This window comes from Engystomops pustulosus, chromosome 4 (assembly GCF_040894005.1).
Source record: "Engystomops pustulosus chromosome 4, aEngPut4.maternal, whole genome shotgun sequence".
NCBI classification, from domain to species: Eukaryota; Metazoa; Chordata; class Amphibia; order Anura; family Leptodactylidae; genus Engystomops; species Engystomops pustulosus.
The window spans coordinates 216,338,669-216,461,232 of NC_092414.1; the positions used below are offsets into that span (position 1 = coordinate 216,338,669).

At 50.2% G+C, this 122,564-nt stretch overlaps 1 protein-coding gene across 1 annotated transcript; it reads right to left on the reverse strand.

Annotated features, from left to right (window-relative positions):
- Positions 1-10,685: 10,685 nt before the first annotated feature.
- DNAH2 (dynein axonemal heavy chain 2) lies at positions 10,686-114,177 on the reverse strand. The gene is made up of 88 exons (XM_072149933.1): positions 114,078-114,177; positions 110,189-110,323; positions 109,970-110,028; positions 106,024-106,194; positions 105,715-105,943; positions 95,382-95,492; positions 85,404-85,642; positions 84,248-84,439; positions 83,967-84,124; positions 79,781-79,868; positions 78,394-78,599; positions 75,855-75,984; positions 75,433-75,615; positions 73,463-73,677; positions 73,242-73,388; positions 73,016-73,172; positions 66,789-67,028; positions 66,514-66,702; positions 66,261-66,408; positions 60,663-60,855; positions 60,375-60,575; positions 60,131-60,287; positions 59,549-59,723; positions 59,309-59,472; positions 59,076-59,237; positions 58,835-58,938; positions 58,404-58,560; positions 58,217-58,299; positions 57,953-58,133; positions 57,434-57,572; positions 56,753-56,970; positions 56,353-56,451; positions 56,109-56,234; positions 55,922-56,032; positions 55,546-55,734; positions 55,028-55,131; positions 53,700-53,889; positions 53,434-53,614; positions 52,732-52,859; positions 52,503-52,655; positions 52,301-52,426; positions 51,887-52,105; positions 51,652-51,769; positions 50,179-50,315; positions 49,965-50,102; positions 48,315-48,473; positions 47,258-47,410; positions 47,011-47,102; positions 46,680-46,878; positions 46,370-46,594; positions 45,588-45,692; positions 45,164-45,352; positions 44,689-44,774; positions 44,337-44,467; positions 42,068-42,217; positions 41,823-41,990; positions 41,578-41,738; positions 41,349-41,488; positions 40,098-40,230; positions 39,877-40,016; positions 39,598-39,808; positions 39,402-39,518; positions 39,133-39,274; positions 38,882-39,051; positions 38,683-38,799; positions 38,448-38,612; positions 38,245-38,367; positions 37,929-38,077; positions 37,569-37,635; positions 37,339-37,489; positions 37,105-37,253; positions 36,325-36,458; positions 28,522-28,666; positions 28,236-28,435; positions 27,974-28,100; positions 27,706-27,892; positions 27,482-27,630; positions 26,776-26,959; positions 26,504-26,694; positions 26,236-26,427; positions 25,844-26,028; positions 25,542-25,770; positions 25,317-25,468; positions 25,112-25,226; positions 16,419-16,595; positions 16,263-16,337; positions 16,040-16,190; positions 10,686-10,942 (listed from the first exon to the last, which is right to left on the reverse strand). Exons 2-88 carry the CDS (start codon positions 110,304-110,306, stop codon positions 10,788-10,790), a joined length of 13,473 nt encoding a protein of 4,490 aa, XP_072006034.1. The 5' UTR covers positions 110,307-110,323; positions 114,078-114,177; the 3' UTR covers positions 10,686-10,787.
- Positions 114,178-122,564: the final 8,387 nt, after the last annotated feature.

The window sequence follows — 122,564 nt, forward strand, 5'->3', positions numbered from 1 at the left end:
AGGAGGTTCTACCATCACCATAGACAGGGGACATTCTCTACACCTAGAGGAGAGGAGGTTCTACCATCACCATAGACAGGGGACATCCTCTACACCTAGAGGAGAGGCAGCTCTAGCATCACCATAGACAGGGGACATCCTCTACACCTAGAGGAGAGGAGGTTCTACCATCACCATAGACAGGGGACATCCTCTACACCTAGAGGAGAGGAGGTTCTACCATCACCATAGTCAGGGGGCATCCTCTACACCTAGAGGAGAGGAGGTTCTGCCATCACCATAGACAGGGGGCATCCTCTACACCTAGAGGAGAGGAGGTTCTACCATCACCATAGACAGGGGGCATCCTCTACACCTAGAGGAGAGGAGGTTCTACCATCACCATAGACAGGGGGCATCCTCTACACCTAGAGGAGAGGAGGTTCTACCATCACCATAGACAGGGACATCCTCTACACCTAGAGGAGAGGAGGTTCCACCATCACCATAGACAGGGGGCATCCTCTACACCTAGAGGAGAGGAGGTTCTACCATCAGCATAGACGGGGGGCATCCTCTACACCTAGAGGAGAGGAGGTTCTACCATCACCATAGACAGGGGGCATCCTCTACACCTAGAGGAGAGGAGGTTCTACCATCACCATAGACAGGGACATCCTCTACACCTAGAGGAGAGGAGGTTCTACCATCACCATAGACAGGGGGCATCCTCTACACCTAGATGAGAGGAGGTTCTACCATCACCATAGACAGGGGGCATCCTCTACACCTAGAGGAGAGGAGGTTCTACCATCACCATAGACAGGAGGCATCCTCTACACCTAGAGGAGAGGAGGTTCTACCATCACCATAGAAAGGGGACATCCCCTACACCTAGAGGAGAGAAGGCTCTACCATCACCATAGACAGGGGGCATCCTCTACACCTAGAGGAGAGAAGGTTCTACCATCACCATAGACAGGGGGTATCCTCTACACCTAGAGGAGAGGAGGTTTTACCATCACCATAGACAGGGGACATCCTCTACCCCTAGAGGAGAGGAGGCTCTACCATCACCATAGACAGGTGGCATCCTCTACACCTAGAGGAGAGGAGGTTCTACCATCACCATAGACAGGGGGCATCCTCTACACCTAGAGGAGAGGCGGTTCTACCATCACCATAGACAGGGGACATCCTCTACACCTAGAGGAGAGGAGGTTCTACCATCACCATAGACAGGGGACATCCTCTACACCTAGAGGAGAGGAGGTTCTACCATCACCATAGACAGGGGACATCCTCTACACCTAGAGGAGAGGAGGTTCTACCATCACCATAGACAGGGGGCATCCTCTACACCGAGAGGAGAGGAGATTCTACCATCACCATAGACAGGGGGCATCCACTACACCTAGAGGAGAGGTTATTCTACCATCACCATAGACAGGGGGCATCCTCTACACCTAGAGCAGAGGAGGTTCTACCATCCCCATAGACAGGGGCACTCACTACACCTAGAGGAGAGGAGGTCCTGCCATCACCATAGACAGGGGACATCCTCTACACCTAGAGGAGAGGAGGTCCTGCCATCACCATAGACAGGGGACATCCTCTACACCTAGAGGAGAGGAGGTTCTAACATCACCATAGACAGGGGGCATCCTCTACACCTAGAGGAGAGGAGGTTCTACCATCACCATAGACAGGGGGCATCCTCTACACCTAGAGGAGAGGCAGTACTACCATCACCATAGACAGGGGACATCCTCTACACCTAGAGGAGAGGAGGTTCTACCATCACCATAGACAGGGGGCATCCTCTACACCTAGAGGGGAGGTTCTACCATCACCATAGACAGGGGACATCCTCTACACCTAGAGGACAGGAGGTTCTACCATCACCATAGACAGGGACATCCTCTACACCTAGTGGAGAGGAGGTTCCACCATCACCATAGACAGGGGGCATCCTCTACACCTAGAGGAGAGGCAGTACTACCATCACCATAGACAGGGGACATCCTCTACACCTAGAGGTGAGGAGGTTCTACCATCACCATAGACAGGGGGCATCCTCTACACCTAGAGGAGAGGAGGTTCCACCATCACCATAGACGGGGAGCATCCTCTACACCTAGAGGAGAGGCAGTACTACCATCACCATAGACAGGGGGCATCCTCTACACCTACAGGAGAGGAGGTTCTACCATCACCACAGACAGGGGACATCCTCTACACCTAGAGGACAGGAGGTTCTACCATCACCATAGACAGGGACATCCTCTACACCTAGAGGTGAGGAGGTTCTACCATCACCATAGACAGGGGGCATCCTCTACACCTAGAGGAGAGGAGGTTCCACCATCACCATAGACAGGGGGCATCCTCTACACCTAGAGGAGAGGCAGTACTACCATCACCATAGACAGGGGGCATCCTCTACACCTAGAGGAGAGGAGGTCCTACCATCCCCATAGACAGGGGGCATCCTCTACACCTAGAGGAGAGGAGGTTCTACCATAGCCATAGACAGGGGGCATCCTCTACACCTAGAGGAGAGGAGGTTCTACCATAGCCATAGACAGGGGTATCCCCTATACCTAGAGGAGAGGAGGTTCTACCATCACCATAGACAGGGACATCCTCTACACCTAGAGGAGAGGAGGTTCCACCATCACCATAGACAGGAGGCATCCTCTACACCTAGAGGAGAGGAGGTTCTACCATCACCACAGACAGGGGGCATCCTCTACACCTAGAGGACAGGAGGTTCTACCATCACCATAGACAGGGACATCCTCTACACCTAGACGAGAGGAGGTTCCACCATCACCATAGACAGGAGGCATCCTCTACACCTAGAGGAGAGGAGGTTCTACCATCACCACAGACAGGGGGCATCCTCTACACCTAGAGGAGAGGAGGTTCTACCATCACCATAGACAGGGGGCATCCTCTACACCTACAGGAGAGGAGGTTCTACCATCACCATAGACAGGGGGCATCCTCTACACCTAGAGGAGAGGAGGTACTACCATCACCATAGACATGGGGAATCCTCTACACCTAGAGGAGAGGAGGTTCTACCATCACCATAGACAGGGGAAATCCTCTACACCTAGAGGACAGGAGGTTCTACCATCACCATAGAAAGGGGACATCCCCTACACCTAGAGGAGAGGAGCTTCTACCATCACCATAGACAGGGGACATCCTCTACACCTAGAGGAGAGGCAGTACTACCATCACCATAGACAGGAGGCATCGTCTACACCTAGAGGAGAGGAGGTTCTACCATCACCATAGACAGGGGACATCCTCTACACCTAGAGGAGAGGGGGTTCTACCATCACCATAGAAAGGGGACATCCCCTACACCTAGAGGAGAGGAGGTTCTACCATCACCATAGACAGGGGACATCCTCTACACCTAGAGGAGAGGAGCTTCTACCATCACCATAGACAGGGGGCATCCTCTACACCTAGAGGAGAGGCGATTCTACCATCACCATAGAAAGGGGACATCCCCTACACCTAGAGGAGAGGGGGTTCTACCATCACCATAGAAAGGGGACATCCCCTACACCTAGAGTAGAGGAGGTTCTACCATCACCATAGACAGGGGGCATCCTCTACACCTAGAGGAGAGGAGCTTCTACCATCACCATAGACAGGGAGCATCCTCTACATCTAGAGGAGAGAAGGTTCTACCATCACCATAGACAGGGGACATTCTCTACACCTAGAGGAGAGGAGTTTCTACTATCACCATAGACAGGGGGCATCCTCTACACCTAGAGGAGAGGAGGATCTACCATCACCATAGACAGGGGACATCCTCTACATCTAGAGGAGAGAAGGTTCTACCATCACCATAGACAGGGGACATCCTCTACACCTAGAGGAGAGGAGGTTCTACCATCACCATAGACAGGGGGCATCCTCTACACCTAGAGGAGAGGAGGTTCTACCATCACCATAGACAGAGGGCATCCTCTACACCTAGAGGAGAGGCGGTTCTACCATCACCATAGACAGGGGACATCCTCTACACCTAAAGGAGAGGAGGTTCTACCATCACCATAGACAGGGGGCATCCTCTACACCTAGAGGAGAGGAGTTTCTACTATCACCATAGACAGGGGGCATCCTCTACACCTAGAGGAGAGGAGGATCTACCATCACCATAGACAGGGGGCATCCTCTACACCTAGAGGAGAGGAGGATCTACCATCACCATAGACAGGGGGCATCCTCTACACCTAGAGGAGAGGAGGATCTACCATCACCATAGATAGGGGGCATCCTCTACACCTAGAGCAGAGGAGCTTCTACCATCAACATAGACAGGGAGCATCCTCTACATCTAGAGGAGAGGAGGATCTACCATCACCATAGACAGGGGGCATCCTCTACACCTAGAGGAGAGGAGGCTCTACCATCACCATAGACAGGGGACATCCTCTACACCTAGAGGAGAGGAGTTTCTACTATCACCATAGACAGGGGGCATCCTCTACACCTAGAGGAGAGGAGGATCTACCATCACCATAGACAGGGGGCATCCTCTACACCTAGAGGAGAGGAGGATCTACCATCACCATAGACAGGGAGCCTCCTCTACACCTAGAGGAGAGGAGGTTCTACCATCACCATAGACAGGGGCATCCTCTACACCTAGAGGAGAGGAGGTTCTACCATCACCATAGACAGGGGACATCCTCTACACCTAGAGGAGAGGAGGTTCTACCATCACCATAGACAGGGGACATCTTCTACACCTAGAGGAGAGGAGGTTCTACCATCACCATAGACAGGGGGCATCCTCTACACCTAGAGGAGAGGAGGTTCTACCATCACCATAGACAGGGGGCATCCTCTACACCTAGAGGAGAGCAGGTTCTACCATCACCATAGACAGGGGGCATCCTCTACACCTAGAGGAGAGCAGGTTCTACCATCACCATAGACAGGGGACATCCTCTACACCTAGAGGAGAGGAGGTTCTACCATCACCATAGACAGGGGCATCCTGTACACCTAGAGGAGAGGAGGTTCTACCATCACCATAGACAGGGGACATCCTCTACACCTAGAGGAGAGGAGGTTCTACCATCACCATAGACAGGGGCATCCTGTACACCTAGAGGAGAGGAGGTTCTACCATCACCATAGACAGGGGACATCCTCTACGCCTAGAGGAGAGGAGGTTCTACCATCACCATAGACAGGGGGCATCCTCTACACCTAGAGGAGAGGAGATTCTACCATCACCATAGACAGGGGACATCCTCTACACCTAGAGGAGAGGAGGTTCTACCATCACCATAGACAGGGGACATCCTCTACACCTAGAGGAGAGGAGGTTCTACCATCACCATAGACAGGGGGCATCCTCTACACCTAGAGGAGAGGAGGTTCTACCATCACCATAGACAGGGGGAATCCTCTACACCTAGAGGAGAGGAGGTTCTACTATCACCATAGACAGGGGGCATCCTCTACACCTAGAGGAGAGGAGGTTCTTCCATCACCATAGACAGGGGGAATCCTCTACACCTAGAGGAGAGGCGATTCTACCATCACCATAGACAGGGGGTATCCTCTACACCTAGAGGAGAGGTGGTTCTACCATCACCATACACAGGGGGCATTTTCTACACCTAGAGTAGAGGCGGTTCTACCATCACCATAGACAGGGGACATCCTCTACACCTAGAGGAGAGGTGGTTCTACCATCACCATAGACAGGGGGCATCCTCTACACCCTGAGGAGAGGAGGTTCTACCATCACCATAGACAGGGGACATCCTCTACACCTAGAGGAGAGGAGGTTCTACCATCACCATAGACAGGGGACATCCTCTACACCTAGAGGAGAGGAGGTTCTACCATCACCATAGACAGGGGACATCCTCTACACCTAGAGGAGAGGAGGTTCTACCATCACCATAGACAGGGGACATCCTCTACACCCTGAGGAGAGGAGGTTCTACCATCACCGATCCTCACAGGACCTTCAACTTCTCTTTTTTACTATCCTGTCTTCTGATCGCATCCACCATACTCTGGAACTCTCTACTAAATTTTGTCAGACTGCCCCCCACTCCCCTATCCTCCAAACGTATCCTGAAAACACACCTGTTCGGGATCTACAACACACAATGGGACAGATTGCGTTGTCCGATGAAGATTCGGGACCGGCGCGATTCACTAAGATCGTGCGCCTGATATCCAGCAGGTGTCGCTGCTGCGCTGAGGTCCACCAGTGTTCACCTTCTTCTTCCCGGTGCATGTGAGTGCTAGATCTTGAGACACATTTCCTTTTATAATTCTGCAGTTTGTTGTCGGGTTGTCTGACGACCACGTCCCCGGATTTCAATTGCATGTAAGCGGGCCGCCGATGCGCCACAATCCGATCGCGTGTGCCAAAAACCCGGGGCAATTCAGGGCTTAAGTGAAACATTCGGGAAACCCGACGAAAGTGCGGTGTTTGGACCCTTAGTAAATGAGCCCCAAAAATTGCTCTGTTTCCTCACCTCATGTCTCCACCTTCCCTCCCATATAGAGTGTGAGCCCTCTCGAGCAGGTCCTGCTTAGACTCGAGTCAGGTCAGTCTAATTTTTAGTCCTTTCTACTTTGTTCTTACGTGTAATGTATGTGAACCCCTCATAGGGTTAAAGCTGCTCTATAATGTATATATTCTCCTGTCCCCTGGGCAGGTCCAGTCAGCACCTTTAGCTGGACCTGTGGACATATCTTACGTCTCCTTTGGACTTGTTCTTGTGATCTCTCTGACATGGAGATCTCTGCACTTTTCTGCCATGTTGGGTGTAACCGGCACCAGCTACTGGTGTGGTGGAGGCTAAACCATGGCCAATGCCAAGCAGAACCGCTGATACCAAAGTGAAGCCTCTTTCTCGTGACCCGGAGATTGACCTTGTGGTTACCAGAATGTCCGAGCCCTGATGTGGATCAGGTGATTATAACACGTGTATATAAAGTTACAAAGCACAAATGCTTCATTTCCAGCCTTGATCAGTCTCCTTTAAGCCTGTCCACCACCAGGTCACCTTCCCCGGTGTTTTGGCCACATGGCCCTTCTTCTCTGCAGATATGGAGACCCAGCGGACAATCGCCATAGACAGTTACGTAGAAGTCTTCTGCTCATGTAGGAGGAGGCTACACACAGATCATGGGCAGCAGAGACTAGGAAAATGGTAACAATGTCCCGGAATGTCTGTTCTATTCCTGATCTAAGGATTAGGCCAGGGGCGAGTCTGAGGGCCAAACTGTCATCCTGCTCAACTCTATAGGTAACCAGCACCCTAGGTCCACCAACAACCGCAGCACAGCACAATACCTGATACCCCAGTACAGCAATAAATGCCACCCCAGAGCAGAGGAGACCCTCAAAGAAGATAATTATATTGGAGAGCAGAAAAACAATAATGAAGACCCCCAGAGTAGACAAATAATATCGGAAACCCCTAGAGCAAACAAATAATACTGGAGACCCCAGAGCAAACAAATAATACTGGAGACCCCAGAGCAAACAAATAATACTAGAGACCCCAGAACAGACAAATAATACTAGAGACCCCAGAACAGACAAATAATACTAGAGACCCCAGAGTAGAGAAATAATACTGGAGACCCCAGAGTAGACAAATAATACTAAAGACCCCAGAGTAGACAAATAATACTAGAGACCCCAGAGTAGACAAATAATACTAGAGAACCCAGAACAGACAAATAATACTAGAGACCCCAGAACAGACAAATAATACTGGAGACCCCAGAACAGACAAATAATACTGGAGACCCCAGAGTAGAGAAATAATACTAGAGACCCCAGAGTAGAGAAATAATACTAGAGACCCCAGAGCAGACAAATAATACTAAAGACCCCAGAGCAGACAAATAATACTGGAGACCCCAGAGCAGACAAATAATACTGGAGACCCCAGAGCAAACAAATAATACTAGAGACCCCAGAGCAAACAAATAATACTAGAGACCCCAGAACAGACAAATAATACTAGAGACCCCAGAACAGACAAATAATACTAGAGACCCCAGAGTAGAGAAATAATACTGGAGACCCCAGAGTAGACAAATAATACTAAAGACCCCAGAGTAGACAAATAATACTAAAGACCCCAGAGTAGACAAATAATACTAGAGACCCCAGAGTAGACAAATAATACTAGAGACCCCAGAGTAGACAAATAATACTAGAGACCCCAGAACAGACAAATAATACTAGAGACCCCAGAACAGACAAATAATACTGGAGACCCCAGAGTAGACAAATAATACTAGAGACCCCAGAACAGACAAATAATACTGGAGACCCCAAAACAGACAAATAATACTGGAGACCCCAGAGTAGACAAATAATACTAGAGACCCCAGAGTAGAGAAATAATACTAGAGACCCCAGAGCAGACAAATAATACTAAAGACCCCAGAGCAGACAAATAATACTGGAGACCCCAGAGCAGACAAATAATACTGGAGACCCCAGAGCAGACAAATAATACTAGAGACCCCAGAGCAGACAAAAAATAGTGGAGACCCCAGAGTAGAGAAATAATACTAGAGACCCCAGAGTAGAGAAATAATGCTGGAGACCCCTGAGCAGACAAATAATACTGGAGACCCCAGAGCCGACAAATAATACTAAAGACCCCAGAGTAGAGAAATAATGCTGGAGACCCCTGAGCAGACAAATAATATTGGAGACCCCAGAGCCGACAAATAATACTAAAGACCCCAGAGTAGAGAAATAATACTAGAGACCCCAGAGCAGACAAATAATACTAAAGACCCCAGAGTAGACAAATAATACTAAAGACCCCAGAGCAGACAAATAATACTAGAGACCCCAGAGTAGAGAAATAATACTGGAGACCCCAGAGTAGACAAATAATACTGGAGACCCCAGAGTAGAGAAATAATACTAGAGACCCCAGAGTAGACAAATAATACTGGAGACCCCTGAGCAGACAAATAATACTAGAGACCCCAGAGTAGACAAATAATACTAGAGACCCCAGAGTAGAGAAATAATACTAAAGACCCCAGAGCAGACAAATAATACTAAAGACCCCAGAGTAGAGAAATAATACTAGAGACCCCAGAGTAGACAAATAATACTGGAGACCCCTGAGCAGACAAATAATACTAGAGACCCCAGAGTAGACAAATAATACTAGAGACCCCAGAGTAGAGAAATAATACTAAAGACCCCAGAGCAGACAAATAATACTAAAGACCCCAGAGTAGAGAAATAATACTAGAGACCCCAGAGCAGACAAATAATACTAAAGACCCCAGAGCAGACAAATAATACTAAAGACCCCAGAGCAGACAAATAATACTAGAGACCCCAGAGTAGAGAAATAATACTGGAGATCCCAGAGTAGACAAATAATACTGGAGACCCCAGAGTAGAGAAATAATACTAGAGACCCCAGAGTAGAGAAATAATACTAGAGACCCCAGAGTAGACAAATAATACTAAAGACCCCAGAGCAGACAAATAATACTAGAGACCCCAGAGTAGACAAATAATACTAGAGACCCCAGAGTAGAGAAATAATACTGGAGACCCCAGAGCAGACAAATAATACTAAAGACCCCAGAGTAGACAAATAATACTAGAGACCCCAGAGTAGAGAAATAATGCTAGAGACCCCAGAGTAGACAAATAATACTAAAGACCCCAGAGTAGAGAAATAATACTAGAGACCCCAGAGTAGACAAATAATACTAAAGACCCCAGAGTAGAGAAATAATACTAGAGACCCCAGAGTAGAGAAATAATACTAGAGACCCCAGAGTAGAGAAATAATACTGGAGACCCCAGAGTAGACAAATAATACTGGAGACCCCAGAGTAGAGAAATAATACTAGAGACTCCAGAGTAGAGAAATAATACTAAAGACCCCAGAGTAGACAAATAATACTAGAGACCCCAGAGTAGACAAATAATACTAGAGACCCCAGAGCAGACAAATAATACTAGAGACCCCAGAGTAGACGAATAATACTAGAGACCCCAGAGTAGAGAAATAATACTAGAGACCCCAGAGTAGAGAAATAATACTAGAGACCCCAGAGCAGACAAATAATACTAGAGACCCCAGAGTAGAGAAATAATACTGGAGACCCCAGAGCAGACAAATAATACTAAAGACCCCAGAGCAGACAAATAATACTAAAGACCCCAGAGCAGACAAATAATACTAAAGACACCAGAGTAGAGAAATAATACTGGAGACCCCAGAGCAGACAAATAATACTAAAGACCCCAGAGTAGAGAAATAATACTAGAGACTAGTGCTCGGTGTCCTGTGCTGGTTGTATACACTGGCATCTGGACCCAGATCGGAGCTGTGCCAGGGGCAGGAGAGGACCCGGGAGCAGTACAGTACAGCTGACAAGTACTTACCACTCCTGGGTCCTCTCCTGTTGTGCTGCACTTTATGTACATGCTCAGGAGTGCAAATCAGAGGAGTAAGGCACAGGGAAGGAATAACCTGCATCTATCTCAGCACTGATAGAGCGACCATTGGGTTGGGTACAGCGGTATATAGCCCTGATATACAGGCAGGACGTGGTCAGTGGACATGTGGGTTGGCATCTAGAAGGTTCTCATCATTTTGCTCTATTACATAAATAATGACATGAAGAACTTTGAAAAGTTATGAAGAACTTTACAGGGACACGAAGGCCATTTCCAGCAATAAATACAAGTGCGGAGGACGGGAGGAGACCACGGCCACCCCACCCCTGCCCTAACTGTCCAGACTCATGAGTAAAGCGGTTCCTCTCTTGATCCAGTGTTCTGGAGGGGATGATCCAGTTTTGAGATCCACACCGATCACAAAGGAGGCGCGTCCGGTGGAGCCACACCGCACCGGGTAGTAGTAACAGGGGCAGGCGTACAGACCTGAGGATGAGAGAAAGGTTGTACAGAGGTCAGCGCCGAAATATACGAAGGAGAAGAACACCAAGGACTATCCTCATGTGACCCGTCCAGGAACTTCTAGGGAAACGGGCTGGAAAACAAAGGCCTCAAGGTGACCGATTCAACCCGACTCAATGTGGAGTGACACACTGCCCCCTGCTGGTGTGATGTGGGGTCCATGGTATAGGACAGTCACCCCTAGTAGTGATAGGAGGACACACTGCCCCCTGCTGGTGTGATGATGTGGGGGCCATGGTATAGGACAGTCACCCCTAGTAGTGATGGGAGGACACACTGCCCCCTGCTGGTGTGATGATGTGGGGGCCATGACCTAGGACAGTCACCCCTAGTAGTGATAGGAGGACACACTGCCCCCTGCTGGTGTGATGATGTGAGGGCATGGTATAGGACAGTCACCCCTAGTAGTGATAGGAGGACACACTGTCCCCTGCTGGTGTGATGATGTGGGGGCCATGGTACAGGACAGTCACCCCTAGTAGTGATAGGAGGACACACTGCCCCCTGCTGGTGTGATGATGTGGGGGCCATGGTATAGGACAGTCACCCCTAGTAGTGATAGGAGGACACTGCCCCCTGCTGGTGTGATGATGTGGGGCCGTGGTATAGGACAGTCACCCCTAGCAGTGATAGGAGGACACACTGCCCCCTGCTGGTGTGATGTGGGGTCCATGGTATAGGACAGGCCCCCCTAGTAGTGATAGGAGGACACACTGCCCCCTGCTGGTGTGATGTGGGGTCCATGGTATAGGACAGTCACCCCTAGCAGTGATAGGAGGACACACCACCCCCTGCTGGTGTGATGATGTGGGGAGCCATGGTATAGGACAGTTACCCCTAGTAGTGATAGGAGGACACACTGCCCCCTGCTGGTGTGATGATGTGGGGCCCATGGTATAGGTCAGTCACCCCTAGTAGTGATAGGAGGACACACTGCCCCCTGCTGGTGTGATGATGTGGGGGCCATGGTATAGGACAGTCACCCCTAGCAGTGATAGGAGGACACACTGCCCCCTGCTGGTGTGATGATGTGGGGGCCATGGTATAGGACAGTCACCCCTAGCAGTGATAGGAGGACACACTGCCCCCTGCTGGGGTGATGATGTGGGGGCCATGGTATAGGACAGTCACCCCTAGTAGTGATCGGAGGACACACTGCCCCCTGCTGGTGTGATGTGGGGTCCATGGTATAGGACAGTCACCCCTAGTAGTGATAGGAGGACACTGCCCCCTGCTGGTGTGATGTGGGGTCCATGGTATAGGACAGTCACCCCTAGTAGTGATAGGTGGACACACTGCCCCCTGCTGGTGTGATGATGTGGGGGCCATGGTATAGGACAGTCACCCCTAGCAGTGGTAGGAGGACACTGCCCCCTGCTGGTGTGATGATGTGGGGGCCATGGTATAGGACAGTCACTCCTAGCAGTGATAGGAGGACACTGCCCCCTGCTGGTGTGATGATGTGGGGGTCATGGTATAGGACAGTCACTCCTAGCAGTGATAGGAGGACACTGCCCCCTGCTGGTGTGATGATGTGGGGGCCATGGTATAGGACAGTCACTCCTAGCAATGATAGGAGGACACTGCCCCCTGCTGGTGTGATGATGTGGGGGCTATAGCATAGGATAGTCGCCCCTAGCAGTGATAGGAGGACACTGCCCCCTGCTGGTGTGATGATGTGGGGGCCATGGTATAGGACAGTCACCCCTAGCAGTGATAGGAGGACATACTGCCCCCTGCTGGTGTGATGATGTGGGGGCCATGGTATAGGACAGTCACCCCTAGCAGTGATAGGAGGACACTGCCCCCTGCTGGTGTGATGATGTGGGGGCCATGGTATAGGACAGTCACCCCTAGAAGTGATAGGAGGACACTGCCCCCTGCTGGTGTGATGATGTGGGGAGTCATGGTATATGACAGACAGTCATCGCTAGTAGTGATAGGAGGACACTGCCCCCTGCTGGTGTGATGATGTGGGGGCCATGGTATAGGACAGTGATGGCTAACCTATGGCACTGGTGCCAGAGGTGGCACTCAGAGCCATTTCTGTGGGCACCCAGACCATCACCAGACATGACTCCAGGTATATTCCTGCAGTGCCAGACAGCCCAGGACTTGTTGTGCACAGAGCTATTTTAAAGTGACAGGACTAACTGGGACTATTTTCTGCTTTATTGGTGTCCTCAGGTGCTGGTATCAATGAAAGCTGTGACAGAGCAGGGAGTATAAATCACAAATTAAATTTCTGTGTCGGCACTTTGCGATAAAGAAGCGGGTCTTTGTTGTAGTTTGGGCACTCGGCCTCTAAAAGGTTTGCCATCACTGGTATAGGACAATCACCCCTAGTAGTGATAGGAGGACACTTCCCCCTGCTGGTGTGAGACAGACCTAGCAGTGATAGGAGGACACTGCCCCCTGCTGGGGTGATGATGTGGGGGCCATGGAATAGGACAGTCACCCCTAGAAGTGATAGGAGGACACACTGCCCCCTGCTGGTGTGATGATGTGGGGGCCATGGCCTAGGACAGTCCCCCCAAGAAGTGATAGGAGGACACACTGCCCCCTGCTGGTGTGATGATGTGGGGGACCATGGTATTGGACACTCACCCCTAGCAGTGATAGGAGGACACACTGCCCCCTGCTGGGGTGATGATGTGGGGGCCATGGTATTGGACAGTCACCCCTAGTAGTGATAGGAGGACACACTGCCCCCTGCTGGGGTGATAATGTGGTGCCATGGTATAGGACAGTCACTCCTAGCAGTGATAGGAGGACACACTGCCCCCTGCTGGTGTGATGATGTGGGTGGTCATGGTATAGAACAGTCAGTCACCCCTAATAGTGATAGGAGGACACACTGCCCCCTGCTGGTGTGATGATGTGGGGGCCATGGTATAGGACAGTCACCCCTAGGAGTGATAGGAGGACACACCACCCCCTGCTGGTGTGATGATGTGGGGGCCATGGTATAGGACAGTCACCCCTAGTAGTGATAGGAGGACACACCACCCCCTGCTGGTGTGATGATGTGGGGGCCATGGTATATGACAGTCACCCCTAGTAGTGATAGGATACACTGCCCCCTGCTGGTGTGATGATGTGAGGGCATGGTATAGGACAGTCACCCCTAGTAGTGATGGGAGGACACACTGCCCCCTGCTGGTGTGATGATGTGGGGGCCATGACCTAGGACAGTCACCCCTAGTAGTGATAGGGGCACACACTGCCCCCTGCTGGTGTGATGATGTGGGGGTCATGGTATAGGACAGTCACCCCTAGCAGTGATAGGAGGACACACTGCCCCCTGCTGGGGTGATGATGTGGGGGCCATGGTATAGGACAGTCACCCCTAGTAGTGATAGGAGGATACACTGCCCCCTGCTGGTGTGATGATGTGGGGCCATGGTATAGGACAGTCACCCCTAGAAGTGATAGGAGGACACTGCCCCCTGCTGGTGTGATGATGTGGAGGCCATGTTATAGGACAGTTACCCCTAGTAGTGATAGGAGGACACTGCCCCCTGCTGGTGTGATGATGTGGGGGCCATGGTATAGGACAGTCACCCCTAGTAGTGATAGGAGGATACACTGCCCCCTGCTGGTGTGATGATGTGGGGCCATGGTATAGGACAGTCACCCCTAGAAGTGATAGGAGGACACTGCCCCCTGCTGGTGTGATGATGTGGAGGCCATGGTATAGGACAGTTACCCCTAGTAGTGATAGGAGGACACTGCCCCCTGCTGGTGTGATGATGTGGAGGCCATGGTATAGGACAGTTACCCCTAGTAGTGATAGGAGGACACTGCCCCCTGCTGGTGTGATGATGTGGGGGCCATGGTATAGGACAGTCACCCCTAGTAGTGATGGGAGGACACACTGCCCCCTGCTGGTGTGATGATGTGGGGGCCATGACCTAGGACAGTCACCCCTAGTAGTGATAGGAGGACACACTGCCCCCTGCTGGTGTGATGATGTGAGGGCATGGTATAGGACAGTCACCCCTAGCAGTGATAGGAGGACACACTGCCCCCTGCTGGGGTGATGATGTGGGGGCCATGGTATAGGACAGTCACCCCTAGTAGTGATAGGAGGATACACTGCCCCCTGCTGGTGTGATGATGTGGGGAGCCATGGTATAGGACAGTCACCCCTAGCAGTGATAGGAGGACACTGCCCCCTGCTGGGGTGATGATATGGTGCCATGGTATAGGAGAGTCACTCCTAGTAGTGCTAGGACACACTGCCCCCTGCTGGGGTGATGATGTGGGGGCCATGGTATTGGACAGTCACCCCTAGTAGTGATAGGAGGACACACTGCCCCCTGCTGGTGTGATGATGTGCTGCCATGGTATAGGACAGTCACTCCTAGAAGTGATAGGAGGACACACTGCCCCCTGCTGGTGTGATGATGTGGGGGCCATGGTATATGACATTCACCCCTAGTAGTGATAGGAGGACACACTGCCCCCTGCTGGTGTTATGATGTGGGGGCCATGGTATAGAACAGTCACTCCTAGAAGTGATAGGAGGACACACTGCCCCCTGCTGGTGTGATGATGTGGGGGCCATGGTATATGACATTCACCCCTAGTAGTGATAGGAGGACACACTGCCCCCTGCTGGTGTGATGATGTGCTGCCATGGTATAGGACAGTCACTCCTAGCAGTGATAGGAGGACACACTGCCCCCTGCTGGTGTGATGATGTGGGGGCCATGGTATAGGACAGTCACCCCTAGCAGTGATAGGAGGACACACTGCCCCCTGCTGGTGTGATGATGTGGGGGCCATGGTATAGGACAGTCACCCCTAGCAGTGATAGGAGGACTCACTGCCGCCTGCTGGAGTGATGATGTGGGGGCCATGGTATAGGGCAGTCACCCCTAGTAGTGATAGGAGGACACACTGCCCCCTGCTGGTGTGATGATGTGCTGCCATGGTATAGGGCAGTCACCCCTAGTAGTGATATGAGGACACACTGCCCCCTGCTGGTGTGATGATTATTATGGATATATGAGATCAGCACATGGGTGCTATGCCCACTCCTGGGCCCTCAGGTACCTTTGCTGCTCTTCTTCTTGCTCTCGGTGGGTCTGAAGTGCACGGTGGGCAGAGGACACACCAGCTGCATGGGTTCTGCTTCCATTAGACAGGAGTTCTTCTTATCCCAGCCGGCGCCCTCCAGGTACAAGCCGCGGATCCATACGCCATCCTGGAGAACCAAGTATCAGCAGCGTCACATATCACGTGTGGACTCATGTGTCTCAGACGTCTGACTACTTACCTTTGGGGGATACACCAGGTTATTATCATCTACTGTGGATACGATAAATTCCCAGGACAGAGAATCCACGGAGACCTAGAGGAGACCACATGGAGTGTTACATGGTCTACATACAGTATGGAGGTCCTGCAGCTCCCGGTCAGGTCACGGTCTTACATTGTTCTGTCGGGCTGCGCTCTGGAGGACGGCGGTCAGGAACCCCGTGGGGAATGTGAACGCTGACAACCAGTACAGGACCGGAGGATGGGCCGTCTCTGCCCAGCGGGAAAACATCTCCACACGGAACGCCAGATCCCGCGTCCAGGACGCCAGAGGCTTCAGAGAAGGGTAAGCCTAAAACCAGAAACCAAAATGTACGTCACCTTCTCATCATCATCTCCTGCTCCCACATCATCTTCTCATCATCATTGTCTTATCACCCTTACAACATTGTGACATCTCATCCGCTCCTCCCACCGATGAACTTATCATCATCAAATTATCTCCTCGCATCAAATAATCTCATTCTATCCCCATCCTGCCCTCATACAGTCTGTCTTATGTATATATATATATACCGTCCCTCCTCACATCATCTCCTCATCCTGCCCTCATCTCCTCATCCTACCTTCATACCATCCATCCTCACATCTTCATCTCCTCAGCCTTTCCTCATATTGCAATATCATCATCATCATCTCCTCATCCTGCCCTAATACATCCATCCTCACATCTTTATCTCCTCAGCATTTTCTCACATCATCTTCCCATCCTACCTGCTTCTCCTCATCCTGACCTCCTCTCCTCCGCGTCCTGCCCTCATCTCCTCCTCACCTCATCATCATCATCTGCTCATCCTCACATCATCATCTCCTCATCCTCACATCATCATCATCATCTCCTCATCCTCACATCATCATCATCATCTCCTCCTCATCCTCACATCATCATCATCATCTGCTCATCCTCACATCATCATCATCTCCTCATCCTCACATCATCATCATCATCATCTCCTCATCCTCACATCATCATCATCTTCTCATCCTCACATCATCATCATCATCTGCTCATCCTCACATCATCATCATCATCATCTCCTCATCCTCACATCATCATCATCTCCTCATCCTCACATCATCATCATCATCATCTCCTCATCCTCACATCATCATCATCATCATCTCCTCATCCTCACATCATCATCATCTCCTCATCCTCACATCATCATCTCCTCATCCTCACATCATCATCATCTCCTCATCCTCACATCATCATCATCTCCTCATCCTCACATCATCATCATCACCTCCTCATCCTCACATCATCATCATCATCTGCTCATCCTCACATCATCATCATCATCTGCTCATCCTCACATCATCATCATCATCTGCTCATCCTCACATCATCATCATCATCTCCTCATCCTCACATCATCATCATCATCTTCTCATCCTCACATCATCATCATCTCCTCATCCTCACATCATCATCATCACCTCCTCATCCTCACATCATCATCATCACCTCCTCATCCTCACATCATCATCATCACCTCCTCATCCTCACATCATCATCATCTGCTCATCCTCACATCATCATCATCATCATCTGCTCATCCTCACATCATCATCATCATCATCTCCTCATCCTCACATCATCATCATCATCATCTCCTCATCCTCACATCATCATCATCATCTCCTCATCCTCACATCATCATCATCATCTCCTCATCCTCACATCATCATCATCATCATCTCCTCATCCTCACATCATCATCATCATCTGCTCATCCTCACATCATCATCATCTCCTCATCCTCACATCATCATCATCACCTCCTCATCCTCACATCATCATCATCTGCTCATCCTCACATCATCATCATCACCTCCTCATCCTCACATCATCATCATCACCTCCTCATCCTCACATCATCATCATCATCTGCTCATCCTCACATCATCATCATCATCTCCTCACATCATCATCATCATCATCTCCTCATCCTCACATCATCATCATCTCCTCATCCTCACATCATCATCATCATCTTCTCATCCTCACATCATCATCATCTCCTCATCCTCACATCATCATCATCACCTCCTCATCCTCACATCATCATCATCTGCTCATCCTCACATCATCATCATCACCTCCTCATCCTCACATCATCACCTCCTCATCCTCACATCATCATCATCATCTGCTCATCCTCACATCATCATCATCATCTCCTCACATCATCATCATCATCTCCTCATCCTCACATTGTCATCATCATCTGCTCATCCTCACATCATCATCTCCTCATCCTCACATCATCATCATCATCTCCTCATCCTCACATCATCATCATCATCTTCTCATCCTCACATCATCATCATCACCTCCTCATCCTCACATCATCATCATCATCTCCTCATCCTCACATCATCATCATCATCTTCTCATCCTCACATCATCATCATCATCTCCTCATCCTCACATCATCATGATCATCTCCTCATCCTCACATCATCATCATCATCTCCTCACATCATCATCATCATCTCCTCATCCTCACATCATCATCATCACCTCCTCATCCTCACATCATCATCATCTGCTCATCCTCACATCATCATCATCATCTCCTCATCCTCACATCATCATCATCTCCTCATCCTCACATCATCATCATCATCATCTTCTCATCCTCACATCATCATCTCCTCATCCTCACATCATCATCATCATCTGCTCATCCTCACATCATCATCATCATCTCCTCATCCTCACATCATCATCATCATCATCTTCTCATCCTCACATCATCATCTCCTCATCCTCACATCATCATCATCATCTGCTCATCCTCACATCATCATCATCATCTCCTCATCCTCACATCATCATCATCATCATCATCTCCTCACATCATCATCATCATCTCCTCCTCACATCATCATCATCATCTCCTCATCCTCACATCATCATCATCACCTCCTCATCCTCACATCATCATCATCTGCTCATCCTCACATCATCATCATCATCTCCTCATCCTCACATCATCATCATCTCCTCATCCTCACATCATCATCATCTCCTCATCCTCACATCATCATCATCATCATATTCTCATCCTCACATCATCATCATCATCATCTGCTCATCCTCACATCATCATCATCATCATCTGCTCATCCTCACATCATCATCATCATCATCTTCTCATCCTCACATCATCATCATCTGCTCATCCTCACATCATCATCATCATCATCTCCTCATCCTCACATCATCATCATCATCTCCTCATCCTCACATCATCATCATCTCCTCATCCTCACATCATTATCATCATCATCTCCTCATCCTCACATCATCATCATCATCATCTCCTCATCCTCACATCATCATCATCTCCTCATCCTCACATCATCATCATCTCCTCATCCTCACATCATCATCATCATCTTCTCATCCTCACATCATCATCATCTCCTCATCCTCACATCATTATCATCATCATCTCCTCATCCTCACATCATCATCATCTCCTCATCCTCACATCATCATCATCTCCTCATCCTCACATCATCATCATCTCCTCATCCTCACATCATCATCATCATCTTCTCATCCTCACATCATCATCATCTCCTCATCCTCACATCATCATCACCTCCTCATCCTCACATCATCATCATCATCATCTCCTCATCCTCACATCATCATCATCACCTCCTCATCCTCACATCATCATCATCACCTCCTCATCCTCACATCATCATCATCATCATCTCCTCATCCTCACATCATCATCATCACCTCCTCATCCTCACATCATCATCATCATCTCCTCATCCTCACATCATCATCATCACCTCCTCATCCTCACATCATCATCTCCTCATCCTCACATCATCATCATCATCTCCTCCTCACATCATCATCATCATCTCCTCATCCTCACATCATCATCATCACCTCCTCATCCTCACATCATCATCATCTGCTCATCCTCACATCATCATCATCATCTCCTCATCCTCACATCATCATCATCTCCTCATCCTCACATCATCATCATCTCCTCATCCTCACATCATCATCATCATCATATTCTCATCCTCACATCATCATCATCATCATCTGCTCATCCTCACATCATCATCATCATCATCTGCTCATCCTCACATCATCATCATCATCATCTTCTCATCCTCACATCATCATCATCTGCTCATCCTCACATCATCATCATCATCATCTCCTCATCCTCACATCATCATCATCATCTCCTCATCCTCACATCATCATCATCATCATCTGCTCATCCTCACATCATCATCATCATCATCTTCTCATCCTCACATCATCATCATCTGCTCATCCTCACATCATCATCATCATCATCTCCTCATCCTCACATCATCATCATCACCTCCTCATCCTCACATCATCATCTCCTCATCCTCACATCATCATCATCATCTCCTCCTCACATCATCATCATCATCTCCTCATCCTCACATCATCATCATCACCTCCTCATCCTCACATCATCATCATCTGCTCATCCTCACATCATCATCATCATCTCCTCATCCTCACATCATCATCATCTCCTCATCCTCACATCATCATCATCTCCTCATCCTCACATCATCATCATCATCATATTCTCATCCTCACATCATCATCATCATCATCTGCTCATCCTCACATCATCATCATCATCATCTGCTCATCCTCACATCATCATCATCATCATCTCCTCATCCTCACATCATCATCATCATCTCCTCATCCTCACATCATTATCATCATCATCTCCTCATCCTCACATCATCATCATCATCATCTCCTCATCCTCACATCATCATCATCTCCTCATCCTCACATCATCATCATCTCCTCATCCTCACATCATCATCATCATCTTCTCATCCTCACATCATCATCATCTCCTCATCCTCACATCATTATCATCATCATCTCCTCATCCTCACATCATCATCATCTCCTCATCCTCACATCATCATCATCTCCTCATCCTCACATCATCATCACCTCCTCATCCTCACATCATCATCATCATCTCCTCATCCTCACATCATCATCATCTCCTCATCCTCACATCATTATCATCATCATCTCCTCATCCTCACATCATCATCATCATCTCCTCATCCTCACATCATCATCATCTCCTCATCCTCACATCATCATCATCTCCTCATCCTCACATCATCATCATCATCTTCTCATCCTCACATCATCATCATCATCATCTCCTCATCCTCACATCATCATCATCTCCTCATCCTCACATCATCATCATCTCCTCATCCTCACATCATCATCATCATCTTCTCATCCTCACATCATCATCATCTCCTCATCCTCACATCATTATCATCATCATCTCCTCATCCTCACATCATCATCATCATCATCTCCTCATCCTCACATCATCATCATCTCCTCATCCTCACATCATCATCACCTCCTCATCCTCACATCATCATCATCATCATCTCCTCATCCTCACATCATCATCATCACCTCCATCCTCACATCATCATCATCACCTCCTCATCCTCACATCATCATCATCATCTCTCCTCATCCTCACATCATCATCATCACCTCCTCATCCTCACATCATCATCATCACCTCCTCATCCTCACATCATCATCATCATCTCCTCATCCTCACATCATCATCATCTCCTCATCCTCACATCATTATCATCATCATCTCCTCATCCTCACATCATCATCATCATCTCCCTCATCCTCACATCATCATCATCTCCTCATCCTCACATCATCATCATCTCCTCATCCTCACATCATCATCATCATCTTCTCATCCTCACATCATCATCATCATCTCCTCATCCTCACATCATCATCATCATCTCCTCATCCTCACATCATCATCATCTCCTCATCCTCACATCATCATCATCATCTTCTCATCCTCACATCATCATCATCATCTCCTCATCCTCACATCATCATCATCTCCTCATCCTCACATCATCATCATCATCTTCTCATCCTCACATCATCATCATCATCTCCTCATCCTCACATCATCATCACCTCCTCATCCTCACATCTTCATCATCACCTCCTCATCCTCACATCATCATCATCATCTCCTCATCCTCACATCATCATCATCACCTCCTCATCCTCACATCATCATCATCATCATCTCCTCATCCTCACATCATCATCATCACCTCCTCATCCTCACATCATCATCATCATCTCCTCATCCTCACATCATCATCATCACCTCCTCATCCTCACATCATCATCATCACCTCCTCATCCTCACATCATCATCATCATCTCCTCATCCTCACATCATCATCATCACCTCCTCATCCTCACATCATCATCATCACCTCCTCATCCTCACATCATCATCATCACCTCCTCATCCTCACATCATCATCATCACCACCTCCTCATCCTCACATCATCATCATCTCCTCATCCTCACATCATCATCATCTGCTCATCCTCACATCATCATCATCTCCTCATCCTCACATCATCATCATCATCTCCTCATCCTCACATCATCATCATCATCTCCTCATCCTCACATCATCATCATCTCCTCATCCTCACATCATCATCATCACCTCCTCATCCTCACATCATCATCATCTCCTCATCCTCACATCATCATCATCTGCTCATCCTCACATCATCATCATCATCTCCTCATCCTCACATCATCATCATCATCTTCTCATCCTCACATCATCATCATCTCCTCATCCTCACATCTCATCATCATCATCTCTCATCCTCACATCATCATCATCTCCTCATCCTCACATCATCATCATCATCTCCTCATCCTCACATCATCATCATCATCTCCTCATCCTCACATCATCATCATCATCTTCTCATCCTCACATCATCATCATCATCTCCTCATCCTCACATCATCATCATCATCTCCTCATCCTCATCATCTATCTCCTCATCCTCACATCATCATCATCATCTCCTCATCCTCACATCATCATCATCATCTCCTCATCCTCACATCATCATCATCATCTCCTCATCCTCACATCATCATCATCTCCTCATCCTCACATCATCATCATCATCTCCTCATCCTCACATCATCATCATCACCTCCTCATCCTCACATCATCATCATCACCTCCTCATTCTCACATCATCATCTCCTCATCCTCACATCATCATCATCTCCTCATCCTCACATCATCATCATCTCCTCATCCTCACATCATCATCATCATCATCTCCTCATCCTCACATCATCATCATCTCCTCATCCTCACATCATCATCATCTCCTCATCTTCACATCATCATCATCATCTCCTCATCCTCACATCATCATCATCTCTCCTCATCCTCACATCATCATCATCATCTCCTCATCCTCACATCATCATCATCATCTCCTCATCTTCACATCATCATCATCATCTCCTCATCCTCACATCATCATCATCTGCTCATCCTCACATCATCATCTCCTCATCCTCACATCATCATCATCATCATCATCATCTCCTCATCCTCACATCATCATCATCATCATCATCTCCTCATCCTCACATCATCATCATCATCATCATCATCTCCTCATCCTCACATCATCATCATCATCATCATCATCTCCTCATCCTCACATCATCATCATCTCCTCATCCTCACATCATCATCATCTGCTCATCCTCACATCATCATCATCACCTCCTCATCCTCACATCATCATCATCACCTCCTCATCCTCACATCATCATCTCCTCATCCTCACATCATCATCATCTCCTCATCCTCACATCATCATCATCTCCTCATCCTCACATCATCATCATCATCATCTCCTCATCCTCACATCATCATCATCTCCTCATCCTCACATCATCATCATCTCCTCATCCTCACATCATCATCATCTCCTCATCCTCACATCATCATCTCCTCATCTTCACATCATCATCTGCTCATCCTCACATCATCATCTCCTCATCCTCACATCATCATCATCTCCTCATCCTCACATCATCATCATCATCTCCTCATCCTCACATCATCATCATCATCTCCTCATCCTCACATCATCATCATCATCTCCTCATCCTCACATCATCATCATCATCTCCTCATCCTCACATCATCATCATCATCTCCTCATCTTCACATCATCATCATCATCTCCTCATCCTCACATCATCATCATCTCCTCATCTTCACATCATCATCTCCTCATCTTCACATCATCATCTGCTCATCCTCACATCATCATCATCTGCTCATCCTCACATCATCATCATCATCATCATCTCCTCATCCTCACATCATCATCATCATCTCCTCATCCTCACATCATCATCATCATCATCTCCTCATCCTCACATCATCATCATCATCTCCTCATCCTCACATCATCATCATCATCATCATCTCCTCATCCTCACATCATCATCATCTGCTCATCCTCACATCATCATCATCATCTCCTCATCCTCACATCATCATCATCTGCTCATCCTCACATCATCATCATCTCCTCATCCTCACACCATCATCATCATCATCTCCTCATCCTCACATCATCATCATCATCTGCTCATCCTCGCATCATCATCATCATCTGCTCATCCTCACATCATCATCTGCTCATCTTCACATCATCATCTGCTCATCCTCACATCATCATCATCATCATCTCCTCATCCTCACATCATCATCATCATCATCTGCTCATCCTCACATCATCATCATCATCATCTGCTCATCCTCACACCATCATCTCCCTTCTTGCCCTCACATGGTCTGTTTTTATCACCCTACCTTCTCCCATAGTGGGGGAACACGGGCGTCATAAATGCAGGTGAAAACCTCCTCCAGCTCTGTGGACATGACCACCAAACCTTGAATACCTTTCTCCAGGTCCAACAGGGAAGATCTAAAGAAAAAGAGACAATTTGCTGAATGTACAGGAATTTGCAGCGTGGTTGGCCGGATCTATAGAGATCTTCTAGGTGTTCATTCTGACCGGATTGTGCTGAGCAGAGCGTTGTATCTCTGAATCTCTTGTAACAAGACCACGTTGAGCGGGTTGGGGTCATCACTCAGCATTTTCCTTGTTCCTTCGTAATCTATTTCTTGAGGGATCTTCTGCCGGACATCATTCAACAACTCCATGACCTGAGTGGACAGGGACGAGGTTCAGACCAATGTACACAAAAGGTTAATAACAGGGTTCCAGGCAGTACAATACCTTCTCCTCCCGGGTTGGTCCTCCGGCCACGCTTTGGGTGACTTGGGGTTGCAGTGATAGTAATGTGTCAAACAGCGTCCGCGCCTCTGTGATCTGACTGGCGATATCGGCATTGGGATGCTGACCGAAAGCCTCGGGATGATCCATGGCGGGGAGCAAGGCAATGAACTCCTTGTAGGAGGCCAGGGGCCCATCTCGAGGGATGTAATAAGTGTCCAATATGGAGAGTCTAACAATACATAGCAGAGGTATAAACCGGCACATACACAGAGCACAAGGCTGGGGCCCGGGGCCTCAATTACCTGTAGAATGAAGCGCTCAAAGCGGATTCACAGAAGTAATCATTGATGTAGGTTCCTAGTAGTCGCCGGTCCCAATCATCAGTCACGTGACCTCCATAATTTACGCCGGCGATCAGGTACTTTAAGGCCTCCCATGGCGTCTCTTCATACTCATCCAGATATAAACTGAGGAGGTTCTCTGATACCTGTGGTAGAGAGGAGGTCCATCTGTATCCATGCTGCACCTATATCTCACCTTACGAGACACTGCAAGCACTTCATGAACATGCACCTTCTGCTAGACCCTAAAATGTCTTGGCCGGGGCATCCTGGGTAACTTTCTGTAAATGAGTTTTCAGCTTTCAACCTTTTACCTTGTCCTCAGACCTGAATATTCCACGTGATCTTCTTACCTCAAAGTCGGAGTCGTTAAAGCCGTAGACGATGTTCCAGCCAAGTTGGAGGAATTTCCTGCGCTCCAGGAGGATGCTGTGGAAGAAGCAGAGGGAGAAGAGCAGGCGGCGGTAGCCGGACGTCTTGCTGCAGCGGGAGAACTGCGGCTCGGTGATCAGCTGGTACAGGCGCTTCATGTTAGCCCGCAACCCCTGAGGATGGAAATCAGATGTTATACAAGACGCCACCATCCAGTAGGTTCATCACATTCCCCCTGTCACAACGTACCTTGGGGGGCTCAGTGGTCATCTTAATGCTGGCCTGCAGGATCGAGATTGGGAAGTCCGGATGGGGGCTTGAACTCAGCCAGAGCCTGAAGTCGGGGTGTGGGTCCTCCACCTGCAGCTGCTCCACCAGCTTATCCAGCTGGGGCATCCATGAGAGAGACAGGTGACAATTGGCTAAGAAGACCCAATGCCCTGGAAGGTAACAGCGGGGAAGTCAGACCCATCCAAGAGGGTGACATTCTCAATGTAGTCAACTCTATGTAAGGCCTTTACCGTCTTTGACCCCTTCCTTGATCATGCGGGTGGCAATCGGAGCCTGGCCTTGTCCTAAAGAGAGAGCCTGAAAACGCTGGGACATCCCGCACTGCTCTGCCAGCTGCAGGAGGGCGCCAGTGGGGTCCACACCCGGGGAGAGGACGAAGACCAAGGGAGAGCGAGGAAGAGAGTCCTCCACCACCTGCAAGAAGAGACATTTGGGAGAAGTGAGACACATCCCTGGTTATGTAGAAGTCGCTGAGTATTAAGGTTCCTATCCTGCCTCTTCCTGCACTGGTGTATCCTGACTACCCATATGTGACCCCTGCCTGGTTTTCTGACTCTACATGGGTCATGTCGGCCTGCCCTTGTGTCGCCTCATTGATGCCTGCCCTGGCCTCGGCCTGCCCTTGTGTCGCCTTATCATTGTATCGCCTCATTGACGCCTCCCTGACCTCGGCCTTATCATTGTGTCGCCTCATTGATGCCTGCCCCGACCTTGGCTTGTCCCTTCAGTGCTGCACATAACCTCTATCGCACTGACTAGGGGGCTCCCATCCAGCGAAGTACAGATAAAGTGTGATTTTGAGGGGGACGCTTATACAAGGAGTCGCACCCGTCGAATCCTTTCACTGAGGCACTGCAATACATGAGACAATTATATCTGGAACATAGGACAGGTCAGAGCGCTACGTCTATACGGATAGTAATTATAATAACTCACAGCCCGCATGTCCAGCACCGGGGGCTCGGTGAACTTGGACCCCAGATTGTTGATGATGAAGGCGGTCACGCAGAAGGCCACGCGGTCCTGCCGCAAGGATCGGATGATCAGCATCCTTTGCACCTCGCTGCAGGCGTTCTCCCACTCTCCTGTAACAGTACAATGACATATACAGAGGGTCTATGGCCTGGTATATATGTATACATAATGATACCCCCGTGTACCTGGCAGGCAGGCGCTCTCAGGCTCGGGGCTGGTGTACCACTGGTGCCAGTCTCGTGGATACTGCTCAAACGAGTTCATGATGCCGTGGAAGTTGGCCAGCTTGTCCAGCTCGGTTATATTGTCCCAGTTGGCATCAGAAAGCCACCCAGTGCAGGGATTGTCCATCTGTTCTTCTCGGTCCAGGACCTGGGATGGGGATGAGGGATTTGGTTAAAGCTCTGCCCTCATCTGCTGCACCCGAAACGTGTAAATGTAGACGTCACTCACCACTCCGCCGCGTAGGAAGAAGTTATACTCGTCCATGTTTAACTTTCCAGCGACTTCTAGGATCTTGGCGCACATCTGGAAACTGAAAAGCAGCTTATGCCTCTCAAAGAGGGCACGGCAAGTGTACCTATGGGGCAGCAGGGCAAACGTGGCAGTGAGAACGCAGTACCTACTTGTTCAGTGTCTGCCTAGTCGTCTGATAGCGGGGAGGCCTCTCCCACAATGCAATGTCCTCGTATAAGTGACAATGTATGGAGGTTACCTGTAGACCGCGTACGTGTGGTACTCATTGAGGTTGGTGATCCGCTCCTCCAGGTTGGCACTGCGCTTGCTCTTGTCAATACTCATATTGAAGAGGTCGATATACGAGTCCAAGGAGAACTGATACATGGGGTCAATACGTCCCAGGTCATTCAAGACGAAGAAGAGGAGTGAAGCTCGCTGGGCACAGGAGCGGTAAGCCTGGGAGGACATATAATGACATTAGGTAATGTCCAAAGCAGGACTACGCCCTCTATAGACAGAGCAGGGAAGTGCTGGTCTCTTACCTCTCTAGCCAGGTCAATCTTCTCTTCAGTCTCCTCGCTGCTCTCCAGCTGCTCGCTCACCTCTGTGGCTGTCACTTTAGAGGTCTGCAAGGTGTTCACCAGCTGCACATCATCCAGGAGCGAGCCTGTAGCTTCATTCAGCAGCCTAAAAGAGTCAAACAGACGGAAAGGAAGTGTGCTGCTGTATACAGGACCTGAGGAAGGTGTGCTGCTGTATACAGGGCCTGAGGAAGATGTGCTGCTGTATACAGGGCCTGAGGAAGGTGTGCTGCTGTATACAGGGCCTGAGGAAGGTGTGCTGCTGTATACAGGGCCTGAGGAAGGTGTGCTGCAGTATAGACGGCCTGAAAAAGGTGTGCTGCAGTATAGACGGCCTGAAAAAGGTGTGCTGCAGTATAGAAGCCCTGAGGAAGGTGTGCTGCAGTATAGAAGCCCTGAGGAAGGTGTGCTGCTGTATAGAAGCCCTGAGGAAGGTGTGCTGCTGTATACATGGCCTGAGGAAGGTGTGCTGCTGTATACATGGCCTGAGGAAGGTGTGCTGCTGTATACATGACCTGAGGAAGGTGTGCTGCTGTATACATGGCCTGAGGAAGGTGTGCTGCTGTATAGAGGGCCTGAGGAAGGTGTGCTGCTGTATACATGGCCTGAGGAAGGTGTGCTGCTGTATAGAGGGCCTGAGGAAGGTGTGCTGGTGTATACAGGGCCTGAGGAAGGTGTGCTGCTGTACACATGGCCTGAGGAAGGTGTGCTGCTGTATACATGGCCTGAGGAAGGTGTGCTGCTGTATACAGGGCCTGAGGAAGGTGTGCTGCTGTATACAGGGCCTGAGGAAGGTGTGCTGCTGTATACAGGGCCTGAGGAAGGTGTGCTGCTGTATACAGGGCCTGAGGAAGGTGTGCTTCTGTATACAGGGCCTGAGGAAGGTGTGCTGCTGTATAGAGGGCCTGAGGAAGGTGTGCTGCTGTATAGAGAGCCTGAGGAAGGTGTGCTGCTGTATAGAGGGCCTGAGGAAGGTGTGCTGCTGTATAGAGGGCCTGAGGAAGGTGTGCTGCTGTATACATGGCCTGAGGAAGGTGTGCTGCTGTATAGAGGGCCTGAGGAAGGTGTGCTGCTGTATACATGGCCTGAGGAAGGTGTGCTGCTGTATACATGGCCTGAGGAAGGTGTGCTGCTGTATACATGACCTGAGGAAGGTGTGCTGCTGTATACATGGCCTGAGGAAGGTGTGCTGCTGTATAGAGGGCCTGAGGAAGGTGTGCTGCTGTATACATGGCCTGAGGAAGGTGTGCTGCTGTATAGAGGGCCTGAGGAAGGTGTGCTGCTGTATACATGGCCTGAGGAAGGTGTGCTGCTGTATACATGGCCTGAGGAAGGTGTGCAGCTGTATAGAGGCTCTGAGGAAGGTGTGCTGCTGTATACAGGGCCTGAGGAAGGTGTGCTGCTGTATAGAGGGCCTGAGGAAGGTGTGCTGCTGTATACATGGCCTGAGGAAGGTGTGCTGCTGTATACATGACCTGAGGAAGGTGTGCTGCTGTATAGAGGGCCTGAGGAAGGTGTGCTGCTGTAAACATGGCCTAAAGAAGGTGTGCTGCTGTATACATGGCCCGAGGAAGGTGTGCTGCTGTATACATGGCCCGAGGAAGGTGTGCTGCTGTATACATGGCCTGAGGAAGGTGTGCTGCTGTATAGAGGGCCTGAGGAAGGTGTGCTGCTGTATACATGGCCCGAGGAAGGTGTGCTGCTGTATAGAGGCTCTGAGGAAGGTGTGCTGCTGTATAGAGGGCCTGAGGAAGGTGTGCTGCTGTATACAGGGCCTGAGGAAGGTGTGCTGCTGTATACATGGCCTGAGGAAGGTGTGCTGCTGTATAGAGGCTCTGAGGAAGGTGTGCTGCTGTATAGAGGGCCTGAGGAAGGTGTGCTGCTGTATAGAGGGCCTGAGGAAGGTGTGCTGCTGTATACATGACCTGAGGAAGGTGTGCTGCTGTATAGAGGGCCTGAGGAAGGTGTGCTGCTGTATAGAGGGCCTGAGGAAGGTGTGCTGCTGTATAGAGGGCCTGAGGAAGGTGTGCTGCTGTATACATGGCCTGAGGAAGGTGTGCTGCTATATACATGGCCTGAGGAAGGTGTGCAGCTGTATAGAGGCCCTGAGGAAGGTGTGCTGCTGTATACAGGGCCTGAGGAAGGTGTGCTGCTGTATAGAGGGCCTGAGGAAGGTGTGCTGCTGTATACATGGCCTGAGGAAGGTGTGCTGCTTTATACAGGGCCTGAGGAAGGTGTGCTGCTGTATAGAGGCTCTGAGGAAGGTGTGCTGCTGTATACAGGGCCTGGGGAAGGTGTGCTGCTGTATAGAGAGCCTGAGGAAGGTGTGCTGCTGTATAGAGGGCCTGAGGAAGGTGTGCTGCTGTATACATGGCCTGAGGAAGGTGTGCTGCTGTATACATGACCTGAGGAAGGTGTGCTGCTGTATAGAGGGCCTGAGGAAGGTGTGCTGCTGTATACATGGCCTGAGGAAGGTGTGCTGCTGTATACATGGCCTGAGGAAGGTGTGCTGCTGTATAGAGGCTCTGAGGAAGGTGTGCTGCTGTATACATGGCCTGAGGAAGGTGTGCTGCTGTATACATGGCCTGAGGAAGGTGTGCAGCTGTATAGAGGCTCTGAGGAAGGTGTGCTGCTGTATACAGGGCCTGAGGAAGGTGTGCTGCTGTATACATGGCCTGAGGAAGGTGTGCTGCTGTACAGAGGGCCTGAGGAAGGTGTGCTGCTGTATACAGGGCCTGAGGAAGGTGTGCTGCTGTATACATGGCCTGAGGAAGGTGTGCTGCTGTATACATGGCCTGAGGAAGGTGTGCTGCTGTATAGAGGGCCTGAGGAAGGTGTGCTGCTGTATACATGGCCTGAGGAAGGTGTGCTGCTGTATAGAGGGCCTGAGGAAGGTGTGCTGCTGTATACAGGGCCTGAGGAAGGTGTGCTGCTGTATACATGGCCTGAGGAAGGTGTGCTGCTGTATAGAGGGCCTGAGGAAGGTGTGCTGCTGTATACAGGGCCTGAGGAAGGTGTGCTGCTGTATACATGGCCTGAGGAAGGTGTGCTGCTGTATAGAGGGCCTGAGGAAGGTGTGCTGCTGTATACATGACCTGAGGAAGGTGTGCTGCTGTATACAGGGCCTGAGGAAGGTGTGCTGCTGTATAGAGGCTCTGAGGAAGGTGTGCTGCTGTATACAGGGCCTGGGGAAGGTGTGCTGCTGTATAGAGGGCCTGAGGAAGGTGTGCTGCTGTATAGAGGGCCTGAGGAAGGTGTGCTGCTGTATACATGACCTGAGGAAGGTGTGCTGCTGTATGGAGGGCCTGAGTAAGGTGTGCTGCTGTATACATGGCCTGAGGAAGGTGTGCTGCTGTATACATGGCCTGAGGAAGGTGTGCTGCTGTATACATGGCCTGAGGAAGGTGTGCTGCTGTATACATGGCCTGAGGAAGGTGTGCTGCTGTATAGAGGGCCTGAGGAAGGTGTGCTGCTGTATAGAGGCTCTGAGGAAGGTGTGCTGCTGTATAGAGAGCCTGAGGAAGGTGTGCTGCTGTATAGAGGGCCTGAGGAAGGTGTGCTGCAGTATAGAGGGCCTGAGGAAGGTGTGCTACTGTATACATGACCTGAGGAAGGTGTGCTGCTGTATACATGGCCTGAGGAAGGTATGCTGCTGTATAGAGGGCCTGAGGAAGGTGTGCTGCTGTATAGAGAGCCTGAGGAAGCTGTGCTGCTGTATAGAGGGCCTGAGGAAGGTGTGCTGCTGTATACAGGGCCTGAGGAAGGTGTGCTGCTGTATAGAGGGCCTGAGGATGGTGTGCTGCTGTATACATGACCTGAGGAAGGTGTGCTGCTGTATAGAGGGCCTGAGGAAGGTGTGCTGCTGTATTGAGGGCCTGAGGAAGGTGTGCTGCTGTATAGAGGCTCTGAGGAAGGTGTGCTGCTGTATAGAGGCTCTGAGGAAGGTGTGCTGCTGTATACATGGCCTGAGGAAGGTGTGCTGCTGTATAGAGGCTCTGAGGAAGGTGTGCTGCTGTATAGAGGGCCTGAGGAAGGTGTGCTGCTGTATAGAGGGCCTGAGGAAGGTGTGCTGCTGTATACATGGCCTGAGGAAGGTGTGCTGCTGTATACATGGCCTGAGGAAGGTGTGCTGCTGTATACATGGCCTGAGGAAGGTGTGCTGCTGTATAGAGGCTCTGAGGAAGGTGTGCTGCTGTATAGAGGGCCTGAGGAAGGTGTGCTGCTGTATACATGGCCTGAGGAAGGTGTACTGCAGTATAGACGGCCTGAGGAAGGTGTGCTGCTGTATAGAGGGCCTGAGGAAGGTGTGCTGCTGTATACATGACCTGAGGAAGGTGTGCTGCTGTATAGAGGGCCTGAGGAAGGTGTGCTGCTGTATACATGACCTGAGGAAGGTGTGCTGCTGTATACATGACCTGAGGAAGGTGTGCTGGTGTATACAGGGCCTGAGGAAGGTGTGCTGCTGTATAGAGGGCCTGAGGAAGGTGTGCTGCTGTATAGAGGGCCTGAGGAAGGTGTGCTGCTGTATAGAGGCTCTGAGGAAGGTGTGCTGAAGTACAGAAGCCCTGAGGAAGGTGTGCTGCTGTATAGAGGGCCTGAGGAAGGTGTGCTGCTGTATAGAGGGCCTGAGGAAGGTGTGCTGCTGTATACATGGCCTGAGGAAGGTGTACTGCAGTATAGAGGGCCTGAGGAAGGTGTGCTGCTGTATAGGGGGCCTGAGGAAGGTGTGCTGCTGTATACATGACCTGAGGAAGGTGTGCTGCTGTATACAGGGCCTGAGGAAGGTGTGCTGCTGTATAGAGGGCCTGAGGAAGGTGTGCTGCTGTATAGAAGGTCCTGAGGAAGGTGTGCTGCTGTATAGACGGCCTGAGGAAGGTGTGCTGCTGTATAGAGGGCCTGAGGAAGGTGTGCTGCTTTATACAGGGCCTGAGGAAGGTGTGCTGCTGTATAGAGGGCCTGAGGAAGGTGTGCTGCTGTATACAGGGCCTGAGGAAGATGTGCTGCTGTATACAGGGCCTGAGGAAGGTGTGCTGCTGTATACATGACCTGAGGAAGGTGTGCTGCTGTATAGAGGGCCTGAGGAAGGTGTGCTGCTGTATACAGGGCCTGAGGAAGGTTTGCTGCTGTATAGAGGGCCTGAGGAAGGTGTGCTGCTGTATAGAGGGCCTGAGGAAGGTGTGCTGCTGTATACAGGGCCTGAGGAAGGTGTGCTGCTGTATACATGGCCTGAGGAAGATGTGCTGCTGTATAGAGGGCCTGAGGAAGGTGTGCTGCTGTATACATGACCTGAGGAAGGTGTGCTGCTGTATAGAGGGCCTGAGGAAGGTGTGCTGCTGTATACAGGGCCTGAGGAAGGTGTGCTGCAGTATAGAGGGCCTGAGGAAGGTGTGCTGCTGTATACATGACCTGAGGAAGGTGTGCTGCTGTATAGAGGGCCTGAGGAAGGTGTGCTGCAGTATAGAGGGCCTGAGGAAGGTGTGCTGCTGTATAGAGGCTCTGAGGAAGGTGTGCTGCTGTATACATGGCTGAGGAAGGTGTGCTGCTGTATAGAGGCTCTGAGGAAGGTGTGCTGCTGTATAGAGGGCCTGAGGAAGGTGTCCTGCTGTATACAGGGCCTGAGGAAGGTGTGCTGCTGTATACATGGCCTGAGGAAGGTGTGCTGCTGTATAGAGAGCCTGAGGAAGGTGTGCTGCTGTATAGAGGGCCTGAGGAAGGTGTGCTGCTGTATACATGGCCTGAGGAAGGTGTGCTGCTGTATACATGGCCTGAGGAAGGTGTGCTGCTGTATAGAGGCTCTGAGGAAGGTGTGCTGCTGTATAGAGGGCCTGAGGAAGGTGTGCTGCTGTATACATGGCCTGAGGAAGGTGTACTGCAGTATAGACGGCCTGAGGAAGGTGTGCTGCTGTATAGAGGGCCTGAGGAAGGTGTGCTGCTGTATACATGACCTGAGGAAGGTGTGCTGCTGTATACATGACCTGAGGAAGGTGTGCTGGTGTATACAGGGCCTGAGGAAGGTGTGCTGCTGTATAGAGGGCCTGAGGAAGGTGTGCTGCTGTATAGAGGGCCTGAGGAAGGTGTGCTGCTGTATAGAGGCTCTGAGGAAGGTGTGCTGAAGTACAGAAGCCCTGAGGAAGGTGTGCTGCTGTATAGAGGGCCTGAGGAAGGTGTGCTGCTGTATAGAGGCTCTGAGGAAGGTGTGCTGAAGTACAGAAGCCCTTAGGAAGGTGTGCTGCTGTATAGTGGGCCTGAGGAAGGTGTGCTGCTGTATAGAGGGCCTGAGGAAGGTGTGCTGCTGTATACATGGCCTGAGGAAGGTGTGCTGCTGTATACAGGGCCTGAGGAAGGTGTGCTGCTGTATAGAGGGCCTGAGGAAGGTGTGCTGCTGTATACATGACCTGAGGAAGGTGTGCTGCTGTATACAGGGCCTGAGGAAGGTGTGCTGCTGTATAGAGGGCCTGAGGAAGGTGTGCTGCTGTATAGAGGGCCTGAGGAAGGTGTGCTGCTGTATACATGACCTGAGGAAGGTGTGCTGCTGTATACATGACCTGAGGAAGATGTGCTGCTGTATACAGGGCCTGAGGAAGGTGTGCTGCAGTATAGAGGGCCTGAGGAAGGTGTGCTGCTGTATAGAGGGCCTGAGGAAGATGTGCTGCTGTATACAGGGCCTGAGGAAGATGTGCTGCTGTGTAGAGGGCCTGAGGAAGGTGTGCTGCTGTATAGAGGGCCTGAGGAAGGTGTGCTGCTGTATACATGACCTGAGGAAGGTGTGCTGCTGTATAGAGGCTCTGAGGAAGGTGTGCTGCTGTATACATGACCTGAGGAAGGTGTGCTGCTGTATAGAGGGCCTGAGGAAGGTGTGCTGCTGTATACAGGGCCTGAGGAAGGTGTGCTGCTGTATAGAGGGCCTGAGGAAGGTGTGCTGCTGTATAGAGGGCCTGAGGAAGGTGTGCTGCTGTATAGAGGGCCTGAGGAAGGTGTGCTGCTGTATACATGGCCTGAGGAAGATGTGCTGCTGTATAGAGGGCCTGAGGAAGGTGTGCTGCTGTATACATGACCTGAGGAAGGTGTGCTGCTGTATAGAGGGCCTGAGGAAGGTGTGCTGCTGTATAGAGGGCCTGAGGAAGGTGTGCTGCTGTATACATGACCTGAGGAAGGTGTGCTGCTGTATACATGACCTGAGGAAGATGTGCTGCTGTATACAGGGCCTGAGGAAGGTGTGCTGCAGTATAGAGGGCCTGAGGAAGGTGTGCTGCTGTATACATGGCCTGAGGAAGGTGTACTGCAGTATAGAGGGCCTGAGGAAGATGTGCTGCTGTATACAGGGCCTGAGGAAGGTGTGCTGCTGTATAGAGGGCCTGAGGAAGGTGTGCTGCTGTATAGAGGGCCTGAGGAAGATGTGCTGCTGTATACAGGGCCTGAGGAAGGTGTGCTGCTGTATAGAGGGCCTGAGGAAGGTGTGCTGCAGTATAGAGGGCCTGAGGAAGGTGTAGTTTTGGACTGTTACCCTGGATCTCCCAGGATGTAGACAATAGTCTTCAGTGCACAAGACCTTGATGCTGGATCGTACTGTTTGTGTTGATTCTTTGCGGCTGCTTCATGACCTTTATCCTATTATGTCCAAGCCACTAGTTACAACATTGGTGGAGGGTCCAAAAGAATGAGGGCTGCATGGTGTCTATATCATCTGACACTGGACATGGCCACTTTTAGAGCATGAGGAGTTAATCCTGCTCCCCCCTATAAGTATGTGCCCCCCCCACACACCTGAGGATCTCATCTTCCAACTCTTGGAGTTTACGTTTTCCAGCTGCGATGTTCAGGACCAGGGATTGCTTCTGCTCCTCCAGCTCGGGTCGCTCCTTCCTGACCACGCTGCCCAGAAGCTGGTCCTCCAGCCCCTGCATAGAAGGAGCCGCGATCAGGAGCGCTGCGGGGATTACTGGCCCCTACATAGGGAGTCTGATCTCTATTGTTACAGGGGATTAATAAACCCTCTCAATTAGGAATTAGTGTAATGTCACTTAGAGGAGTAATCCTCCCGCTGGCACCCCGATACAGGGAGCTCAGCGCCGGCACTGGCTCATACCCAGAAAGAAGCAAATGAGATTAACCGCGCTGGCACCGTGCAATTAACTAAATCCCATTACTGTGCCATGGCCCCAAGCCAGAGATGATAGTGACAATCTCCTCTTATACTCCACTCACATCCAAAGCTGCATGCAAAATTGTGTCCCCCCAGTAAAGTACAGACTGTTACATGTTACTGGTTATACAGAAACAAGATAAAGCGGCGCCCAACATGTAATGCGGGCAGTGACATGGGAGCTGTATGACACTGCCCCCTAGTGGTGAACTAGAGCACTTCACTTCTACAGGACCATCCTGTAAGCCGTCTGCTTGGAATGATCATAAATCCTGTGGATGATTATTGGACAACCCCTTTAAGGCCCCCATCGTCACTTGTATCAGAGGCTGACTATACCTTGATGGCTGATCATTAGGATCCTATAAGTTCTGGGATGTACTGCACCTCAGGCGTCTTACCTGCTCCTTCACAGCAAAGTTGACGATGGTGGTCTGGGAGCTGATCTCGGGGGTGTAGTGAGGATTAGACAGCTTCGTGGTGATGTAGAACCGGAATTCAGGGTTATAGACAACATCCTTATCCCCCAGACGAATCTGAAGTTTCCCCCCTGTAGAGAAGAAGGGATTTAATAACAGCAGAGAGCGCAGATCACCCCCGCCGCCTCCATGGCTTCCTCTGTCCCTGATACTCACCAACTTTGGTGACAGACTTATTTAAGATGGGGGACAAAGATGGGTCCAGATCCTCCTGGACGTTCTGCAGAAGAGCCGGCGTCCCGAACTGCACCGCCTGCTCCAGTATCCGCATGAAATCCGGCATCTGGAGATCGATCACTCGAAGCCCCTGCAAGACAAAACACCTTGAGCCCCTCAGGATACAATCCCGATGAGAGGAGAGGAGGAACTGAGGGCTGAGCGCTTACATTGGCCGTCTCCATGCTTTTGATCCACTTGCTGGCTTGTCCTTGGGGATCGACCATAAGAGGCCACCTGAGAAGAGGACAGACTGATGGGATCAAACCTGACAGCTACACAATCACTCATAGGTGGCCTTCAGACAGATAAAATTCTGTCTCCCTGCAGCCACCACTGGAGGGCGCTCAGGGGCAGCAGCTAACATCTATTAGACATTCCACTACCTAGGATATGACATAACTAGAGATAAACCATCATCCTACAGGAGACACAGACCCTTTAACCCAACGTTTAAGGAAATCTTGGCAAATATGAATCAAAGCAGAATATTCCCAGAGTGTTTGTCTTGTGGCGAGATGGGACATTACCTGTTCCCTCGTGTCACGATGACGCCATTGTCGCTGGAGAAGCTGTCGGAGGGCAGTCCCTGCAGGGTCCATTCCCGCACCATGGTGGGACTGGACAGGAAGGTGGTCAGGGAGAACTGCGGGGAGCACGGCACCAACATCTCTCGCACCTGGATGATAGACATGTACATGCTGGAACTGATTCTACTGTCCCCTGTTATCAGCCATTTCAACCCACCTACTATAGGACCACAGGGTCACTACAACCACCACCATCATCGTACGTCATGTGCATAATAAGAGAGGGTGCGCGGTGCATCATGGGGCCTCAAATCACCTCTTTACTCCATATGGATAGTATTTCCTCACGGTAGCTGGACAGAAAGGGTCCCATGTATGACAGGAAGGCTGAAGCGAGGAGGCAGTCACCGACTAGGAAGCCCAGATCTTGCTCCAGACCCTGCGGAGGAGAACAGTGATACGTTAATAAGGCAATGGAGCACAGATAGAGAGAGGAAGACGGCGAGCGGCAGGACCCACCTTGACCGTCTCCTCCCAGCGCGTCTTCTCTCCGGCCAGTCCGGTCACCAGGGTCCCTGCTCTCTGCAGCTTCACCTCCATGAGCTCGGCCTCGGCTCGGAGCTGCTCCTTCTGCGCCAGCTTCTCATCGTACTGCAGCTTCAGCTGCTCGAGACGTTCTCCCACCTGCAAGACGAGGCCTGTAAGTACCAGCGCAGGAAAGTGGACGGACATTATCCACACTATGTGACTGTACCTCTCTGAGTTTATTCTGAGCCTCGGCCAGTGACGCCTGCTTCTCTGCCAGCTGTGACATGGCGGCGTTCATGCGGGCGCGCTTTGGCTCCACCACACGGAATATCCGTCCGTACATCTGCAGAGAAGTGGAGACGTCTGAACTCCAGGTTTCACAGACGACTTTGACTACTATGAGACATCCACCACTATGTGCTCACCTCCATCGCCCGCACCCACATACACAGAGACCTGGCGGCCAGAGACACCCTTCCCACAATGTCCGGCTGGAAATCCGGCAGGACGCAGTATTGTCCGATCTTCTTCAGGACCCGCTCGGAGATGTTGTCCTTGTCAAAGTTGATGAGCTGCTTGATGAAGTTGGATTCTCCTGAAGGTTGAAATAACCAGGAATACATAAAGCACGGGCTGGAGTGACGTCTTCACAACCTCTACCCTTTCTCCCCCTCACCTAGCTGCCTCTTAGCCTCGGCCCACGTGGGTTCGTTCCCCCTCAGGATCATGACGGCTTGCATCACGGTCTCCACCAGAGGCGGGGGGCGCCCATAGGCTTTGATCTCAGACAGATCCTTCTTGTTCAGAGTTTCGAGGGCCTAATGGGGTAAATATGGAAGGAACCAAGTCATACTGCCTACCTGTCTGCCAGTGCTGGTCACAGATTGTCACCCGAAAGGCTGCCCCATTCCAGTGACTGCATGGATTGTATATTGTATGTCTCACCCTCATGGCCTCCTCCAGCGCGGGCAGAGCCTCCTCCAGGTCCTTCTGGGCATTCTCCGCCAGCGCCTTACACTTAATCTCCTCGGCTCCGATCTTCTCGCTGTGAGCGGTGACGGCCTGATGAAGGGACAGAGATCACGTCAGGATGGGTGAGGTGACCCTTGGTGCTGTGACCCCCAGCTAGAGATGGACCCACCTTCTGCTGCTCGTCCGCCTCCCTCCTCTGCTGGACAATGATGACCAGATACTCCTCGCACTGTTTTTGGAACTCGGCCACTTTGCTCCTGGCGATGGCGAGCTGCTCCGACATCTTCTCCACCTTCTCGCGGGTCTCGTCGATCTTGAAGAGGCCGTTCCTCAGCTTGGAGGCCTTCTCTCCCAGCTCTGTGCGCTTTTCATTCAGAAGCCTGGATAGAGGAGATGCATGAGTGACCTGTAATACACATACAGAGACCCCCGCGGGGTAAGGACCCACCTCTTGTATCGGGACACCACCTCCAGGTAGCTGGTCGGGGTGATGTAATTTTGCCTTTTCAGTTCCAGCTTCATCTTGTGGCAATAATCGGCTACGGAGCGATGCATGGTGACGAAGATTCGGGCCACCTTCCCATTAATCTGAGAAACAAAAGTATATGGAAGAACATGGACCCCCAGACCCTACACAGACCCTCACACTGCACGGCGGACAGGACTCACCCCTTCCAAGCTCCCCAACTCCACTCCTTCCAGGTACCTCTCCGCCACCTCCAGCAGCGCCTCCTGTGGCCACTGAGAGAACCAGTCAATGGTTGTGCAGTTTACAAGAGCCGGATACTGGCGGATACGATTCCTGCGGCAAGAGAATTCCCCATCACACACAGGTCCGATCATCATCCCATACAAGGTGGCCAAGCTACTTATAGTCTGGGTCTAACAACCACAGGACATTGTACTACAGGGAAACCATCAGCAGGTGAGACCATGCAGACTACATTGTCCCTGGAGAGATGTGCAGTCATAGTGCTGTGTATGGTGTTAGCAGCAGCAGGACTGTGAAATATGGATTAATATTCCAGTATCGTACAAGTTGTCTTATATGTCCTCACACTGCTGTGCTCTGTGCTTTCTTCAGCCATTGTTATGTACTGGCCCTGGAGAGATCATAAATTTGTTGCTAGTAGCAGCAGGACTGTGAAATATGGGAGTTATATCCTGGGATTGGAGCTTCTCCAAGAGCAGTGGGTGATTGTCCTTAAACTGCTGTGCTCTGTGCTCTATGCAGCCAGTGTGAAACAATGGGGCACATTTACTAAGGATTCGAATCGCGATTTTCCACTTGGTTTCCCGAATCCGCAAGTGATTGGATTGTGGCGCATCGGTGCCGGCTTTCATGCGACAGAAGTCGGGGGGCGTGGCCGTCGGAATAACCGACGGATTTGGAAAGGACGCGGAATATACAAAAAAAATTGTGTCGCAAAAATAGCACTCACATACACCGAGACGGAGGAGGTGAATTCCGTCGGACTTCAGCGCAGCAGCGACACCTAGTGGACATTGTGCACACGACCTTAGTGAATCCCAGCAGAACCCGAATCAGCGTCGCTGGATCGTGACTGGACCGGGTAAGTAAATCTGCCCCATCGTTCCTGGAGAGATGTGTAATCCGACCTTCGTGTGCTTTGTTAGTAGCAACAGGACTGTGATATATGGATTTATAATCCAGTATTTTGGCTTCTCCAAATGCACTCGGGGCATGTCCTTACAGTATAGTATAGTATAGTAACTCCTCTCTGCTCTGAGTATAGCTGTAGAAGGCTTCTAGTTGGATACTACAGCAGTAATTTGCCATTCAGGGGAGGGAAAGCTACTCATTACTTTCTGACAGATTCCCTTTAGAGGCCACCAATCATGAGCTTTGCCAGGGGCAATACATCTCCAGGACTACTACCCCCAGCCGGGTCTCCGTACCTGAAGGGGTCGCCCACGGGGCTCATGCACAGGACAATGTGCAGGTTGTTGCGCACTCTCTCGATCAGGAAGTTGAAGAGACTCTCGGGAGTGTCCGGGACGTTCTCCTCTTTGGCTTTCTCTTGTAAGATGGTCTTGATCTGTAACACAGCAGGGAGACAGATGAGGGGAGGTGCGACCATAGGGGGCGCTATTACACATTTGGCACCAGGGCTGGGGGATGGGTTACCTCCTCAAATTCATCGGCCTTGTAGAGATTGGGGACCTCCCCAGAGCTCAGGACATTGTTCACATCCTCCAAGAAGGATTCATCGGTGATCTGGGTGTCCGTCAGGAGGAACACAGTGGGGCGCCCCTCCACGCCCGCCAGCCGGTACAGCTTCTTAAGGTCTAGGGGGGGGGGGTGATAAATACCATGAGGATATGCAGCCTCGTGTCCTACACAGAGGGGTATGGAGGAGGCCGTGTACCCACCTTCTCTGAACTCCTGCTTACGGTAGCCCCGAGTCACCTCCAGCTGGAACACCTTATAGTCACAGATGTAGGCCGCCAGCCGTGCCAGGCTCTGCCGCCCACTGCCCCCGATGCCGATCAGTAACATGTTTCCTCGTGGCTGGCCGATTACTCGTACAATGCGGGTCACTACCGGGGAAGGAGAAGAGGTCAGGGGAGACACAGTCATGGACACAACGTCAGGAGCAGAGCGGCGCTGGACCTACCATGCTGGATGGCATCTGTGAACAGCACCAGCTTCTTGGCGGAGGCCCCCGGCTGCTGACTCTGCTCCTGCAGCTGATTCATCATGAACGTCTTCAGAGCATTGAAGTCTGTGATGTCCTCGTACACGGGGGGCTCACGCATAAAGTCACCTGGGAGGGGGGCAAAGGATACACTTAAAGAGCGCACCAACCAATACAACTTATCCTTGTCTGACTGCTAAGCCCCACCGACCAGGAGAACAGGGGGCCCTGCCTCCAGAGTCCGAATGGAGCAGCGATATCTCCAGCAGGACCATAGCGATGAATGGAGCAGTGATATCTCCAGCAGGACCATAGAGATGAATGGAGCAGTGATATCTCCAGCAGGACCATAGAAATGAATGGAGCAGTGATATCTCCAGCAGGACCATAGAGCTGAATGGAGCAGTGATATCTCCAGCAGGACCATAGAGATGAATGGAGCAGTGATATCTCCAGCAGGACCATAGAAATGAATGGAGCAGCTATATCTCCAACAGGACCATACAGATGAGTGGAGCAGTGATATCTCCAGCAGGACCATAGAGATGAGTGGAGCAGTGATATCTCCAGCAGGACCATAGAGATGAATGGAGCAGTGATATCTCCAGCAGGACCATAGAGATGAATGGAGCAGTGATATCTCCAGCAGGACCATAGAGATGAATGGAGCAGCGATATCTCCAGCAGGACCATAGAGATGAATGGAGCAGTGATATCTCCAGCAGGACCATAGAGATGAATGGAGCAGCGATATCTCCAGCAGGACCATAGAGATGAATGGAGCAGCGATATCTCCAGCAGGACCATAGAGATGAATGGAGCAGCGATATCTCCAGCAGGACCATAGAGATGAATGGAGCAGTGATATCTCCAGCAGGACCATAGAGATGAATGGAGCAGTGATATCTCCAGCAGGACCATAGAGATGAATGGAGCAGTGATATCTCCAGCAGGACCATAGAAATGAATGGAGCAGCTATATCTCCAACAGGACCATACAGATGAATGGAGCAGCTATATCTCCAACAGGACCATACAGATGAGTGGAGCAGCGATATCTCCAGCAGGACCATAGAGATGAGTGGAGCAGTGATATCTCCAGCAGGACCATAGAGATGAGTGGAGCAGTGATATCTCCAGCAGGAACATAGAGATGAATGGAGCAGCGATATCTCCAGCAGGGCCATAGAGATGAATGGAGCAGTGATATCTCCAGCAGGACCATAGAGATGAATGGAGCAGTGATATCTCCAGCAGGACCATAGAGATGAATGGAGCAGTGATATCTCCAGCAGGACCATAGAGATGAATGGAGCAGTGATATCTCCAGCAGGGCCATAGAGATGAATGGAGCAGTGATATCTCCAGCAGGACCATAGAGATGAATGGAGCAGTGATATCTCCAGCAGGACCATAGAGATGAATGGAGCAGTGATATCTCCAGCAGGACCATAGAGATGAATGGAGCAGTGATATCTCCAGCAGGACCATAGAGATGAATGGAGCAGCGATATCTCCAGCAGGGCCATAGAGATGAATGGAGCAGTGATATCTCCAGCAGGACCATAGAGATGAATGGAGCAGTGATATCTCCAGCAGGACCATAGAGATGAATGGAGCAGTGATATCTCCAGCAGGACCATAGAGATGAATGGAGCAGTGATATCTCCAGCAGGGCCATAGAGATGAATGGAGCAGTGATATCTCCAGCAGGACCATAGAGATGAATGGAGCAGTGATATCTCCAGCAGGACCATAGAAATGAATGGATCAGGGATATCTCCAGCAGGACCATAGAGATGAATGGAGCAGTGATATCTCCAGCAGGACCATAGAGATGAATGGAGCAGCTATATCTCCAGCAGGACCATAGAAATGAATGGATCAGGGATATCTCCAGCAGGACCATAGAGATGAATGGAGCAGTGATATCTCCAGCAGGACCATAGAGATGAATGGAGCAGTGATATCTCCAGCAGGACCATAGAGATGAATGGAGCAGCAACATTACTCCATTGATATGAGGAAACTCAATTCTCATCCAGAGGACATTTTCTCCAGATAGGTCATCAGTATGTGATCTATGGGGTCCACACCGAGACCCTGCACCCATCACCGGATGGAGGTGCTTCTGGCTCTATCCACTGTACAGGTTCTGGCACCCAGAGACAGTCAATACAGATTATTTGTGGGTGCTGTACCCCCAGGGATCAGATACTGACAGCTTATGCCATCATATACCACCTACCGAACACAGGGGGGTGTTTGCTGGGGCACAGGTTGTGGTACGTGAGGTCGAACAAGGAGCCCAGCTTCTCACTCAGGATTCCTGTGAAGGCCTCAGTGTCGGAGGAGTCCACCAGACGATCTGAGAAGACGCTGCAGGAAGAAGAGAAGGACATAACCTCTCATAGTACAAGATGTGTAACAACAGGACAACCTATGACCATACGTCCTGTTATATCATAGGGGGCGCCACACTCAGGGGCTCTCAACCGAGAGTATTACAGGGCTCCTCCTTGTAGTACCATATTTCCCCTGAAGGAGGCGCTGCTAGGGACATGTATGATCTACATATATAGGAAATAACAGAGCGGTACCGGAAGCACTCGTGGATCCAGAGTCTGGTGATGCTCTGCTTAGTGTCATGGAGGTCACGCTGGGCCCGGAGCATTCCCTGGAAAACCTGTACGGAGGGAGGAGAGGAAGAGTGTGATCACCACCAGGCAGTGAGGTGGATATCCACAGGATAGGACCACCATGATGAGAACAGGGGCCTGTACATTATACCCAGCTATGGCTATCCTGGAAGTCAGGGGTCCGGCCTGTCCACCAGGGGTCACATCTGGGGTGGGGCCCCATCTTCATGATCACAGGGGACCCCCAGAGATCAGACATTCTATCCATAGAAAATCCAAGTCACTAGTGTCCCCCGTGTGCCCATTACTGATAATTCAGTCTGCTTTATACTCCAGTCACATCAAGAGCTGCATTCAAAGTTCTGCTGCCGACCCGGTGCCCTCGGCTGGTTCTGTATTATAGAAGACCATTGTGTTAAAGGGACCAGAATCTCACCTTGGAGATGTCGCGGAGGTTAAACAGGTAATGGATCTTGGCGGGGGTGGGGAGGAACCTCTGGGTGATGCTGTTATACAGCTCGATGGTGGCCTGGGTGATTATATCTCCCACCGGCTTCACCTCCTCCTCAAAGTCCTGCAGCTTCTGGCTCATCATTGTCCCGAAGATTCTAATAATCTGAGATTCCTGAAGAAGGAGAAGACATTTGGAGGAGAAGATCCACTACAGACAGGAGAAGGCCCTGCAGATAGGGGGAGGTGGTGACTGCTCACATATAGCATACGTGACAGTGCTCAGACTGGTGTGTGAGGATGACCAGGGGGGGTCTCAGTGAGAGAGGATAATCTGGGGGGTCTCATTGAGAGAGGATAATCTGGGGGGTCTCATTGATCTATAGCTGTGATGAGAAGCTAGAACTCACCGAGGGGAAGGTCATGTTAATCAGATTAAATCTGCTCTGGAGTCGACCAGAAATGGCTGTCCGCCCCCCGCCAGGAGGACCCATGGCCGCCATGATGAGCATGTCCTGTAGAGGGAATAGAAGAGACACGTTAGTGATGGGATACAGAGGGTCTCGGCCCTGTGCACACCATAGAGCAGAGGAGAAGCAGAAGACAGAAGTCCAATATCAGACCATGTATGACTGACTATTCACTATGGGGACAATCTATTACCGCTTTTGGATTCCTTATGTGCTCGCTTCAGGGACGTTCAGGTGTAGCAGACGCACCAGGGACCCTCTGCCACCTGACAACACCCAGGTATAGATTGTCCGCTGTGGAGTCAGGACCCTACACAGTCACATTGTTACCTCACTCCATATCTCCGTGTGACACCTAACCTCCGAGCATAACCTAGGACACAGGTCCAAGAAGAAGACGTCTGCCTCCCCACGCTAGAAGAGGTCAAGGTCCAAGGATTCAAAGGTCAGAGAAGAAGATCAAAGTCTTATGAAGTCCAAAGATGGAAGGTAGGGAAGATAAGGAGAAGGATCGGAGAACAGGAGAAGGGTCATTGAGGAGGTGAGAAAGTCAGAGCAGTAGAGGTCCGGAGAAGATCCAAAATGTGGAACCTCTGAGAAGGAAAGAAGAGATGACAGTAACAAGCTCCAACGTCCCAAGAAGGAAGGAAGAAAGGACCATGATGAACCAGGTAAAAATACAGAAAATAGTGGGGGTCTCCATGTAGAGTCTGGGGTCTGACCTTCACATATTTGATGCTCTGGTTCTGACGGTCGTACCAGAAACCGTAATCGATCCAGAGCCGGAGCAGTTCTAGGGGCGGCTGTGACCCGAATGTGTCCTTCGCAGGCATATTGAGGTCATCCATGAAGGTCAGGAGATGCTTTCCCCCGGCAGGGACATAGACACCCTTTGTGCGCTTCTCCACCCGACTCTCGATGATGTTCTGTACGTTGTTGGAGGTGGTCTGAGGAGGAACCGGTGACACCAGTGATCAGACCGTACTGGTCCCAGTAACACTTGTGATAATGTTAGGACCTCTCCTCGGTTACCTGCGCAGACATGTTCACGGTCAGCAGTGTCCACTTATTAGCATCTAAGGACTGCAGGACGCTCTGAGCGATGGAGGTCTTCCCAGTACCCACCGGCCCAACAAGGAGGACCGGGATCTGGTTGGAGACCAAGGCATTCACTAGGAACTGATAGCGGACGGTGTCCACCGTGGGCACCATGATCTTGTAGAATGGAGCGCTGCCAAGAGAAAGGGGGACATCTCACTGAGACAGTCCTAGGTCATACAGCTGTGAGCTGAACATGGTCCACATGGACCCCCGAGTTCGTGGCTCCTACCTGTACGGGGGCATTTCACACTCTACCACTTACTTGGCGGGGATCCTCCAGCCCTTGGGCAGCCGCTCCTCAAAGTTCAACCAGTTCTTGCTTTTGGGATCCACAAAATATTCGTAGACTGTGTCCTGAAATAAGACAAGCGATAGGGGTCATCCAGCTGCAGTACCAGTTGAAGCCTATGTGCAGGAGGGGCGCTGTATCTACGCTTCATAACTCCAATAGCCATCAGCTGATACTCATAGTGGTGACCCCCCCGTATAGCCCCGAAGGCGGTGGTCACCTTGTTGGGGAAGCTTCCTTCCAGTTCTCTCAGGTAGTTGTCGATTTTCCTCCTTCCATCCTCATCCACTGAAGCGCAGACAGACCAGATCATGCAGAAGATGAAGCAGAGCTCCACCATGCGGCTGTAGTTGTCGGGGTCCGTGGGGTTCACCTGTGGGGGAGCAGGGGTGACAGAGGTGACCCTCAGAGTCAGGACAGTGTGGAGGACTACTTACCCCATTCTCAGGTGTTACGACCACTTACCCCATTCTCAGGTGTTACGACCACTTACCCCATTCTCAGGTGTTACGACCACTTACCCCATTCTCAGGTGTTACGACCACTTACCCCATTCTCAGGTGTTACGACCACTTACCCCATTCTCAGGTGTTACGACCACTTACCCCATTCTCAGGTGTTACGACCACTTACCCCATTCTCAGGTGTTACGACCACTTACCCCATTCTCAGGTGTTACGACCACTTACCCCATTCTCAGGTGTTACGACCACTTACCCCATTCTCAGGTGTTACGACCACTTACCCCATTCTCAGGTGTTACGACCACTTACCCCATTCTCAGGTGTTACGACCACTTACCCCATTCTCAGGTGTTACGACCACTTACCCCATTCTCAGGTGTTACGACCACTTACCCCATTCTCAGGTGTTACGACCACTTACCCCATTCTCAGGTGTTACGACCACTTACCCCATTCTCAGGTGTTAGGACCACTTACCCCATTCTCAGGTGTTACGACCAATTACCCCATTCTCAGGTGTTACGACCACTTACCCCATTCTCAGGTGTTACGACCACTTACCCCATTCTCAGGTGTTACGACCACTTACCCCATTCTCAGGTGTTACGACCACTTACCCCATTCTCAGGTGTTACGACCACTTACCCCATTCTCAGGAGTTACGACCACTTACCCCATTCTCAGGAGTTACGACCACTTACCCCATTCTCAGGTGTTAGGACCACTTACCCCATTCTCAGGTGTTACGACCACTTACCCCATTCTCAGGTGTTACGACCACTTACCCCATTCTCAGGTGTTACGACCACTTACCCCATTCTCAGGTGTTGCGAGGGAATCGTACAGTTTGCAGAGAGAGATGACCCCGCACGTCTCTTCTTGTGGGACCAGGTCCGTGCAGTTAAATCTCTTGAAGTCTAGAATCCGTGCGATGTACTTATCAAACATCCGCTGGAGGGTCTCAGCCTCTGACTACACAGCCGAGGAATCAGAGGTCAGAGGATATACTAGGGGTGTAGAGGATATACTAGGGGTGTAGAGGATATACTAGGGGTGTAGAGGATATACTAGGGGTGTAGAGGATATACTAGGGGTGTAGAGGATATACTAGGGGTGTAGAGGATATACTAGGGGTGTAGAGGATATACTAGGGGTGTAGAGGATATATTATGGGTGTAGAGGATATATTATGGGTGTAGAGGATATACTATGGGTGTAGAGGATATACTAGGGGTGTAGAGGATATACTAGGGGTGTAGAGGATATACTATGGGTGTAGAGGATATACTAGGGGTGCAGAGTATATACTAGGGGTGTAGAGGATATACTAGGGGTGTAGAGGATATACTAGGGGTGTAGAGCATATACTAGGGGTGTAGAGGATATACTAGGGGTGTAGAGGATATACTAGGGGTGTAGAGGATATACTAGGGGTGTAGAGGATATACTAGGGGTGTAGAGTATATACTAGGGGTGTAGAGTATATACTATGGGTGTAGAGGATATACTGGGGGTGTAGAGGATATATTATGGGTGTAGAGGATATACTAGGGGTGTAGAGGATATACTAGGGGTGTAGATGATATACTAGGGGTGTAGAGGATACACTATGGGTGTAGAGGATATACTAGGGGTGTAGAGGATATACTAGGGGTGTAGAGGATATACTAGGGGTGTAGAGGATATACTAGGGGTGTAGAGGATATACTAGGGGTGTAGAGTATATACTAGGGGTGTAGAGGATATACTATGGGTGTAGAGGATATACTAGGGGTGTAGAGGATATACTAGGGGTGTAGAGGATATACTAGGGATGTAGAGGATATACTAGGGGTGTAGAGGATATACTATGGGTGTAGAGGATATACTAGGGGTGTAGAGGATATACTAGGGGTGTAGAGGATATACTAGGGGTGTAGAGGATATACTAGGGGTGTAGAGGATATACTATGGGTGTACAGGATATACTAGGGGTGTAGAGGATATACTATGGGTGTAGAGGATATACTAGGGGTGTAGAGGATATACTAGGGGTGTAGAGGATATACTAGGGGTGTAGAGGATATACTATGGGTGTAGAGGATATACTAGGGGTGTAGAGGATATACTAGGGGTGTAGAGGATATACTAGGGGTGTAGAGGATATACTAGGGGTGTAGAGGATATACTAGGGGTGTAGAGGATATACTAGGGGTGTAGAGGATATACTATGGGTGTAGAGGATATACTAGGGGTGTAGAGGATATACTAGGGGTGTAGAGGATATACTAGGGGTGTAGAGGATATACTATGGGTGTAGAGGATATACTAGGGGTGTAGAGGATATACTAGGGGTGTAGAGGATATACTATGGGTGTAGAGGATATACTAGGGGTGTAGAGGATATACTATGGGTGTAGAGGATATACTAGGGGTGTAGAGGATATACTAGGGGTGTACAGGACATGCTATGATGAGACCTACCTTTCCTCTCTTCTCCATCCAGGACTGGACATAGGGCTTCCACCCCAGGCTCGTGTAGTCGGTGTACACCATCCCGCACCGGGACACTGTGGCCGGAGACGCAACCGCCAGATCGGCCACTTCAAACAGCAGAGAAACCTGGGGAAGGTCCGGAGCTCAGAGACGTAGGAGCAGCAGGGGGAGGGAAAAGGGGGACGTGTAGTGAGGGGCTGACCTGCTCCGGCATGGCTATCCTCTCCCCATTAATAAGGGTCAGGACCTTGTTGTCGTCCATTACAGAATTCATGCTCTCGATCCACAGAGTGTCCACCGGCCCATCAAACACGATCCACTTCTCATCCGGCTTCTCATCTACAAGGGGATCACAGGAACTTACCTCAGTACTGTACAGCCCCTGCTTACACACTCTGCACTGTACAGCCCCTGCTTACACACTCTCTGCACTGTACGGCCCCTGCTTACACACTCTCTGCACTGTACAGCCCCTGCTTACACACTCTCTGCACTGTACATCCCCTGCTTACACACTCTCTGCACTGTACGGCCCCTGCTTACACACTCTCTGCACTGTACAGCCCCTGCTTACACACTCTCTGCACTGTACATCCCCTGCTTACACACTCTCTGCACTGTACATCCCCTGCTTACACACTCTCTGCACTGTACATCCCCTGCTTACACACTCTCTGCATTGTACAGCCCCTGCTTACACACTCTCTGCACTGTACGGCCCCTGCTTACACACTCTCTGCACTGTACAGCCCCTGCTTACACTCTCTGCACTGTACATCCTCTGCTTACACACTCTCTGCACTGTACAGCCCCTGCTTACACACTCTCTGCACTGTACAGCCCCTGCTTACACACTCTCAGCACTGTACAGCCCCTGCTTACACACTCTGCATTGTACAGCCCCTGCTTACACACTCTCTGCACTGTACAGCCCCTGCTTACACACTCTCTGCACTGTACAGCCCCTGCTTACACACTCTCTGCACTGTACAGCCCCTGCTTACACACTCTCTGCACTGTACAGCCCCTGCTTACACACTCTCTGCACTGTACTGTCCCTGCTTACACACTCTCTGCACTGTACAGCCCCTGCTTACACACTCTCTGCACTGTACAGCCCCTGCTTACACACTCTCTGCACTGTACGGCCCCTGCTTACACACTCTCTGCACTGTACGGCCCCTGCTTACACACTCTCTGCACTGTACAGCCCCTGCTTACACACTCTCTGCACTGTACAGCCCCTGCTTACACACAATCTGCACTGTACAGCCCCTGCTTACACACTCTCTGCACTGTACTGCCCCTGCTTACACACTCTCTGCACTGTACAGCCCCTGCTTACACACCCTCTGCATTGTATGGCCCCTGCTTACACACCCTCTGCATTGTACGGCCCCTGCTTACACACCCTCTGCATTGTACGGCCCCTGCTTACACACCCTCTGCATTGTACGGCCCCTGCTTACACACTCTCTGCACTGTACAGCCCCTGCTTACACACTCTTTGCACTGTACATCTCCTGCTTACACACTCTCTGCATTGTATGGCCCCTGCTTACACGCTATCTGCATTTTACATCCCCTGCTTACACACTCTCTGCATTGTACATCCCCTGCTTACACAATCTCTGCATTGCGTTTAATATTGGTAGCACATGTATGACCCTGTCACCTGCACACGCCGTCCTCATGAGGCTGGAGAGAACGCCATCCGTCCACTCATTGGTTGCCAGGTCGTATTCTCCGTACAGCTCCCCCAGAGACACGGCCTTGGGGTTCAGGGGGAAATCCTGTGAATAGCAGAAATATCAATAAATCACCAGCAGATAAGAGTCACGTGATGGGGTGAGCGGTGACCCCATAACGGTGTATCACAGCTACATGGTGACCATACAACGTCCTCTCACCCGCACAAGGTTGTAGTTGGTGTCTCCGCTGCGATACAGTGCAGATAGCGCCGCCTGTAGGCAGCGCCAGGTGGTGGTCTTTCCGCTGCAGGTCCGGCCCACGATCATGCAGGAGTGGCGCGAGCTCTTGGTCTCGTACAGCTGGATGACCTTGGTGACCGTGAAGGGCGTCACTTGCAGGCCGGAGAGCCGCAGCTCTTGTTCTATATGTTCCCGCAGCTGAGGAGACATAATGGTGGCGACATGAGATGGGATCACGGGGTCCTCAGCCTCACTGATCAGTGCTGTACCCAGCATGCCTTGCTTCAGCAACCCCCGAGCTGCAGACGGTACTGTGCCCCTAATATATCGGATACTGAACATCTCCATCACAGTGTTATGTGCCATCAGGAGACACGTCACTGCTGCACTCACCTTCCCATAATCCACAGGGGGAGTGTCGACCCCGGGGAACAGATCCTGCATGATCCCATTGAAGAGCGGGAGGTCGACAGAGGTCAGCTTGGCGATGTTCATATCCTTCATAGACATCAGCAGAATCTGGGAATGAAGACCTGTGTGAGCGCGAGGTCACTGATACGGGGTGACCTATGACCCTGAGCAGCTTCTAACCCACCTCCTCATCAGACAAGTCCGGCCGGACCCGGCGTTTCCTTCCAGCGTAGCGCAGCAGCGAGGTCAGCGCCCGCAGCCCGAAGTCGTAGTGGTCCTGCTTGGAGAGCTGCTGCACGGCCAGGGAGTAGAGCGTGTAGACCTTCTTAGCCAGGAGCTGCCGGACAAATCCACAATGTGACCCCTGCCCTATGACCCTCACTGCTCATCGTGTCATCAATCCACGCCATTACCTTACAGTTACCGAAGCCCTCGCCAAACAGGATGATCTCAGCGATCAGTGTGGAGTCCGGGACCACCATGGAGATGGGTCTGAACATGGACTTGAGGTTGTCAGGGAGCTCGGTGCGGCCCGCGTAACCTGGTGGATGTACAAAGCATTACAGAATGATTGTACTGACACGTGATGACCACCAGGGGCAGTCACCACAGCTCTCATGTGCTTTCTTCTGTTACTATGGGGGTCATTTACTAAGGGCCCGATTCGCGTTTTCCCGACGTGTTACCCGAATATTTCCGATTTGCGCCGATTGTACCTGAATTGCCCCGGGATTTTGGCGCACGCGATCGGATTGTGGCGCATCCGCGCCGGCATGCGCGCAACGGAAATCGGGGGGGGGGGGGGCGTGGCCGAACGAAAACCCGACGTATTCGGAAAAACCGCCGCATTTAAAAACGGAAAATGTGTCGCTCGGGACGTGCTTAAGTGCACTCAGCCGGCCTCGGTGAATTCCGGCGCATTCAGATGCTTTTCAGTGCAGCAGCGCCACCTGGTGGACGGCGGAGGAACTACCTTATTAAATCCGGCCAGACCCGAATCCACCGCAGAGAACGCGCCGCTGGATCGCGAATGGACCGGGTAAGTAAATCTGCCCCATTGTGTCAGTCTTTACTGTGGTTCTGGCATTATTTTCACGACTAGGAGGAACAGATACCTGGGTTCATGGTGATGAAGATGCCACAAGACCAAACCAAGTTGATCTCTCTCCCCTCGAATATAAATCGGGTGAGGTTGGCGGACAGGGCAGAGAGGATGGAGAGGATCTGCTGGGCGACCACGGACAGGACCTCAATGTTTATGCGGTTAAACTCATCAAAGCAGCCCCAGGCGCCAGTCTACAAGGAGAGAGAGGACGGGGTGAGGATGCTCCAGTCACATCCAAAGCTGCACGGTCCCTGCCATGAAGGACGAGCCCCTCACCTGTGCCAGGCCCGAGTACATCCTGCCCATGGATTTATAGTCCAGCCCCTCCGAGCAGTTCACCACAATCACGTACATGCCCAGCGCCTTCCCCAGATCCTTCACCGTCTCTGTCTTCCCAGTACCGGCCGGGCCCTTGGGAGAACCTCCGCGGTGCAGGTGCAGGGCAGTGGTGAGAGTCATGTAACACCTGCAGGGGGAACACACAGGTCAAACACCTACATACCTGCACACACACACCTGTACCTATACACACCTGTACATATATACACCTACACACCTGTACATATACACACCTGTGCACAGATACACCTACACACCTGTACCTATACACACCTGTACATATATACACCTATACATATATACACCTACACACCTGTACATATACACGCCTGTACACAGATACACCTATACACATATACACCTGTACAAATATACACCTACACACCTGTACATATACACACCTGTACATATATACACCTATACATATACACACCTGTACATATATACACCTATACACACCTGTACATATATACACATATACACCTACACACCTGTACATATACACACCTGTACACAGATACACCTACACACCTGTACAAATATACACCTACACACCTGTACATATATACACCTACACACCTGTACATATATACACACCTGTACGTATATACACCTACACACCTGTACATATACACACCTACACACCTGTACATATATACACACACATATACGCCTACATACCTGTACATATATACACCTATACACCTACACACCTGTACATATATGCACCTGTACACATATACACCTACACACCTGTACCTATACACACCTGTACATATATACACCTATACATATATACACCTATACACACCTGTACATATATACACTTATACACATATACACCTACACACCTGTACATATACACACCTGTACACAGATACACCTACACACCTGTACAAATATACACCTACACACCTGTACATATATACACACACATATACGCCTACATACCTGTACACACACACCTGTACACCAACACACCAGTACATATACACACCTACACACCTGTACACATATACACCTACACACCTGTACATCTAAATCTACATACCTGTACACATATACACCTACACATCTCTACATATACACCTACACACCTGTACACACATACACCTGCATGCATATACCCCTACACACCTGTACATGTAAATCTACATACCTGTACATATATGCCTACACACCTGTATATAAACATATACACTGTACACCCTACACACCTGTACATATATACACCTACAGATATCCATTTCCATGTATACACTTACCTATCAGTCAGGGGGGTGATCACCAGGCGACCAGAGTTACCCAAATATTCATATCCATACTGGAAATGAGTGTTAGTCTGTCTAATGAGACAGTCATCAGCGTCCTGCAGAGAGAGAACAGATTATATATCGGTTACCCACTGACCCACCTGAGACTGTCACCCCACAAGAGAGCGCAAGACTCATAGCTCCTCCTTCTATCATCCTGCAGGGGGAGGGGCGGGCTCATAGCTCCTCCTTCTATCATCCTGCAGGAGGAGGGCCAGTCTCATAGCTCCTCCTTCTATCTGTATAACCCTGCAGGAGGTGGGGCAGACTTATAGCTCCTTCTTCTATCTGTTTCACCCTGATGGAGGAGGGGCAGGCTCATAAGCTCCTCCTTCTATCTGTATCATCCTACAGGGGTGGGGCAGGCTCATAGCTCCTCCTTCTATCTGTATCACCCTGCAGGAGGAGGGACAGTCTGATGGCTCCTCCTTCTATCTGTTACCCTATCTATCACTGTGTCTCTGCTTTACCTTGTCCCAGTAGAAGCGCAGTTGACTCAACCACTCAAAGGAGGAGGCGTCCATACATCCGCTCTTCAGCATCTTATCTATGACGTCTCGGGCGTGGACCTCCACTGTGATCAGGGCCACCAGCTTCAGCCGCAGGATCTTGGTGAGGTTTCCCCGGATGGCATCGGAGTATTTGTTCAGCATAGAGACCTGAGAACATCAAAGGGTCAGAAAGCTGCAAGATCCAAAGCTATTAAAATGTCTGCTTGCTGCCAGTGAATGAAAAACACATCTCTCCAGGGACAATACCCAACACTGGCTGCAGTCCGCAGGGTCACACCTGCAGAAACATCCCTTTAAGAAGGCAGCACAACATGTGTTAGATGACAACACAAACCTGCTTCTTCTTCATGACCTTCAGATACTTCTTGTCTGCCCGCTCCTTGGCCGTCACCAGAGACTTGGTCACGTCTGTGGTCCACTGGATCTGACTGGAGGTGATGAGGACCTACAAGACGTGAGGATGAGTGAGCAGCACTGAGTGAGTGCTCCCCTGAGGACGAGCCGGTCTCTCGAGCACTCACCTGTCCCGCCCACTCCTTCACCCACTTGTCCCGCTTGCTGGACATCTTCTTCAGCCCCAGGCGGCAGTTCCTGAGAAGTTCCTTCAACGTCCAACGCATGGTCCTCTCGATGTCACAGAGCCAGGCCTGGAGGAGCGGACACAAGCACGGCGTCACATCATCATAGGAGGAGACTAGAAGCCTCCGCTGATCTCTTGTAGTACTACTACTCCTAGCAGAGCCTGGAGGCAATGCATGGCCTTACCTCCACAGGACCCTCTAACAGCACTGGATGGGTAAACTCCACGTACTCTCCCTCCGCAGAGAACATCCCTCCGGCCTCCGACTTACTGCTCGCTCCAATCTGAGGTCATGGGACAGAAAACACAGGGTTAATATCATGGAAATATGGAGAACCCCTTTAATTCCCTCCCAGTACATCTATAGATCACTTAGCCTAACCCTCCCTACTTCTGGAGTACATCTAGCCTTTCCTTCTAGACCACCCCTATATCTGGAGAAGCTCTAGTCTTACCTTCTGGATCTTGAGGGACATTCTAGACCATCCCTAGCCTCTAGCACACTCTAACCTACGTCCTTGATCTGAAAGGACTTTGTAGACCCCCCTTTTAACCCCCCAATTTCTGGAGTAGACCTAGCCTTACCTTCTGGATCTTGAGGGACTTAATGTTATCGAAGCATTTCTTGAGGTGGGGTTGGACGGCTTCGGGATTGCGGGACTGGCCGAGGATCTCCAGGAGGTCGTCATTAGACAAGAAGTAGAAGCGCGGAAAGATGTGTCGCTTGGTCTCCAGGTACATGTCCAGGGACTTCTGTATTCCCTCTAGGACCTGGTTCATCTCCCCCAACTTCTCCAGCAGTCCTGGCCAGAGAAGGAGCAGAGACCACCAGTGAGTGGGGGAACACGTCCATCTACTGGGTGATGGGTGCCCTACCACATACATGGATGATGGGTTCCCTAGCCACATACATGGATGATGGGTTCCCCACCACTTACCTGGGTGATGGGTGCTCCTGCAATATACCTGGGTGATGGGTGCCCTACCACATACATGGATGATGGGTTCCCTAGCCACATACATGGATGATGGGTTCCCCACCACTTACCTGGGTGATGGGTGCTCCTGCAATATACCTGGGTGATGGGTGCCCCTGCCATATACCTGGTAGATGGGTGCCCCACCACTTACCAGGGTGATGGGTGCCCTGCCACATACCTGGGTGATGGGTGCCCTGCCACATACCTGGATGATGGGTGCCCTGCTACATACCTGGATGATGGGTGCCCTACCACATACCTGGTAGATGGGTGCCCTGCCACATACCTGGGTGATGGGTGCCCCGCAGGGCATTGTTGTCCTTGTTCAGCCGGTCCATGATGGTCTTCCAGCTGATGTTCACCTCATCAAACTCCGCTGACTCCTGAGGAAGCTGCTTCCTGATGTCCTCACCCATGAAGATGTTCTGACCAGGGCAGAAGAATAACATAGCAGCTGTGAGTCTGACCACTAGAGGGCGCCTCACACTAGCAGATCCTCATGTTATAATCCAATGTCAGAATTGTGGGAGCCCCTGACACCCAAATAGGGGATCAGCGTCTGATTTCTGGTGGTCTCCCACTACTGAGACCCAGACATGTGATAAACTGAGGTCCCCAGTGTAGATAGCAGTTCCTCCATTCCAATCACACACACTGGGACCCCCAATCTCATGATTCAGGGACACCTCCAGCGCTTAGATATGTATCCCCCATCCCCTTATTACTCAGCTCGTGTCAGTCTCCACTGTAGCTCTGACATTCTATTCATGCACCAGGTGGAACAGTATGCACATCCCCTGCTTACCTCCAGGTACAGCCACTGCCTCTGCACGGTGAGGATGGTCTCTATGACCTCCAGGATATGAGACAAGCAGCGTTCCCACCTGTCCACATCCTGCTCAAAGGCCTTCACGAATGGAGAGGCCTTCATGGTGGACAGGCTGACCTGGTTGTCTTCTAAGGCCTGGAACACCTCGTCCGTCCCCCTGGAGAAGGAAGATGAGAGGTTTGCGGCGGTGGTCTATGGGTGAACGGGTCCGTATGAAGGACATCTTACTTGGTGACTGACCTCAGCCGGTGGTGACCCTTATCTTTGTAGGGCACAATGTCCAGCAGAGTCTCCTCCCAGGTTCTTGAGATGTTCTCCAAAGCCTAATGTAGAAGATGACAATCTTATGTCACTATTTCAGGAGAGACGAGGGTCTCTTAGCTCGGGCATGCCGGGAGCTGTAGTTTTGGATAGAAGTGGTACCTACCTGCTCTATGAACAACTCTTTGGTGGCCGCGGTGGAGATTTCGCTGATCTTCTCCACATACTGGTCTAACCCCAGCTCTACGATCCTCTCCAGGGTGAAGTCCTCGCCGTCCTGGTCAAATGGCCTCTGGATCTCCTGCTTCACCTGTGTCCAGTGCCTGTAACATAGGGACAGGGGGAAATCTCTCACTGCTCAATATCTCTGCTTGCTGACAGTGAATGGGTGCATGCCCAGTCACATTCAGAAGCTGAACACCTGCAGAGGCCTTCTACTTTTCACAGCTGAGGGTTTGTTACAGTTGCATCCAGTCTAAACAATCCTCTGTGGAATTATACAGAGTGACATACTTTACCTGCACTGATACACTGTAACAAACATTTCGGCGGGTGGTGGTAATGATGGTAGAGTAATACTATGCAGTAACTCAGTACCTCTCCCGCAGCGCTGGGTTCCGGAGGTCCACAATAAGGGGCAGGGTTCTCTTGAACTGGTCGATGCGCATCCGGGCCGTCTCCAGAACCTCCCAGTTCTTATCCTGCAGACACAAATAATGGTTCTATGAACAGCGCCACCCCATGGGCTACACCTGGTATCACAGGACAGCTACCAGACATGTCCATAGAGATTGGGGACCCCCTTGTATCCCCCCATGTGAGTGTAGACCTGGCTCACCTTCAGCTCGCGGCTCAGTCTGCTCAGCCTCCGGTACAGACCTTGTGCCGTGTTCTCCATCAGCTCCGTCTGCAGGGTGAGGAAGCGGCCGCTCTTCCACTCGCTCCAGTTCTGGTCCCACTCCTTGGTGGCCTCCCATACAAGCTGTACAGAGTCCAGGTCCTAGAGGAGGGTGATAGTGAGTAACATGGTGGGAGAAGACTGTGTGACCCATCTTCTGGACCCTCTCTTACCTTCTCCAGGGTCTGGAGCTCCTTGGAGCTTGGCTGTTCTATCTTGAACATTCCCAGGCCGGAGCGGATGCTGTTCTCCTCCTCCTTCAAAGTGTCCATCATATTCCGGAAGGTTCCGATCTGCTCCAGAGCCGGCTCACAGCCAACGGAACTGGAGAACGGACCTGGAAGAGGAGGATATGATCAGCAGACGCCTTCCACGACGTGATCAAGGTGTCACCACACGTCTACAGTCCTCACCGTTGTCACCAAACTCCTCCAGGAGGGAGCGAGACTTCTTCTTGAACTCCTCGGCGGTGTGGATGAGGCTGGTCTTGAACTTCTCCTTGGACTTCTTCAGCATGGACTCGCTGTCTATGAGGCTCTGCTGGAAGGATAGCCAGGCCTTGTTCAGGGAGTCCAGTGTCTGCAGGACCTGGGGATGGGGGAAAGGTGCAGAAGATGTTACTTCAGCATTGTCTTACCATAGATGTAGCAGCTACGTAGGACCTAGCAGGACAACCTTCACCTCCAGGTGAGAGACCTATATACTCTAGCCCCAACCAGAGCTGCATCCACGATTCTGCTGGCTTCCACTGACTGGATAGGAGAGAATTTTCTGATTGGTGGAACCACCGATCTCGAAATTGTTAGAGGTCCCAGCGGTCAGGTCCCCAATATTTTTAGCTCGTAAAATCCCTTTAAGCTGGTAAACCCCTTTAATTGCCAGTGGTGGGTGCTGTGGTCCACAGGTCATGAGGTAGACTTCATGGCAAGAACATGATTCCATATCTGCCCCCAGCAGAACAGTGATTGCAGCTCTGGAGGCGTCTGACTACTCACAGATTCCTCCACGACCACCTCGTACTTCTTCAGGATTTCAAACTGGTCGTGGATGGGCATGATCTGAGCCTCGGTCTTGGAGAGATCGTTCTGCAGGGTGTCGTACAGGGTCAGGCTCTGGGATAGCTCCTCCAGGGTCTGTGGAGGCTTCACCACGCTGTGGAGGAGAACCATGAAGACTTCTCCAGTCACATCCAGAGCTGCTTTCAGGCGTGTCTATGCAGCTTGGGATGTGACTTCTCACCTGTCGGCGTTGTGGCTCAGGTAGTTGTAGAGCTCCAGCAGCTTCTCGGTGGCCATGGTCCTCAGGAGGCCGGTGAACTTGTTCTGCCACTCGTTGCAGTGCTGCACCAGCGAGAACTTCAGCTGACTGCAGTCCAACATGACGAACTGGATGCTCTGCACCGTCTCCTGCTTCTGCACGTTGTTGGCCAGCTCCGTGTACCTGCCGGGCGGGAAGACGTCTCAGCCAGGAGGAAAAAACATCGGGATCAGAAGGCATCGCCATGGCGGGGGGGGGGCAATGACTCACCGGGCAATGTCGGCATCGAATGCGGACACCATGGGGTTCAGCCGCTGGTACCGGCGGATCAGTGTGTCCTTCTGGGGTTCCCAGATCATTCGGAATGAGTCCCATGTCTTCAGGTAGGCCTGGAGGAGGGAGGCGTTGGCGGCCATTCCTGCGCTGATCTGGGCCTGGATCTTCTTGATTTCTTCGTCCCGTTCTGAAGATGGAAGAGGAGGTACAAGGTCATGTGTGCAACCAGAAACCCCGACATCCAAGAGGTCCCCCGCTTCAGACAAGGTGTGATCCCCAATCATCAGCTGTCAACTGGGCAAAGTCTGGAATAAGTGTTTAATTTACCTGCAGCTCCCCCGCAGGTCACATGAAGTATTACAAAGGACAACTCCTCCAGGGCAAGGTATATTCTTTATTATAAATCTTCACCCTGGTGACCCAACCCCCTATAATAATGTGGATGGACTTGTGTTCTTTAAGAGGGGCAGCCCCTATGAAAGGGATCTGTAAGTATGTGCAACCATACAGACATCAGCCAGGGTTGGGTATTGTCTCTGGAGAGATGTGTAATCAGACATTTGTGTATGGTGTTAGTAGCAGCAGGACTGTGAAATCTGAATTTATATTCCATGAGTGTATAACTGGAATGAGTCCTCACACTGCTGTGTTCTGTGCTCTCTGCAGCCAGTGTTATGTATTGTCCCTGGAGAGATGTGTAATCAGACCTCACACTGCTGTGCTCTGCTCTCTCTGCAGCCAGTGTTATGTATTGTCCCTGGAGAGATGTGTAATCAGACCTCACACTGCTGTGCTCTGCTCTCTCTGCAGCCAGTGTTATGTATTGTCCCTGGAGAGATGTGTAATCAGACCTCACACTGCTGTGCTATGTGATCTCTGCAGCCAGTGTTATGTATTGTCCAAGGAGAGATGTGTAATTATACCTCACACTGCTGTGCTCTGTGCTCTCTGCAGCCAGTGTTATGTATTGTCCCTGGAGAGATGTGTAATCAGACCTCACACTGCTGTGCTCGGTGCTCTCTGCAGCCAGTGTTATGTACTGTCCCTGGGGAGATGTGTAATCAGACCTCACACTGCTGTGCTCTGTGCTCTCTGCAGCCAGTGTTATGTACTGTCCCTGGAGAGATGTGTAATCAGATCTCACACTGCTGTGCTCTGTGCTCTCTGCAGCCAGTGTTATGTATTGTCCCTGGAGAGATGTGTAATCAGATCTCACACTGCTGTGCTCTGTGCTCTCTGCAGCCAGTGTTATGTATTGTCCCTGGAGAGATGTGTAATCAGACCTCACACTGCTGTGCTCTGTGCTCTCTGCAGCCAGTGTTATGTATTGTCCCTGGAGAGATGTGTAATCAGACCTCACACTGCTGTGCTCTGTGCTCTCTGCAGCCAGTGTTATGTATTATCCAAGGAGAGATGTGTAATCAGACCTCACACTGCTGTGCTCTGTGCTCTCTGCAGCCAGTGTTATGTATTATCCCTGGAGTGATGTGTAATCATACCTCACACTGCTGTGCTCTGTGCCCTCTGCAGCCAGTGTTATGTATTGTCCCTGGAGAGATATGTAATCAGATCTCACACTGCTGTGCTCTGTGCTCTCTGCAGCCAGTGTTATGTATTGTCACTGGAGAGATGTGTAATCAGACCTCACACTGCTGTGCTCTGTGCTCTCTGCAGCCAGTGTTATGTATTATCCCTGGAGAGATGTGTAATCAGACCTCACACTGCTGTGCTCTGTGCTCTCTGCAGCCAGTGTTATGTATTATCCCTGGAGTGATGTGTAATCATACCTCACACTGCTGTGCTCTGTGCTCTCTGCAGCCAGTGTTAGGTATTGTCCCTGGAGAGATGTGTAATCAGACCTCACACTGCTCTGCTCTGTGCTCTCTGCAGCCAGTGTTATGTATTGTCCCTGGAGAGATGTGTAATCAGACCTCACACTGCTGTGCTCTGTGCTCTCTGCAGCCAGTGTTATGTACTGTCCCTGGAGAGATGTGTAATCAGATCTCACACTGCTGTGCTCTGTGCTCTCTGCAGCCAGTGTTATGTATTGTCCCTGGAGAGATATGTAATCAGATCTCACACTGCTGTGCTCTGTGCTCTCTGCAGCCAGTGTTATGTATTGTGCCTGGAGAGAGGTGTAATCAGACCTCACACTGCTGTGCTCTGTGCTCTCTGCAGCCAGTGTTATGTATTGTCCCTGGAGAGATGTGTAATCAGACCTCACACTGCTGTGCTCTGTGCTCTCTGCAGCCAGTGTTATGTATTGTCACTGGAGAGATGTGTAATCAGACCTCACACTGCTGTGCTCTGTGCTCTCTGCAGCCAGTGTTATGTATTATCCCTGGAGAGATGTGTAATCAGACCTCACACTGCTGTGCTCTGTGCTCTCTGCAGCCAGTGTTATGTATTATCCCTGGAGTGATGTGTAATCATACCTCACACTGCTGTGCTCTGTGCCCTCTGCAGCCAGTGTTATGTATTGTCCCTGGAGAGATATGTAATCAGATCTCACACTGCTGTGCTCTGTGCTCTCTGCAGCCAGTGTTATGTATTGTCACTGGAGAGATGTGTAATCAGACCTCACACTGCTGTGCTCTGTGCTCTCTGCAGCCAGTGTTATGTATTATCCCTGGAGAGATGTGTAATCAGACCTCACACTGCTGTGCTCTGTGCTCTCTGCAGCCAGTGTTATGTATTATCCCTGGAGTGATGTGTAATCATACCTCACACTGCTGTGCTCTGTGCCCTCTGCAGCCAGTGTTATGTATTGTCCCTGGAGAGATGTGTAATCAGACCTCACACTGCTGTGCTCTGTGCACTCTGCAGCCAGTGTTATGTATTGTCCCTGGAGAGATGTGTAATCAGACCTCACACTGCTGTGTTCTGTGCTCTCTGCAGCCAGTGTTATGTATTGTCCCTGGAGAGATGTGTAATCAGACCTCACACTGCTGTGTTCTGTGCTCTCTGCAGCCAGTGTTATGTATTATCCCTGGAGAGATGTGTAATCAGACCTCACACTGCTCTGCTCTGTGCTCTCTGCAGCCAGTGTTATGTATTGTCCCTGGAGAGATGTGTAATCAGACCTCACACTGCTGTGCTCTGTGCTCTCTGCAGCCAGTGTTATGTATTGTCCCTGGAGAGATGTGTAATCAGACCTCACACTGCTGTGCTCTGTGCTCTCTGCAGCCAGTGTTATGTATTGTACCTGGAGAGATGTGTAATAAGACCTCACACTGCTGTGCTCTGTGCTCTCTGCAGCCAGTGTTATGTATTGTCCCTGGAGAGATGTGTAATCAGACCTCACACTGCTGTGCTCTGTGCTCTCTGCACCCAGTGTTATGTATTGTCCCTGGAGAGATGTGTAATCAGACCTCACACTGCTGTGCTCTGTGCTCTCTGCAGCCAGTGTTATGTATTGTCCCTGGAGAGATGTGTAATCAGACCGCACACTGCTGTGCTCTGTGCTCCCTGCAGCCAGTGTCCTGTATTATCCCTGGAGAGATGTGTAATCAGACCTCACACTGCTGTGCTCTGTGCTCCCTGCAGCCAGTGTCCTGTATTATCCCTGGAGAGATGTGTAATCAGACCTCACACTGCTGTGCTCTGTGCTCTCTGCAGCCAGTGTTATGTATTGTCCCTGGAGAGATGTGTAATCAGACCTCACACTGCTGTGCTCTGTGCTCTCTGCAGCCAGTGTCCTGTATTATCCCTGGAGAGATGTGTAATCAGACCTCACACTGCTGTGCTCTGTGCTCTCTGCAGCCAGTGTTATGTATTGTCCCTGGAGAGATGTGTAGTCAGACCTCACACTGCTGTGCTCTGTGCTCTCTGCAGCCAGTATTGTCCATGGAGAGATGTGTAATCAGACCTCACACTGCTGTGCTCTGTGCTCCCTGCAGCCAGTGTCCTGTATTATCCCTGGAGAGATGTGTAATCAGACCTCACACTGCTGTGCTCTGTGCTCTCTGCAGCCAGTGTTATGTATTGTCCCTGGAGAGATGTGTAATCAGACCTCACACTGCTGTGCTCTGTGCTCTCTGCAGCCAGTGTCCTGTATTATCCCTGGAGAGATGTGTAATCAGACCTCACACTGCTGTGCTCTGTGCTCCCTGCAGCCAGTGTTATGTATTGTCCCTGGAGAGATGTGTAATCAGACCTCACACTGCTGTGCTCTGTGCTCTCTGCAGCCAGTGTTATGTATTGTCCCTGGAGAGATGTGTAGTCAGACCTCACACTGCTGTGCTCTGTGCTCTCTGCAGCCAGTATTGTCCATGGAGAGATGTGTAATCAGACCTCACACTGCTGTGCTCTGTGCTCTCTGCAGCCAGTGTTATGTATTGTCCCTGGAGAGATGTGTAATCAGACCTCACACTGCTGTGCTCTGTGCTCTCTGCAGCCAGTGCTAGGTATTGTCCCTGGAGAGATGTGTAATCAGACCTCACACTGCTGTGCTCTGTGCTCTCTGCAGCCAGTGTTATGTATTGTCCCTGGAGAGATGTGTAATCAGACCTCACACTGCTGTGCTCTGTGCTCTCTGCAGCCAGTGTTATGCATTATCCCTGGAGAGATGTGTAATCAGACCTCACACTGCTGTGCTCTGTGCTCTCTGCAGCCAGTGTTATGCATTATCCCTGGAGAGATGTGTAATCAGACCTCACACTGCTGTGCTCTGTGCTCTCTGCAGCCAGTGTTATGTACTGTCCCTGGAGAGATGTGTAATCAGACCTCACACTGCTGTGCTCTGTGCTCTCTGCAGCCAGTGTTATGTATTGTCCCTGGAGAGATGTGTAATCAGACCTCACACTGCTGTGCTCTCTGCCGCCAGTGTTATGTATTGTCCCTGGAGAGATGTGTATTCAGACCTCACACTGCTGTGCTCTGTGCTCTCTGCAGCCAGTGTTATGTACTGTCCCTGGAGAGATGTGTAATCAGACCTCACACTGCTGTGCTCTGTGCTCTCTGCAGCCAGTGTTATGTATTGTCCCTGGAGAGATGTGTAATCAGACCTCACACTGCTGTGCTCTGTGCTCTCTGCAGCCAGTGTCCTGTATTATCCCTGGAGAGATGTGTAATCAGACCTCACACTGCTGTGCTCTGTGCTCCCTGCAGCCAGTGTTATGTATTGTCCCTGGAGAGATGTGTAATCAGACCTCACACTGCTGTGCTCTGTGCTCTCTGCAGCCAGTGTTATGTATTGTCCCTGGAGAGATGTGTAGTCAGACCTCACACTGCTGTGCTCTGTGCTCTCTGCAGCCAGTATTGTCCATGGAGAGATGTGTAATCAGACCTCACACTGCTGTGCTCTGTGCTCTCTGCAGACAGTGTTGGGTATGGTCCCTGGAGAGATGTGTAATCAAACCTTTGTGTATGTTAGCAGAAGCAGGACTGTGACAAATGGATTTCAGGACTGTATGACTGGAGTTGTGTCCTCACGCTGCTGTGAGTGTTGATATTGTCCCTATTGTACTTATGGTATTAGTAGCAGCAGGACTGTGACATATTAATTTATATTTCAGGATTGAAGCTTCCTCAAGTGCACTGGGGAACTAGGAGAACAGCAGTGTGAGGAGACCCCGACATTTCTGCTCTTACCCAGGATGGAGTGTATGGGGTCTCGCTGGGATTTCCTCTTGGTCAGTATGTCCGGAAGTCTCCTGAACTTGGACAAGGTGGTGAAGATTTCGGAGCCCACGCTGGTGACGATATTCGCGAGCTGTAGGAGGGTGGGAGAGAACTCCACCTGCCACAACATGGATGTAAGAGGTGAACAGCGCCCTCTACTGGAGGGGAGAAACAAAGCATCCAGTCTAAGGTTCTGCTTGGGAATCAATGCTCAAGGACCTACCTCAGCTGTGGACCCAGGGAGGTCATTCTGCAGTACCACCATGACACGGAAGAGGGGGCTCTGGGTGGTTTTGGTGTCACCGTTTATGGCCTTGGACAGCTCCTGCAGAGACCACTTGATGTTCAGCCTGAAGGCCTCCTCAATCAGGCGATCTATCTGCTCGGTGTAGTTGACCCAGTGCTGCTGGACCTGCAGGTGGAGATTCAGGGCATGGTTTAATGTGTGCCCCCTGCTGGCACCCCCAGGAAGTTCATCAGACTGGCACCGGAGCCTACCTCAGGCCCATCAGATCTGAAGACCTCGTAGGTGGCCCTCATGAGGCTGCAGATGTCATCATGGAGGCTCTGCAGGCGGCCATAGATGACCCTGCGATGCTCCTCCTGCACCTCCTGGAACTCCAGGTCCCGGAAGACTTGTTTACCATCAACGTGGAGCAGCAGCGTCTCGCTGATCGTCTGGGCGCAGCGCGAAATGTTCAGGTTGGACGCCTTGTAGTTGTCTACGATTTGTTGTATCTAAACAAGGAAGATGATCACATTATATGCACAGAGAGTAGAGTAACACAGGGGGTAATACAGGGAGTACTACTGCCAGGACAGGGGGTAATACAGAGAGTACTACTGCCAGGACAAGGGGTAATACAGAGAGTACTACTGCCAGGACAGTGGGTAATACAGAGAGTACTACTGCCAGGACAGTGGGTAATACAGGGAGTACTACTGCCAGGACAGGGGGTAATACAGAGAGTACTACTGCCAGGACAGGGGGTAATACAGAGAGTACTACTGCCAGGACAAGGGGTAATACAGAGAGTACTACTGCCAGGACAGTGGGTAATACAGGGAGTACTACTGCCAGGACAAGGGGTAATACAGGGAGTACTGCTGCCTGGACAAGGGGTAATACAGGGAGTACTACTGCCAGGACAAGGGGTAATACAGGGAGTACTACTGCCAGGACAGGGGGTAATACAGAGAGTACTGCTGCCAGGACAAGGGGTAATACAGGGAGTACTACTGCTAGGACAGGGGGTAATACAGAGAGTACTACTGATAGGACTGGAGGTAATACAGAGAGTACTACTGATAGGACTGGAGGTAATACAGAGAGTACCACTGCCAGGACAAGGGGTAATACAGAGAGAACTACTGCCAGGACAAGGGGTAATACAGAGAGTACTACTGCCAGGACAGGGGGTAATACAGAGAGTACTACTGCCAGGGCAGGGGGTAATACAGAGAGTACTACTGCCAGGACAGGGGGTAATACAGAGAGTACTACTGCCAGGACAGGGGGTAATACAGGGAGTACTACTGCCAGGACAGGGGGTAATACAGAGAGTACTACTGCCAGGACAGGGGGTAATACAGAGAGTACTACTGCCAGGACAGGGGGTAATACAGGGAGTACTACTGCCAGGACAGGGGGTAATACAGGGAGTACTACTGCCAGGACAGGGGGTAATACAGAGAGTACTACTGATAGGACTGGAGGTAATACAGAGAGTACCACTGCAAGGACAAGGGGTAATACAGAGAGTACTACTGCCAGGACAAGGGGTAATACAGAGAGTACTACTGCCAGGACAGGGAGTAATACAGAGAGTACTACTGCCAGGACAGGGGGTAATACAGAGAGTACTACTGCCAGGACAGGGGGTAATACAGGGAGTACTACTGCCAGGACAGGGGGTAATACAGGGAGTACTACTGCCAGGACAGGGGGTAATACAGAGAGTACTACTGAAAGGACTGGAGGTAATACAGAGAGTACCACTGCAAGGACAAGGGGTAATACAGAGAGTACTACTGCCAGGACAAGGGGTAATACAGAGAGTACTACTGCCAGGACAGGGAGTAATACAGGGAGTACTACTGCCAGGACAGGGGGTAATACAGGGAGTACTACTGCCAGGACAAGGGGTAATAAAGAGTGTACTACTGCCAGGACAGGGGGTAATACAGGGAGTACTACTGCCAGGACAAGGGGTAATACAGAGAGTACTACTGCCAGGACAGGGGGTAATACAGGGAGTACTACTGCCAGGACAGGGGGTAATACAGGGAGTACTACTGCCAGGACAAGGGGTAATACAGAGAGTACTACTGCCAGGACAAGGGGTAATACAGAGAGTACTACTGCCAGGACAGGGAGTAATACAGAGAGTACTACTGCCAGGACAGGGGGTAATACAGAGAGTACTACTGCCAGGACAGGGGGTAATACAGAGAGTACTACTGCCAGGACAAGGGGTAATACAAAGAGTACTACTGCCAGGACAGGGAGTAATACAGGGAGTACTACTGCCAGGACAGGGAGTAATACAGGGAGTACTACTGCCAGGACAGAGGGTAATACAGAGAGTACTACTGCCAGGACAGGGAGTAATACAGGGAGTACTAATGCCAGGACAGAGGGTAATACAGAGAGAACTACTGCCAGGACAGGGGGTAATACAGAGAGTACTACTGATAGGACTGGAGGTAATACAGAGAGTACTACTGCCAGGACAGAGGGTAATACAGAGAGAACTACTGCCAGGACAGGGGGTAATACAGAGAGTACTACTGCCAGGACAAGGGGTAATACAGGGAGTACTACTGCCAGGACAGGGGGTAATACAGAGAGTACTACTGCCAGGACAGGGGGTAATACAGAGAGAACTACTGCCAGGACAGGGGGTAATACAGAGAGTACTACTGCCAGGACAGGGGGTAATACAGAGAGTACTACTGCCAGGACAGGGGGTAATACAGGGAGTACTACTGCCAGGACAAGGGTAATACAGGGAGTACTACTGCCAGGACAGGGGGTAATACAGAGAGTACTACTGCCAGGACAGGGGGTAATACAGGGAGTACTACTGCCAGGACAGGGGGTAATACAGGGAGTACTACTGCCAGGACAGGGGGTAATACAGGGAGTACTACTGCCAGGACAGGGGGTAATACAGGGAGTACTACTGCCAGGACAGGGGGTAATACAGGGAGTACTACTGCTAGGACAGGGGGTAATACAGAGAGTACTACTGCCTGGACTGGGGGTAATACAGGGAGTACTACTGCCAGGACAAGGGGTAATACAGAGAGTACTACTGCCAGGACAGGGGGTAATACATGGAGTACTACTGCCAGGACAGGGGGTAATACAGAGAGTACTACTGCCAGGACAGGGGGTAATACAGAGAGTACTACTGCCAGGACAGGGGGTAATACAGAGAGTACTACTGCCAGGACAAGGGTAATACAGGGAGTACTACTGCCAGGACAGGGGTTATACAGGGAGTACTACTGCCAGGACAGTGGGTAATACAGAGAGTACTACTGCCAGGACAGGGGGTAATACAGAGAGTACTACTGCCAGGGCAAGGGGTAATACAGAGAGTACTACTGCCAGGACAGGGGGTAATACATGGAGTACTACTGCCAGGACAGGGGGTAATACAGAGAGTACTACTGCCAGGACAAGGGGTAATACAGGGAGTACTACTGCCAGGACAGGGGGTAATACAGAGAGTACTACTGCCAGGACAAGGGTAATACAGGGAGTACTACTGCCAGGACAGGGGGTAATACAGAGAGTACTACTGCCAGGACAAGGGGGTAATACAGAGAGTACTACTGCCAGGACAGGGGGTAATACAGAGAGTACTACTGCCAGGACTGGGAGTAATACAGGGAGTACTACTGCCAGGACAGGGGGTAATACAGGGAGTACTACTGCCAGGACAGGGGGTAATACAGGGAGTACTACTGCCAGGACAAGGGGTAATACAGAGAGTACTACTGCCAGGACAGGGGGTAATACAGAGAGTACTACTGCCAGGACAGGGGGTAATACAGGGAGTACTACTGCCAGGACTGGAGGTAATACAGAGAGTACTACTGCTAGGACTGGAGGTAATACAGAGAGTACTACTGCCAGGACAGAGGGTAATACAGAGAGTACTACTGCCAGGGCAAGGGGTAATACAGAGAGTACTACTGCCAGGACAGTGGGTAATACAGAGAGTACTACTGCCAGGACAGGGGGTAATACAGAGAGTACTACTGCCAGGACAGGGGGTAATACAGAGAGTACTACTGCCAGGACAAGGGGTAATACAGAGAGTACTACTGCCAGGACAAGGGGTAATACAGAGAGTACTACTGCCAGGACAGTGGGTAATACAGGGAGTACTACTGCCAGGACAGGGGGTAATACAGGGAGTACTACTGCCAGGACAAGGGGTAATACAGGGAGTACTGCTGCCTGGACAAGGGGTTATACAGGGAGTACTACTGCCAGGACAAGGGGTAATACAGGGAGTACTACTGCCAGGACAGGGGGTAATACAGAGAGTACTGCTGCCAGGACAAGGGGTAATACAGGGAGTACTACTGCCAGGACAGGGGTAATACAGGGAGTACTACTGCCAGGACAGGGGGTAATACAGAGAGTACTACTGCCAGGACAGGGGTAATACAGGGAGTACTACTGCCAGGACAGGGGGTAATACAGAGAGTACTACTGCCAGGACAGGGGGTAATACAGGGAGTACTACTGCCAGGACAGGGGGTAATACAGGGAGTACTACTGCCAGGACAAGGGGCAATACAGGGAGTACTGCTGCCTGGACAAGGGGTAATACAGAGAGTACTACTGCCAGGACAGGGGGTAATACAGAGAGTACTACTGCCAGGACAGGGGGTAATACAGAGAGTACTACTGCCAGGACAGGGGGTAATACAGGGAGTACTACTGCCAGGACAGGGGGTAATACAGGGAGTACTACTGCCAGGACAAGGGTAATACAGGGAGTACTACTGCCAGGACAGGGGGTAATACAGAGAGTACTACTGCCAGGACAGGGGGTAATACAGGGAGTACTACTGCCAGGACAGGGGTAATACAGGGAGTACTACTGCCAGGACAAGGGGTAATACAGAGAGTACTACTGCCAGGACAGGGGGTAATACAGAGAGTACTACTGCCAGGACAGGGGGTAATACAGAGAGTACTACTGCCAGGACAGAGGGTAATACAGAGAGTACTACTGCCAGGACAGAGGGTAATACAGAGAGTACTACTGCCAGGACAGGGGGTAATACAGAGAGTACTACTGCCAGGACAAGGGGTAATACAGAGAGTACTACTGCCAGGACAGGGGGTAATACAGAGAGTACTACTGCCAGGACAAGGGGTAATACAGGGAGTACTTTCTCTTGTATTGGGTGCACTCTCTCCTGACCTCTCTCTTGTATTGGGTGCACTCTCTCCTGACCTCTCTCCTGTATTGGGTGCACTCTCTCCTGACCTCTCTCCTGTATTGGGTGCACTCTCTCCTGACCTCTCTCCTGTATTGGGTGCACTCTCTCCTGACCTCTCTCCTGTATTGGGTGCACTCTCTCCTGATCTCTCTCTTGTATTGGGTGCACTCTCTCCTGACCTCTCTCTTGTATTGGGTGCACTCTCTCCTTACCTCTCTCCTGTATTGGGTGCACTCTCCTGACCTCTCTCCTGTATTGGGTGCACTCTCCTGACCTCTCTACTGTATTGGGTGCACTCTCCTGACCTCTCTCCTGTATTGGGTGCCCTCTCTCCTGTATTGGGTGCACTCTCTCCTGACCTCTCTCTTGTATTGGGTGCACTCTCTCCTGATCTCTCTCTTGTATTGGGTGCAGTCTCTCCTGACCTCTCTCCTGTATTGGGTGCACTCTCCTGACCTCTCTCCTGTATTGGGTGCACTCTCTCCTGACCTCTCTCCTGTATTGGGTGCACTCTCTCCTGACCTCTCTCCTGTATTGGGTGCACTCTCTCCTGACCTCTCTCTTGTATTGGGTGCACTCTCTCCTGACCTCTCTCTTGTATTGGGTGCACTCTCTCCTGACCTCTCTCTTGTATTGGGTGCACTCTCTCCTTACCTCTCTCCTGTATTGGGTGCACTCTCCTGACCTCTCTCCTGTATTGGGTGCACTCTCCTGACCTCTCTACTGTATTGGGTGCACTCTCCTGACCTCTCTCCTGTATTGGGTGCCCTCTCTCCTGTATTGGGTGCACTCTCTCCTGACCTCTCTCCTGTATTGGGTGCCCGCTCTCCTGTATTGGGTGCCCTCTCTCCTGTATTGGGTGCCCTCTCTCCTGTATTGGGTGCCCTCTCTCCTGTATTGGGTGCCCTCTCTACTGTATTGGGTGCACTCTCTCCTGACCCCTCTCCTGTATTGGGTGCCCTCTCTCCTGTATTGGGTGCCCTCTCTCCTGTATTGGGTGCCCTCTCTCCTGTATTGGGTGCACTCTCTCCTGACCCCTCTCCTGTATTGGGTGCCCTCTCTCCTGTATTGGGTGCCCTCTCTCCTGTATTGGGTGCCCTCTCTCCTGTATTGGGTGCACTCTCTCCTGACCTCTCTCCTGTATTGGGTGCCCGCTCTCCTGTATTGGGTGCCCTCTCTCCTGTATTGGGTGCCCTCTCTCCTGACCTCTCCTGTATTGGGTGCCCTCTCTCCTGTATTGGGTGCCCTCTCACCTTGCTGGCATGCAGCAGGCAGTCATTGATGAAGGCGCTGGATGCCCCTTTAGATGACCAGTGTAACTTGGTGAGTCCGGGCTGGATCTTCTTGTCCAGGAATCGGATCCTCTCTCTGAAGAGTCCGCGTTCCTCTGGGGACAGGGCTGCGATGATCCTGTAGTAGATGTGAGGTTACTACGTGTGAGGAGCGCTGAGCCCTGGTGTTAGAGGAGCTGTCTCCTACCTGTTGTAGGCCCGCACCACCAGCAGCACGTTCTCCCGGAGGTTCCTCAGGTCCTCCTTCCTCTGATAGATGTCCAGGACGTAGTGCGGGACCTCGAATGACAGCCGCTCCCAGTAGTGGATCTCCACAAACATCTTCAGCAGGTTCCTGCATGTGACCACAGATGAGAGAACGCTCCCAGGGGCAGGACCTACCCCCACCCCAAACCTCTGTGCACTTACTTATCAAAGTTGACATCTAACATGCCGGTCTTCTCCTGGCTGCGGACCATGAGGGGGATGTCCAGCCTCTTGGTGGCCTGTTTATCGGCCGACTGTGACCACTCGGTGAAGATCTTCCTCACCAGCTCGTCCAGCTTCTGTGCCAGCTGCTGGTACTCCTGGACGCTCTCCTCACCCACCCCAATGCGGGGCATGAAGTGGGCATTAGACAGACTCTACCATGAGAAAACATTCAGGGTTAGACTTTTCCAGGAGTCCTCACACAGCTGTGCTCTGTGCTCCCTACCAAAACCCATCCCCATTCCCTTTATTCTGCTGTGAGTCAAAGTTATAGCAGGCAGTTGAATGCAGCAGAATACAAAGAGCACAGCAGTGTGAGGACATCCTTTTTTCACAGTCCTGCTGCTACTCATACTTTCACCTTACATCAGACCACATGTGAATGAAGGAGAGCGCCCCTCCTGAGCAGTGGTGATGCTGGGGATTGCAGGCAGTTTGCCGCCTCTTCCAGTCTCCTATGCTAATCCTCTTCCCTCTCTCCCCATTGTTTGCTTCCCTGTCCCCTCTTTCGCTTGTACAGATCTCCCCGCGCCGTCACTGACTAATAGAATAAAAGCGGAGGCGGAGGACCACCAGGAACGTGCGCAGCGTGTAGTACAAGGCGACTACACAGAGGAGACATCACAGGCTGCCGGCTCAGGAGAAAGCCGCTGTCACTGGCAATTCACATCTACACGCAGAGTATGCTAATCCTACACGCCACCGCGCCGCCGGGGGAACCCAGCCGTGATAGAGAGAGGAGACACAGGACATGTATGACACACGTTACAGAGAGCTGAGAACATGTATGACATGTTATAGAGAGCTGAGAACATGTATGACACATGTTATAGAGAGGAGGACGTCATGTGTATAGAGAGCTGAGAACATGTATGACACATGTTATAGAGAGGAGGACGTCATGTGTATAGAGAGCTGAGAACATGTATGACACACGTTACAGAGAGCTGAGAACATGTATGACACATGTTATAGAGAGGAGGACGTCATGTGTATAGAGAGCTGAGAACATGTATGACACATGTTATAGAGAGGAGGACGTCATGTGTATAGAGAGCTGAGAACATGTATGACACATGTTATAGAGAGCTGAGAGCATGTATGACACATGTTATAGAGAGCTGAGAGCATGTATGACACATGTTATAGAGAGCTGAGAGCATGTATGACACATGTTATAGAGAGCTGAGAACATGTATGACACACGTTACAGAGAGCTGAGAACATGTATGACACATGTTATAGAGAGCTGAGAACATGTATGACACATGTTATAGAGAGGAGGACGTCATCTGTATAGAGAGCTGAGAACATGTATGACATACGTTACAGAGAGCTGAGAACATGTATGACACATGTTATAGAGAGGAGGACGTCATGTGTATAGAGAGCTGAGAACATGTATGACACATGTTATAGAGAGCTGAGAGCATGTATGACACATGTTATAGAGAGCTGAGAGCATGTATGACACATGTTATAGAGAGCTGAGAGCATGTATGACACATGTTATAGAGAGCTGAGAACATGTATGACACATGTTATAGAGAGCTGAGAACATGTATGACACATGTTATAGAGAGCTGAGAACATGTATGACACATGTTATAGAGAGGAGGACGTCATCTGTATAGAGAGCTGAGAACATGTATGACATACGTTACAGAGAGCTGAGAACATGTATGACACATGTTATAGAGAGGAGGACGTCATGTGTATAGAGAGCTGAGAACATGTATGACACATGTTATAGAGAGGAGGACGTCATGTGTATAGAGAGCTGAGAACATGTATGACACATGTTATAGACACGGGAAGCTCTTATGCTGTGAATCCCATCACTTGTCAGCAGGTGTCATTCACAGACAACAAGCAGAGATGTTGGCTCCTCCTGGCTGCTGGGCTCTCACCTGCATGGGCCTGTCTATCCTCCTCTTCAGGGCCCGGGCCCAGTGAGCCTGCCCAGCGTAGCGGCACATGTGCGGGGCCACGGTAGGGACCTTCTTCCCCAGCTCCTTGTTCACCAGGTCCAGCTCATTCTTGAACAGCTCATAGACCTGAACCGTCTTCTTATCAAACGTTCGCTTTATGGCCTAGAAGAGATGATGAGCCTTGTAATCAGTCTGATGGGGGTCCAGCTCCAACGCTTCTCAGGTCAGTGATGTCACCTCCATGGGTCACACAGTCTGTTTGCAACAAAGTGGAACTGAGCTGCAATACCAAGCTCAGCCACTGTACAAGGTATGGCGCTGTCATATCTCTGAACTTGTCATGATCTCCACCTGCAGCTCACATGCACAACCTACCTCATCACGTAACACTGTGCACTTACCTCACGTGCAGACAAATGGTGGAAGATGTCCAGCAGCTCCACACCCTGCTCCACCCCGCGCACCGTCTCAAAGGCCGTGGTGATGAGATTCTGCATCATCACCTCCAAGTCCTTCACCGCAGCTCTGAATCTGGTGGAGAAGAAGAGTAATGACCAGAGGAGAAGGCATGTAAGAACCGGTGGAGAAGACGTGTAAGGACCGGAGGAGAAGACATGTAAGAACCGGTGGAGAAGACATGTAAGAACCGGTGGAGAAGACATGTAAGGACCGGAGAAGAAGACATGTAAGGACCAAAGGAGAAGAAGACATGTAAGGACCAGAGGAGAAGACGACATGTAAGGACCAGAGGAGAAGACATGTAAGGACCGGAGGAGAAGACATGTAAGGACCAGAGGAGAAGACATGTAAGGACCGGAGGAGAAGACATGTAAGGACCAGAGGAGAAGACATGTAAGGACCAGAGGAGAAGACATGTAAGGACCAGAGGAGAAGACGTGTAAGGACCGGAGGAGAAGACGTGTAAGGACCGGAGGAGAAGACATGTAAGGACAGTAGGAGAAGACATGTAAGGACCAGTAGAGAAGAAATGTAAGGACCGGTGGAGAAGACATGTAAGGACCGGAGAAGTAGACATGTATGGACCGGAGAAGAAGACATGTATGGACCGGAGGAGAAGACATGTAAGGACCAGAGGAGAAGACATGTAAGGACCAGAGGAGAAGACATGTAAGGACCAGAGGAGAAGACATGTAAGAACCGGAGGAGAAGACATGTAAGGACCGGAGGAGAAGACATGTAAGGACCAGAGGAGAAGACATGTAAGGACCAGAGAAGAAGACATGTAAGGACCAGAGGAGAAGACATGTAAGGACCAGAGGAGAAGACATGTAAGGACCAGTAGAGAAGACATGTAAGGACCGGTGGAGAAGACATGTAAGGACCGGTGGAGAAGACATGTAAGGGCCAGTAGAGAAGACATGCAAGGACCAGTAGAGAAGACATGTAAGGACCAGTAGAGAAGACATGTAAGGACCAGTAGAGAAGACATGTAAGGACCAGAGAAGAAGACATGTAAGGACTGGAGGATAAGACATGTAAGGCCCGGAGGAGAAGACATGTAAGGACCGGAGGAGAAGACATGTAAGGACCAGAGGAGAAGACATGTAAGGACCAGAGGAGAAGACATGTAAGGACCAGAGGAGAAGACATGTAAGGACCAGTAGAGAAGACGTGTAAGGACCGGAGGAGAAGACATGTAAGGACCGGAGGAGAAGACATGTAAGGACCGGAGGAGAAGACATGTAAGGACCGGAGGAGAAGACATGTAAGGACCAGAGGAGAAGACATGTAAGGACGGGAGGAGAAGACATGTAAGGACCAGAGGAAAAGACATGTAAGGACCGGAGGAGAAGACATGTAAGAACTGGAGAAGTAGACATGTAAGGACCAGAGGAGAAGGCATGTAAGGACCAGAGGAAGGAGAAGACATGTAAGGACCAGAGGAAGGAGAAGACATGTAAGGACCGGAGGAGAAGACATGTAAGGACTGGAGGAGAAGACATGTAAGGACCAGAGGAGAAGACATGTAAGGACCGGAGGAGAAGACATGTAAGGACCGGAGGAGAAAACATGTAAGGACCGGAGGAGAAGACATGTAAGGACCGGAGGAGAAGACATGTAAGGACCAGAGGAGAAGACATGTAAGGACCAGAGGAGAAGACATGTAAGGACCAGTAGAGAAGACATGTAAGGACGGGAGGAGAAGACATGTAAGGACCAGAGGAAAAGACATGTAAGGACCGGAGGAGAAGACATGTAAGAACTGGAGAAGTAGACATGTAAGGATCAGAGGAGAAGGCATGTAAGGACCAGAGGAAGGAGAAGACATGTAAGGACCAGAGGAAGGAGAAGACATGTAAGGACCGGAGGAGAAGACATGTAAGGACTGGAGGAGAAGACATGTAAGGACCAGAGGAGAAGACATGTAAGGACCGGAGGAGAAGACATGTAAGGACCGGAGGAGAAGACATGTAAGGACCGGAGGAGAAGACATGTAAGGACCGGAGGAGAAGACATGTAAGGACCAGAGGAGAAGACATGTAAGGACCAGAGGAGAAGACATGTAAGGACCGGAGGAGAAGACATGTAAGGACCAGAGGAGAAGACATGTAAGGACCAGAGGAGAAGACATGTAAGGACCGGAGGAGGAGACATGTAAGGACCGGAGGAGAAGACATGTAAGGACCAGAGGAGAAGACATGTAAGGACCGGAGGAGAAGACATGTAAGGACCGGAGGAGAAGACATGTAAGGACCGGAGGAGAAGACATGTAAGGACCAGAGGAGAAGACATGTAAGGACCGGAGGAGAAGACATGTAGGGACCGGAGGAGAAGACATGTAGGGACCGGCATAGAGGTGATGCCTAGGGTTGTGGAGACCTGTAATGCTTAGACTTGTGGTGCATAATATAGGACATGGAAGGACCCTCGGTGTATACGGGTCCTGTAAACTGTCGTGTGGACGGGGTGGGTTTTTACCTGTTGTAGTCATCATGCCATGAGGTGTTCTTCACGTCCAGTATGATCTTCTTCACTGACCTCAGAACTGCTAAGTTCTTGTGAAAAGTCTCCTCAATCTCCAGGAGGCTGGAGGTGATTTGGGGACCTGATTGTCCGGGAAAGCAGGGTAGGGGGGTCCGCTTCCTGTCCTCCCAGCGCCCAAACTGCTGCTGACACAGGCACACCTAGTACACGGATAATAATGGGGTCATTAGGGGTTGTGGTGGGACACATGGCAGGCCTCCCTGTGCCCGCAGCGCTCTGGTAATGATGGGGCGCTGACAGAGTCATTTCCTAAATTCCCTGCTTCACCTCCTATTATTTGCACCAATTTTCTCTCAGCCGGAGGAAAGTGCAGATAATGACGAGGTGTTTGGTTGGACATTAAAGGGATCAGAGGCTCCGGCGAGGAGAAGCCGGGTCCCCCGCAGAACATCAGGAGCAAAATCTACAGGGGATCCCCCCAATAACACAACACAGGAGGGTCTCTGACTCCCGGGACCCCCGTGCTCTGCTGTATTTAACCCCTCATGTGAGTTACAGACAGTTGGAGAGGAAAGGGTTACTCCAGCCCTCAGCACTCTGCAGGAGCAGCCTCATATATGTGCGATACCCGCCGCATCGCCATAGCAACATGCCACGCAAACACGGCCACTACAGCGCCCTGCAGAAAGATTGAATAGGGCTTCTAATAAGGAGCGAGAGAATTACCAGCAAAGGAACAGAACACAGCAAGCTACAGCACAACACTAACACTGCTGTGCTCTGTCACCCTGCACTGAATCACAGCTCCTCCTTCTGTCTGTAGCACCCTGCAGAGGGAGGGGCAGACTCATAGCTCCTCCTTCTGTCTGTAGCACCCTGCAGGGGGAGGGTCAGACTCATAGCTCCTCCTTCTGTCTGTATTACCCTTCGGGGGAGGGGCAAACTCATAGCTCCTCCTTCTGTCTGTATTACCCTGCAGGGGGAGGGGCAAACTCATAGCTCCTCCTTCTGTCTTTAGCACCCTGCATGGGGAGGGGCAGACTCTTGGCTCCTCCTTCTGTCTATATTACCCTGCAGGGGGAGGGGAAAACTCATGGCTCCTCCTTCTGACTGTAGCACCCTGCAGGGGGAGGGTCAGACTCATGGCTCCTCCTTCTGTCTATATTACCCTGCAGGGGGAGGGGCAAACTCATGGTTCCTCCTTCTGCCTGTATCACCCTGGAGGAGGAGGGGCAAACTCATAGCTCCTCCTTCTGTCTGCATCACCCTGTAGGAGGAGGGGCAGACTCCAAGCTCCTCCTTCTGACTGCATCACCCTGCAGGGGGAGGGGCATGGACCTGCAGGGGGCTCATACATAATGTGCACATGTTTTGTCTGTACCTCCAGGAGATCTTTGCAGCGTTGTATGAAAGCGTCCACTTGTGCGAAGATGCTTGTTTGGTCCAGGACCCATCCAACCTTGGAAAACCTGTGGAATGAATCACCGGGCAGTGAGTGGGATGGATCAATGGCGCACAATGTCGCAGTTACTTGTACGGTCTGTTCAGTGTATTGGACCACATAACAGAACAGCGTAATAGGCACCCAGCGGGAGCTGCCGGAGCCGTACATAATAATAAACACCCCACAAATCAGGCGGCACCCCACCGGCCAACGTCAATACATAACATGGCGAAAATAATGCAATAAAAACAAACTGTGAAGACGCAGGGATCCGAGGGGAGCGGAGGAGAAACATTACAGGAGCCGCAATTACAGAAGCAAAACTACAACATGTAATGGAGGGCAAACTAACTGCACTAAGGGGGACAGGACAGGGACACGCTGACACTTGGGGGACAGGACAGGGACACGCTGACACTTGGGGGACAGGACAGGGACACGCTGACACTCGGGGGGGACAGGACAGGGACACGCTGACACCTGGGGGGACAGGACAGGGACACGCTGACACCTGGGGATACAGGACAGGGACACGCTGACACTTGGGGGGACAGGACAGGGACACGCTGACACTTGGGGGACAGGACAGGGACAGGCTGACACTTGGGGGGACAGGACAGGGACACGCTGACACTTGGGGGACAGGACAGGGACACGCTGACACTTGGGGGACAGGACAGGGACACGCTGACACTTGGGGGGACAGGACAGGGACACGCTGACACTTGGGGGGACAGGACAGGGACACGCTGACACTTGGGGGGACAGGACAGGGACACGCTGACACTTGGGGGGACAGGACAGGGACACGCTGACACTTGGGGGGACAGGACAGGGACACGCTGACATTTGGGGGGACAGGACAGGGACACGCTGACACTTGGGGGACAGGACAGGGACACGCTGACACTTGAGGGACAGGACAGGGACACGCTGACACTTGGGGGGACAGGACAGGGACACGCTGACACTTGGGGGGACAGGACAGGGACACGCTGACACTTGGGGGGACAGGACAGGGACACGCTGACACTTGGGGGGACAGGACAGGGACACGCTGACACTTGGGGGACAGGACAGGGACACGCTGACACTTGGGGGACAGGACAGGGACGCGCTGACACTTGGGGGACAGGACAGGGACGCGCTGACACTTGGGGGACAGGACAGGGACGCGCTGACACTTGGGGGACAGGACAGGGACACGCTGACACTTGGGGGTACAGGACAGGGACACGCTGACACTTGGGGGTACAGGACAGGGACACGCTGACACTTGGGGGACAGTACAGGGACACGCTGACACTTGGGGGGACAGGACAGGGACACGCTGACACTTGGGGGGACAGGACAGGGACACGCTGACACTTGGGGGGACAGGACAGGGACACGCTGACACTTGGGGGACAGGACAGGGACACGCTGACACTTGGGGGGACAGGGACACGCTGACACTTGGGGGGACAGGACAGGGACACGCTGACACTTGGGGGGACAGGACAGGGACACGCTGACACTTGGGGGGACAGGACAGGGACACGCTGACACTTGGGGGGACAGGACAGGGACACGCTGACACTTGGGGGGACAGGACAGGGACACGCTGACACTTGGGGGGACAGGACAGGGACACGCTGACACTTGGGGGGACAGGACGGGGACACGCTGACACTTGGGGGGACAGGACGGGGACACGCTGACACTTGGGGGGACAGGACGGGGACACGCTGACACTTGGGGGACAGGGACACGCTGACACTTGGGGGACAGGACAGGGACACGCTGACACTTGGAGGGACAGGACAGGGACACGCTGACACTTGGGGGGACAGGACAGGGACACGCTGACACTTGGGGGACAGGACAGGGACACGCTGACACTTGGGGGGACAGGACAGGGACACGCTGACACTTGGGGGGACAGGACAGGGACACGCTGACACTTGGGGGGACAGGACAGGGACACGCTGACACTTGGGGGACAGGACAGGGACACGCTGACACTTGGGGGACAGGACAGGGACACGCTGACACTTGGGGGACAGGACAGGGACACGCTGACACTTGGGGGGACAGGACAGGGACACGCTGACACTTGGGGGGACAGGACAGGGACACGCTGACACTTGGGGGGACAGGACAGGGACACGCTGACACTTGGGGGGACAGGACAGGGACACGCTGACACTTGGGGGACAGGGCAGGGACACGCTGACACTTGGGGGGACAGGACAGGGACACGATGACACTTGGGGGGACAGGATAGGGACACGCTGACACTTGGGGGGACAGGACAGGGACACGCTGACACTTGGGGGGACAGGACGGGGACACGCTGACACTTGGGGGGACAGGACGGGGACACGCTGACACTTGGGGGGACAGGACGGGGACACGCTGACACTTGGGGGACAGGGACACGCTGACACTTGGGGGACAGGACAGGGACACGCTGACACTTGGAGGGACAGGACAGGGACACGCTGACACTTGGGGGGACAGGACAGGGACACGCTGACACTTGGGGGGACAGGACAGGGACACGCTGACACTTGGGGGGACAGGACAGGGACACGCTGACACTTGGGGGGAGAGGACAGGGACACGCTGACACTTGGGGGGAGAGGACAGGGACACGCTGACACTTGGGGGGAGAGGACAGGGACACGCTGACACTTGGGGGGACAGGACGGGGACACGCTGACACTTGGGGGACAGGACAGGGACACGCTGACACTTGGGGGACAGGACAGGGACACACTGACACTTGGGGGGGACAGGACAGGGACACGCTGACACTTGGGGGGACAGGACAGGGACACGCTGACACTTGGGGGGACAGGACAGGGACACGCTGACACTTGGGGGGACAGGACAGGGACACGCTGACACTTGGGGGACAGGACAGGGACACGCTGACACTTGGGGGACAGGACAGGGACACGCTGACACTTGGGGGGACAGGACAGGGACACGCTGACACTTGGGGGGACAGGACAGGGACACGCTGACACTTGGGGGGACAGGACAGGGACACGCTGACACTTGGGGGACAGGGCAGGGACACGCTGACACTTGGGGGGACAGGACAGGGACACGATGACACTTGGGGGGACAGGATAGGGACACGCTGACACTTGGGGGGACAGGACAGGGACACGCTGACACTTGGGGGGAGAGGACAGGGACACGCTGACACTTGGGGGGACAGGACAGGGACACGCTGACACTTGGGGGACAGGACAGGGACACGCTGACACTTGGGGGACAGGACAGGGACACGCTGACACTTGGGGGGACAGGACAGGGACACGCTGACACTTGGGGGACAGGGCAGGGACACGCTGACACTTGGGGGGACAGGACAGGGACACGCTGACACTTGGGGGGGACAGGACAGGGACACGCTGACACTTGGGGGGACAGGACAGGGACACGCTGACACTTGGGGGGACAGGACAGGGACACGCTGACACTTGGGGGGACAGGACAGGGACACGCTGACACTTGGGGGGACAGGACAGGGACACGCTGACACTTGGGGGGACAGGACAGGGACACGCTGACACTTGGGGGACAGGACAGGGACACGCTGACACTTGGGGGGACAGGACAGGGACACGCTGACACTTGGGGGACAGGACAGGGACGCGCTGACACTTGGGGGGACAGGACAGGGACACGCTGACACTTGGGGGGACAGGACAGAGACACGCTGACACTTGGGGGACAGGACAGGGACATGCTGACACTTGGGGGGACAGGACAGGGACACGCTGACACTTGGGGGGACAGGACAGGGACACGCTGACACTTGGGGGACAGGACAGGGACATGCTGACACTTGGGGGGACAGGACAGGGACACGCTGACACTTGGGGGGACAGGACACGGACACGCTGACACTTGGGGGGACAGGACACGGACACGCTGACACTTGGGGGGACAGGACACGGACACGCTGACACTTGGGGGGACAGGACACGGACACGCTGACACTTGGGGGGACAGGACACGGACACGCTGACACTTGGGGGGACAGGACACGGACACGCTGACACTTGGGGGGACAGGACAGAGTCACACTATCCACTCATCTGTGCGGCACAGATCTGCGACGTACCTGTGATGTACCTGGGCCGCCCTGGTGTACTGCTCCTTCCAGGCGCCGCAGGTCTCTATACAGTCTTGCAGCACCTGGCGGCTGGACGTGATGTAACCATCAAAGATCCGATCTAAATGTATTTCTCGACTGCACAGACGGATTAATTCATTACTTATCTGTGGAGACAAGGAGCAGGGGTCAGGGGTCATCCTCTAGGTAGGATATAGGGAGCAGTCACTGTGGTCAGCCTCCCAGGGGCTCAGGAGGGTGTGTAGACATCTGCATTGGCTGCCTCTTACTTTTCGGAACAGAGATGTGAGACGTTCCCGGGTGTTGTAATAAGGAGAGTTGACCCAGATGATGCGGACGAGGCTGAGGAGACGAGGAAGCTTGTCAGGAATCTGCTTGATCTTGAGGGACATCATTTCTTCGAATGGTTGCTTCAGGAGAGTCAGAAAGCTGAGGTTGGACTGAGCCTGGACCGAGCCGTCCTGACGAGAAAGAAACATACGTGACATAAAGAAAGTGTAGAGACGTGTGTAGTACTGGCTACAGGGGGAAGAGGGCGCCACAGCTGATGGGGGTAAGACCCAGGCACAGAGGAACCTGTGGACCTGCAGCGAGACCCAGCACGGGCCAAAGGAGTGAGACAGAGAGGAAGCTCGGATCCTTCTGCTAAGCCAAAGGTTAGACCCAGAAGCCCCTGCTGGCCTCGGGTCAGGCCCAGAACCCCCTGCTGGCCTCGGGTCAGGCCCAGAACCCCCTGCTGGCCTCGGGTCAGGCCCAGAACCCCCTGCTGGCCTCGGGTCAGGCCCAGAACCCCCTGCTGGCCTCGGGTCAGGCCCAGAACCCCCTGCTGGCCTCGGGTCAGGCCCAGAACCCCCTGCTGGCCTCGGGTCAGGCCCAGAACCCCCTGCTGGCCTCGGGTCAGGCCCAGAACCCCCTGCTGGCCTCGGGTCAGGCCCAGAACCCCCTGCTGGCCTCGGGTCAGGCCCAGAACCCCCTGCTGGCCTCGGGTCAGGCCCAGAACCCCCTGCTGGCCTCGGGTCAGGCCCAGAACCCCCTGCTGGCCTCGGGTCAGGCCCAGAACCCCCTGCTGGCCTCGGGTCAGGCCCAGAACCCCCTGCTGGCCTCGGGTCAGGCCCAGAACCCCCTGCTGGCCTCGGGTCAGGCCCAGAACCCCCTGCTGGCCTCGGGTCAGGCCACTGAAGTTGGGAGGTCAGGAGGCTCAGGACTTACGGCCGACCACAAGTATCAGGATTTATTTGGATAATTGATGAAACATATTTATAGAAGTGTAGCCCAACCTATAGACTACAACCCCCATCATTCTGTGACATCCTGCCAGACCAGGGTGATGCTGCTGGTTGGCCAGTCTTGTGTACAGAAGGTAAATGATTGCTGGAAACTTCTAGAAGTGTCTCCTCCCATCACAGGACCGGCTGCGTCTCTCACCTGGATCTGCTTGGACAACTTCTGGAATGGGCCGATGTACGAGGACTTGGCCAGCGCCAGGATGAGCTCGATGTGTCTGACCCCCGGCTGGTCCAGCTGTGAGCTGATACCGGACAGGTCCGCACATCGGTCCCTCCAGAACTCAATCTCCTCCAGAGGTCCAGAGCTCTCCCGCATCTCCACCGCTTCCTGAGCGCTCAGAACCTCCTTAATCTGACGGGTCCAGTGCACCATGGCGGCTGCGAGAAGATGAACGAGACATCAGAGAGATCCATCTCATATTTATCAATTATCTATCATCTTATATCTATCCATTATCTATCATCTTATATCTATCTATTATCTATCATCCATTGTCTCTCACATCTATCCATTATCTATCTACAAAAACAAAATAAGAGGCAGCTCCGAGCTTCACTTTAATGTGGTGGATTCTCTATTTACAGGTGACCACAGCTCATATCAGTCTCCTACCTGTCTATCACATATCTATCCATCTCCTATCTATCTCCTATCTATCTATCTAATATCCATCTATCCATCTCATCTCATATCTATCTATCATCTATCTATCTATCTATCTCCTATCTATCTATCTATCTATCATCTATCTATCTATCTCCTATTTATCTCATATCTATCTATCTCATATCTATCTATATCTATCAGTCTCCTATCTCTATCTATCTATCTCATATCTATCTATATCTATCAGTCTCCTATCTCTATCTTTGTATCTCTTATCCATCTATCTATATCTATCAGTCTCCTATCTCTATCTTTGTATCTCTTATCCATCTATCTATATCTATCAGTCTCCTATCTCTATCTATCTATCTATATCTATCAGTCTCCTATCTCTATCTTTGTATCTCTTATCCATCTATCTATATCTATCAGTCTCCTATCTCTATCTTTGCATCTCTTATCCATCTATCTATATCTATCAGTCTCCTATCTCTATCTATATCTATCAGTCTCCTATCTCTATCTATCTATCTCATATCTATCTCTATCTATCAGTCTCCTATCTCTATCTTTGTATCTCTTATCCTTCTATCTATATCTATCAGTCTCCTATCTCTATCTTTGTATCTCTTATCCTTCTATCTATATCTATCAGTCTCCTATCTCTGTCTTTGTATCTCTTATCCATCTATCTATATCTATCAGTCTCCTATCTCTATCTATATCTATCAGTCTCCTATCTCTATCTATATCTATCAGTCTCCTATCTCTATCTATCTATCTATATCTATCAGTCTCCTATCTCTATCTTTGTATCTCTTATCCATCTATCTATATCTATCAGTCTCCTATCTCTATCTTTGTATCTCTTATCCATCTATCTATATCTATCAGTCTCCTATCTCTATCTTTGTATCTCTTATCCATCTATCTATATCTATCAGTCTCCTATCTCTATCTTTGTATCTCTTATCCATCTATCTATATCTATCAGTCTCTCTATCTCTATCTATATCTATCAGTCTCCTATCTCTATCTTTGTATCTCTTATCCATCTATCTATATCTATCAGTCTCCTATCTCTATCTATATCTATCAGTCTCCTATCTCTATCTATCTATCTATATCTATCAGTCTCCTATCTCTATCTTTGTATTTCTTATCCATCTATCTATATCTATCAGTCTCTCTATCTCTATCTCTATCTATGTATCTCTTATCCATCTATCTATATCTATCAGTCCCCTATCTCTATCTTTGTATCTCTTATCCATCTATCTATATCTATCAGTCTCCTATCTCTATGTATCTCTTATCCATCTATCTATATCTATCAGTCTCCTATCTCTATCTCTATCTATATCTATCAGTCTCCTATCTCTGTCTTTGTATCTCTTATCCATCTATCTATATCGATCAGTTCCCTATCTCTATCTATGTATCTCTTATCCATCTATCTATATCTATCAGTCTCCTATCTCTATCTATATCTATCAGTCCCCTATCTCTATCTTTGTATCTCTTATCCATCTATCTATATCTATCAGTCTCCTATCTCTATGTATCTCTTATCCATCTATCTATATCTATCAGTCTCCTATCTCTATCTCTATCTATATCTATCAGTCTCCTATCTCTGTCTTTGTATCTCTTATCCATCTATCTATATCGATCAGTTCCCTATCTCTATCTATGTATCTCTTATCCATCTATCTATATCTATCAGTCTCCTATCTCTATCTATATCTATCAGTCCCCTATCTCTATCTTTGTATCTCTTATCCATCTATCTATATCTATCAGTCTCCTATCTCTATGTATCTCTTATCCATCTATCTATATCTATCAGTCTCTCTATCTCTATCTATATCTATCAGTCTCCTATCTCTATCTATCTCATATCTATCTATATCTATCAGTCCCCTATCTCTATCTTTGTATCTCTTATCCATCTATCTATATCTATCAGTCTCCTATCTCTATCTATATCTATCAGTCCCCTATCTCTATCTATGTATCTCTTATCCATCTATCTATATCTATCAGTCTCCTATCTCTATCTTTGTATCTCTTATCCTTCTATCTCTATCTTTGTATCTCTTATCCATCTATCTATATCTATCAGTCTCCTATCTCTATCTATATCTATCAGTCTCCTATCTCTATCTATATCTATCAGTCCCCTATCTCTATCTATGTATCTCTTATCCATCTATCTATATCTATCAGTCCCCTATCTCTATCTTTGTATCTCTTATCCATCTATCTATATCTATCAGTCTCCTATCTCTATGTATCTCTTATCCATCTATCTATATCTATCAGTCTCTCTATCTCTATCTATATCTATCAGTCTCCTATCTCTATCTATCTCATATCTATCTATATCTATCAGTCTCCTATCTCTATGTATCTCTTATCCATCTATCTATATCTATCAGTCTCCTATCTCTATCTATATCTATCAGTCTCCTATCTCTATCTATATCTATCAGTCTCCTATCTCTATCTTTGTATCTCTTATCCATCTATCTATATCTATCAGTCTCCTATCTCTATCTATGTATCTCTTATCCATCTATCTATATCTATCAGTCTCTCTATCTCTATCTATATCTATCAGTCTCCTATCTCTATCTTTGTATCTCTTATCCATCTATCTATATCTATCAGTCTCCTATCTCTATCTATCTATCTCATATCTATCTATATCTATCAGTCTCCTATCTCTATCTTTGTATCTCTTATCCATCTATCTATATCTATCAGTCTCCTATCTCTATCTTTGCATCTCTTATCCATCTATCTATATCTATCAGTCTCCTATCTCTATCTATATCTATCAGTCTCCTATCTCTATCTATCTATCTCATATCTATCTATATCTATCAGTCTCCTATCTCTATCTTTGTATCTCTTATCCTTCTATCTATATCTATCAGTCTCCTATCTCTATGTATCTCTTATCCATCTATCTATATCTATCAGTCTCTCTATCTCTATCTATATCTATCAGTCTCCTATCTCTATCTTTGTATCTCTTATCCATCTATCTATATCTATCAGTCTCCTATCTCTATCTTTGCATCTCTTATCCATCTATCTATATCTATCAGTCTCCTATCTCTATCTTTGCATCTCTTATCCATCTATCTATATCTATCAGTCTCCTATCTCTATCTATATCTATCAGTCTCCTATCTCTATCTATCTATCTCATATCTATCTATATCTATCAGTCTCCTATCTCTATCTTTGTATCTCTTATCCTTCTATCTATATCTATCAGTCTCCTATCTCTATGTATCTCTTATCCATCTATCTATATCTATCAGTCTCTCTATCTCTATCTATATCTATCAGTCTCCTATCTCTATCTTTGTATCTCTTATCCATCTATCTATATCTATCAGTCCCCTATCTCTATCTATGTATCTCTTATCCATCTATCTATATCTATCAGTCTCTCTATCTCTATCTATCAGTCTCCTATCTATCTATATCTATCAGTCTCCTATCTCTATCTTTGTATCTCTTATCCTTCTATCTATATCTATCAGTCTCCTATCTCTATGTATCTCTTATCCATCTATCTATATCTATCAGTCTCTCTATCTCTATCTATATCTATCAGTCTCCTATCTCTATCTTTGTATCTCTTATCCATCTATCTATATCTATCAGTCTCCTATCTCTATCTTTGTATCTCTTATCCATCTATCTATCTATATCTATCTATCTCCTATCTCTATCTATATCTATCAGTCTCCTATCTCATATCTATCTATATCTATCAGTCTCCTATCTCTATCTTTGTATCTCTTATCCTTCTATCTATATCTATCAGTCTCCTATCTCTATCTTTGTATCTCTTATCCATCTATCTATATCTATCAGTCCCCTATCTCTATCTATGTATCTCTTATCCATCTATCTATATCTATCAGTCTCCTATCTATCTATATCTATCAGTCTCCTATCTATCTATATCTATCAGTCTCCTATCTCTATCTTTGCATCTCTTATCCATCTATCTATATCTATCAGTCTCTCTATCTCTATCTATATCTATCAGTCTCCTATCTCTATCTTTGTATCTCTTATCCATCTATCTATATCTATCAGTCTCTCTATCTCTATCTATATCTATCAGTCTCCTATCTCTATCTTTGCATCTCTTATCCATCTATCTATATCTATCAGTCTCCTATCTCTATCTATATCTATCAGTCTCCTATCTCTATCTATGTATCTCTTATCCATCTATCTATCTATATCTATCAGTCTCTCTATCTCTATCTATATCTATCAGTCTCCTATCTCTATCTATCTATCTCATATCTATCTATATCTATCAGTCCCCTATCTCTATCTATGTATCTCTTATCCATCTATCTATATCTATCAGTCCCCTATCTCTATCTATGTATCTCTTATCCATCTATCTATATCTATCAGTCTCCTATCTCTATCTTTGTATCTCTTATCCTTCTATCTCTATCTTTGTATCTCTTATCCATCTATCTATATCTATCAGTCCCCTATCTCTATCTATGTATCTCTTATCCATCTATCTATATCTATCAGTCTCCTATCTCTATCTTTGTATCTCTTATCCATCTATCTATATCTATCAGTCTCCTATCTCTATCTATGTATCTCTTATCCATCTATCTATCTATATCTATCAGTCTCTCTATCTCTATCTATATCTATCAGTCTCCTATCTCTATCTATCTATCTCATATCTATCTATATCTATCAGTCTCCTATCTCTATCTTTGTATCTCTTATCCATCTATCTATATCTATCAGTCCCCTATCTCTATCTATGTATCTCTTATCCATCTATCTATATCTATCAGTCTCTCTATCTCTATCTATATCTATCAGTCTCCTATCTCTATCTATCTATCTCATATCTATCTATATCTATCAGTCTCCTATCTCTATCTTTGTATCTCTTATCCTTCTATCTATATCTATCAGTCTCTCTATCAGTCCCCTATCTCTATCTATGTATCTCTTATCCATCTATCTATATCTATCAGTCTCTCTATCTCTATCTATCTATCTCATATCTATCTATATCTATCAGTCTCCTATCTCTATCTTTGTATCTCTTATCCTTCTATCTCTATCTTTGTATCTCTTATCCATCTATCTATATCTATCAGTCCCCTATCTCTATCTATGTATCTCTTATCCATCTATCTATATCTATCAGTCTCTCTATCTCTATCTATCTATCTCATATCTATCTATATCTATCAGTCTCCTATCTCTATCTTTGTATCTCTTATCCTTCTATCTATATCTATCAGTCTCCTATCTCTATCTTTGCATCTCTTATCCATCTATCTCTATCTATGTATCTCTTATCCATCTATCTATATCTATCAGTCTCCTATCTCTATCTATATCTATCAGTCTCCTATCTCTATCTATGTATCTCTTATCCATCTATCTATCTATATCTATCAGTCTCTCTATCTCTATCTATATCTATCAGTCTCCTATCTCTATCTATATCTATCAGTCTCCTATCTCTATCTATCTATCTCATATCTATCTATATCTATCAGTCCCCTATCTCTATCTATGTATCTCTTATCCATCTATCTATATCTATCAGTCCCCTATCTCTATCTATGTATCTCTTATCCATCTATCTATATCTATCAGTCTCTCTATCTCTATCTATATCTATCAGTCTCCTATCTCTATCTATCTATCTCATATCTATCTATATCTATCAGTCTCCTATCTCTATCTATATCTATTAGTCTCCTATCTCTATCTTTGTATCTCTTATCCATCTATCTATATCTATCAGTCTCCTATCTCTATCTATATCTATCAGTCTCCTATCTCTATCTTTGTATCTCTTATCCATCTATCTATATCTATCAGTCTCCTATCTCTATCTATGTATCTCTTATCCATCTATCTATATCTATCAGTCTCTCTATCTCTATCTATATCTATCAGTCTCCTATCTCTATCTATCTATCTATATCTATCAGTCTCCTATCTCTATCTTTGTATCTCTTATCCTTCTATCTATATCTATCAGTCTCCTATCTCTATCTATGTATCTCTTATCCTTCTATCTATATCTATCAGTCTCCTATCTCTATCTTTGTATCTCTTATCCATCTATCTCTTATCTATGTATCTCTTATCCATCTATCTATATCTATCAGTCTCCTATCTCTATCTATCTATCTCATATCTATCTATATCTATCAGTCTCTCTATCTCTATCTATATCTATCAGTCTCCTATCTCTATCTATCTATCTCATATCTATCTATATCTATCAGTCTCCTATCTCTATCTTTGTATCTCTTATCCATCTATCTATATCTATCAGTCTCCTATCTCTATCTATGTATCTCTTATCCATCTATCCATATCTATCAGTCTCTCTATCTCTATCTATATCTATCAGTCTCCTATCTCTATCTATCTATCTCATATCTATCTATATCTATCAGTCTCCTATCTCTATCTTTGTATCTCTTATCCATCTATCTATATCTATCAGTCCCCTATCTCTATCTATGTATCTCTTATCCATCTATCTATATCTATCAGTCTCTCTATCTCTATCTATATCTATCAGTCTCCTATCTCTATCTATCTATCTCATATCTATCTATATCTATCAGTCTCCTATCTCTATCTTTGTATCTCTTATCCATCTATCTATATCTATCAGTCTCCTATCTCTATCTATGTATCTCTTATCCATCTATCTATATCTATCAGTCTCTCTATCTCTATCTATATCTATCAGTCTCCTATCTCTATCTATCTATCTCATATCTATCTATATCTATCAGTCTCCTATCTCTATCTATCTATCTCATATCTATCTATATCTATCAGTCTCCTATCTCTATCTATCTATCTCATATCTATCTATATCTATCAGTCTCCTATCTCTATCTATGTATCTCTTATCCATCTATCTATATCTATCAGTCTCCTATCTCTATCTTTGCATCTCTTATCCATCTATCTATATCTATCAGTCTCCTATCTCTATCTATATCTATCAGTCTCCTATCTCTATCTATCTATCTCATATCTATCTATATCTATCAGTCTCCTATCTCTATCTTTGTATCTCTTATCCTTCTATCTATATCTATCAGTCTCCTATCTCTATCTATGTATCTCTTATCCATCTATCTATATCTATCAGTCTCTCTATCTCTATCTATATCTATCAGTCTCCTATCTCTATCTATCTATCTCATATCTATCTATATCTATCAGTCTCCTATCTCTATCTTTGTATCTCTTATCCATCTATCTATATCTATCAGTCTCCTATCTCTATCTATGTATCTCTTATCCATCTATCTATATCTATCAGTCTCTCTATCTCTATCTATATCTATCAGTCTCCTATCTCTATCTATCTATCTCATATCTATCTATATCTATCAGTCTCCTATCTCTATCTTTGTATCTCTTATCCATCTATCTATATCTATCAGTCTCCTATCTCTTATCCATCTATCTATATCTATCAGTCTCTCTATCTCTATCTATATCTATCAGTCTCCTATCTCTATCTATCTATCTCATATCTATCTATATCTATCAGTCTCCTATCTCTATCTTTGTATCTCTTATCCATCTATCTATATCTATCAGTCCCCTATCTCTATCTATGTATCTCTTATCCATCTATCTATATCTATCAGTCTCTCTATCTCTATCTATATCTATCAGTCTCCTATCTCTATGTATCTCTTATCCATCTATCTATATCTATCAGTCTCCTATCTCTATCTATATCTATCAGTCTCCTATCTCTATCTATGTATCTCTTATCCATCTATCTATATCTATCAGTCTCTCTATCTCTATCTATATCTATCAGTCTCCTATCTCTATGTATCTCTTATCCATCTATCTATATCTATCAGTCTCCTATCTCTATCTATATCTATCAGTCTCCTATCTCTATCTTTGTATCTCTTATCCATCTATCTATATCTATCAGTCTCCTATCTCTATCTTTGTATCTCTTATCCATCTATCTATATCTATCAGTCCCCTATCTCTATCTATGTATCTCTTATCCATCTATCTATATCTATCAGTCTCCTATCTCTATCTATGTATCTCTTATCCATCTATCTATATCTATCAGTCTCCTATCTCTATCTATCTATCTATATCTATCAGTCTCCTATCTCTATCTTTGTATCTCTTATCCATCTATCTATATCTATCAGTCTCCTATCTCTATCTATGTATCTCTTATCCATCTATCTATATCTATCAGTCTCTCTATCTCTATCTATATCTATCAGTCTCCTATCTCTATGTATCTATCTCTATCTATCAGTCTCCTATCTCTATCTTTGTATCTCTTATCCATCTATCTATATCTATCAGTCTCCTATCTCTATCTTTGTATCTCTTATCCTTCTATCTATATCTATCAGTCTCTCTATCTCTATCTATCAGTCTCCTATCTCTATCTATGTATCTCTTATCCATCTATCTATATCTATCAGTCCCCTATCTCTATCTATGTATCTCTTATCCATCTATCTATATCTATCAGTCTCTCTATCTCTATCTTTGTATCTCTTATCCTTCTATCTATATCTATCAGTCTCCTATCTCTATCTTTGTATCTCTTATCCATCTATCTATATCTATCAGTCTCCTATCTCTATCTATATCTATCAGTCTCCTATCTCTGTCTTTGTATCTCTTATCCATCTATCTATATCTATCAGTCTCCTATCTCTATCTATATCTATCAGTCTCTCTATCTCTATCTTTGTATCTCTTATCCATCTATCTATATCTATCAGTCTCTCTATCTCTATCTCTATCTTTGCATCTCTTATCCATCTATCTCTATCTATCAGTCTCCTATCTCTATCTCTATCTTTGCATCTCTTATCCATCTATCTATATCTATCAGTCTCCTATCTCTATCTCTATCTATCAGTCTCCTATCTCTATCTTTGCATCTCTTATCCATCTATCTATATCTATCAGTCTCCTATCTCTATCTTTGTATCTCTTATCCATCTATCTATATCTATCAGTCTCTCTATCTCTATCTCTATCTATCAGTCTCCTATCTCTATCTATGTATCTCTTATCCATCTATCTATATCTATCAGTCCCCTATCTCTATCTTTGTATCTCTTATCCATCTATCTCTATCTATCAGTCTCCTATCTCTATCTTTGTATCTCTTATCCTTCTATCTATATCTATCAGTCTCCTATCTCTATCTTTGTATCTCTTATCCATCTATCTCTATCTATGTATCTCTTATCCATCTATCTATATCTATCAGTCTCCTATCTCTATCTATATCTATCAGTCCCCTATCTCTATCTATGTATCTCTTATCCATCTATCTATATCTATCAGTCTCCTATCTCTATCTATGCATCTCTTATCCATCTATATCTATCAGTCTCCTATCTCTATCTCCTGTGTATGTGTGGGTGCACTCACTCTCCAGCCTCTGGACCAGCTCCTTGTCGGTGACGGCCTCCTGGGGCGGCAGGTTCATGGCTTCTATGGGGATGTACAGGACGGTGTGTCCCTGCAGCTTGTACCTGGTGTCTGGGGAGATAGAAGGACAGGTCATGGAGGAGCAGCGCCCTGCACCCCCTCATGTAGGGGTCTGCCCCCCAGCCCTCTAGAAGTACGGTCACTGGTTTGGAAACGTCTTTACCCCATTATACTAGCTCCCCCCTCAGGTGGGGGATGAAATGTCCTTTCTAGAATTCCCTCTTTTATGTAAAACCACGAGACACCGAGCAAAGAAGAGACCCAGTACCTGAGAGGAGTCCGATCTTCCATAGCAGCCAGAACCACTCTTCTGGTGTCAGATTAAGGAAGAGAATTGTATCTTTCAGGCTGCACCAGGCCAGTGCTGGGATACCTGAGGGGGGTAGTAGTATAATGTGGTGCCAGTCCCTCGCTGGGATACCTGAGAGGGGTAGTAGTATAATGTGGTGCCAGTGCTGGGATACCTGAGGGGGGTAGTAGTATAATGTGGTGCCAGTCCCTCGCTGGGATACCTGAGGGGGGTAGTAGTATAATGTAGTGCCAGTCCCTCGCTGGGATACCTGAGGGGGGTAGTAGTATAATGTGGTGCTAGTCCCTTGCTGGGATACCTGAGGGGGGTAGTAGTATAATGTGGTGCCAGTCCCTCGCTGGGATACCTGAGGGGGGTAGTAGTATAATGTGGTGCCAGTCCCTCGCTTGGATACCTGAGGGGGGTAGTAGTATAATGTGGTGCCAGTCCCTTGCTGGGATACCTGAGGGGGGTAGTAGTATAATGTGGTGCCAGTGCTGGGATACCTGAGGGGGGTAGTAGTACAATGTGGTGCCAGTCCCTTGCTGGGATACCTGAGGGGGGTAGTAGTATAATGTGGTGCCAGTCCCTTGCTGGGATACCTGAGGGGGGTAGTAGTATAATGTGGTGCCAGTGCTGGGATACCTGAGGGGGGTAGAAGTACAATGTGGTGCCAGTCCCTTGCTGGGATACCTGAGGGGGGTAGTAGTATAATGTGGTGCCAGTCCCTTGCTGGGATACCTGAGGGGGGTAGTAGTATAATGTAGTGCCAGTCCCTTGCTGGGATACCTGAGGGGGGTAGTAGTATAATGTAGTGCCAGTCCCTTGCTGGGATACCTGAGGGGGGTAGTAGTATAATGTGGTGCCAGTCCCTTGCTGGGATACCTGAGGGGGGTAGTAGTATAATGTGGTGCCAGTCCCTTCCTGGGATACCTGAGGAGGGTAGTAGTATAATGGGGTGCCAGTGCCTTGCTGGGATACCTAAGGGGGGTAGTAGTATAATGTGGTGCCAGTCCCTTCCTGGGATACCTGAGGGGGGTAGTGGTACAATGTGGTGCCAGTCCCTTGCTGGGATACCTGAGGGGGGTAGTAGTATAATGTAGTGCCAGTCCCTTGCTGGGATACATGAGGGGGGTAGTAGTATAATGTGGTGCCAGTCCCTCGCTGGGATACCTGAGGGGGGTAGTAGTACAATGTGGTGCCAGTGCTGGGATACCTGAGGGGGGTAGTAGTATAATGGGGTGCCAGTACCTCGCTGGGATACCTGAGGGGGTAGTAGTATAATGTAGTGCCAGTCCCTTGCTGGGATACCTGAGGGGGGTAGTAGTACAATGTGGTGCCAGTCCCTTGCTGGGATACCTGAGGGGGGTAGTAGTATAATGTGGCGCCAGTCCCTTGCTGGGATACCTGAGGGGGGTAGTAGTATAATGTGGTGCCAGTCCCTCGCTGGGATACCTGAGGGGGGTAGTAGTATAATGTGGTGCCAGTCCCTCGCTGGGATACCTGAGGGGGGTAGTGGTACAATGTGGTGCCAGTCCCTTGCTGGGATACCTGAGGGGGGTAGTAGTACAATGTGGTGCCAGTCCCTTGCTGGGATACCTGAGGGGGGTAGTAGTATAATGTAGTGCCAGTCCCTTGCTGGGATACATGAGGGGGGCAGTAGTATAATGTGGTGCCAGTCCCTCGCTGGGATACCTGAGGGGGGTAGTAGTATAATGTGGTGCCAGTCCCTTGCTGGGATACCTGAGGGGGGTAGTAGTATAATGTGGTGCCAGTGCTGGGATACCTGAGGGGGGTAGTAGTATAATGTGGTGCCAGTCCCTTCCTGGGATACCTGAGGGGGGTAGTAGTACAATGTGGTGCCAGTCCCTTGCTGGGATACCTGAGGGGGGTAGTGGTACAATGTGGTGCCAGTCCCTTGCTGGGATACCTGAGGGGGGTAGTAGTATAATGTAGTGCCAGTCCCTTGCTGGGATACATGAGGGGGGTAGTAGTATAATGTGGTGCCAGTCCCTCGCTGGGATACGTGAGGGGGGTAGTAGTATAATGTGGTGCCAGTCCCTCGCTGGGATACCTGAGGGGGGTAGTAGTACATTGTGGTGCCAGTCCCTCGCTGGGATACCTGAGGGGGGTAGTAGTACAATGTGGTGCCAGTCCCTTGCTGGGATCCCTGAGGGGGGTAGTAGTACAATGTGGTGCCAGTCCCTTGCTGGGATCCCTGAGGGGGGTAGTAGTACAATGTGGTGCCAGTCCCTTGCTGGAATACCTGAGGGGGGTAGTAGTATAATGTGGTGCCAGTCCCTTCCTGGGATACCTGAGGGGGGTAGTAGTATAATGTGGTGCCAGTCCCTTGCTGGGATACCTGAGGGGGGTAGTAGTATAATGTGGTGCAAGTCCCTTGCTGGGATACCTGAGGGGGGTAGTAGTATAATGTAGTGCCAGTCCCTTGCTGGGATACTTGAGGGGGGTAGTAGTATAATGTGGTGCCAGTCCCTTGCTGGGATCCCTGAGGGGGGTAGTAGTACAATGTGGTGCCAGTCCCTTGCTGGAATACCTGAGGGGGGTAGTAGTATAATGTGGTGCCAGTCCCTTGCTGGGATACCTGAGGGGGGTAGTAGTATAATGTAGTGCCAGTCCCTTGCTGGGATACCTGAGGGGGGTAGTAGTATAATGTGGTGCCAGTCCCTTGCTGGGATCCCTGAGGGGGGTAGTAGTACAATGTGGTGCCAGTCCCTTGCTGGAATACCTGAGGGGGGTAGTAGTATAATGTGGTGCCAGTCCCTTGCTGGGATACCTGAGGGGGGTAGTAGTACAATGTGGTGCCAGTCCCTTGCTGGGATACCTGAGGGGGGTAGTAGTATAATGTAGTGCCAGTCCCTTGCTGGGATACATGAGGGGGGTAGTAGTATAATGTGGTGCCAGTCCCTCGCTGGGATACGTGAGGGGGGTAGTAGTATAATGTGGTGCCAGTCCCTTGATGGGATCCCTGAGGGGGGTAGTAGTACAATGTGGTGCCAGTCCCTCGCTGGGATCCCTGAGGGGGGTAGTAGTATAATGTAGTGCCAGTGCTGGGATACCTGAGGGGGGTAGTAGTACAATGTGGTGCCAGTCCCTTGCTGGGATCCCTGAGGGGGGTAGTAGTATAATGTGGTGCCGGTCCCTTGCTGGAATACCTGAGGGGGGTAGTAGTATAATGTGGTGCCAGTCCCTTGCTGGGATACCTGAGGGGGGTAGTAGTATAATGTGGTGCCAGTCCCTTGCTGGGATACCTGAGGGGGGTAGTAGTATAATGTAGTGCCAGTCCCTTGCTGGGATACATGAGGGGGGTAGTAGTATAATGTGGTGCCAGTCCCTCGCTGGGATACGTGAGGGGGGTAGTAGTATAATGTGGTGCCAGTCCCTTGCTGAGATCCCTGAGGGGGGTAGTAGTATAATGTGGTGCCGGTCCCTTGCTGGGATGCATGAGGGGGGTAGTAGTATAATGTGGTGCCAGTCCCTTGCTGGGATCCCTGAGGGGGGTAGTAGTATAATGTGGTGCCAGTCCCTTCCTGGGATACCTGAGGGGGGTAGTAGTATAATGTGGTGCCAGTCCCTTCCTGGGATACCTGAGGGGGGTAGTAGTATAATGTGGTGCCAGTCCCTTGCTGGGATACCTGAGGGGGGTAGTAGTATAATGTGGTGCCAGTCCCTTGCTGGGATCCCTGAGGGGGGTAGTAGTACAATGTGGTGCCAGTCCCTTGCTGGGATCCCTGAGGGGGGTAGTAGTACAATGTGGTGCCAGTCCCTTGCTGGGATACCTGAGGGGGGTAGTAGTATAATGTGGTGCCAGTCCCTCGCTGGGATACCTGAGGGGGGTAGTAGTATAATGTAGTGCCAGTCCCTCGCTGGGATACCTGAGGGGGGTAGTAGTACAATGTGGTGCCAGTCCCTCGCTGGGATACCTGAGGGGGGTAGTAGTATAATGTAGTGCCAGTCCCTCGCTGGGATACCTGAGGGGGGTAGTAGTACAATGTGGTGCCAGTCCCTTGCTGGGATACCTGAGGGGGGTAGTAGTATAATGTGGTGCCAGTCCCTCGCTGGGATACCTGAGGGGGGTAGTAGTATAATGTAGTGCCAGTCCCTCGCTGGGATACCTGAGGGGGGTAGTAGTACAATGTGGTGCCAGTCCCTCGCTGGGATACCTGATGGGGGTAGTAGTATAATGTAGTGCCAGTCCCTCGCTGGGATACCTGAGGGGGGTAGTAGTACAATGTGGTGCCAGTCCCTCGCTGGGATACCTGAGGAGGGTAGTAGTACAATGTGGTGCCAGTCCCTCGCTGGGATACCTGAGGGGGGTAGTAGTATAATGTGGTGCCAGTCCCTCGCTGGGATACCTGAGGGGGGTAGTAGTACAATGTGGTGCCAGTCCCTCGCTGGGATACCTGAGGGGGGTAGTAGTATAATGTGGTGCCAGTCCCTCGCTGGGATACCTGAGGGGGGTAGTAGTATAATGTGGTGCCAGTCCCTTGCTGGGATACCTGAGGGGGGTAGTAGTATAATGTGGTGCCAGTCCCTTCCTGGGATACCTGAGGGGGGTAGTAGTACAATGTGGTGCCGGTCCCTCGCTGGGATACCTGAGGGGGGTAGTAGTACATTGTGGTGCCAGTCCCTCGCTGTGATACCTGAGGAGGGTAGTAGTACAATGTGGTGCCAGTCCCTTGCTGGGATACCTGAGGGGGGTAGTAGTATAATGTGGTGCCAGTCCCTTGCTGGGATACCTGAGGGGGGTAGTAGTATAATGTGGTCCCAGTCCTTTGCTGGGATACCTGAGGGGGGTAGTAGTACAATGTGGTGCCAGTCCTTTGCTGGGATACCTGAGGGGGGTACTAGTACAATGTAGTGCCAGTCCCTTGCTGGGATACCTGAGGGGGGTAGTAGTATAATGTGGTCCCAGTCCTTTGCTGGGATACCTGAGGGGGGTAGTAGTACAATGTGGTGCCAGTCCTTTGCTGGGATACCTGAGGGGGGTAATAGTACAATGTAGTGCCAGTCCCTTGCTGAGATCCCTGAGGGGGGTAGTAGTACAATGTGGTGCCAGTCCCTCGCTGGGATACCTGAGGGGGGTAGTAGTATAATGTAGTGCCAGTCCCTTGCTGGGATACCTGAGGGGGGTAGTAGTATAATGTGGCGCCAGTCCCTTGCTGGGATACCTGAGGGGGGTAGTAGTATAATGTGGTGCCAGTCCCTCGCTGGGATACCTGAGGGGGGTAGTAGTATAATGTGGTGCCAGTCCCTCGCTGGGATACCTGAGGGGGGTAGTGGTACAATGTGGTGCCAGTCCCTTGCTGGGATACCTGAGGGGGGTAGTAGTACAATGTGGTGCCAGTCCCTTGCTGGGATACCTGAGGGGGGTAGTAGTATAATGTAGTGCCAGTCCCTTGCTGGGATACCTGAGGGGGGTAGTAGTATAATGTAGTGCCAGTCCCTTGCTGGGATACATGAGGGGGGTAGTAGTATAATGTGGTGCCAGTCCCTCGTATGGATACCTGAGGGGGGTAGTAGTATAATGTGGTGCCAGTCCCTTGCTGGGATACCTGAGGGGGGTAGTAGTATAATGTGGTGCCAGTGCTGGGATACCTGAGGGGGGTGGTAGTATAATGTGGTGCCAGTCCCTTCCTGGGATACCTGAGGGGGGTAGTAGTACAATGTGGTGCCAGTCCCTTGCTGGGATACCTGAGGGGGGTAGTGGTACAATGTGGTGCCAGTCCCTTGCTGGGATACCTGAGGGGGGTAGTAGTATAATGTAGTGCCAGTCCCTTGCTGGGATACATGAGGGGGGTAGTAGTATAATGTGGTGCCAGTCCCTCGCTGGGATACGTGAGGGGGGTAGTAGTATAATGTGGTGCCGGTCCCTTGCTGGAATACCTGAGGGGGGTAGTAGTATAATGTGGTGCCAGTCCCTTCCTGGGATACCTGAGGGGGGTAGTAGTATAATGTGGTGCCAGTCCCTTGCTGGGATACCTGAGGGGGGTAGTAGTACATTGTGGTGCCAGTCCCTCGCTGGGATACCTGAGGGGGGTAGTAGTACAATGTGGTGCCAGTCCCTTGCTGGGATCCCTGAGGGGGGTAGTAGTACAATGTGGTGCCAGTCCCTTGCTGGGATCCCTGAGGGGGGTAGTAGTACAATGTGGTGCCAGTCCCTTGCTGGAATACCTGAGGGGGGTAGTAGTATAATGTGGTGCCAGTCCCTTCCTGGGATACCTGAGGGGGGTAGTAGTATAATGTGGTGCCAGTCCCTTGCTGGGATACCTGAGGGGGGTAGTAGTATAATGTGGTGCAAGTCCCTTGCTGGGATACCTGAGGGGGGTAGTAGTATAATGTAGTGCCAGTCCCTTGCTGGGATACCTGAGGGGGGTAGTAGTATAATGTGGTGCCAGTCCCTTGCTGGGATCCCTGAGGGGGGTAGTAGTACAATGTGGTGCCAGTCCCTTGCTGGAATACCTGAGGGGGGTAGTAGTATAATGTGGTGCCAGTCCCTCGCTGGGATACATGAGGGGGGTAGTAGTATAATGTGGTGCCAGTCCCTCGCTGGGATACGTGAGGGGGGTAGTAGTATAATGTGGTGCCGGTCCCTTGCTGGAATACCTGAGGGGGGTAGTAGTATAATGTGGTGCCAGTCCCTTCCTGGGATACCTGAGGGGGGTAGTAGTATAATGTGGTGCCAGTCCCTTGCTGGGATACCTGAGGGGGGTAGTAGTACATTGTGGTGCCAGTCCCTCGCTGGGATACCTGAGGGGGGTAGTAGTACAATGTGGTGCCAGTCCCTTGCTGGGATCCCTGAGGGGGGTAGTAGTACAATGTGGTGCCAGTCCCTTGCTGGGATCCCTGAGGGGGGTAGTAGTACAATGTGGTGCCAGTCCCTTGCTGGAATACCTGAGGGGGTAGTAGTATAATGTGGTGCCAGTCCCTTCCTGGGATACCTGAGGGGGGTAGTAGTATAATGTGGTGCCAGTCCCTTGCTGGGATACCTGAGGGGGGTAGTAGTATAATGTGGTGCAAGTCCCTTGCTGGGATACCTGAGGGGGGTAGTAGTATAATGTAGTGCCAGTCCCTTGCTGGGATACCTGAGGGGGGTAGTAGTATAATGTGGTGCCAGTCCCTTGCTGGGATCCCTGAGGGGGGTAGTAGTACAATGTGGTGCCAGTCCCTTGCTAGAATACCTGAGGGGGGTAGTAGTATAATGTGGTGCCAGTCCCTTGCTGGGATACCTGAGGGGGGTAGTAGTATAATGTAGTGCCAGTCCCTTGCTGGGATACCTGAGGGGGGTAGTAGTATAATGTGGTGCCAGTCCCTTGCTGGGATCCCTGAGGGGGGTAGTAGTACAATGTGGTGCCAGTCCCTTGCTGGAATACCTGAGGGGGGTAGTAGTATAATGTGGTGCCAGTCCCTTGCTGGGATACCTGAGGGGGGTAGTAGTACAATGTGGTGCCAGTCCCTTGCTGGGATACCTGAGGGGGGTAGTAGTATAATGTAGTGCCAGTCCCTTGCTGGGATACATGAGGGGGGTAGTAGTATAATGTGGTGCCAGTCCCTCGCTGGGATACGTGAGGGGGGTAGTAGTATAATGTAGTGCCAGTCCCTTGCTGGGATCCCTGAGGGGGTTAGTAGTACAATGTGGTGCCAGTCCCTTGCTGGGATACCTGAGGGGGGTAGTAGTATAATGTGGTGCCAGTCCCTTGCTGGGATACGTGAGGGGGGTAGTAGTATAATGTGGTGCCAGTCCCTTGATGGGATCCCTGAGGGGGATAGTAGTACAATGTGGTGCCAGTCCCTTGCTGGGATCCCTGAGGGGGGTAGTAGTATAATGTGGTGCCGGTCCCTTGCTGGAATACCTGAGGGGGGTAGTAGTATAATGTGGTGCCAGTCCCTTGCTGGGATACCTGAGGGGGGTAGTAGTATAATGTGGTGCCAGTCCCTTGCTGGGATACCTGAGGGGGGTAGTAGTATAATGTAGTGCCAGTCCCTTGCTGGGATACATGAGGGGGGTAGTAGTATAATGTGGTGCCAGTCCCTCGCTGGGATACGTGAGGGGGGTAGTAGTATAATGTGGTGCCAGTCCCTTGCTGAGATCCCTGAGGGGGGTAGTAGTATAATGTGGTGCCGGTCCCTTGCTGGGATGCATGAGGGGGGTAGTAGTATAATGTGGTGCCAGTCCCTTGCTGGGATCCCTGAGGGGGGTAGTAGTATAATGTGGTGCCAGTCCCTTCCTGGGATACCTGAGGGGGGTAGTAGTATAATGTGGTGCCAGTCCCTTCCTGGGATACCTGAGGGGGGTAGTAGTATAATGTGGTGCCAGTCCCTTGCTGGGATACCTGAGGGGGGTAGTAGTATAATGTGGTGCCAGTCCCTTGCTGGGATCCCTGAGGGGGGTAGTAGTACAATGTGGTGCCAGTCCCTTGCTGGGATACCTGAGGGGGGTAGTAGTATAATGTGGTGCCAGTCCCTCGCTGGGATACCTGAGGGGGGTAGTAGTATAATGTAGTGCCAGTCCCTCGCTGGGATACCTGAGGGGGGTAGTAGTACAATGTGGTGCCAGTCCCTCGCTGGGATACCTGAGGGGGGTAGTAGTATAATGTAGTGCCAGTCCCTCGCTGGGATACCTGAGGGGGGTAGTAGTACAATGTGGTGCCAGTCCCTTGCTGGGATACCTGAGGGGGGTAGTAGTATAATGTGGTGCCAGTCCCTCGCTGGGATACGTGAGGGGGGTAGTAGTATAATGTAGTGCCAGTCCCTCGCTGGGATACCTGAGGGGGGTAGTAGTACAATGTGGTGCCAGTCCCTCGCTGGGATACCTGATGGGGGTAGTAGTATAATGTAGTGCCAGTCCCTCGCTGGGATACCTGAGGGGGGTAGTAGTACAATGTGGTGCCAGTCCCTCGCTGGGATACCTGAGGAGGGTAGTAGTACAATGTGGTGCCAGTCCCTCGCTGGGATACCTGAGGGGGGTAGTAGTACAATGTGGTGCCAGTCCCTTGCTGGGATACCTGAGGGGGGTAGTAGTATAATGTGGTGCCAGTCCCTTGCTGGGATACCTGAGGGGGGTAGTAGTACAATGTGGTGCCAGTCCCTCGCTGGGATACCTGAGGGGGGTAGTAGTACAATGTGGTGCCAGTCCCTCGCTGGGATACCTGAGGGGGGTAGTAGTATAATGTGGTGCCAGTCCCTCGCTGGGATACCTGAGGGGGGTAGTAGTATAATGTGGTGCCAGTCCCTTGCTGGGATACCTGAGGGGGGGTAGTAGTATAATATGGTGCCAGTCCCTTGCTGGGATACCTGAGGGGGGTAGTAGTATAATGTGGTGCCAGTCCCTTGCTGGGATACCTGAGGGGGGTAGTAGTATAATGTGGTGCCAGTCCCTTCCTGGGATACCTGAGGGGGGTAGTAGTACAATGTGGTGCCGGTCCCTCGCTGGGATACCTGAGGGGGGTAGTAGTACATTGTGGTGCCAGTCCCTCGCTGTGATACCTGAGGAGGGTAGTAGTACAATGTGGTGCCAGTCCCTTGCTGGGATACCTGAGGGGGGTAGTAGTATAATGTGGTGCCAGTCCCTTGCTGGGATACCTGAGGGGGGTAGTAGTATAATGTGGTCCCAGTCCTTTGCTGGGATACCTGAGGGGGGTAGTAGTACAATGTGGTGCCAGTCCTTTGCTGGGATACCTGAGGGGGGTACTAGTACAATGTAGTGCCAGTCCCTTGCTGGGATACCTGAGGGGGGTAGTAGTATAATGTGGTCCCAGTCCTTTGCTGGGATACCTGAGGGGGGTAGTAGTACAATGTGGTGCCAGTCCTTTGCTGGGATACCTGAGGGGGGTACTAGTACAATGTAGTGCCAGTCCCTTGCTGGGATACCTGAGGGGGGTAATAGTACAATGTAGTGCCAGTCCCTTGCTGGGATACCTGAGGGGGGTAATAGTACAATGTAGTGCCAGTCCCTTGCTGGGTTACCTGTGAGTGTGGCCAGGAAGCGGTGCACATGGGCCAGGAAGTCGTTGCGGATGCTGTCGGGCCAGCTGGAATCACTGAAGATGTAGGGGGAGTAGACGCCATTCATGAGCCGGAGCAGCGCCACAATGTAAGACCCCCGCAGGGATCCAAACTGCAGCTCCTCCTCCATGTTCTCTGGGGTCAGCGGGACCTGCTCCTTCCTGATGAAGTACATCAGCTGCTCCACGTTCTGTGAGAGGAGACACATGGCGCTGCTGGTGATCCGTGACAATGTGACGTGTAAGGAGAATGGCAGGGGATGGGACCCACCTGTGCCGGCATATTGGGCTCCACATGGAGACCGCTGTGTGGGTCAAGGTACACGGACAGTGTCTCCTGGGTGATGTCCGAGGCAAAACGGTCCAAGGCCGCATCTAGCTCCGGCGTCCACAGGTCAGAGGTCAGACCCCGAAGCGACATCTTCTGCTTCAGGTTCGGTTTCTTAAAGGTGAAAAGACACAAAGAGACATCAGAACAAGGACAGAACGAGGGACCACTAGGAGGCGCTACAGGCAGTATAATCATATATCCCAGTATACAGGACATAACCCCAAGTCAATCACCCCCAGCGTACAGACATCACAATCCCCCCCGGTATTATACACCCCCCAGTATACAGGACCCGGTATTATACACCCCCCAGTATACAGGACCCGGTATTATACACCCCCAGTATACAGGACCCGGTATTATACACCCCCCAGTATACAGGACCCGGTATTATACAGCCCCCAGTATACAGGACCCGGTATTATACACCCCCAGTATACAGGACCCGGTATTATACACCCCCCAGTATACAGGACCCGGTATTATACACCCCCAGTATACAGGACCCGGTATTATACACCCCCCAGTATACAGGACCCGGTATTATACACCCCCAGTATACAGGACCCGGTATTATACACCCCCCAGTATACAGGACCCGGTATTATACACCCCCCAGTATACAGGACCTGGTATTATACACCCCCCAGTATACAGGACCCGGTATTATACACCCCCCAGTATACAGGACCTGGTATTATACACCCCCCCAGTATACAGGACCCGGTATTATACACCCCCCAGTATACAGGACCCGGTATTATACACCCCCAGTATACAGGACCCGGTATTATACACCCCCAGTATACAGGACCCGGTATTATACACCCCCCAGTATACAGGACCCGGTATTATACACCCCCAGTATACAGGACCCGGTATTATACACCCCCAGTATACAGGACCCGGTATTATACACCCCCAGTATACAGGACCCGGTATTATACACCCCCCCAGTATACAGGACCCGGTATTATACACCCCCAGTATACAGGACCCGGTATTATACACCCCCCAGTATACAGGACCCGGTATTATACACCCCCCAGTATACAGGACCCGGTATTATACACCCCCAGTATACAGGACCCGGTATTATACACCCCCCAGTATACAGGACCCGGTATTATACACCCCCAGTATACAGGACCCGGTATTATACACCCCCCAGTATACAGGACCCGGTATTATACACCCCCAGTATACAGGACCCGGTATTATACACCCCCAGTATACAGGACCCGGTATTATACACCCCCCAGTATACAGGACCTGGTATTATACACCCCCAGTATACAGGACCCGGTATTATACACCCCCAGTATACAGGACCCGGTATTATACACCCCCAGTATACAGGACCCGGTATTATACACCCCCAGTATACAGGACCCGGTATTATACACCCCCAGTATACAGGACCCGGTATTATACACCCCCAGTATACAGGACCCGGTATTATACCCCCCCAGTATACAGGACCCGGTATTATACACCCCCCAGTATACAGGACCCAGTATTATACATCCCCAGTATACAGGACCCAGTATTATACACCCCCGGTATACAGGACCCGGTATTATACACCCCCAGTATACAGGACCTGGTATTATACACCCCCAGTATACATTAGCATCTCTCTCCATATAGATAACATGTAGTATGACAGGACCCGAGGGGCAGGACCCCATGTGACTACATGTAATATCGGATCGCTATCGCCGCTGGGACACGCGGGAGGTGGCAGAGGATTAGATCTGCAGAATTGTCTCCTCTGCCTCCTGGCGAGAACATTCACAGACTAATGACTTCATGTAGGGAACATCTGGTGTGTGAAGGAGAAAACATGAGCCAGATGCATCGTCCAATCCCTCCGGCCGCTCCGCTCAGCGCCCAGAACCTGCCCGCAACTAGGAGAGACAGCGCCAACCCGGCCCACACAGCGCCAAGCTCTATACTGTCACCAGGAGCACAGGAGGCGAGGGAACATACAGAACAAGTACTGACCCAACATACAGGACACACAGAGAGGAACAAGTACTGACCCAACATACAGGACACAGAGAGGAACAAGTACTGACCCAACATACAGGACACAGAGAGGAACAAGTACTGACCCAACATACAGGACACAGAGAGGAACAAGTACTGACCCAGCATCCAGGACACACAGAGAGGAACAAGTACTGACCCAGCATACAGGACACAGAGAGGAACAAGTACTGACCCAACATACAGGACACAGAGAGGAACAAGTACTGACCCAGCATCCAGGACACACAGAGAGGAACAAGTACTGACCCAGCATCCAGGACACACAGAGAGGAACAAGTACTGACCCAACATACAGGACACACAGAGAGGAACAAGTACTGACCCAACATACAGGACACACAGAGAGGAACAAGTACTGACCCAACATACAGGACACACAGAGAGGAACAAGTACTGACCCAACATACAGGACACACAGAGAGGAACAAGTACTGACCCAACATACAGGACACACAGAGAGGAACAAGTACTGACCCAACATACAGGACACACAGAGAGGAACAAGTACTGACCCAGCATACAGGACACACAGAGAGGAACAAGTACTGACCCAACATACAGGACACACAGAGAGGAACAAGTACTGACCCAACATACAGGACACACAGAGAGGAACAAGTACTGACCCAGCATACAGGACACACAGAGAGGAACAAGTACTGACCCAGCATACAGGACACACAGAGAGGAACAAGTACTGACCCAGTATACAGGACACACAGAGAGGAACAAGTACTGACCCAGCATCCAGGACACACAGAGAGGAACAAGTACTGACCCAACATACAGGACACAGAGAGGAACAAGTACTGACCCAACATACAGGACACACAGAGAGGAACAAGTACTGACCCAACATACAGGACACAGAGAGGAACAAGTACTGACCCAACATACAGGACACACAGAGAGGAACAAGTACTGACCCAACATACAGGACACAGAGAGGAACAAGTACTGACCCAACATACAGGACACACAGAGAGGAACAAGTACTGACCCAACATACAGGACACACAGAGAGGAACAAGTACTGACCCAACATCCAGGACACACAGAGAGGAACAAGTACTGACCCAGTATACAGGACACACAGAGAGGAACAAGTACTGACCCAGTATACAGGACACACAGAGAGGAACAAGTACTGACCCAACATACAGGACACACAGAGAGGAACAAGTACTGACCCAGTATACAGGACACACAGAGAGGAACAAGTACTGACCCAACATACAGGACACACAGAGAGGAACAAGTACTGACCCAGTATACAGGACACACAGAGAGGAACAAGTACTGACCCAACATACAGGACACACAGAGAGGAACAAGTACTGACCCAGCATACAGGACACACAGAGAGGAACAAGTACTGACCCAACATACAGGACACACAGAGAGAGGAACAAGTACTGACCCAACATACAGGACACACAGAGAGGAACAAGTACTGACCCAACATCCAGGACACACAGAGAGGAACAAGTACTGACCCAACATACAGGACACAGAGAGGAACAAGTACTGACCCAACATACAGGACACACAGAGAGGAACAAGTACTGACCCAACATACAGGACACAGAGAGGAACAAGTACTGACCCAACATACAGGACACAGAGAGGAACAAGTACTGACCCAACATACAGGACACACAGAGAGGAACAAGTACTGACCCAACATACAGGACACACAGAGAGGAACAAGTACTGACCCAACATACAGGACACACAGAGAGGGACACACTACACATCCTGTACACCCCCAGGACACGTTATATGCAGTGGTGCCCGTGGTGCCCGCCGTGTGCCCCCGCCGTGTTCTTACCAGGTCCAGATGCTCCTGGATGTCGGTGGACGTGAAGCTCGGGACGTGTTCTGCATCACCTGTAACAATGGAAGGCGAGAGCCGCGTATAGTGACTGGATCAGTACAGCACCAGGTCCACTAGATCACAGAGAGCTGCCTGCACACGTGACATAGGGAGCAGTGATCCCTACAGCTACAGTCATATAATATATACAATATACAATATACACGGCCTTACCCCCCTCCTCATATCCGCTGCTCCCGGGGCGAACCTCCGCAGGGGGCACTAGTGACCGATCTGAAGGGTCCACAGGGCGGAGCTCAGGAGACGCAGGGACTACGTCTGCATCAGCCATGATTCACACACCAGGACCTGAGGAACAGAAACATGTTACATAGGACACAAGCCAGAGGAGGGGAACAACAGACAGAAGGAGGAGCTATGAGGCTGCCCCTCCCCCCTACAGGGTGAGGAAGAAAGAAGGAGGAGCTATGAGGCTGCCCCTCCCCCTACAGGGTGATACAGACAGAAGGAGGAGCTATGAGCCTGCCCCTCCCCCTACAGGGTGAGGAAGAAAGAAGGAGGAGCTATGAGCCTGCCCCTCCCCCTACAGGGTGAGGAAGAAAGAAGGAGGAGCTATGAGCCTGCCCCTCCCCCTACAGGGTGAGGAAGAAAGAAGGAGGAGCTATGAGCCTGCCCCTCCCCCTACAGGGTGAGGAAGAAAGAAGGAGGAGCTATGAGCCTGCCCCTCCCCCTACAGGGTGATACAGACAGAAGGAGGAGCTAAGAGTCTGCGCCTCCCCTTGCAGGGTGTGGGGATGGTAGGTGCCCGCTGGGTGCTGTGCACAGGTGTGTGGGGGATGGTAGGTGCCCGCTGGGTGCTGTGTACAGGTGTGGGGGATGGTAGGTGCCCGCTGGGTGCTGTGTACAGGTGTGTGGGGATGGTAGGTGCCCGCTGGGTGCTGTGTACAGGTGTGTGGGGATGGTAGGTGCCCGCTGGGTGCTGTGTACAGGTGTGTGGGGATGGTAGGTGCCCGCTGGGTGCTGTGTACAGGTGTGTGGGGATGGTAGGTGCCCGCTGGGTGCTGTGTACAGGTGTGGGGGATGGTAGGTGCCCGCTGGGAGCTGTGTACAGGTGTGTGGGGGATGGTAGGTGCCCGCTGGGTGCTGTGTACAGGTGTGGGGGATGGTAGGTGCCCACTGGGTGCTGTGTACAGGTGTGTGGGGATGGTAGGTGCCCGCTGGGTGCTGTGTACAGGTGTGTGGGGATGGTAGGTGCCCGCTGGGTGCTGTGTACAGGTGTGGGGGATGGTAGGTGCCCGCTGGGAGCTGTGTACAGGTGTGTGGGGGATGGTAGGTGCCCGCTGGGTGCTGTGTACAGGTGTGGGGGAGGGTAGGTGCCCGCTGGGTGCTGTGTACAGGTGTGTGGGGGATGGTAGGTGCCCGCTGGGTGCTGTGTACAGGTGTGTGGGGGATGGTAGGTGCCCGCTGGGTGCTGTGTACAGGTGTGTGGGGGATGGTAGGTGCCCGCTGGGTGCTGTGTACAGGTGTGTGGGGGATGGTAGGTGCCCGCTGGGTGCTGTGTACAGGTGTGTGGGGGATGGTAGGTGCCCGCTGGGTGCTGTGTACAGGTGTGTGGGGGATGGTAGGTGCCCGCTGGGTGCCGTGTACAGGTGTGTGGGATGGTAGGTGCCCGCTGGGTGCTGTGTACAGGTGTGTGGGGGATGGTAGGTGCCCGCTGGGAGCTGTGTACAGGTGTGGGGATGGTAGGTGCCCGCTGGGAGCTGTGTACAGGTGTGTGGGGGATGGTAGGTGCCCGCTGGGTGCTGTATACAGGTGTGTGGGGGATGGTAGGTGCCCGCTGGGTGCTGTATACAGGTGTGTGGGGGATGGTAGGTGCCCGCTGGGTGCTGTGTACAGGTGTTGGGGATGGTAGGTGCCCGCTGGGTGCTGTGTACAGGTGTGTGTGGGATGGTAGGTGCCCGCTGGGTGCTGTGTACAGGTGTGTGGGGGATGGTAGGTGCCTGCTGGGTGCTGTGTACAGGTGTGGGGATGGTAGGTGCCCGCTGGGTGCTGTGTACAGGTGTGTGGGATGGTAGGTGCCCGCTGGGTGCTGTGTACAGGTGTGTGGGGGATGGTAGGTGCCCGCTGGGTGCTGTGTACAGGTGTGTGGGGGATGGTAGGTGCCCGCTGGGTGCTGTGTACAGGTGTGTGTGGGATGGTAGGTGCCCGCTGGGTGCTGTGTACAGGTGTGTGGGGGATGGTAGGTGCCTGCTGGGTGCTGTGTACAGGTGTGGGGGATGGTAGGTGCCCACTGGGTGCTGTGTACAGGTGTGGGGGATGGTAGGTGCCCGCTGGGTGCTGTGTACAGGTGTGTGGGGGAGGGTAGGTGCCCGCTGGGTGCTGTGTACAGGTGTGTGGGGGATGGTAGGTGCCCGCTGGGTGCTGTGTACAGGTGTGTGTGGGATGGTAGGTGCCCGCTGGGTGCTGTGTACAGGTGTGTGGGGGATGGTAGGTGCCTGCTGGGTGCTGTGTACAGGTGTGGGGGATGGTAGGTGCCCACTGGGTGCTGTGTACAGGTGTGGGGGATGGTAGGTGCCCACCCTCCCGGCGCCTCCTGGTGGCTATTATTCCATTATCGCTCTCCCCAGATGTAAATGTGAGGTGGATAGAAGCTGTAGATTCCGGACCTGGAATTAGCTCTGAAATGTTCTGGAGAATTACAGGAAAATGTCCCCGACCCACTGAGCGCGGCCGGGAGAGATGTAATTACTGTAATGGGGGAGCGCGATTATACAACCGCCAATACAGCGCACATTATACCGCAGGGAGCAGCACACCATTAACCAGTGACGGGTCAGACCTGCACACAACACGTGTATAGCAGGGAATATCACTGTACTGAGACATCACTGTGTGTATTATCTCTGTACTGAGACATCACTGTGTGGATTACCCCTGTACTGTGACATCACTGTGTGTATTATCTCTGTACTGTGACATCACTGTGTGTATTATCTCTGTACTGTGACATCACTGTGTGTATTATCCCTGTACTGTGACATCACTGTGTGTATTATCCCTGTGCTGTGACATCACTGTGTGTATTATCCCTGTACTGTGACATCACTGTGTGTATTATCCCTGTACTGTGACATCACTGTGTGTATTATCTCTGTACTGTGACATCACTGTGTGTATTCTCCCTGTACTGTGACATCACTGTGTGTATTCTCCCTGTATTGTGACATCGCTGTGTGTATTCTCCCTGTACTGTGACATCACTGTGTGTAGTATCCCTGTGCTGTGACATCACTGTGTGTATTATCCCTGTACTGTGACATCACTGTGTGTATTATCCCTGTACAGTGACATCACTGTGTGTATTATCCCTGTACTGTGACATCACTGTGTGTATTATCCCTGTACTGTGACATCACTGTGTGTATTATCCCTGTACTGTGACATCACTGTGTGTATTATCTCTGTACTGTGACATCACTGTGTGTTATTCTCCCTGTACTGTGACATCACTGTGTGTATTCTCCCTGTACTGTGACATCACTGTGTGTATTATGCCTGTACTGTGACATCACTGTGTGTATTCTCCCTGTACTGTGACATCACTGTGTGTATTATGCCTGTACTGTGACATCACTGTGTGTATTATCTCTGTTCTGTGACATCACTGTGTGTATTACCCCTGTACTGTGACATCACTGTGTGTATTATCCCTGTACTGTGACATCACTGTGTGTATTATCTCTGTACTGTGACATCACTGTGTGTATTATCCCTGTACTGTGACATCACTGTGTGTATTATCCCTGTACTGTGACATCACTGTGTGTATTACCCCTGTACTGTGACATCACTGTGTGTATTATCCCTGTACTGTGACATCACTGTGTGTATTATCCCTGTACTGTGACATCACTGTGTGTATTATCCCCTGTACTGTGACATCACTGTGTGTATTATCCCTGTACTGTGACATCACTGTGTGTATTGTCCTGTACTGTGACATCACTGTGTGTATTATGTCCCTGTATCCCCGGTGTATATCGCACAGCAGGCGCTGGTCATGTGACTCCCGGTATTTGCCGCTCTCGGTCTCTGTACTCACCCGCTCCGGGTCTCCTCATACACCGTACACTATGCAGCAGCAGGCTGTTGCCGTGGACGCGTCTCCAAGGAAACGAGAATTACGGTCACATGACGGTATCTGTGGGCAGTAATAGGTAAAACGCTGAACCAATAGAGGGTCTGAATGCTAATAGAGGGCGAAGACACAAGAGAGGGGAAAGGTAACTGGTTCTCAGAATATAACTGATGTATTTATTCTCCAATAAGAGGAGTCTGAGTGAAGACTGACAGGGCGGGCTTCACATTGGACATGACTGGGGCGGAGCCTGCTGGTATGTAAATGACAAACCAAATATAGCGATAGAAGAGGAGGGGCCTGGCAGTGACCACAACTGTCATTGGCTATTGCAGGCTGTGATTTAATTGGCTGCCAGGCAGAACTATGTGTGGGTAATGTACAGAGTTATAATATTAATAATTACCCCAATGACATGTGTCCCCACATGTATCAGCCCTTTATATCACCCAGGTGCAAGTGGCCCAAAATCTGCCCCACCCATGGCTGCCAACCTCTCCAGCCAATCAGAAGGACGTGAGTCATGTGATGCCATATTGTGTAATGTCACCTAGTGTGATGTATTGTCCTGTGATGTCATATCATCAGATGTCACGTCGTGTGATGTGACCTTGTGTGATGTGATGTCATGTCGTGTGATGTCATATCATCTGATGTCACGTTGTGTGATGTGATGTCATGTCGTGTGATGTCATATCATCTGATGTCACGTTGTGTGATGTGATTTCTTGTCGTGTGATGTCATTTCATCTGATGTCACGTTGTGTGATGTGATGTCATGTCGTGTGATGTTATATCATCTGATGTCACGTAAGAGGAAGAAGGATAAAATGGTTGTTGCGCCACAACGGACAGTTGTATCTTGTCCCTCCCGCAGCTTAGGCCTCTTTCACACTTGCGTTGCGAATCACGTCTGAGCAACACGTGAAAACAGACATTTTTGGTCATTTTTTGACCTGATTCTTCAGCGTTTTGCGTTTTTCATGCTCTTTTTCTTTTCATTTTCATGTGTTTTTCGTGTAAGTCTAACAAAACCCATTGAATACATTGGGGCACATTTACTTAGGTCCTTGCGCCAGTTTTCTTTTAAACGTTGCACCTTCTTTTAGGTGTAAACTGCTTGTACAGATATTTAGATAGTGTCCGTTCCGCTATTGTGTCACACGTGACCCTTTTGTGGCGCAGCTGCACTAAGTATCATGGGACACAAATTAGGGGGTGTTCTGGGGCTCAGTCAGACCGTGCGTCGTATTTATCATGCAAAGTCTGTCACACGCCCCATGTTACAGGTGCACCACAGGAAAGTTGGTGAACTCTGTCGGACTCTGTGGCGCACGATCTTAATGAATCTGGTGCACAGAGCTTTATAGGGGAAGAGCAGTTTTACTGCAGTTTCCTACATTCTTAGTGAATGAGCCCCAATGGGTCAGCGCAATGTAAGTTCTGCACATCAAAAACGTGCACAGAACTAGTGTGAAAGGGGCCTTAGTATCCACCTTAATGGCCTCTCATATAGTATACTGCCCCCTAATGCAACCCAGCTGTGTATACTGTCCCCAAAGCAACCCAGCTGTGTATACTGTCCCCAAAGCAACCCAGCTGTGTATACTGCCCCCTAAAGCAACTCAGCTGTGTATACTGCCCCCAAAGCAACTCAGCTGTGTATACTGCCCCCTAATGCAACCCAGCTGTGTATACTGCCCCCAAAGCAACCCAGCTGTGTATACTGCCCCCAAAGCAACTCAGCTGTGTATACTGCCCCCTAATGCAACCCAGCTGTGTATACTGCCCCCTAATGCAACCCAGCTGTGTATACTGCCCCCTAAAGCAACTCAGCTGTGTATACTGCCCCCAAAGCAACTCAGCTGTGTATACTGCCCCCTAAAGCAACTCAGCTGTGTATACTGCCCCCAAAGCAACTCAGCTGTGTATACTGCCCCCTAATGCAACCCAGCTGTGTATACTGCCCCCTAAAGCAACTCAGCTGTGTATACTGCCCCCTAAAGCAACTCAGCTGTGTATACTGCCCCCTAAAGCAACTCAGCTGTGTATACTGCCCCCAAAGCAACTCAGCTGTGTATACTGCCCCCTAATGCAACCCAGCTGTGTATACTGCCCCCTAATGCAACCCAGCTGTGTATACTGCCCCCTAATGCAACCCAGCTGTGTATACTGCCCCCTAATGCAACCCAGCTGTGTATACTGCCCCCAAAGCAACCCAGCTGTGTATACTGCCCCCTAATGCAACCCAGCTGTGTATACTGCCCCCTAATGCAACCCAGCTGTGTATACTGCCCCCTAATGCAACCCAGCTGTGTATACTGCCCCCTAATGCAACCCAGCTGTGTATACTGCACCAAAAGCAACCCAGCTGTGTATACTGCCCCCTAATGCAACCCAGCTGTGTATACTGCCCCTTAATGCAACCCAGCTGTGTATACTGCCCCTAATGCAACCCAGCTGTGTATACTGCCCCCTAATGCAACCCAGCTGTGTATACTGCCCCTTAATGCAACCCAGCTGTGTATACTGCCCCTAATGCAACCCAGCTGTGTATACTGCCCCTAATGCAACTCAGCTGTGTATACTGCACCAAAAGCAACCCAGCTGTGTATACTGCCCCCTAATGCAACCCAGCTGTGTATACTGCCCCCTAATGCAACCCAGCTGTGTATACTGCCCCCAAAGCAACTCAGCTGTGTATACTGTCCCCAAAGCAACTCAGCTGTGTATACTGTCCCCAAAGCAACTCAGCTGTGTATACTGTCCCCAAAGCAACTCAGCTGTGTATACTGTCCCCAAAGCAACTCAGCTGTGTATACTGTCCCCAAAGCAACTCAGCTGTGTATACTGTCCCCAAAGCAACTCAGCTGTGTATACTGTCCCCAAAGCAACTCAGCAGTGTATAATGCCCCCTCATTTTATCCCCCTTTCATGTAAAAACCCTCACATATCACACCTTAGCTTTGTGTTTACCCTATACCCCACTCATATTGTGGCCCCTCTCCTTCTCCTTCACATTGTGGCCCCATTGTGTTCTTTTTTTGTAAAAGCATGGGGATAAGAAGAGCGGATCCTACTATAGGGAGCACACACCAGTATGTCAGTGTGCTTGGTTTACAATCCTCCATCCTGGTGATAGATCTTCCTCAGGGATGTGTCCATGATCTGCGGGGGTGTTGCACACATAAAGACCCCACCCATGCTCAGGGACATTTCAGTACAAGACTTCCACTCTATTCCATTGACACTACACATATATCTCAGGGGGTACGGGCCGATGCGTGACATCAAATACTTGGGTCCTAATGAAAGAAAATTGTTCAATGTCCAGAACTGAAAACCAGCAGAAGTAGCCGTGCTGCTTCGGATGTGACTAGAGTATAGGCCTTACTGTAACACATTCGGACATCATTTTGGTCTTTGTGGCTTCCCCTTTAAGAGACGTTGCTGCCCTGTGCTGTATTTTTTAAGCGATGTAAGATGATTGTTACAGTTTACGGAACGACAGAGACAACATTGTGGAGGTGATGGTGACACCACTCAGACGCGCTAAATAAAATACCGCTCGCAATTATGATAATTACCTCAGGACCGTACGCTATCATTTACTGTAATTACTATAAGGAGGCAGCGGAGAGACTCCAACATGGACGCTGAACCCCTGAGGAGGGGGCCCTGCTGCCAAACTGAGTGCCCCCCACCCTACACACAGCACTGAGGACAGGAGATGTAAGTCACAACCCTAAAATGAAAGCCGTCATTGACCAAAGGACAAATATTGTGCCCCAATGACAAATACTGCTCCCCCATAAAGTGATAGTAACTGCCAATATAATAACCCACAACTAGGTTCCCATAGCTGCTGCCTCTGGGCAGGGTCCCAATTACAGCCAGAGCACCCCAAATACTGGTTGTGTGTCCTGTTCGGCGGGTACCTTAGTGCCCCCATTAATGATAGTCCCAAGACCCCAGCAGCCAGACCAGGTTCTGTGCTCCCGTAACATTGCTATTCGCGAATAAACAGCCTCTAGGTCTTCTTGACAGCTGCAGGACCCCCATAGTAGTTTATGTGACCCCATTATAACTGCCACCGGGCCCCCACAGATGGTGCCAATAGGCCTTCTTAACAGCACCTAGGGGGCTCCAAAACAGCAGCAGTACAACTAGCATCGTCTGCATCCCCATAGCAAACTGTGCACCCCAATAAGCATCCCGACACCACCAAACCCACTTACCATAGGTACATTCCCTACAGTCAGTGGGGCTTTTTTACTAAGGATTTTCAGGATTTGTGCAGATTTGACAGGTATTTAACAGGTGTCTGCGCTGGGATTGTGTCGCACGCGACGTAAATGGGGGGGGGGGTGCCGTCGGACGATCCAACTGATTCGGACTGTGTCGCAAGACAATGCACTTACATGCACCAGGAAGAAGAAGGTGAACACCGGGGACCTGAGCGGGGAAGCGACACATGCAGTATATCGGGGGCAGGATCTTAGTGACTCCCCGCACAGCGCATTATACACGGACAATGCACTTACATGCACCAGGAAGGAGAAGGTGAACTCCGGGGACCTGAGCGGGGAAGCAACACAAGAAGGATATCGGGCGCATGATCTTAGTGACTCCCCGCACAGCGCATTATACACGAACAATGCACTTACATGCACCAGGAAGAAGAAGGTGAACTCTGGGGACCTGAGCGGGGAAGCGACACATGCAGGATATCGGGCGCAGGATCTTAGTGACTCCCCGCACAGCACATTATACACGGACAATGCACTTACATGCACCAGGAAGAAGAAGGTGAACTCTGGGGACCTGAGCGGGGAAGCGACACATGCAGGATATCGGGCGCAGGATCTTAGTGACTCCCCGCACAGCACATTATACACGGACAATGCACTTACATGCACCAGGAAGAAGAAGGTGAACTCTGGGGACCTGAGCGGGGAAGCGACACATGCAGGATATCGGGTGCAGGATCTTAGTGACTCCCCGCACAGCGCATTATACACGGACAATGCACTTACATGCACCAGGAAGAAGAAGGTGAACTCTGGGGACCTGAGCGGGGAAGCGACACATGCAGGATATCGGGTGCAGGATCTTAGTAACTCCCCGCACAGCACATTATACACGGACAATGCACTTACATGCACCAGGAAGAAGAAGGTGAACTCCGGGGACCTGAGCGGGGAAGCGACACATGCAGGATATCGGGGGCAGGATCTTAGTGACTCCCCGCACAGCGCATTATACACGGACAATGCACTTACATACACCAGGAAGAAGAAGGTGAACTCCGGGGACCTGAGCGGGGAAGCGACACATGCAGGATATCGGGCGCAGGATCTTAGTGACTCCCCGCACAGCGCATTATACACGGACATTGCACTTACATGCACCAGGAAGAAGGAGGTGAACTCCGGGGACCTGAGCGGGGAAGCGACACATGCAGGATATCGGGCGCACGATCTTAGTGACTCCCCGCACAGCACATTATACACGGACATTGCACTTACATGCACCAGGAAGAAGGAGGTGAACTCCGGGGACCTGAGCAGGGAAGCGACACATGCAGGATATCAGGAGCATGATCTTAGTGACTCCCTGCACAGCGCATTATACACGGACAATGCACTTACATGCACCAGGAAGAAGAAGGTGAACTCCGGGGACCTGAGCAGGGAAGCGACACATGCAGGATATCAGGAGCATGATCTTAGTGACTCCCCACACAGCGCATTATACACGGACAATGCACTTACATGCACCAGGAAGAAGAAGGTGAACTCCGGGGACCTGAGGGGGAAGTGACACATGCAGGATATCGGGTGCAGGATCTTAGTGACTCCCTGCACAGCGCATTATACACGGACATTGCACTTACATGCACCAGGAAGAAGAAGGTGAACTCTGGGGACCTGAGCGGGGAAGTGACACATGCAGGATATTGGGCACACAATCTTAGTGACTCCCCGCACAGCGCATTATACACGGACAATGCACTTACATGCACCAGGAAGAAGAAGGTGAACTCCGGGGACCTGAGCAGGGAAGCGACACATGCAGGATACCGGGCGCACGATCTTAGTGACTCCCCGCACAGCGCATTATACACGGACAATGCACTTACATGCACCAGGAAGAAGAAGGTGAACTCCAGGGACCTGAGCGGGGAAGCGACACATGCAGGATATCGGGTGCAGGATCTTACTGACTCCCCACACAGCGCATTATACACAGACGATGCACATACATGCACCAGGAAGAAGAAGGTGAACTCCAGGGACCTGAGTGGGGAAGCGACACATGCAGGATATCGGGTGCAGGATCTTAGTGAATTGTGGCACAGGGCATGATTGTCAGACACTCCACACTTCGTGGACTCTGCGGCACCGGTTAAGTAAATGTGCCCCATTATGTCCCCGTACTGTAACATCTCCTCTTATTGCACAGGTAAAGGTCATTTATTAGGCACAGTTCTGGAGGGGGCACTTAAGGTACTTGGTTCTGTTTCATTTAACTTGAGTTGGAGACATTTTGTAAACTTCCGAATAATATGGAATTGACTGTTCAGTCCTTGGTTGTTTTAGGGTTTGTCCTCTGTCTATTCCTGGAACAGTTCGTAGCCCACCAGGTATAACTTATGGCACGTGGGTGTTTACACTCACCAGGCTGGTCCAGGCCAACATTAAAAATGGAGACGAAGAAGTCCTCTGTCGACTAAGTACTTGAATCCACATAATTTATCCTCTTCTGCTTTGGCAACAGCGGAGAAGCAAGCTCCATCCCGTTCAATGATAACCCTGGAATCCTTCAGGTGCTGACTTATTCCTTGAAGGAGATCTGGATGTCTCTAAGGGTCATCATTCCTTTTGGAGCCCTCGGAGACCATCAGATTGGTACACCATACCAGACTGTGCCCATTTGCTAAACACTAGATTCAGCTGGAACTTCTTTAACTCAAGAAACTGGAGGAAACGAATGCCCTCAAAGAAGGTTTAGAAGAGCAGAGGTTAGAAGCTTTGTGCAAGGCTAAGGTGGTGGCATTTGTAGGTCCAGTGAGTGGCTGGTGCTTCAATTCTACAATCTGACCTGGATCTGAGTGGCAACCTCAGAAGGCCAAATCAGATACGTCAACTGGAACTGGCAACAGGAACTCTGGCCCCCACCATGGGCCATCAGGTCTACTGTTATGAAGAATTGTGGCATTTCTAAAGCGTTTACTCAAGTAGAATCGATGACAGAAACTTGGTGGTCTACCAGGCTGGAGCCACCATGATGATTCTTAATGTATGAGTGGATGGTCTCAGTTGTCATCATGCTGGACTATAATGGCATGTCTTCCTGACTTACTCTGGGGTTTAATTGAGAATGAGGGCATGGCAGATCTAAGATCAAGACAGTAGGAACAGGTCCTCATGAAGAAATGGTCTTTGTCTAAAAGAAAACTGTTGGTCCAAAGTTCAGAATAGGAAATTTCAGCTGGACCGGACCTCATAAGCCTCATGCCTTATGTGCTATGAGTACAAGAACCTACAAGTTTCTCCTGTCCCCCGCTCCTGGACAGGTGTAGCCTATTGGTCCATGTAATGTAATGAGGGTTCGGAAACGTCTACACCATGTTCCTGCGTTTTACCACATGAGGGCAGTAGTGAGCCGGAGTCCTATCAATGTACGCCGGATATTTGCCCCTCACCTCCCTACTCCAAACACATTTTTTCCGATGTGAGTTAAAGACAGAGTTGTCCCATTAATGTCTCAGACACAACACCTGTACAGCAGTGCCAGCCCTTGGGTCCCCTTAACAATGGGAAAAACAATGGGAAAAGTTCCCCCATAACAGTGTGTAGGACAGTATCCACCTTTGCAGGACAGGAATGGCTAAAATACCTTCAACTGTGGCCCCGTATGGAAGCCGTCCAGAGTGCTGTCCCCATAGAAAATACTTGTACCCTTGTACTAGCCACAGTGCCCTATAACAATGTCTGCAATAACAGAGAACCTCACAGTGTCCCCCATCACGGAGAACCTCACAGTGTCCCCCATAACGGAGAACCTCACAGTGTCCCCCATCACGGAGAACCTCACAGTGTCCCCCATAATGGAGAACCTCACAGTGTCCCCCATAACAGAGAACCTCACAGTGTCCCCCATAACAGAGAATCTCACAGTGTCCCCAATAACGGAGAATCTCACAGTGTCCCCCATAACGGAGAACCTCACAGTGTCCCCCATCACGGAGAACCTCACAGTGTCCCCCATAACAGAGAATCTCACAGTGTCCCCAATAACAGAGAATCTCACAGTGTCCCCCATAGCAGAGAACCTCCCAGTGTCCCCCATAACGGAGAACCTCACAGTGTCCCCCATAACAGAGAACCTCACAATGTCCCCCATAACGGAGAACCTCACAGTGTCCCCCATAACGGAGAGCCTCAT

What these genes read in the sequence shown, in the direction of transcription:
- DNAH2 (XM_072149933.1), bottom strand. Translation starts at nt 110,306, where the DNA reads ATGGCTGATGCAGACGTAGTCCCTGCGTCTCCTGAGCTCCGCCCTGTG. An exon ending in CATGAGGACGGCGTGTGCAG is followed by an intron (nt 50,316 to 51,651) that starts GTGACAGGGTCA and finishes ATCCCCTTGTAG; the next exon opens with ATGAGAAGCCGGATGAGAAG. An exon ending in CCCGTGGGCGACCCCTTCAG is followed by an intron (nt 40,231 to 41,348) that starts GTACGGAGACCC and finishes CTCTTGCCGCAG; the next exon opens with GAATCGTATCCGCCAGTATC.